Source organism: Sturnira hondurensis, unplaced genomic scaffold (genome assembly GCF_014824575.4).
Source record: "Sturnira hondurensis isolate 20B ecotype Veracruz unplaced genomic scaffold, ASM1482457v3 Scaffold0003201, whole genome shotgun sequence".
Classification (NCBI taxonomy): Eukaryota; Metazoa; Chordata; class Mammalia; order Chiroptera; family Phyllostomidae; genus Sturnira; species Sturnira hondurensis.
The window spans coordinates 1,185,499-1,329,677 of NW_028075832.1; the positions used below are offsets into that span (position 1 = coordinate 1,185,499).

General features: G+C 41.5%; 1 protein-coding gene and 2 pseudogenes across 1 annotated transcript; 1 reads left to right on the forward strand and 2 right to left on the reverse strand.

Annotated features, from left to right (window-relative positions):
- Window positions 1–826: 826 nt before the first annotated feature.
- LOC118984052 (eukaryotic translation initiation factor 2 subunit 3, X-linked-like) lies at window positions 827–9,800 on the forward strand (annotated as a pseudogene).
- A 16,128-nt stretch (window positions 9,801–25,928) lies between these two features.
- On the reverse strand, window positions 25,929–27,554 carry LOC118984053 (40S ribosomal protein SA-like; annotated as a pseudogene).
- A 4,186-nt stretch (window positions 27,555–31,740) lies between these two features.
- Window positions 31,741–85,963, reverse strand: LOC118984064 (S-methyl-5'-thioadenosine phosphorylase). Its single transcript, XM_037041770.1, has 8 exons — window positions 85,794–85,963; window positions 72,230–72,316; window positions 71,002–71,060; window positions 68,917–69,084; window positions 44,303–44,405; window positions 39,442–39,681; window positions 34,912–35,034; window positions 31,741–32,484 (listed from the first exon to the last, which is right to left on the reverse strand). Exons 1-8 carry the CDS (start codon window positions 85,824–85,826, stop codon window positions 32,446–32,448), a joined length of 852 nt encoding a protein of 283 aa, XP_036897665.1. The 5' UTR covers window positions 85,827–85,963; the 3' UTR covers window positions 31,741–32,445.
- Window positions 85,964–144,179: the final 58,216 nt, after the last annotated feature.

The following is a 144,179-nucleotide window of genomic DNA, read 5'->3' on the forward strand; positions in this document are numbered from 1 at the left end:
ACCTCCTCCCACATCTCACAAACTTGACTTAAGCAATAGCGTTCAAGTAATAACCATGAGGGAGAATGTTGCATGGTCTCGCTCCTGGCTTCTGGGGTTTGTGAGACTCCTCCGCATTCCTTGGCTTGCAGAGGCCTCACCGCAGTCTCTGGCTCCATTTCACAGGGCATTCTCCTCAGGGTCTGTCCGTGTTGTCAAATCTCCCTCTCCTTTCTCTTGTAAGTACATTGGTACATCTGGGAAGTACCTTGGAATTAAGGACAACAACTCTAAATCCAGAATAATCTCATGCTGAGATCCTTCATTTAATTACATCGGCAAAGACTCTATTTTAAAGTGAGTTTACATTCATAGATACTGAGGGTTTGGACTTTGGACATACTGTTTTCGGAGATGCTATTCGACTTACTACACTGCCTAATTCAGTGACTTTTCCCCTAGACCCTGGGAGGGGAAAGGGGAAAGCTTTGAGTTGTGCTTTAACTGGGCAAACAACATACATTTACTGAATGGTGGAGCCTGTATTTGATTCTAGTTCTGTCCAGGAGAGCATAGACTATGCCCATTAAGGCTGACATTGCTGTGGACTGGATAGCCTAGGTCCTTTGACCACTCTCAAAAAGACAACTGAGATTAAAGCCACCCTGATTCTCATGCCGGTTTTCCTCAATCAGAGAACTCAGTATAAGTAAGTATTCACGATCAGTTTCCTCGGCCCCCCCCCCCTTCATTCCCATAATGCTTTAATACTTCCTTGTCCTTAACCCAAACCTCCTACCTCCCAAGCTTTGCACTGTGTTTCCTGGTACTTCTACATAATTAACCAATGCCCTATAGCCTCAATTTCTCCTTAGGTAAGTTTTTGGGTCTTTCTTGATATAAATGCAGTCCTATGGGAAAGTCAGGAGGTACATTTGAGACCTTCACTGCTTCCCATTTTCTCTTCCTCAACTGTTATGGATCGAACTGTATGCCCCCCAAATACATATGTTGAAGCCCTAGCCTCAAGTATCTCCAAATGTGACGTTCTTTGGAAACAGGATTATTGCAGATATAATTAAAGGTGCCTAATTCAATAATACTGGTTGTGTCCTTGTAAAAAAAGAAAATTTGCATCCACAAAGAGAATGCTACATGAAGATGAAGGCAGAGATTTACAAGCAAAGAAACATAGATAATTGCCAGCAAAAAACCAGAATCTGGGGGAAGACATGGAACAGATTGTACCTCACCACTCTCAGAAGAAACCAATCTTACTGTCACCTTGGTTTCAGACTTCCAGCATTCAGAATTGTGAGACAGTAAATTCTGTTGTTGAGGCCACCCATTTTGTGATACTTTGTTATGTCAGCCCTAGAAAACTAATATACCAAACCTCTGGTAAAACTCCTGTTTAAATCTCAGGCCGTTCAACCCAACCTACAGTTTAATGCTTATTTTTTTGAGGATACTTCCTTGATCATGTTCTTCGATGTGGTACTTCTTTTTTGGAACACTTATTTAACTCAGTTTGCAACTGCACATATGCTAGTGTTGTTTGATTAATATTTGGCTTTACTTCTAGGTACTAAACCCTATGACCCCAGCGAAGGTTCCTGTTTTGCTCAACATCACAACCCCAGAGTAGGTGCTCAGCAAATATTTGCTGAGTAAACTAAAGCATTTCATTGTTTTAGAAGCTAATTCCTTTTTGAAATACGAGTAACCTTTGGCAAATATAATCTGCCAAACCTTATCAGTCATCCTACATTTAATATGCACAAGACTCTGAGTTTTGTGTTATTACATAATTGCTTCCTAAATGACACTCAACTTTTTTGAGTCCTATTTCTTGCTCTTGTCATTTGACCACCATTTTATTGACTTTTTCTGGCTTACATATTTGAATTTTTTATTGACAGTCCTCTTGTCTCCAGATGCTTCTTCATAGCCTTTCAGCAGCAGTTGCCTTGAGTGGAGTTTTGGGACAGCAATTGCCATACTTTAATTTTTTGTAGCCATTACATGGCATGGCATTTTGACCATCTTCTTACATTTGATCATGTTTGTCTTGTAGTCAATGTGTTAGAACATTAAGAGTCAGATGGTCTAGCATTATTTTTAGCCCCAGGTGGAAGAAACTTGCTCTTTCTTAAATGGCAGTCAAAGAGAGCTAGTGCTATCTTGAAATTAGTCAAGGAGGCACCATTATGGAACTTGGGGCAGATAATGCCTTGGTGATACGTTGTGGATACAAGGGAATGACAACCTAGAAGGGGCTTCTCGGGGGGGTTTATGAGTGTTATCTTCCCAGTAAGAAGAGAGATGGAAGATGTTGTGCAAGGGTTTCAGGCATGATGGCACATTAAGATACTAGACAAAAAGGAACAATTCAGCTGCCTATTTTTTTTAAATTTAGCAATGTGGTACTTACTGTATTTGCAAGGTTCAAATATAAAATATTTCTGTATGTTATTATAATGAGAAATATTTTTGATCTTTGCTCCCTGTCCCCTTCCTTTCAGGCACAGATTCCACTGGAATCTCCTGAGTGATGAGTGTCTTTTGTGTGCTAAAGAAATGAGTCCTGCTGGAGCTCCTAAATAGCTTCAGATTAGGGACCAGTCATAGGAAAATCAAGCCATGATCTCCTCAGGCAAGGAAAGAGCCTCTGGAGGTTGAGTTTAATCACCAAAGGCCAGTGATTTAATCAATTATGTCTGTATAGTTCATACAGGCTCCTAAACAATAAGGTTCAGAGAGCTTCTGAGTTGGTGCCCATACTGAGGAGCTGGGAGGTAGGGTGCTGAAGAGGGCATGCAAGCTTTATGTGATACTCCCACACACATTTGTATAGCCAAATGACAAATTGATACACAACATGTGACATAATTCAGCTTAAAAAGTAACAAAGTACTGGTGTGCTACAGCGTGAACCTTGAAAATATTAAGCTAAGCAGAAGAAGCCAGACACAAAAGGACACATATTATGTGATTCTTTTTATATGAACTGTCCAGAATAGGCAATTCCATAGAGACAGAGAGTGAAATTGGGGTTTCCAGTGCCTGGGGAAGGAAGAAATGAGGAGCAACTGCTAAGCTATGGGGATTCTTTTTGGTGTGGAGAAAATACTCTGGAGTTAGATTGTGATGTCGATAGCACATCTCTGTGAATATGGTGTAAACCAGCAGTCCCCAACCTTTTGGGCACCAGGAACTTGTTTGGTGGAAGACAATTTTTCCACAGACAGGGCAGGGAATGGATGGTTTCATGATGATGTATGCACTTATGTCTACTATTATCGCATTATACTGTATAATGAAATAATTGTACAACTCACCATAACGCAGAATCAGTGAAAGCCCTGAGTTTGTTTTCCTGCAGCTAGTCAGTCAGATCTGAGGGTGATGGGAGACAGCGAAACTCGAAGTGTGTTGCTTATCTCCAGTCTACTCTGTAATCTCCTTTTGGTTGCTATCATTACAGAAAACCCTGCTTCACAAAAATAGGAGGTTAGAAACGGAAGCCGGCTTTTCACTGCTTTCATGACAATTTCAAGATATTCTACCTTGATTTTAACCCAGAACATATGGAGATCCGAAGTCTGAAACATATTTTTAAGGCCACCGTCATTTGTGATCTTAAGAAATTGATCCTCTTCTAGGGCAAACAAAGTCGATTCACCTGGCTTATTCACAAGTGGGTCATGGATCTGTTTCTTCCCAGTCCAGGGGGTCTTTTGTGGTCAGAAAGTAATGCTCAAGCTCTTTTTTAAAAAAAGATTTTATTTATCTATTTTTAGAGAAAGGGGAAGGGAGAGAGAAAGAGAGAAAAAGGAACATCAATGTGTGGTTGCCTTTCACACATCCCCCACTGGGATCCTGGCCCACAGCCCAGGCATGTGCCCTGAGTGGGAATCGAACCAGCAGCCCGAACCAGCAGCCCTTTGATTTGTAGCCCATGCTCAATCCACTAAGCTATACCAGCCAGGGCACTCAGACTCTTTTGAGAGCTGAAATAGGTGATCATGCTGGGAGAAAGAAGTCCCTGGCTCAGTCTCTTTCAAAAGCTCTGCTATTTGAAACATGTCAAAATCTGTGTTCACTCATCCCCCACCCCCATAATTCCAGTTTGGCGTTGAATACAGCCACTTTATCAGCTGACTTGAACATAGTTGTAGTTCTCTCCTAAAGTGACAGATTGAGTTCATTGAGCAGGCTGCATGTGTCACACAAGTAAGCAACTTGGCAGTCCATATTGTGTCACTAAAATGTGCTGCGAGTGGTGACTATTTTCCTCAAAGAAATCTCTGGACCGGCTTTTGTAACTTGAAAACTCAGGCCAGTGATCTACCTTTAGAAAGCTGTCTCACTTCCATGTATAAGAGAGGACATGTGTGCCAGGCGCCCATCCTCACAGAGCTGCACATAGACAGAGCTATATTTTAATGTGGTCGATTATTTTATTTTTAATATTTTATTTATTTATTTTTAGAGAGGGGAAGGGAGGGAGAAAGAGAGGAGAGGAACATCAATGTGTGATTTCCTCATGAGCGCCCCCTACTGTGACCTGGACAGCAACCCAGGCTTGTGCCCTGAATCAAACTGGTGACACTTTGGTTCATACAGTCCAGTGCTCAACCCACTGAACCACACCAGCCAGGGTGATAATATTAATCACATCCTGCAAAACATTAAGTTCAGGTGACATTTTTTGGCTGGCCAGCATTTCTGGGTGGATGACACAAGGTGTAGACTCACATTCAGAACTAATCTCTTTGACCCAAGTGGGGAAACCAGAAAGCCATCCAGTCACGATAGCCTCTCCGTCCATGCATATACTGACACAAAATGACCAATTTGGTTTTCTGAGATGTAGTCATTCAAAAATTTGAATAGTTCTGCAGCTGTGGTGTTAGTGGACAACAAAACTGCACATAACATATTCTCATGCACATCCTCCTGAAAAACATATCCCACAAAAACAAGCCTTGTTGCCTTCTTCTCGACACTGGTAGACTGGTCAACCTGACTGCATACCACAGTGACTCATTTCCCGTCTCTAACAATTGTGCCTTTGCTGTTTCATCAACTCATCCAGTCATGGTGCTAGCTGAAGGAGGAACACATGCCACCTTTTCAACCACTGCCTCTCCTAAAAGTTCACAACAAATGCCCTCTGCAGCAGGCAGGATCAACTCTCCACCAATAGTAAAGAATTCCTTAGCTTTAGCAAAGTGGTTACCCAGTGAGAATGATGCTCTCGGTGCAGACACATTTGATGAAGTGGTGGCCTTCAGTAATTGCTTCTGTTCTTCGTATTCACATTGTTTTCTTCTTTTGAAAAATTCCAAAGGCCTGTCTTTTAATGCATGGTGCTTGGTCTCCATGGGGTGAAGCAGCTTTGAGTGTTTCTTGGCTTCATTAAATAGCCTGTTACCATATGTTGTACAAAGTGGGCTGGGAGAATGTGAATCACCTGTTGCAATGAACACCTAATTTAACTAGAACTCTTGGTATTTTTTCTTTTAAAAAAGATTGTTAAAATTTATTTTTAGAAAAGTGGAAGGGAGGGAGAAAGACAAGGAAGGAAACATTGATGTGTAGTTGCCTCTCACATGCCCCCAACTGGGGTCCTGGCCCACAACCCAGGTATGTGTCCTGCCTGGGAACTGAACCAGCGATGTTTTGTTTGCAGGTCAGCACTCAGTCCACTAGCTACACCAGCCATGGCTTGGTGTTGTCTTTTAAATGCAGCTTTCTTTTTGTTGACAGTCTTTGTCTTCTGCTGCCTCATCATTGGGCCTTTCCCTCCATTCAAGGAAGCTCTCCAGCAATGTTTGTTTTTTACTCATTTTGGCTGGGGGTAGCTTGCAGACTTAGCAAAACCGTGACTGAGACAAGTACATGGTGCAGAGAGGAGGAGTGGATGGAAGTGGTAAATAAAATAATGGGTGGGCCATGCACGGACTGAAAATTAGTGTCAGATTCTGACTTAAAGCCTGCCACCAGATGCAGCTGCACAATTGAAGTGCACCAACTCACTTGCCACTATAAAATCTGCCACCAGATGTACCTTAATTGTCACTTACCACTCACGGGTAGGGTTTTGATATGAGTCTGCAAGCAATTGGCTTGTTATGGTCTCTGCTGTCAAACCTCGCTACTAGTGATCATCTATTTGTAGACACCCCCTAGCACTAGCATCGCTGCTTTAGCTCCACCTCAGATCACCATTAGATTCTCCTACTCTTGGGGTCACACAACTCTTGCATGTGCAGTTCACAATAGAGCTCTTCACACTCCAATGAAAATCTAAGGCTGCAGCTCATCTATCAGGAGGCAGGGCGCAGATGGTAATGGGAGCTGTGGGGAGCAGCTGCAAATACAGATGAAGCTTCACTTGCCACCACACACCTGCTGTGTGGCCTAGTCTAACAGGCCATAAACCAGTATCAGTCTGTTGCCCAGGGGTTAGGGACCCCTGGTCCAAATAGCTAAAATCTAGAATAGTTGGCCTTAGTTGTCACGTGCTATTTCTTCAATAAGCAGTTCCAGCTCCCTATGTGGCCCTTCACCCAACCATATACCACTTTATAGAATCACATAGCCTTAATTAGTGGAAAATACCTGCGATTTTACATTAGTTTCAGTTGCTGGTTTCAGCCTTCAGTTGCCAGGCTATTCATGAATTCACTGAATTACTGCCAAGCATTTATTGACAGGAAGAGAGATGACTCAACTTTTTTCTACTCAAAAGGAATTCATTTTTAAAATCACAGGGGCATAGTCCACTGTCGAGTCTGGTATTCTTTCCCCTGATTTATGACTTCTGTTACTGCTGCTGCTGATGACATCTCTGCTGTTAACTGATGTGTCCTTTGCTAGTGATCTTCTACCATTAGGTGCTGTTAAGAATTTTACTTCTCCTGGAATTCTGCAACTTCACTACCTTTGACTATGGTTTTAATCTCTCAAGCCTGGATTTTACTTCATTTCCAGAATCTAAGCATTTAAGTGTCTCTATAATTTTGGTGAACGTTTCAGCCTTTATATTTTCCTCAGACATTGCCTGTTGATCCTCCATTCTCTCATTCTCTCTGTTCTTTCCGCCTGACACTTCGGTTAGATCTTGTGTCAGCCCTCCTCTACTCCATTTCACTTAATGTCTCTCCTATGTTTGCCCTCTCGCTTTCTCTTCCCACACCCCTCTCTTACTCTAGGTCTTTCTTCAGGTTTATTATCCGGGAGACTAGACTTCTCTTCAGTTTTGTTCCCCTGTTTACACTGTTCAATGATTTTTCACTTTTAATGACTATTTTTTCATTTTTATAATTTCACTTTGTTTTCTAAAATACATTTTAAAACACATTTTTAATATTTTAATCATGTTTTTATCACCTTCTTTGTCATCTTTTTTTTGACAATTTCAGCTGGCATCTCTATTATCTCAACTTCTTAGGACTTTAGTCTGGCTATCTCTTTATCTGCTGACATTTGCTCATGGAAGATTATGCCTGCTGAGCTTTTACTTTGGAAAATGAGTTCCATGGAAATCCTGTGTAGCCTGGGTTTTAGATGGAACCCTGAAGAGCATTTTGCTTCTGTTTGTTTCTTTAAGGCCTCACAAGAATATTACCAACCTATAATTAGTTAATTTCTTGGCTGGAAGGTACCCAGGTCATGCAATTAAAGTGAATGCAAGCCAACCCAAAGGCAGGCTTTTTCACAAGATGTTTCTCCCCACCCAAAGTCACTTATGGCAGCAAGTGGCACAATCTTATTCAGTGTCGTGTATCTCTTTGCAGTATTTTCCAGGACCTCCTAGCTATAAAGTTATAGCTCTTCGATAGACCTGATTCTGAGTTCAATTCTGATTTCTTGCTTTCATAGTCTGAAGGTCTTGTCTCTATCAGTGAATGGCTCTTATGATCCATATATCGATGCCTGATACCTGAATCTCCCCTTCCCATCTTCTTACTGCTTTGTTTTTCTGCTTCTTTGTTTTGGAGCCCTTGGAATTTCCTTCACTTTATTGAAATTCATCTATGCACTTAACAGAATGCTTGCCACACTTTGTCCAGGATTTCTAACTCTCTGTGGTGAAAGATTTTCATGTTTCCTAGTCTTCCATATTATTGAAAAAGCCATTATTGACTGTGTGTATTGTGTAGTTGTTATAATTAGGAGTATTAATGGGAAATTGGTGGGAAAACACCAACAACCTAAATGAATAGCTTTTCTGAAGGTATATTGGCTTTAATTTATTGCCTTCTGCTCATGAAGGAATAATAAGTAGATCAAAATCTCATGATACTAGCTCTAAGCAATTCAACATTTTCCTCCAAGAAAGGACACCCTCTGTACAATGTTGACCCTAATGGTATTCTAAATAGGTTGAGACAATTATATGCTGAAAATATGGTGTATAAACCAATCCTCTCTCAGGACAAAGTGGCCTGGGGGTGAGAGGGTGGAGTGACTCTGGGCCACCTGCACCTTTTTCTCCAGAATCTTGCCACCTTGGGTGTTACCAAATTGATGCCTCTTTCATGTGAAGTTATCAGCAAAGAAGTCACAGTTAATGTAGATACAATCAGTCATATAGCTCATGGCAAATTCACAGTTGTAAAAGCTATTTCTGGAGTTCACAGTGTCAGATTCAAAGATGAACTAGAACGGAATGTTACAATCAAGCCTGGATATGCTAAGGATAGATTCGTAAACTTGATAACTCAAGTTGTCCTCAAACAGAATGCTATAGTGCCTGTGGAAGTGGTACACCTGATGACTTTCCTACAGACATTCCAGGGACCAAAGGGAACTTCAAATTAGTCAGACATGTTTCCCTTGTTGACTGTCCTGGCCACGATATTTTGATGGCTACTGTGCTGAACAGGGTAGCAATGATGGATGCAACTCTTCTGTGGAGAGCTGGTAATGGGTCTTGTCCTCAGCCTCAGACTTCTGAATACCTGTCTGCTATGGAAACCAAGAAACTGAAGCATATTTTGATTCTATTTAATACAAAACAAAATGCATTTGGTAAAAGACAGCCAGAACATTATGAACAGATCCTTACATTTGTACAAGGTACAGTAGCAAGAGCTACTATCCTTTCAGTTTCTACTCAGCTGAAATACAATATTGAAATTGTCTGTAAGTACATAGTGAAGAAAAGTCCAGTATCCCCAACAGACTTGATGTTATTAGGTCTTCTGGTGTTAACAAACATGGCTGTGAAGTTAATGACATTAAGGGGGGATGTAGCTGGTGGTAGTATTCTAAAAGGAGTGAGTGCTGAAGGTGGGCGAGGAGATAGAAGTCAGACCTGGCATTTTTTTCAGAGATGGAAAGGAAAACTCATGTGTCTGTGGAACGTGATGATGTGCAATATGCTGCTCTAGGGAGTCCTGCGGGAGCTGGGACAAAAGTTGACTCCCCGTTGTGCTGGGCTGACAGAATGATGGGGCAGGTACTTGATGCAGTTGGAGGCTCACCTGAGATCTTCACAGAATTGGACATTTCCTTTTTCCCGCTTCAAAGGCTGCTAGGTGTATGCACTGAAAGAGACAAGAAAGCAGCGAAGGTGCAAAAGTTGTCTAGGAGGGAGGTGTTTATGGTGAACATAGGATCTCCGTCCACAGGAGGAAGAGTTAGTGTAGCTGAGGCCAACTGGGCAAAATCATTTTGACAAATCTCATGTGCACAGAAGTAGGAGAAAAAATTGTTTTTAGTGGAAGAACTGAGAAACACTAGTGTTTAATTGGTTGGGGTCAAAGAAGAAGAGGAGTGATGAGCCAACAGTAGGTGATGATTAAAGAATTCCAGTTCTAAAATACATTTAGATAAAGTCAGTTTTTTTTAACAACCCAGGCCTATACTTTCAAAGCAATGCTGGGGAATTAATTTTCAGTTCTCTACCTTAATCGTAACTGTTATTCTCGTTTTTTTGGTGATGAAAATTTAACCTCTATTACTTAAAATAGGGTCTACCATAAATGCAAATATTGGCATAATGTTGGATTGAGCCTACATTTTAGCAGACATCAATCTGTGCCAAATAATGTCTGATTTACATGTCAATGCAGGTTTGAAGTAAAACTATTTGCTGTAACCAGACTTTGCTGTAGCACACACACCACTGAACCTGTCTGAAATGAAGTTCTTCTTCAAGCATTCATGATTCATCCTTGGGTAGCTCCCGGCGTGAAAAGATTTTTATTCCAGTAAAAATTGAAGATACAAATTCTTGAAGACCAGCCGCCTTTTGCCTACTTTATATTGCTTTATCTTTGCAACATTAGGTAAAAATAAATTTATAGGTTCAAATAAAATTTTTCTTTATAGCAAAAACGAAGCAATCCTTATTAATTAGCAGCAACAAGGACCAAAACCATCTCATGTATTGTTAGGTAATTTTCTTTTTCTGCTTCATCCTGGCTTTGATGTCTAATGTACAGGGGTGGGAAAAGTAGGTTCGTAATATATATTTCATATATTATGAATATACAAAACAGTTCATTCTTGTACTATTTATTTTTATTATTTGTCTTTTCCTTTTTATTGTTATTGTCATTATTTTGTATCCTTACTTATTTATCTTTTATGTAATGATGTTAACCTCCTTTTCCCAGTGCTGTGTGTATATATATATGTGTGTGTATATATATATACTTTTATATATAGTATAAAGTATATATAGTATATACTTTATCTAAAAGTATATATATACTTTTTATTTTATTTTATTTTTTATTGTTGTTCAAATACAGTTTTCTGCCCTTTCCCCCTACCCCTCCCTATCCCCCAGCCCTTCCCACCTCCCTCCTCTGTTTCCAACCCACCTTGTTATTGTCCGTGTGTCCTTTATAATTGTTCCTGAAAACCTTTCACCCTTTTCCCCTACAATCCCGTCCCCTTCTCCCCTCTGGTCACTGTCAGCCTGTTCTCTATTTTACTGTCTTTGGTTATATTTTGCTTGCTCATTTGTTTTGTTGATTAGTTTCTTGTTAAAGGTGAGATCATATATACTTCTTTTTAAAGTGAGTTGGGATTGTTTGTTCATGCTGGTTTATAATACGAAGACCTGTCAGCATTACTGGCAACAAGTGACTCATACAGTGTCTGGGTTCACAAAGCAAGAGCCGTGGAGGAGAAGTCTTGATGACAGTGGGGTGAGCAGCCCTAGTGCCCCTGGGATGGGTGGCAGCTCTGCGAGCAGCTGCAGGCGTTTTCTCTTCTGCCAGTGTCTCTGCTCTGTGTTCTCTGTCTCTTCTCTCTCCAGGAGCATTTCTTTCTAACTCTACACGTTATGTTATCAGCAAATGACATTTAAGATACTAGTTAAGAGTTGGCCCTGGAGATTTTTTTGTCTTCGGTTACAGGTTTCAAGCTAGCTTGTCCCGATAAGCCAGGAATCACCATTCCACAGCAAGCCAAAGCATGCCTCAACCTTGCTCGCTGGCAGCCGTTCCGTAAATATTACACTGTCCTTGTATCCACCTTCTGAAATAGCCTGCAATTAAAGTAATCTAACTGAGCAGGCTGCACTCAGTGCCACAGAAAGAAACAGGCAATCCTGGAGTCCTTCTTCCTCATTTGGGCTCAGACAACCCAGGAGACAACAGAGCCTACTTTGAGATGGTTATACGTGTAGTTGAATTAATCTCTTCTCTAATAGCTTTTGATAATTATTGAAATTTTTACTTTCTCATACAAACGTGTCACTTTTGAGATTTATATTTCGGTGGCAATTTTAGTTTCCAGTTATACAGTGGTTAGTGCCATTTCAAAGTAAACGATTATGTATTGATATTTCTGTCCTTGGCATAACCATTCACTTTTTTAAATGATGAACTCAGTTTTATTAAGAGCTCTTAAAGATAATAAAAAGGATTGTCTGTGTTATCCACTCCTCCAGGAACTCTGGAATCTATCCTTCAATTACGTTAAATTGATATAGGAAGGCCATATGCGGATGTATTAAGAACCTCTACTGAAAACAGTGTTATAATACATCATTGAATTGAGCTCAGGTCAAGTTCGGGCCAAGACGGAGGCGTCAGTAGAAACCTTTGCTTCCTCACACAACCAAAAGGAGGATAACAGCCGATCTAAAATCAATAAACAGCCAGAAATGTCAGAAAATCAAACTGCACGGAACTCTGACAACCAAGGAATTAAAGAAAAAAATCAGTCAGAACAACCAGACTGATAAGGTGGCAGCCAGAGTGGGGCAGCAGGCAGAGAAAGATCATGGCAAGTCCGAGGACCTTGAGGGCGGGGCTGGCTGCAGTGTGGCTGGGCTGAGTGGGCTGCGTCGGTGGGGCTGACTTAAGGCTCAGAGTTGAAACAGAGGCTGAGTTGATACAGTGGTTGCTACAGTGGGAGAAATTCCCAGTCTCACACAAGAGTCCGTAGGAAGGTGCATTAGGAACAGGCAGGCGAGCTACATTGTTCCCTCTCTGGTCCCTCCCCCACAGGCAGTGCTACAGCACAGCAAAAAATGTTGCCTTTCTCCTGGTGAATTTCTAAGGCCCCACCCCCTTACAATTTATCAGCTGGACCAAGAAAAAGAATATGGCCCAAATGAAAGAACAGAGCATAACCTTAGAAAAAGAACTGAATGATGAGGACATAGTCAACCTATCTGATGGAGAATTTAAAGCCTTGGTAATGAAAATGCTCACAGATCTGATTAAGCTTGGTTGAAAAACGAAAAAACAAAATGAAAGATACCCAAAGTGAAATAAAGCAAACTATTTAGGGAACCAGCCGTGACGGGAAGGAAAGCAGGATTCAAAGCAATGATTTGGGACAAAAGGAAGAAATAAACATCCAACTGGAACAGAACTAAGAATTAAAAAAAGTGACGAGAGTCTTCCAAACCTCTGGGACAACCTGAAATGTTCCAATATCTGAATTATAGCGGTGCTAGAAGGAAAAGAACAAGAGCAAGAAATTGAAAACTTATTTGAACAAATAATGAAGGAAAACTTCCCCAGTCTGGTGAAGGAAATAGACTTCCAGGAAGTCCAGGAAGCCCAGAGAGTCCCAGAGAAGTTGGACCCAAGGAGGAACACACCAAGACACATTATCATTAAATTCCCCCAAATTAAATATACAGAGAAAATCTTAAAAGAAGCAAGAGGAAAAGAGAAAGTTACCTACAAAGGAGTGCCCATTAGGCTATCAGCTGATTCCTCAAAAGAAACCTTATAGGCAAGAAGGGGCTGGAAAGAAGTATTCAAAGGCATGAAAGGAAAAGACCTACATCCAAAAATAGTATATTCAGCAAAGCTTTCAGTGAGAATGCATGGGCAGATAAAGTATTTCCTAGATAAGGTCAAATTCAAGAAGTTCATCATCACCAAGGCCTTATTATATGAAATGTTAAAGGAACTTATCTAAGAAAAAGAAGATAAAAAAATATGGACAGTAAAATGACAGCAACTCACAGCAATCAACAAATGAACCTAAAAGAAAAGAAAAACAACAGAAACAAAAACTAAGCAAACAGCTAGAACAGGAACAGAATCAGAGAAATGGGCCTCGCAGGGATTTCAGTGGGGAGTGAGAAGGGAGGAATAGCAGGGGGGGAAGGTACAGGGAAGAAGAAGCATAATTAGTAGGCTAAATAGATGGGGAGAGATAAAAAGTGGTATAGGAAACAGACTAAAAGAATTTCTATGTACAACCCATGGACATGAACTGAGAGGGGGGATGCTGGAGGGTTGGTGGGGCAGGGTAGACGGGGGCTAGAGGGGAAAAATTTAAAAACTGTAATAGTGCAATCAATTAAAAAAGAGAATAGTTAGGTCAGTAAGTCAATATGAGCACAAGGAACAATTATTTTTAGAACTCAATATAATTTCTTTTCAAAAGATTATGGTTGATGTGCAATAATATATTAGTTCCAGGTATATATAGTGACTTGATATATGTATTTTTTACAATGCTATCATCACAATGTCGAGTGATATCTGACACCATACAAAGTTATATGACAATATTGACTATCGTCCCTATGCCATACATTTTATCCCTGAGACTGTTTTTAATAAATAAATAACTGGAAGTTTATGCCTCTTATTTCCCTTTTTTACCCATCCTCCAACACCCTCCCTCTGGCGAACATCAGTTTGTTCTCTCATGAGTCTGTTTCTGTTTTGTTCTATTTTTTCATGTGTCTTGTTTTTGTTTTTAGATCCCACATATCAATGAAATACAGTATTTGCCTTATTCTTGTTGAATTATTTCACTTAGCATAGTACCTATAAATCCATCTATGCTCCAAATAGCAATATTTCATTCTTTTTTGTGGCTGAGTAATATTTCTTTTTATATATGTAGTCAATGGTATAATCAACGATCTTTCTTTTTTAAAATGGAATTCTTTTTTTTAAAGATTTTGTTTATTCATTTTCGGAGAGAGGGGTAAGGTGGGGGAAAGAGATGGAGAGAAACATCCATGTGTGGTTGCCTCTCTCAAGCCCCCCCCACCAGGGACTCCACCCACAACCCAGGCACGTGCCCCAACTGGGAATCGAACCAGCAACTCCTTGCATTCCAGTCTGGCACTCAATTCACTGAGCCACACCAGCCAGGGCAGTGATCTTTATATTTATATAAGCATATTTATCTATTCATCTACCAATGGATACCTAAGTTGCTTCCATGTGTTGGCTATTGTAAACAATGTTGCAGTAACCATAGGGGTGCATATACATTTTCTAATTACTGGTTTTCTTTTTCAGGTAAATACTCATAAGTGGAATATCTGAGTTATATGCAAGTTATGAGTAACAGTTTATAATATTAGATTAAGCCCTCCCTAGGTTTGAATTCATTAGTCACACACAAACTCAGAAGTGGATGATGTATGGTTATTATCAGGACATTTGTCATCTACTTTGATTGCCCAGCAGTGGAACCACTTTTTGTGTTTACTGAATTCCTAATATTATAAATATAAATGTTTTATTTGTATAACAAGAGCTAAAAATGCCACATGCTTAATTTCCTTTCTTCTTTTGCAGTTAAGGATAGACATGTGATCCAGGCTCCACCCATCATATAGGATTTGACATTAACTACAGTAGCTCTGCAGAGGAAAGTAGCAGTGTCTGCAGTACTAGTGGGAGTAGTTTTATTTCCAGAACAACTCTAAATATCCTTCAGTACATTTTTCCTAGCAGCTTTGCCCTGAGCCTGGATCTCTGTCCATCATGGTGGATTCCGTGAGCTATCTAATATTCTTTTAGTGAATTATTTTTTTTGCTTAACTCCACTACAGATGGCACGTGTTGCTTGTATGTGAAAATCCAGGTTGACAGCTATTTCACATACATGTTACTTAGGGATTTATTGTGGACTTAATATGTTGCCTCATTTCTAGTAATGAATACTGTAACATATATTACAGTTTCCTGGGGTTTTTTTGGTTTTCTTTTTGTTTTGTTTTTGCTGGCAGCTAGAAATCTCAATCAAATTTGGAACTTGATCATAGTTCTGAGAATGACTCTTACAACTAGCACAATCAGCTCATTTGCCTTTGCTTTTTTGTTTTTTTTTAAGTTAATTTTATTGTTTTTTTAAGTTAATTTTATTTGTATAGTTATGTCATTGGTTGTAAGCAGCCTATTAGAAAACTTCACAGGTCTTTTCAGGCCCCCGTGGGTTCCCAAATTCTCACCCCTCACTTGCAGCTGGCTCCTGGGTCTTGGTCTTCTTCCTTGCTCTTGTGGCTGTGATTACCCTTTTATTTTCCTCCCCACACTTGACAAAGGGAGGTGGCATAGCCTCTCCTGTCCCTCGGTCTCATCTCTGATTCCTAATAAAAGCTCACTTAAGGATTTTATAGTTAATGACAATAGGAAAAGCTCTAGCAAAATATAAGTAGCCACGGTTCTAAAATCTTCCAGTTTTGTGTGCCTGGTGTCAAAGTGCTATTAGGACTCTGTCTTTCTTTGAATTTTCAAGCTTCACTACCTCTTGCTCTATTAAACACAAACTTAAAAGTATCGTGAAATGATGCAAAAATCTTGTTAAAGCTCAACTCTACACATTTTTTAAAAATCAGAATTACATTCGTTAGTTTACTTTGGGAAAAACTGACGATTTTTGTAACATTGAGTCTTTCTATCCATGAAGACTTCTCCGCTTATTTAGTCTTTCTTTCGTGTCTTTCAATAAACGTTTGTATTTTTCCATAAGTCTACTATATATTTTTTTCTAACCTCTTTCCCTAGAGACCTTATTTTGTTGCTATTATAAATAGGATATTTTAAGCCATGGCTGGTGTAGCTCAGTGTGATTTGAGTGCAGGCCTGCGAACCAAAGAGTCGCGGGTTTGATTCCCAGTCAGGGAACACGTCTGGGTTGCAGGCCAGGTTCCCAGTAGGGGACACATGAGAGACAACCACACATTGATGTTTTTCTGCCTTTCTTTCTCCCTTCCTTCCCTTCTCTAGAAATAAATAAGTAACATATTTAAAAAAGTAAATAGGATATTTTTAAAAGTATATATCTAAGTATTTATTGTTTGCATTCAGGAATACAATAGACTTTTTAAAATATTAATCATGTATCCAATAAAGTTGCTGAACTCACATAGTTCTAATGATGTGTTTTTAAATCTAATCTTTGATGATCTATTTATACATTTCTTCTGTTAATAATAGTTTCGATTCTCCTTTTTAAAATTCTTATCCCATTGACTAATTTATTTCAGTTGCAGCTTTTTGTTTTTCTTTTTTTCAAGCATTAGCATTCAATGGCTATAAATTTCTTTTTACAGGTAAGATTTAGCTACATTTCACAGTTTGCCATGTAATTGAGTTTTCCAACTACACTTAATTTTTCACATATAAATTATTTAGAAGTGTAGATTTAAGCTAACAAATGATACTTTTTACTTATTAAATTCTTAAATTTAATAAGTAAAGATTTAAATTTTTTAAAATTATACTTTTGTATTGTGGTCAGGGAACAAAACCTCTGATAAAGTTACTTTAAAATTTGTTGAGACATGATTTATGTATTAAAATGTCATTATTTCTTATAAATGTAATGTCTATTTTTTAAAAATCTGACTTTTCCACTTGTCATTTAGAAGATATGTTTATTTAATAAATTTGATAATCACGGTGCTCAAATCTTCTGTATCTAAATTAAAGAACTTTGTTGTCTATTTGATGCATCAGTTACTGAGAGGAACGTAAAAAATCTCTCACCTTAACTGTGCTTTGATGAACTCCTCTATGTAATTCTGTGTTGAATCTCTAGACCAATTTTGGGATTATTGTCATCTTAATAATAGTAAGTCTTCGAATCTGCAGTGCAGGATATTTTTCCGTTTATTTAGATAATTAATGACTTTCAACAGTGTTTGGTAGTGTTGAGAGTATAAATTCTATTTTTAAAATCATGGTAAAACACATTATATAAAATTTACCATCATAACTATGTTAAAGTTTATAACGGAGCATATTCACATTATTATACCATAGATCACTACAACATTTCATCTAGCAAAGCTTAAAATTCTGTACCCATTAAACAACTCTTCATTTTCTCTCCCGCTAGCACCTAGTAACTACCATTCTATTTTATATCTATAAGTTTATAAGTTTATCTTTAGATACATCATATAAGTAAAATTATACAGTATTTGTCTTCTGTGGCTGGCTTGTTTTGCTTAGCATGATGTCCTCAAGTTTCTTCCATGTTGTAACATGTGACAGGATTTCCTTCCTTTTAAAGGTCGAATAATATTCCTTTGTTTATAAATTATATTTTGTTTATCCATTTACCTCTTGATGGACATTTTGGTTCCCTCCACCTCTTGGCTGTTACGAATACAGCTACTATGAACATGAGTGTGTGATAAATATCACTTCAAGATCCTGTTTTCAGTTCTTTTGCATATATACCCAGAAGTGGGATTGCTGGATTATATGGCAATATTTATTTTGCCCTGGCTGGTGTAGCGCAGTGGATTGAGTGCAGGCCTCTGAAGCAAAGGGTCACTGGTTCGATTCCCAGTCAGGGCACATACCTGAGTTGCAGGCCAGATCCCCAGTAGGTGACACATGAGAGACAACCACACATTGATGTTTCTCTCCACTCTTTCTCCTTCCTGTTCCTTCTCTCTAAAAATAAATAAATAAAATATTTAAAAAAGATTTTATTTATTTTTAGAGAGAGGGGAAGAGGAGGAGAAAGAGAGGGAGAGAAACATCAATGTGTGGTTGTCTCCCATGCACACCCTACTGGGGACCTGGCCTGCAACCCAGGCATGTGCCCTGACTAGGAATCCAACTGGCAGCCCTTTGGTTCTTGGGCCTACACTCAATCCACTGAGCCACACCAGCCAGGGCTATTTTTTTAAAGTAAGAAAATTAAGATTTTAAAAAAGATTTTATTTATTTATCTTTAGAGGGGAAGAGAAGGAGAGAGGGAGAGAAATATCAATGTATGGTTGCCTCTCATGTGTCCCCTGCTGGAAACTGGCCTGTAACCCAGGCATGTGCCCTGACTGGGAATTGAACTGTGATACTCTGGTTCGCAGGCCCACGCTCAATCCACTGAGCAACACCAGCCGGGGCCTTTTCCCGTATTTTAATTAGATTATCTATTTGTTGTTGAGTTATAATGGTTGTTTATATATTCTGGGTTAACCCTTTATTATATGTATAGTTTGAAAATATCTTCTCCTATTTCATAGTTTACCTTTTCATTCTAGTAATTTGTGTCCTTTAATACACATAAGAATAGAAGTTTGGTGTTGTCTCTTTTTACTTTTGTTGCCTGTGCTTTGGTGTTATATACAAGAAATTGTTGCCAAATCCAATATCATGAAGCTTTCTTTTATATTTTATTCTAGTTTTGTAGTTTTAAGTCTATGTTTAAGCATTTGTATGTGGTATCAGGTAAAGATCCAACTTCATTCTATTGCATTTGGATATCCACTTTCCCCAATACCATCTGTTAAAGAGACTATTCTTTTTCCATTATGTAATTTTGGCACCCTTGTTAAAAATCAGTTGGCTGTATATGTGTGGGTTTACTTTTGGTCTCCCTTTGGTGTTGTATATGTTTGTCTTTATGCCAGTACCACAGTGTTTTATTTACTACAGTGTTGCAATGTATTTTAAAATCAGGAACAGTAACATGTCTAGCTTTGTTCTCTCTCAATAGTGGTTTGACTATTCTGTGTCCTTTGTGGTTCCACATGAATTTAGGATTCTTTTCTATTTCTGAAATAAATGAAGTTGGAATTTTGATAGGGATTGCTTTAAATATGTTGATCATTTTTGATAGTATAGAGGTTTTAACAATATTATTCTTCCACTCCATGAGCGTGGGATGTCTTTTCATTAATTTGTGTTTTCTTTAATGTCATTCATCAATGTTTTGAAGTTTTCATCAGTTAAGTTTATTCTTAAGCATTTAATCCTTTTTGAAGGTAATGAAAATAAAATTATTGAAGTTCACTTTTGATATCTTCTTTGACTTGTTAGTTATTTAGTAGTGTGTTTAATTTCCATGTGTTTGTGAGATTTCCAGTTTTCCTTCTGTTATTGATTTCTAGTGTTGGAAAACATATTTTGTATCATTTCTGTCCTTTTAATCTTATAATTATCTCTATCCTGCATACTTTATTTAAAACAATTTTTAAATATTTCTATCTTCTATACTTTAAATTTATTAAGGCTTTTTTTGTGTCCCATCATTGATGCTGAAAAATGTCCCAGATACACTTAAGAAGAATGTGTATTCTCTTTTGTTATGTGGAGTGTTCTATAAATGGTGGGTTTGTAGTTTTGTCCAAGTCTTGTATTTCTTTGTTAATCTTTTTCTAGTCATTCTATCCTACCCATTATGGAAAATGGGTATTAAAATCTTCAACTATTGGGTTGGCCAAAAATTTTATTCTGTTTTTTTCCCCCTAAAACATGGCTCTGGTAATGCTTAGTTGTATTTTTTAAAAAATTTAATCTTGGAGTTATGGTCAAGATGGAGACGTAGGCAGAAACCCTTTGCTTCCTTGCACAACCAAAAGGAGGATAACAACCAATCTAAAATCAATAAACAACCAGAAATGCCAGAAAATCAAACTACATGGAACTTTGACAACCAAGAAGTTAAAGAAACTCCTTGGATGGAGACAGGCAGCCAGGCAGGCAGAGAGGACCTGTGATGGGCGGTGGACCGTGTGGGAGGAGTGGGTCTGGCTGAATGGGGAGCTGAAGACTCAAGCTAGCTGTAAGCTACCACGGTGGTTGCCACAATGGGAGAAACTCCCAGTTTTACAGAGGTCATTGGAAAGTGGGCTAAAGCTGAGCAGGTGAGCTGAATTGTTCCCTCTCTGACCTTTCCCCTACAGAAAGTGCCGCAACACAGCAAAGAGAGTTTCCTCACCTGGGTGAATACCTAACGCCCTGCCCCCTTACAACATAACAGGTCCACCAAGACAAAGAAATATGGCCCAAATGAAAGAACAGATCAAAACTCCAGAGAAAGAAAAAAGTGACGAGGAGACAGCCAACCTATCAGATGAAGAGTTCAAAACAGCAATCAGGATGCCCATAAAACAGGTTGAGCTTGGTCACAAAATGAAGGGACAAATGAAGGCTACTCAGAGTAAAATAAGGCAAAATATTCAGGGAACCAACAGTGACAGGAAGGAAACCAGGACTCGAAGCAACAATTTGGAAAAAAGGGAAGTAATAAACATCCAGTTAGAACAGAACGAAGAAACAAGAATCCAAAAAAAATGAGTAGAGGCTTAGGAACCTATGGGGCACCTTTGAATGTTCCAGTATCTGAATCATAGGGGTGCTAGAAGAAGAAGAACAGGAGCAAGGAGGTGAGAACTTACTTGAACAAATAATGAAGGAAAACTTCCCCAATCTGGAGAAGAAAATAGACTTCCAGGAAATCCAGGAAGCCCAGAGAGTCCTAAAGAAATTGGACCCAAAGAGGAACACACCAAGGCACATTATCATTAAGTTACCCAAAATTAAAGATAAGGAGAGAATCTTATAAGCAGCAAGAAGAAACGAGACAGTTACCTACAAAGAAGTGTCCATAAGACTATCTGCTGATTTCTCAAAAGAAATCTTACAGGCCAGAAGGGGCTGAAAAGAAGTATTTCAAGTCACGAAAGGCAAGGACCTACATCCAAGAATATTCTATACAGCAAAGCTATCATTTAGAATGGAAGGACAGATAAAGTGCTTCCCAGATAAGGTCAAATTCAAGGAGTTCGTCATTACGAAGCCCTTATTATATGAAATGTAAAAGAAACTTATCTAAGATATTGAAGAAGATCAAAACTATGAACAGTAAAATGACAACAAACTCACAACTATCGACAACTGAACCTAAACAAACAAACAAACAAACAAACCTGAAAACAAAAACTAAGCAAACAGCTAGAACAGGAACAGAATCAGAGAAATGGACATCACATGGAGTGTTTTCAGTGGGGAGGAGGAGGAGAAGAATGTGGGGGAAAGGAGCAGGGAATAAAAAGCATAATTGGTAGGCATAAAATAGATGGAGAGAGGTTAAGAATGGTATAGGAAACAGAGACGTCAAAGAACATATGTATAACCCATGGACATGAACTAAGGGGTGAGAATGCTGGAGATAGAAAGGAGAAAAAAACTGAGAAAATGGAAATAGCATAATCAATAAAATATACTTAAAATAAAAATAAAAAATTTAATCTTTATTGTATTTTTTCCCATTACCATTTAGTCTCCTTATACCTTCCTCTCCCCAGCAATCACCACACTGTTGTCCATGTCCATGAGTTTGGTAAACCAGTTGAAGTTCATAGCAATCAAATTCAAGAAATTAATTGAGAACAATCAATGTTTTACCACGTGGGAGATAGATGATATACTGAAAATATTCAAATCAATAGTTCTTGGTTGAGGGGTGGAGAGAAAATACAGACAACTGTAATTGAAAAACAGTAAAATAATTTAAAAAATAAAGTTACTGGTAAAAATGAAAAATGTATCTTTTATTTTTTGCAAAAACCTAAACAGACTTTTTGGCTAACCCAATATTATTGTTGACATGTCTATTTCTTCCTTAATATTTCCTGATGAAGCATTTTCATTTCTTCAATAATTTTTGCACTATGTATTCTCCTAGTTTTGTTTCAGATATTTTCATGCTGTTATTAGGTAAATATATATTTATAATCGTTATATCTTCCTCAAGGGTTGACTCTGTTATCACTGGAAAATGTCCCTCTTTATCTCTAGCAGCCTTGTTTTTAGTGTCTATTTTTTCTGACGTTAGCGTAGCCACTCCAGATTTCTTGAGGTTGTTCTTCTCATAATATGTCTTTTCCCATCCCTTTATTTTGAATCTATTTGTGTTTTTACTGAGGTATAATTGACATACACAATCATATTAGTTTCAGGTGCATAATATAATGAATTTATATTTCGATACATTTGAATATATTTGTATTTTGAATCCAAAATATGTTGCCTGTAGGCATTATATAGTTGGATCTTATTTTTCAATCTAGTCTGACAATCTCTGCTTTTGATTTGACTGGTTAAGCCAATCACATTTATGTTATTATTGATATATAGTTGGATTTATTGCTGCCATTTTACTTTATGTTGCTATGTGTCTCATGTCTTTTTTGTTCCTCTATCTTTTACTGCTTTTTGTATTAAGTTAATATTTCCTGATGTGGCATTTTCATTTCTTCAATAATTTTTGCACTATGTATTCTTTTATTATGTATTGGTTAGGGTATACAGCTTAGTGGTTAGACAATCATATACTTTACATATTGTTCCCCTCAATATTTCCAGTACCCCAACTGGTACTAATGATAGCTATCACAGTATTATTGACTATATTTTCTATGCTTTGCTTACTTCACCATGACTGTTTCCGTAGCTACTGTGTTTCTTTGTCACTTCCCCTTTTACCCTACATTATGTATTTTTATAGTAAGTAACTTTCTCAGCAGTTGCTTTAGGACTTGCTACACATATCTTAATTTATCAGAACCAGCTTCAGATGTACATTAACTTCATTCTAGTAAAATTTAGAAGCATACAGTTACATGCCTCTATTCCCTTTCCTCTGTTTTCTATGGTTGTTACACATATTTGTTTATAAACGTTATAAACACAACAATATAGAGGGCATGGGAAAAGTAGGTTTACAGTGACAGTAAGCAAAACATAGAGTTTATCCTTCTATTACTATTGTACTATTTTCCATAAGAACAACTGTAAGCCTACTTTTGCCCCACTGTGTACATGTTTATAATTATTATTTTATATAATTTTGTGTCTTTTAGACTAGCTAAGAGAAGAAATAGAGCAAATGTATATTTAAATGTTATATTAACCATTTGATTTCTCATTTCTGGTTCTCTTAATTTATTTTTACAGATTCAAGTTGGCACCTGGAGTTATTTCCATAGGTCAAGACAATCATAAACCTCCTTTGTGTTGTTATCAGCAAGTATATTACATTTCTATATTTGTAAGTTCAACACACATACTGTGTGTTATAAAACACACATACTGTTTTATACAATTGCTTTTTAAAGTGGGTAAGAAAGAAGAAAATATGCATTTATGTTCTCTTTTACAATTATATAATTACCTTTTCAATGTCTTTGCTTTTTCATAAGAATTGAATTACCTTTTGGGGTCACTTAATTTCAGTCTAGTCTAGCTTCCTTTAGAGTGTCTTTTAAATTTTTAAAAGATTCTATTTATTTTTAGAGAGAGGGGAAGGGAGGGAGAAAGAGAGGGGAAAAACATGAATGTGTGGTTGCCTCTTGTGTGTCACTGGGGGACCTGGCACAAAACCCGAGCATGTGCCATGACTGGGAATTGAACTAGCAACCCTTCGGTTCACAGACAGGCACTTAATACACTGAGCCACACCAGCCAGGGCTAGAATGTCTTTTAAAAAATATTTTTAAAATTAATTTTAGAGAGAGAAGAAGGGAGAAAGAAAAATACTGGTTTGTTGTTCCACTTAATTATGCATTCATTGGTTACTTTTTGAATGTGTGTATGTGCCCCAACTGGGGATGGAACCCACAACCTTGGTATATCAGGATGGTGCTCTAACCAACTGACCTACCCAGCCAGGGCCTCCTCTAGAATATCTTGTAAGAAGGGTCTGCTAGTAACAAATGGTCTGTTTTCGTTTATCTTGAAATGCCTTTAATTTCACATTATTTATTTATTTACTTCCTTTTTTTCAATTACAGTTTACATTCAATGCTGTTTTGTACAACTTTCAGGCATACAGCTTTGGGGGCAGACAATAATACGCCCTGCACAGTGCTCCCCTGTTATCCTAAGCACCCTCCTGGCACCATACCTGGTCACCACGGTATCATAAACTATGTTTCCCATACTGTACTCTATAGACCCATGACTGTTATGTAACCACCCATTTGTACTTTTTAATCCCTTTGCCATTTCCACCCATCCCTCAACTCTTACCCCTCTGGCTACCCTAAGTCTGTTCTCTGTATATATGAGTTTGTTTCAGTTTGCTTTAATTTGTTTAAAGATAAATTTGCTGAATACAGGATTCTTGGTTACCAACCCTTTCTTCTTTTGAGCGCTTTGAATGTTATCCCACTGGCTTCCGGTCTCTGTTGTTTCTGCTGAAAAGTCAGATTTCTTTTTTTTTAAGATTTTATTTATTTATTTTTAGAGAGAGGGTAAGGGAGGGAGAAAGAGAGAGAGAAACGTCAATGTGTGGTTGCCTCTCATGTGGTCCCCACTGGGGACCTGACCTGCAACCCAGGAATGTGCCCTGACTGGGAATCGAACTGAGGACCCTTTGGTTCTTCTCAGCTGCGCTCAATCCACTGAGCTACACCAGCCAGTACTGAAAAGTCAGATTTCAATATTAATGGGATTCCTTTGTAAGTGATGAGTCATTTTTTTTCTTCCTCCTGTCAAGATTTTTTCCTTGTCTTTGGCTTTCAATATTTTTACTATGATATTTCTTTTTATAAAACTCTTTACATTTATCTTCGCGTTTCTTGTGCTTCCTAGTTCGTAGTTGTTTTCCCACACATGTGAGAAGTTGTCAGCCATGATTTCTTCAAATATTGCTGGACTTAATAGTGTTCCACATTTCTCTGAAGCCCTGTTCATCTTTAAAAATTCTTTTTTCTCTCTGTTCTTCATGCTGCATAATCACTATTGCTCTTTCTTCAAATTTGTTAATTATTTCTCCTGCTAGTTCGAACCTACTATGGAGCCCCTTTAATGAATTTTACTTCAATTATACTTTTCACCTGTAGAATTCTCATGGTTTTTAAAAATAATTTCTATCTCTTTATTGATATATTCTATTTGCTGTGATATTTTCCTCCTTCCTTTTCTATTCTTTAACCATTGGTTTCCTTTTGTTCTTTGAAAGTATTTGTAGTGGCTACTTTGAAGACTTTGTTTAATTTGACATCTGGTTGCTCTCACAAGCAGTTTCTGCTGTCTGCTTTATTTTTTTAGACTAGTGTGTGGGTCATACTTTCCTGTTTCCTTGCATGACTAATAATTTGTGTTGGAAACTGGCATTTTAGATAATATATTGTATCAACTCTGAGTACTGGTGCCTCCCTTCTGGTGTTGTTCTTGTTGTTAGGTTTATTTGTTGTTGCTGCTGTTATTTTGGTTTGTTTAGCAACTGGCGGGATTATTTTCGCAGAGTCTATTTCTTTCCTGAACTGGTAAACTTCTGATGTTGCTCTCCAGAGAGCTTATCCTTGGGTTATACCCAATGTTATCCTGGGGTAGCAGTGTGTGTGTGTGTGTGTGTGTGTGTGTGTGTGTGTTTTCATTTTTTGGAAACTGTATTTTTCATCAACCTTATTTCTATTTTGCTTAAGAGTTAGTGGGAAAACAGCTTAAGACAACTCATGGCCTTGTTCCTACCCATTCAGTGGCCCACCTGTGCAGCCTGCAGACCAGTCTCCAGTAGTGGGCTGAGCACTCTCAGTAGGAAACTGCTGAACAGGCCAGAGGGCACCTGCGCCTTCAGACCAGTCAGTGACCTCAGGCTGAGCAGCAGTGAACTTGGGAGCTGGAGCCGTCTATTCACACAAAGTGCCTTCTTGGTCACAACCTTTTCAGCAGCGAGCAGCCTGATCTTCCTTTTCTATTTCTTCAGTATCTCTGTAGAAGTAGGAATCAAGAATGGCCTCCCATGGGTGCCCACGGGAGATGGTGCCACGCATGCGCAAAACTTCCTGGGCCAGCATCCACATCAGACCCACTATGTGAACCCCCTTGTTTGCCTGGGACGGCAATGAATGCATAGCCCAGATTAGAGCCCGTGCTACACAGAGGATTGGGAGGTCTCTGTGAGAGGCTGGCGGCAAAACCTGGAATCAATAACCACTAGAAGCTTCGGCTCCTGGGAGGCTGCCTGGATCCAACTGGTGAAGGTTCTGGGAGTGAAATAGCCAGCAATAGCAGTGGCTCCAGGGGCAGCAGCAAACTTCAGATCAGCTCTCTGGCCAGTGTTCCTTGGACGATCTCACTTTGACAGCCGTGGGGTTTTCTTTTTTTTAAAAGATTTTATTTATTTATCTTTTATAGAAGTGAAGGGAAGGAGAGAGGGAGAGAAATATCAATGTATGGTTGCCTCTCGTGAGTCCCCTGCTGGGAACTGGCCTGCAACCCAGGCATGTGCCCTGACTGGGAATCGAACCGCGATCGTGTGGTTCGCAGGCCCACGCTCAATCCACTGAGCTATGCCAGCCGGGGGGGGTGGGGTGGCGGGGGGTGCTGTGGGGTTTTCAATGGCGCCAATGGCACGAGCTGCCAGCAGAAGCTTCTCCCACATTCTTTCCGGATTTATGATGTAAGTACCATCACTTTTCTTTCTGTGGACACACCTCTGCATTTGGAAGTCAAGCCACCTAAGTGGGTTCATGCTACAAGGAATTTGAGGACATCCTCCTTCTTCACTTGCAGGACACCCAGGGCTCTGGACACTGTGAAAGTCTCCTTTTAAGCTATGAAAGAACCGAGAACCAGGCTGAACAAGGTCGTAGGGGCCTCTCTCTGGTTGGGAAAGAGGAAGGTGGGACAGTGGTTTTTACATGGTTCTCTCTGGCTGTCTCTTTCCCTGACCATATCCAGCTGTTAAAACTTTACTAATTGCTGGGTGATTGCTTTATTGCTTTCAATAATATCTTGGGGCATGAACTGCTCAACCGTAAAACAATGAAATTCAGTTATTGGGACTCATTTTGTCACCAGTCTTTTCCCAGCTATGTCTCTCTTGCTGGGATGCAAGACCCATGGGAGAACCTGTGACAGGTTCTCTAGCCAGCCCATAGTTGAACTTCTATGTCCAGTAATGCCACTGATATCAAAGTAATTGCCCCTCACCACAACCTCATTTCTGAGAGCACCCTTAGGCTTGAACTTCTCCATATTCTGTTTCAAATGAAGTCAGTTCCTTTAGTGAAAGGATACGAGCTCTCTGGTTACGGCCTGCTCTCCCTCCAGCAGACGCAACATCTCTGCGGTCATGCCATTGGAGGCAGAAGTGGGAACAACCGCAAGCTTCTCTGAGTGACGCTTCTTCCAGTTTAGGAGCTGAGTGCTCGTTGGGGCTGGTGGTGGGGCAAAGTACCTTTAGCTCTTTTCTGCTTGGGACTCTCCCACCATGGACTCACTGCCTAACCAGCCACGAGAAAGATGATTGGGGCTCCAATATTTTTAGCAGCCCGTACTCAGGGGAGAACCTCCTTGAAGGCTAGGTAGAAGCGAAACCCCACCTCTCACCAATGCTTACTCATAACTTAGCTTCAGTGTCAGAAAGGTGGGAGCAGGGTGAGAAAATGCTGATGCCTGCCCTTTCTGGGACAATGCTGATGGTCCTCTACCAGGAGCTGAGGAGATTTGTTCTTGGCTGCAGGCAGTCTGCAGTGAATTTTCCAGCTTGCTGAGTTGGGAGGAGGGATCTCAGTTCAAATGCCACAACTCTCACTATTCTTATCATTGTAAGAATAGTAATACATTGTAATACATTTTCTTGAATATGTGTTTTAGTTGCTGTATATGCTTCACCCGTATTGAGATTTTAACTGGTTGTTTTAAAATAATTTTCATGTTTTGCTGGTGAATAAGCTGAAGTCAGTCATATCCCCCATTTTCTTTATTTCCTCTTTCTGGAACAGGTATTTTCTTTAATAAGATTTATGTTGGAACTGTGCTGTATTTTACATTTCAAGCTATCCTATTTTCCATCTCTTTATTTCTCTATACATCCTGTTTTTTTTCTTGAGTTCATAATCCACCAATTTTCTCTCCAAATCTAATGTTCTGAATAACACTTCTAATTTTATTGACTATATTTAAAATTTCCATCGGTACTATTTAGTTCTTTCAAAAACCTGTCTAGTATTTTTCAGTCTTTCTTTTTTCTATGGCCTTGTTCCTAATCATCTATCGAAGATGTACTTCATAGTATATATCAGGCCCATTCTTAAATTCTAAGGAATTTTGATTGCTTACTAACCTTGTTTGCTATTGTCACATTGTATGAAATGCTGTATACACCATTTTTTATCTTGATTTAAACAGGGAGGCTGCCACCTTCCTTTGTTTAGATGAAGGTAACTTTGAATTAGAACATAACTTTTTGCAACTGATTAAATGAATGGTTAAAGACACTAAAGCTGAGGGCTGCTAATATCCGAGAGGAAATATTATGACCTTCCCAATGGAAGAACGTACCACCCAGTGTTGAAAAATGTATCTGTCTGTCCAGATTCAATGTATCAATTTAGGGGAAATAGAGGAAAAAAGATTGTTAAACTACACTATGGGGATGTGGTTACAAAAATCTGGATTGTATGAAACTCTCAAGGATAAGTTGGGTTTCTTCATCAAATAAACTGTAAAGCGAGAGAGGGAACATAAAGAATAAGATAAGAAGGGAAGGGAGAGTAGATGAGAGGGAGAGTGAACGAAAGATTAAAAATGTGTATCAACCACTTGCACTAGATCCTGATTCAAATTAACTGGGTAAAAAAATGGCCTTTATGAAACACTTGAACTTCCACATATTCACTGTATATTTGATGACATCCTTATTCATTGTTTGTGTGCTAATAGTTTTATGGCTCTTAAAAAGAAACACTGAAATATTCATGGATTAAATTATGTGATACGAGAAATGCTTCAAAACACATGGGAGGAGGGTAGGGGGTGGAAGTTTAGAAGATTGGTTTAGAACAACAATTAAAATTAAAAGATTGGTTGAGATAATTTTTAAAATTTATTTATTTGCCCTGGCTGGTGTAGCTCAGCGGATTGAGCATGGACTGCAAACCAAAGGGCCACTGGTTCGATTCCCAGTCAGGGCACATGCCTGGGCTGAGGGCCAGGTCACCAGTGGGGGCCATGTGAGATACAACCACACACTATTTCTCTCTCTTTTTCCCACTTCCCCTCTCTAAAAATAAATAAAATCTTTTAAAATTTTTATTTATTTTTAGAGAGAAAGGAGGGAAAGAGGGAAACATCAATGTGTGAGATACATCCATCAGCTGCCTTTTGCATGCCCCCAACTGGGGACTTTACTCACAACCCAGGTATGTGCCCTCACCGGGAATATGGACCGGTGACCCTTTGGTTCATAGGCCAGTGGCACCCAATCCATTGAGCCACATCAGCCAGGGCTGAGATAATTCTTGAAGCTGGGTGATGGATAAAGGTTCATTACTATTCTTTGTATACATTTGGAATCGGCTTCCCTATTATTTTAGCCTTGTAATCTTGATTTTTAGGGAGGGGGGATTTGTAAACTAAAGTGAAGTCAAAAAGAGCAGTTCAGGAATGCGTCATCACATTCCAATGTGCAGACTTTGAAAGCTGAAATCATCTACAAAACTGAGGGCATAGTTTGAAAACACTGACAATTTCCTTTTAATCTTCCTAAATGAAATCATCAAAAGCTTTAATTCTGTAAAAATGTACTCTTAACAAAATACCTAAGAAATCAGGCACATATCTGTTTTAGTCGCCTATTATAAACAACTCCAGGATGTACTGAGCTAATTAGCAAAACATTTTTGGTCTCAAATGTAACCCTGTTATTTTGGTTGACACTGCATATGAACTAGTCTGGTTGTCTCATCCTCAAAACCAAGAAAAACAATAAGCAGCCCATAATGCCAATGAAGATTTCTAAGTTAATGAAAATAATCAGTAATTGGGCACTCTTCCAAGGGTCTAAGTCACTAAGCTAGAACTTTCCCATTATCCCCATAATCTTTCCCATAATCTACTAGAGAAACTTCCAAATGCTCAAAATTAATCATAGTGTTCACTAAATTTTGTAGTTAAAAAGTCAAATACATTCCAGGAGGAAGTGGTTGGCAAAGTCCTCAAGAATGAGAGACGATGGAAATTGTATCAGCTGTGTAAAAGGAGTGAATGATGGGCAACAGAAAACAGGAGGGTAGCCCATTTGTGAGGTCTGGAGATGAGGTTGCTTCAAGGCTACAGGATCAAGCAAAGTACCTCTCAAAGTTGGGGAGAACGTACTTTCTGAAGGCAGCTAGAAAAATACCCACATGTTTTTGCCTTTACATTTTCAGATATCTAAGAATGAAAGAAAGTAGGTGAAGTATATCTTACAGGGTAGTGAAAACCACCATGGGTTAGAGCCAGAGAACCCTGAGTTCAGATGCACTGAGTCCTTGGTGGATCTCCAATGTTCAACTGGAGTTGAAACCACTGCATTACGAAATCTGGGAGCCAAAGTCACATGTATCCCAAACAGCTCAATATTAATGCTGGAGGGCCACTGACTCACTCCATTCTTTATAGTTAGTAGTTTATAATCTTGAAGGCAATCTCACAGACACAAAGACTAACTTTACAGATCCTATGAACAGGCAAAAGATGTATCATTAAGGACCCTGTAATAGACCATATGGAAAGAAAATTAATGATTCTAAGAAAAAGTCTCCATGACAGAAAACATAAGTCCCATAAAATTAACAATAAAATGAAACTAAAAAAATATCGGGCACAGTGTAACGTGTATATATAAACGTGTATATATAGTCTCTTAGTAACACATAAGACTATGTGTTACCTGCTCAGTTGTTCTCAAGTTGTTGCAAACACAAGTATTGTTGACTGTTCAAGTCATTAATGATCCTTTTTATTTTTTAAAGATTTTATTTATTTGCTTTTAGAGAGAGGGGATGGGAAAGAGAAAGAGAGGGAGAGAAACATTGTGTGAGACATACATCAGTTGGTTGCCTCTCACAAGCCCTCAGCTGGGGACCTGGCCTGCAACCCAGGCATGTTTACATTTTCAGATATCTAAGAATGAAAGAAAGTAGGTTTGATTCTGACTGAGAATCAAACCAGAGACCTTTCTGTTCATGGGCAGCACTCAATCCACTGAGCCACACCAGCCAGCACCCCCCTCCACATTTAAAAAAACAAACAAAATAAAGATGAACTCAAAAGAAATCTTCTTAGTATTATCATCTTATTTTTTGCTTCATTACCAGAAGTGTGTTTAACAACTGGATCTTTCTAAGTAATTTTTATTTTTAAAACAATTTTACTATTTAATTATATTCCTGTAGAAAAAAATACGCAAATATAAAGAAAATTCAAATTATCCAGTATACTCCCCCAGAATACAATGAAAGATTTTATATCTTCTTAGACGTTTTGCACGTTTATGTAGAATTTTAAAACAAAACTAGTACTGTGAAATGCTTACATACCCTTTTTTCATTGAGCAACCAATTCTTTGGGACATTAAATATTACATAAACACATGATCTTTAGCTGGCTGCTTCACAATCTAACCATAATACATCTCCAATTTTTGGATATTAAGAAGGTTTTGAATATTTGTTACTAAAACTGACACTACATTAAACATCCTTCTTTATATGTAAGTCTTTGTATGCATTTCTAATTTTTTAAAGATAAAAGGAGTAGAGAAACCAGCACAAAGTGTGTAATTATTTTTAAGCCTTTTGATACATTTTTACCAAACTGCTCTCCAGAAGACTGTACCAATTTGCAGTGACACCAATAAACAGTCTAACAACCCGATTGTCTTCGCATTTCAGGAATGGGAAACTGCATGTTACCTCCCACCCTTGTTATGAATTTAATGGGGGAAGGGTGACTGGTTTTCTTCTTGTCTTTGTTCTGAAGTGTAGGAATTTTCCTGTTTCCTGGTCATTTGCCTTCCCTCTTTTTTGAAGCAGTCCATGTCTTTCAGAAGGCACCTTTCACGTTGGCATGGTCTTGTCTTATCACATGTTCTTCCTCAGCGGGTAAGGGCATGAAAGCTTTCCACATTTCAAATCAAGCAGGAATTCCCGAAATGACTAGACTTACAAAGTCTTCTTGCCTTCTGGGCAGCCAGGCTATTTTAATGTCTTGGCAACAAGACAGAGAACTGGGCCATATTCTGAGGGAAAAAGTAGGCACAGATTATAATTAACCAAGCACTTACTGGTTTTTATGCATGACTTTATTGAACTTGGAATGCTGTTAAAAACCATATTTTGATTTGAGAGTGCAGACTCATGGGATATGCATTTTATAAACTCTCCAGAAAATTCTCACCTTCACCAAAGGGACAATCACTAACTAGATGTGGGACTTTCCACATTGTCCTGAACTGATTCCTTACTTATCTTTCCTGGAAAGCGAGGTTTACAATGCTCTTCACAGAACACTGTTCTCATGGTCACCTACCTCCATCCCCTACGTAAGACATATCTTACACACAAACCGCCAGCCAGGCTTATGTTTATGCAACCTCCATCTTTCACCTTACCCCAGTGGAAAAAACTCACCTGAAGTTTAATACACTACTATCTGCAAACAGAATAGGACCTTCTTCATGACAGTACGTCTTATGTATCTTTGTAAACCACAGCCTGACATATGGTGGGTACTCACTGTTTATGAAATGAATTAGTGAGTAAATGAATGATATACATTTCAGTGCTGAGAGAACTGAAAAATCCTACCACAGAATAAGAAATTACTGTAAGGTGCTCGCTCCCTTAATGCCACACAACAAAAGCCGGGAATCTCAATTTTGTCTAGAGGAGTGTTCTTCATTTTCTCTCTTTACGTCACATATTCCTTTGAGAATCTGATGAAAGCTATACATACCCTCTTTAAAAGTGCATACATAGAAACTACACAACTTATACACACTTTCGGAAGCTTCAAGGAGGAGAGAACACTGATTTCTATCACCCAGAATTTTTACTTAAAAATGGAGCTGAAATAATAAGCGTATTGTTTGATGAATTATCTTTCAGTTCAAGAGACTGTGGTCAGATGGAGTCTTGCAGGTGACATCAACCTCAGCAGCAGCAAAAGTCTGAGCCACAGTTCCCAGACACCACGGAATGCTCATCTGAACAGGGCTGTGTTCATCTGCGGTAGGGCTGTGCCGCTCTACCGCACTGCATTCACTACACCCAGGTGAATGTGGCTGTTTCTCGACTGGCATTCCCAAGTTCTTGGTATTTTCTGCCCCCTTTTCTTCACAGTGGTAATAAGGGCTTTCTGTATTTCAATTACGATGCAACACTTCATGGGGAAAAGGGTTATCATTTATTTATTAAAGAACATTTATCTCCTGGGTATACAGGTTGAAATCAGCTGATGTTTCTTGCTCCTTATGGACTTAAAAGTCTACCAGGAAAGATTTTTGACAAATTTCCATATTCACGACTTTGCCAGAACTAAAGGCACTTTAGTTTCCGTGGTGTGTGGGAGCCTGCTCATGCAGGGTGCAAGGACCCACTACGTGTGCCCTGTCCCAGCTTATCAGTGGCTTCATGTTGGCGGGCTGAAATCACCTCTGCTGGAGCACGTACACCACATAAACTGGCAAACACCACAAACCACGACACCTCCATGCCTAGCGGTTATCATTTATTGCCATATTGTATCCTCATCACACTAAAATTGTGGCTCACTCCAGGCTTCCTTGATGGTAACTGGGGTAGAGAGGGCTTATTATCAATCCTTCAAATCCTCTGTCAACTACAGCCATAAGACCTAAGAGTAAGGGTGTGTTCTAGAAGACCTCAGGATATACTTGGCTTCCCTCTTTGGATATTAGGTAAATGTAATATCTGATTAATTTGAGGCCACTCTGTATCTAATATGGTTAATCAAGAGTTATAAGATGTCCAAATAATAATCATGCATCTCTGAGCTTGGCAGTTAGTTTAAATTCCAGAGTGGGGCAAAAGTAGGTTTACAGTTGTGAGTCTGCAAAACACAGCTAATTTTTGTGTTATTATTTATTATTGTATTGTTTTCCAAACAAACAGCTGTAAACCTATTTTTGCCCCACCCTGTGTATTATGGGCATTGATACCAGCACTGACAAGTTACCAATCTACAGCCCATCTGATGGTTCCCATTACCACTGTCTCAGTTTGGCACAGCATTAGAAGGAAACAGATATTCCCCGGCACCACTTTGTTACCGCTTTGTCAGTTTTAGCTTTAAAGGCTGCAACCACTTTGCAAGAATCTGCCCAAGAAAAAACAGCTTCCTCAGCAATGTAGGCCACATGCAGAGCAGGCACTATTCACCTTCAGAGTAAGGCTCAGAGACACACTGAAGAGGGAAGCCATGTCAAGAATCCGGCAGGCCAGATTCAATGCATTACCAGCTGAACATGCCTACACAATTTCACAAGTGGTGCTTACTGTTGTAGTAACTGGGATGAAGGCTCATGGCAGACACACAGGCTAGCAAAAAGCCATTAGGAGATGGACCAAAGGCGAAATGCAAATAAGAGGAAAGGCGGTGGAGGACCTATGGAAGAGTCTGCTTGCAGATGGCTCAGGATACTCACCTTCAGGTTATGCAGGGTTTCTGACCATTCCATGGACCCTATCTGAGGTATGGTAGTAAGGAGTAAACTTGTGGCTTTATTGGCATTTTCTTTCAGAGTCTTTAAAACCCGGTCCACTGAAACCTAGGGAAACAAGAGCACAGGATGTTGTCAGCAAGTACAAGTACAAGCCGTTCCACGGCTTTTTATGGAACATTTTTCTCAGTTCCTACCTGATCTGAATGAAAAGTCAGTTTACCTGTTATAATCTCCTGAGCCCAAGTTCTGCTTTTATCAAGATGATCTTGGTCCACAGGCTGGAGGTCTTAGAGAAACCCAATGATAGCTCTGAAAAGCCCCATTTTCAACATGGGGTCCTAGAGCTACCCCAGCTGTCTTCTGCGGTAGCCTGGTCTAGGGAGCTGTGGCCAGACTCCCCAGACCCAGAGGATGGATCCCAGTCATAAAACTGTTGCTACACTGGATAACCAACCAGTCAGAAAATAAACATGTCTTTTTAGAGAAGTCTTCTAGCTAACAAAGAAAAATGATGGAATCAAAGTATCATTTTTTCTTTTAACAGCTCTCAGCAAATTAATGGGTAGGCTGCTCACGTCACATAACAACAAGAACAAGAAAACCCCCCAATCAAATAAACAATCCACTCTCCTGATGGAAAACTGAACACTATGTAGGACATCTGAATCTGATCAAATCTTTAGATCCAGCCGCCAATTTATACAAAATACAGAGGACAGAGGATCTGGTGAAAGTACCCAGAGGAGGTGATTTCAGCAGTTCAGACGGGAGGAAACTACAGGTCAAGTTGCTTGGTTTCTTTTTAGGAAACTTGAAAGAAAAAACCACCTGAGTTTTTTGAGATAAGTAGACGCTTGAACTTTGCCTGGGAACATGAAGGAATCATGGCTGGAATGTGCTAACGATAATGTGATTCTGTCAGATACCCCCTCACGTGTTTATGGACAAAGTTGTCGGTCAGGGTACAGGTGAAATATGAGTGGCTAGAGCTTGATATGATGATGGTTGAAGCTGGAGGTTGGATCCATGGAAACCCGTGGTATTGTGTACTTTGTATGTAGCTAAAATTGCTTGGTGAGGAAAAGGTAGAAAAGGTTGTGACTGTAAAATGACTGAACAGAGGAGTACTTGTCACACAGTGCTGCACTCAGAAGAAATCCAGGATTCGGGGGCACAATGATTACAGCTTTCATCCCATTTCCTGGAGTATAAAGCCCAGGTCCCTCCCATAAACATCCAGATGTGTTTAGGAAAAATGGTCGGTACTGTGGCAGAGGGAGTCCCACTGCTGTGGGAACACAAAGTGGGACCGGCTGGTGCCTGCCAGGCACAGCTGCAGGCACATTTTAATCGGGGCCTGAGAGTGCAGGGTCCTAAAACACGCAAGAGATTCACCTTATATTTACTCTTTTTCCTGTGACTGATATTTCTATACAGACTCCGACTTCTCTTGGTTCCCGCTGTTGGGCTTGAAATACGTGTTAACCTCCTCACAATCAAATTCAGTCCTCGAACAGCTCGAATCTCAAGTCTCCTTCACACACTTTTTATCCTTCCACCCCCGACTCCATCACTGCTCCGATCTGATGACCACTCTCCTGGGAGCGAGCACTGCACGCGCTGCTCTACTCACACAACTCGGCTTGCGTCTCCCAGTACTCCAGCAAGGTCAAGATCGAAACTGAGCAACCTACACCCCCACCCCAAAGCCCTGGCTCCGGCCTATGGAAGAGTAACTTGTTAAATAACATGCCAGGTATCGCAAGCAGATGGAGCAACAGGAATTTGAAGGTGGGTCGGCGAGTCTAAAACCTTCCTATCACACCAGGCTGTACATCTGGTTTGAAGCACAACGATACTCATGGCTGGCTGAGATGAGGCCTTCTTCATTGTAGCTTTCTTGTAGCCCTTAACATTACTTGCCTTCATGCCTTATCACTTACATGGAACTTGGTTTCGCTGGTTTTTTTAAATTACAACTTGATAAGATATATTGGAAGAAAATATAAGTTGTTTAAGACTTATTTATTTATTTTTAGAGAGAAGGGAATAGAGGGAGAAAGAGTGGGAGAGAAACATCAATGTGTGGTTGCCTCTCGCATGTCCCAAATTAGGGACCTGACCCACAGCCCAGGAGTGGGTCCTGACTGGGAATTGAACTGGCAACCTTTTGGTTCGCAGGCTGGCACTCCATCCACTGAGCTACACCAGCCAGGGCTTTACTTTTTAAACAAAACAAAACACTAAAAAAAAACCCCACAAAAAAACTCAGCCAAGGACATATGTATTAATTTTAGAGAGAAAGGGAGCTGGGACACAGGGAGAGAAGGGGAAAGGGAGAGGGGGAGAGGGGGGGAGAGCGAGAGAGAGCGAGAGAGAGAAAGAGAGAGAAACATCAATAGATTGCCTTCTGATAGATAGATGCCCAACCAGAGATCCAACCTGCAAGCTTTCGGTATATGGGATGATGCTGCAACCGAGTCACCTGACATGGATGGGGCTAGTTTTTCTTTTAACTGAAGTAGTTCCAGTAGACTGCTTTCCAAACCTCGTGCGGCCCACTAAAGGAAAGGACTGTTAGCTCTGCAGAGGAAAGATATTCCTAGGTTAGCAGAAAGCCACAGGCAGGAAACCACGTGTTCTCAACAGGCGGCAGACACTGAGGTCTGCCCCTTAGGGGATCGGAGTTGGCAAGTCAGGGACTGTGTTGTGTGGGGATTTAATAAATCTCTTACGTTAGAAAGCATCCTCATAGTTAACTGCACTGAGTAGTCAGGATAAGGCATCACACACAACAAAGAACCTGTGTTCACCTATGACCCACAATCCATATACAAGGGTGGGCAGACAGCAAGAATATCCTACCCTGTTTTACATGAGACTGGATGTTGAAACAAGCAGCTCTGAGATGGTGGTAAGGGTCCCCTTGCAGAAGATGTCACCTGTCCTCAATGTGCTCAGAGCAGCCATCCCTACATTTTTTTCTTACTGCAGAATTCCTTGACTGTAGTTCTGTCCCTTTCTCTATTTTAAAATAAGACAGATGATCTCCTTCTTCAAGTAAAATGCAGGTGATAAAAAGACAGAGGGGAATATTAGGTTAAAAGGGACATAGTCAAATGAAATATGTGGATTATAAAGGACCCTTATTTGAATAGTCGAAAATGATAAGAGGGAAAATGTGAACAGCCTGGATATTTGCTTGTATTCAGGAATTAATATATTCAGGTAAATATTTTTGGGTACCATAATGGTCCTGTGTTTATTTTTTATTATTTTATTTAAAAAAGAGGCCTTTTAGAAAAATACTTCAAACTAATGAAGGTGGGTGAGAGAGAAGTGGTAGGGACATATACCCGACACAAAGGAGGTGGTGGTGAGAACTGCAAAGCTGAGTGATGGGTCACTGGGGTTCACTGTACAGGACTATCTCCCTTCGCAGATGCTTAAAGTTTTCAACAATGAAAACGCTTGTTTTGGAAGCCCGACCTCGGCAGTCCGGTATCCTCAAACACCACGGGACCTTGCTGTGTTTCCTGCCAAAGACCCCAACTGACTCCCCTTCTGAAATACACGTCTCCTCAGCCCTGCCTCCCTCTGGCTCCCTCCTCGCCACGCCACTCAAGCAGGCCCACATTTCCCATCACACGTAAGGAAGGCGTCCCAGACTTCTAAGATTCAGCTGACTGACCTGGGTTCGTACTCCTATAACTCGGCACACTATTTCCTTATAACCCTGAACTTTCTCACACTGGTTGCTTAATCTCTAACCACTCCCCACAAAACCCAGAGTGTTGGCTCCTTACAAACTTGTTTCATTTGCTGTCATACTCCTCACTGAGCAACGCATCCAGTCAGAGTAGGTTAAACAGGCAAGATATGAATACAGTCCAGAAAGAGGTAATAAGAAACACTAAGTTTTTTTCCTTAAAAACAGAACAGCAGCATAGCACAAGGAAATTATAACCAAAAGACCTTTAGCCTTAATAAAAGGCCCAAGTCTCGATATGATTCCCAACATATTTACATGCCTACAATGTATTATTCACTATTAGTTCTTGGATAAATGCCTTTTTCTTTCCTATGAAGACCTCGGTTCTTACTTTCCAAAGGAAAGTATTGAAAATATCTGGTAATACTCAATTGACAATGCATTAAAAGTTGACCTTAAAACCTGGTAAAAAGGAACCTTCTGGCCCTGGATGGTGTAGCTCAGTGGATTGAGCGCGGGCCTGCGAACCACAGGATCGTGGTTCGATTCCCAGTCATGGCACATGCCTGGGTTGCAGGCCAGTTCCCAGCAGGGGACTCACAAGAAGCAACCATACATTGATATTTCTCTCCTTCTCTCCTTCCCTTCCTCTCTAAAGATAAATAAATAAAATATTTTTTAAAAAAAAAGAAAAAAGGAACCTTCTGGAACTAAAGCAATAGAAACAAATAGTTAAGATTCTCTTACAGGTGCTCATGGCACCCCCAAAACATACATGCTTTGGAGAGAATTCCACCTACCGCTTCCTCGTGTTCCTTCCAGCAATCATAATCGGTTGCCATGGCAATACTTGCGTAGCAAAGTCCAGCCTCCTTAGCAAGAACCACCTCTGGAACTGTGGTCATGTTAATAACATCCGCCCCCCAGGTTCGAAACATGAGGCTTTCCGCCCGGGAACTGAACCGAGGTCCTTCGATTGTAATCATCGTCCCTTTCGAATGGCACCGCAGCCCTAGCTTCTTAGCAGACTCTGTGAGGACCTAGAAGAGAAAGAAGCACAAACGGGCGCTAGGAAAATGGAGACAACTGTATTCGAACAACAATAAAAAGATGGCCTGGAAGTTCCCGGTTTCCCAGACCTTCACCCACTTCCATATCCTGTCTCCCCAGCCCCTGCACATAGAGCTCACAGCTACAAGAGCAAACACTGAAGTTTTTCTAAGCACTAAGAATTTGTTGACATGTTTTAACTTCATTTATATTTTTTAAAGAATTATTTTTAGAGAGAAGGAGAGGAGAGAAACATCAACATGTGGTTGCCTCTCGCATGCCTCTTACTGGGGAACTGGCCCACAACCTAGGCATGTGCCCTAGACTGGGAATTGAACTGGTGACCCTTTGGCTCTCAGGCCAGTGTTGAATCCACTGAGCTATACCAGCCAGGGTCATTTATTTCTTAACGGCTTTAAGAGACTAAGCTGGGCTATGCACAAGGACTTGAGCCTGGGCTCTTAACCTCCACAGCTCAGCTGAGCTGGTGCTCCTCATTCACCTCTCCTCAAAGAGACATTCTGAGAACTGTTTCCAAGCTCCTGAGAAATTCATTCTCATTGCTCTTTTGTGAAAAATCTGAAGGCTTCTGTGAATGCTTTTTTTGACTAGAAAGTAGTTTTTTTCATAATCTCTTCTGCCTGTTGCCTCTCTAAGGACACACGTTAAAAACAGCACACTATTTTTTCAGGGGCCATGCTCATTTTTTTCTGTCCAAGAAAAAATGTATATTAGCATCCCTTTAGTTGGCAAGGCCACACACGTGGATTTTAGCAACATCGTTTATAAGCTTGATCACGTTTTCCAGTGTCTAATAACATCTAAACTCCAGGTTATTAATTAATTCCATTTTTTCTTGGCCTGTGCTTCAACATTTTTTTAATTAAAAAAACTAGTCTTTTAAACTTAACTGCTAATTAAGCACAGCTGAAAATTCCCCTCACCTTTGTATATCTTAGCTCTCTCACCTGTAGCATGAGAATAGTAACACTGTATGACAGTTAAATGTATGATGCCTGTATGCAGCCTGCAGGTCCTCCCCATGTCCGGGTGGGTTCCTCTGAGAACTCATATCCCAAACATGTGATATTGGGTGGTTTCTACCCTGTTCCGGTCTGAGTGGGTGTGCTGAGTGTGCCCTGAGATGGAAGGGCCTCCGGTCTACAGTGGGTTCCCGCCTGATGCCCTGAGCTGCCGGCAGATGAGCTCTGGCCACCCATGACCCTGAACTAGAGTAAGTAGGCTGGAAAATAACGATGTTACCTGTTTTTATTCATCTTTCTTAAATGCACGTATAACTCACATTTTTTAAAAATATTTTATTTATTTTTAGAGAGAGGGGAAGGGAAGGAGAAAGGGAGAGAAACATCAGTGTGTGGTTGCCTCTCATGTGGCCCCCACTGGGGACCTGGCCCGCAACCTAGGCATGTGCCCTGATTGGGAATCGAACCAGTGACCCTTTGGTTCACAGCCCGCACTCAGTCCACTGAGCTACACCAGCCAGGGCATGTATAGCTCACATTTATTTCAATGTTTAATATTAGAAAGGTTTTGGATCTTTATATTTAGAAGTTTGGTAATATGTTTTGTCACCAGAAGTATGTCATAAGAACTCAATTCTCCTTCACTGCAGCCTTCTGTACAATTGATTTCACTGTTCATCATTTTGCATTAAAATCGCAATCTCTAAGAACCCACAGACAAGGTTAAATGGGGATTCATTGTACTGGCAGCTTTTACAGGCTAACCAAATAAACCGGCAAAGGTTCCTGGGAGAGTATATATATTTATTTTTTGTAAGTATATATACATAGTAGATATGAATATGTACAAATAAATATAAAATGGATCAACTCAAAGTCAATAGAAGGTTCCAATGTAGGAAAAGTTTTGCCTGCTCATGTCTGAACCACACAAGCAAATGAATCTATTTCCTTAAAAATAACTTATACTATGCTACGACAATGTGAGAAAGAATTTTAATTAGAGCCACAACATTTCCAAACTTAGAACCATGATGAGCACAGACAACAAACAGTTGCTGCTTCATCATCTTTACTTGTTCTCTGTATACTGAAAATAAGATTACGCTTCATTGAACATTTTCCTGAAAGAGTACAGGTTATAAATGCAAGGGCCTAAATCACATCCCCCTTCATTTTTTCTAAGTTAATATACAATCAGCCTAGTCCTGTCTTCATTAAATGTCTTAAACAATCCCAAACAGCCAAGCTGTACAGCTCACAGAACTTGAAGAGTACTTCTAGAGGTGACCGAAGGAAGACCACAGTCAGCTTGTGCCAGTGGCCTGCGGCCGCATGTCTTCACCCTCACCCTGGGAGGCGGGTGCCACGGTGGGGATGGGAGGAGGAGGACGGAGCAGAGGCTCCTGGATGCGAACTGGGCATGCAGATGGACTCTGTGGCCTCGCCACTTGAACCAGCACTTTGCATCGCCATGAGAATAGACAATAACATCATCATAAAGTATCAGAAATACAACTGGCAGGCTGAGAGATCTCTGGGTCTGAGGATAAGCTGCTTTTGTTTCCATGTCTCAACTAATCATAATGGAACTCCTCAATCTGCTGCCATCCCTACATATGAGCAATATTAGATCACCAGGCTAAATATATTTCATGTGTCAGGACTCCCAAAGAGTGTACTCAAAATTACTTCCTAAAATGACGAGAAGTGACACTATTTTTGGAACAGGTAAAAACCTGCATCACACAAAATGTTATCATTTCCCGACCCACGTCCAAGCGATGCAGTTCACCACCCCAAGGGAAACCACTGTTTTCTGGTCAACTTTCCAGAAACACTCTATTAGCACATAAATATTCTCATACTTATTTCTTTATATTCTCACATTAATTTCTTTACACACACATTTTAACACAAATGGAAGGATATGGCACAACCGTTGTCTAACAAGGGAGGCCAAGTTCATTCCTGGCAACGTCACCCAGCGATCACATTTACATGTGTTCTGTATACATCACTGGTATTTCCTCTGCCCACATCTACCCAGAATATTGAAGTCACTGTTTTCTGCCTAACGCAAGATCTTAAATTTCCTACTAACATACTGTCTCCCTAGTCTATTTCTTCCCAAACTGCCCACATTTTGAAATGGACTAGAATTTTACACACATCTAGTTTCTCCGAGAGAGCAAATTCATTATGTGGACAGGTCTGTGTTTCAGTGGGAAGACCAGCAGCATTTTGATATATGTATTTCACTAAAAACTAGATCTATCAAATACATACATACATACAAACTTAACGCCATTTAAAAAAAGATTTTATTTATTAATTTTTAGAGAGAGGGAAGGGAGGGAGAAAGAGAAGGGGGGGAATATCACAGTGGGGTTGCCTCTCGCTCACACCCTACTGGACACCTGCCCAGCAACCCAGGCATAGGCCCTGATCGGAAGTTGAACTGGCAACCCTTTGGTTCGCAGCCTGTGCTCAATCCACTGAGCTACACCAGCCAGGGCTTACCTTGCCATTTTTATAAACATGTAAAATATGTACTTTCACAGAGGTCAGAGAATGCACATACAGTGGTATACCTCAAATGGCTCTCCACAACACATGACTTTGCATTCCAGGTTTTTGTTTTTGTTTTAAGACCAGAGTGAGGTTAAGTTGCCCTTGCTGTTAACTATAAGCAAACTAGTTTTCATGGCTATGCAGGGGTGAATAATATAAGACAGAAACTGTACTTGAACAAGAATTTTAAAAAATGCTATAATAAATCTCCTGTGATCCATATGCAAATGTTAAAGTTAGCTGAATAACCAACATGTTTAGGTATTTACATTCTGTAAATTAATTTTAAAGTAGATTTCATGAGGCAGTTCACCTCTGACAATGCCTCTAATCTGTTGTGTTGCATGTGGCTTTCAAACCTGGGATTACAGTATGATTCTGACTTTTGTGAGGCTGTCTCCTTTGTTCTGAGATTTTATTCTAATCTCAGAGAGAAGGCTGGAGAGTAATGGCCCACTCGGCCCAAAGACAAATGATGCCAAGCTGACAATTTATAAAATAACAATAATAATAATAACCTAATTCATAAAAGCAGTTAGTCGTCATTGGATGTTTCAATACTAATAGGCATTGTTCAAAGTACCTTGTCAATATTAACTCTTTAATCCCTCACACAGTCCTATGATGTACATGTAATCATTACCTTCATTTTATAAACGAGGAAACTGAAGCTTAGAGGTGTTAAGTAACTTATCCAATGACATGTAGCTATTAAGCTGAAGAGCAGAGATTGGATCCCAAGTAACCTGGTTGCAGACTATATATCCTCTTGACTTATTTGTTAGTCTATACTAAATTACTTAAAGGGTATCCTGACAGCAAATCAAAACATATTAAAAAAAAGGTAGGTTGCCACACTGAGTGATTCAGCTTACAAATGATTGACAGTAGTGGAGGAATTATTAGCAAAGGAAAACAACTCTTCATAAAACCTTGAATAAGAACTCAAGAGGGGATAAGGGACCACGTGCTTATTAGCCAATTAATCTAACTCTAGATGCCACCCTAAGCCCTTGTGATTTATCTTGGTGTACCTTCCAGAAAGGGTACAAACCTCTCTCGTTTTGGGGCAGAATGGCTCAGCCACTGGTATGTGGCACACTCCTCTGGCACAGGAATGACTCCCATCGTAGAAGGTCTGAGGCCTTCTGGTGGTCCTACAAAATAAAATGAAAAGGGTTTTTCATTGCTGCTGTATTGTTTTAAAGACAACCATCTCTACATTCTCTGAGGGCCAGTGCAATCAGCTGTATCTAGGTCTACACCTTGGTCTACAACCCAGAAGCAATGGCTCTGGACAAGCTGAAGGCAACTGGTAAAACAGCAGCTTCAGGATGGTATTTGGCTTCTCTGGCTCCAGTCTCATGGCTGAGATAGGATAACCACACTGGACTGCAGGCACCACCCAGCTGTGGGCTCAGCAGGGCAGGGAAAGCACCTAAAAACTCAGTGTGAAAACTCCCTGTCCTTGTGAACGTAAAGGGCTATAGAGTGAACCCCATTTACACCCATCACCTAGATTCAACAATTTCCAAACCTGGGTGAAATCTGCTTTATCTGTTAGTATCGCCATGGCTGCAAACCCCAGATTTTGTCGTTTTACCCCTACTTCAGATGGACCAAAATATGTGGATTATTTCCACTGCAATGCCAGTATCACATCTAATAAAAATAACATCAGTTCCTCAGGATCTGCTAATACACAGACCATATGAAAGTTTCCCTGATGTCCTCAAAAACATCCTTTTTGCAAAAACAGTTGCTTTAGTTTGGGGTCCAAATAAAGTCCTCATTTTGCATTTGATTGTCATATTTTAAAATTGCGAGTCATCTGGTCCCTTGGCGTGGTGACCGTCTTTCCGGGCTGGTGGTAAGCGAGCTCTGCTTGTGCAACCTGACTCTTCTCTAGGAAGAGCAAGCAGCAGACCAGGAATATGGCTCCAGGGCTCCTGACAACCAGGGATGAGGTAAAGATGCAACAAAGAAAGAAAATTACAGGGCAGTATTACTGATGAACACAGATGCTAAAATCCTCAACAAAATACAGGCAACCTGGATCCAGCAATACATTAAAAAGATCATGGGAAATTCTGGCCAAGATGGAAGTGTAGGCAGAAACCCTTCACTTCCTCCCACAACCAAAAGGAGGATATCAACCAATCCAAAAATCAATAGAACAACCAGAAAATCAAACTGCATGGAACTCTGACTACCAAGGAGTTAAAGAAAATATCAACCAGAACAACTAGACCAGTAAGAACCCGTGGTGAGGCCATGTGGATGGGACCAGCCGAGAAAAACCTCAGCCAGGCAGCGGAGGCAGTGGACTGTGCATGCTGGCTGGCTGGCTGACGGCAACTGAGACTCAGAGTTGACTGTGGACTACGGCGGGTACCACGGTGGGAGAAACTCTCACGAGTTCGAGAGTTCATTGGAAAGCAGGCTAGAGATGAGCAGGTGAGCAGCACTGTTTCCTTTCTGGCCCTTCCCCCACAGGCAGTGCCACAGAGCAGCAAAGAGGGTTGCCCTGCCCTGGTGAATACCTAAGGCCCCATCCCACTACAACTTAACAGCTGCGCCAAGACAAAGAAATATGGCCCAAATGAAAGAATAGAGCATAACTCGAGAAAGAGAGCTAGGCGATGAGGAGATAGCAAACCTATCTGATGAAGAATTTAAAGCCCTGGTAATCAAAATGCTCACAGAACTGATTGAGCTTGGTTGAAAAATGAAAATACAAAGGAAAGGTAGACAAAATGAAATAAAGCAAAATATTCAGAAAACCAATGGTGACGGGAAGGAAACCAGGACTCAAATCAACAATTTGGAACAAAAGGGAAAAATAAACATGCAACCAGAACAGAATGAAGAAACAAGAATTCAAAAAAGTGAGGAGAGGCTTAGGAACCTCTGGGATAAAATTCATTTCAGGACAACCTGAAACGTTTCAATATCCAAATTATAGGGGTGCCAGAAGGAGAAGAATGACAGGAAGAAATTAGGAACTTATTTGAACAAATAATGAAGGAAAATTTCCCCAATCTGGTGAAGGGAAATAGACTTCCAGGAAGTCCAGGAAGACTAGAGAGTCCCAAAGAAGTTGGACCCAAGGAGGAACACACCAAGGCACACCATCATTAACTTACCCAAGATTAAAGATAAGGAAAGAATCTTAAAAGCAGCAAGAGGAGAGGATGGAGTTACCTACAAAGGAGTTCCCATAAGACTATCAGCTGATTTCTGATTTCTTAAAAGAAATTCTGCAGGGAAGAAGGGGCTGGAAAGAAGTATTTGAAGTCATAAAAGGCAAGGACCTACATCCAAGAATACTCTATCCAGCAAAGTTTTCATTTAGAATGGAAGGGCAGATAAAGTGATTCCCAGATAAGGTCAAGTTAAAGGAGTTCATCATCACCAAGCCATTATTATATGAAATGATAAAGGGACTTACCTAAGATAAAAACTATGAACAATAAAATGGCAACAAACTCACAACTATCAACAAACGAACCTAGAAGAAAAGAAAAACAATGAAAACAAAAACTAAGCAAACAACCAGAACAGGAACAGAATCAGAGAAATGGACATCACACAGGGGGGGGATTTCAGTGGGGAAGGGGAAGGGAAGAATAGGGGGGGAAGGTACAGGGAAGAAGCAGCATAATTAGTAGGTATAAAATAGATGGGGAGAGATAAAAAAGGGTACAGGAAACAGAACTGAAAGAATTTATACGTACAATTCATGGACATGAAGTAAGGGAGGGGGGAATGCTGGTGGGTTGGGGGTACAGGGTGGAGGGGAGATAAAGGAGGAAAAACTGGGAAAACTGTAATAGCATAATCAATAAAAAATACTTAAAAATAAAATAGAATTGAGAGTAATCCTCCCTTCTACCCTCAATCTTATTTTCCATGCCTCTGACCTAAGCATTTTGTTCTGCTGCAAGCTCAGGAATTTATCCCTGCTGCCTTGTGCCCCTGCCCGCCGTAATTACTTCTGAAGTCTCTTACTTCCACTTTTTAATAAAATATTTTTGAATTCAAAACTCAGTGCCAAGTCACCCAGCAATTTCTCGCCAGAAATTTTCAGAATAAGCCATTTTCTGAGTTCATCATATTGTTCTAAGCTTGAACTCATGAGTAACACAGGAAAGAGCGTCCTCATTTTTCCTGCAGAGGGAAGCACAGGGCAGGGGCGGGGCAAGGCAAAGCCAAGGGGAAGGCGGAGCACTTAATGCTTACTTCCGGGGCAGGAGGCGGGGGACAGCACGGAGGAAGTTTTGCCAGTCCAGTTCCCACAGCTGGTGTGTCTCCATACCACCTCACCCAAAGATGAGGCCTCAGTGCTGTGTAGGAATGAAAACCCTGACTGTGTCTTAAAGAAAAGGCCAACTTGACCCTGAAGCAATTTCAGACGGGTTTGAAGAACAGGCCGCGGCACCATTTATTCCAGCTCTGGCTTGATTTCAGCCTTCATGAGTCAAGTATCAGTAACGTCTCTATTCACAACAGTGACTAAACATGGAAATGGGGCCACTATACATCCATGTGATGACACCCCCATCTTATCTTTCTCTGCCCCCCTCTCCTGCCTCCATCCCTGCTTTGCCTAAGTACTCCCATTCGTTCTGAACGTTCACCTTAAAGCATAACATGCATTATTCATGCTTCATAATATACTATAAATATGTGATACTTATTATTATTATTCTTAATCTTCACCCAAGGATAATTTTATTATTGATTTTAGAGAGAAAGGAAGGGGGGCAGGGAGGGAGGGAGAAGAGAAAGAGGGAAACTTCCATCAGTTGCCTCCTGTGCACACCCGACAAGGGACCGAACCCACAACCTGAGGTAAGAGAGGCTCCTGACCAGGACACAAAGCCCCTGCCTTTTGGTATATGGGATGGCGTTCTACCCAAGCTACCCAGCCAAGGCAATATGCGACACTTACTGACTATAGTTTTTATTCCCTCAAGTGGAATATTTTACATTTTTCTCTTTAAACAGTTTCCTAATTACTAGCTATCTGGCTTATAGCAAACTGCCATATCTCTTTGATTCTCCATTTTGCAATCACAGAATACGGTGTCTATCCACTCTGTGACCAGGACTCTCGGAGGCTTAAGTCCAGATATCACACAGCAGCTCAGAAACGAGGTCTGGGCTGGAGACAGAACTGGGAGCCAGCACCAAGGACAGGCAGGGGTTGAGGATGGCACTTGTTTGTGGTGTTTTACATGAAGGAAGGGTCAACACGTTCAATGAAGGGTTTACTAATGTAAAATTAAATCACTATAAACAGCAACACTCTGGCACAGTATAACATGACAAGGCATGCTCAAAGATGAAAAAAATTCAGCTACGAGGTTTCCAGCTGAACAAAATTCAGCTATGAGGTAAGTGGAGGGCACCAGCCAAGGGAAATGATAAAATGAAAATGTGTGTAATTTTAAGAGCTCTTATTCTCCCTGAGGGTTTTTTAAAGATTTTATTTATTTTTAGAGAGAGAAGAATGGAGAGATGAAGAGAGAGAGGGGAACATCAGTGTGTGCTTGCCTCTCGCACACCCCCTACTGGGGACCTGCTCTGCAACCCAGGCATGTGCCCTGACTGAGAATCAAAACAGCGACCCTTTGGTTCATAGGCTGGTGCTCAGTCCACTCGGTCACACCAGCCAGGGCTCCCTGAGGGTTTTTAACTGAGAGAGGAGAGTTTTTAAAACTGAGCAAAATGCCAGAAATAAATGTCAGGCAAGTCCCACATCATAGGGACAAGTGACCTGACTGCACTGGTACTAAGAGGAGGCCTGCCTGGTGACTGCCAATTTCCAGCCGAAACAGCTCTCCTAACCTAACAGTATAATTCACTCTCATGCTGAGTTGTATCAGTGACAGGGAGAAAACATAAAATGCAGGTTTGTAGCTGATTTGACCTTGTTACTAAGTTTCTGTGCAGTCTTGAACAAATTACTTAACAAATTACTTAACTTTCCCGAGTTCTTTCTTCTAAAGGTAAGAGCAACACATGCACTAACACTCTTGTTCAAACACGACAACAGGGACGCAAAATCCCTCAGCAGTTACGTCCCAATCGACTTTGATGCAGTAACATCTATTGTATATGGCAAATACGTGCATTTGGGGATCAAGTAATTGTTGCAAAGAACCATGATTACTTCTGTTGCTCTGAGATGGACCCAGTGCCTGGCACACAGTATTCACTCAAGTCACATTAGAGACTGACGCAGGTGTAGCAGAAGCAAAAGTGTGGAGTACATGAATGGCAGTAACATGCAGGTAGTTTCTTGCTGCTGCTGTATTTATTTTTCATTTTTTTGTATATTTTACTGATTATGCTATTACATTTGTCCCATTTTTCCTCCTTTATCCTCTTCTGCCTGGTACCCCCATTCCCTCCAGTATTCACCACCCTCCCTTAGTTTATGTCCATGGGTCATACATATAAGTTCTTTGGCTTCTCAATTTCCTATACTATTCTTAACCTCCCCCATTTCCTACCTACCAATTATGCTATTTATTCCCTGTACCTTTTCTCACATTCCATTGTCCCCATCCCTGCTGATAACCCTCCATTTCTATGATTCTGTTCCCATTATAAATATTTGCTTAGTTTGTTTTTATTTTTCTAGGTTCAGTTGTTGATAGTTGTGAGTTTGTTGTCATTTTACTGTTCCTAGTTTTGATCTTCTTTTTCCTAGATAAGTCCTTTAACATTTCATGTAATAAGGACTTGGTGATGATGAACTCCTTTAATTTGACCTTATCTGGGAAGCATTTTATCTGCTCTTACATTCCAAATGATAGCTTTGCTGGACAGAGTACACTAGGTTGTAGATCCTTTCATGACTTGGAATACTTCTTTCCAGACCCTTCTTGCCTGCAAGGTCTCTTTTGAGAAATCAGCTGACAGTCTTATGGGCACTTCTTTGTAACTCTCTCCTGCCCTCTTGCTGCTTTTAAGATTCTCTCCTTATCTTTAATCTTGGTAACTTAATGATGATGTGCCATGGCCACAGCGTGTGCTTCCTTGGGTCCAAGTTTTCTGGGACTCTTGGCTTCCTGAACTTCCTGGAAGTCTATTTCCTTTGCCAGACTGGGAAAGTTCTCCATTATTTTTTCAAATGAGTTTTCAATTTCTTGCTCTTCCTCTTCTCCTTCTGGCATCCCTATGATTCGGATGTTATAACGTTTAAAGTTGTTCCAGAGGTTCCTAAGCCTATCCTCATTTTTTTGAATTCTTGTTTCTTCATTCTGTTCTAGCTGAATATTTATTTTTCCCTTTTGTTCCAAATCGTTAATTTGAATCCTGTTTTTTTGCACCACTGTTCGTTCCCTGTATATTTTGCTTTGCGTAGCCTTCACTTCTTTCTTTATTTTGCAGCTATACTCAAATAAACAAACAAACAAACTTAAAAATCTTTTTTTTATTTATTTTTAGTCAGAGGGGAAGGGAAGGAGAAAGGGAGAGAAACATCACTGTGTGATTGCCTCTCACGAGACTCTCATTGGGGACCAGGCCTGCAACCCAGGCATGTGCCCTGACTGGGAATCGAACCAGTAACCCTTTGGTTCACAGGCCAGTGCTCAATCCACTAAGCCACACCAGCCAGGGCACAAACAATTTCTGTTAGCATTCTGATTACCAGTATTTTGAACTCTGCATCTGATAGGTTGGCTTTCTCCTCATCACTTTTTTCTTTTTCTGGAGTTTTGAACCATTCTTTCATTTGGGCCATATTTCTGTCTTGTTGAACCCCTCACTTTGTGAAGGATGGAGCCTTAGGTATTTGCCAGGGCAGGGCAACCTACTTCAGTGCGGTTGTGTTGCTGTATGTGGGGGGAGAGGAGAGGAAGGGAACAATGGCACTTGCTTAGCTCTTGCCCAGCTTTGTCACTTCCCCACTTCTTGCAAGTGACTGGCACCCTTCTAACTGCTGCCATGGTGCTGATTCCCTGAGTGGGGTTCTTGCATACATTCTAGGACCCCATGGGCCTTTCTAACAGATTGTCCTGAGAGACTGGCCATTTCTTCTGCCACAGCAACCACCACAGATTTTTAGAGCCAGGGGTTGAGGCTTTATTGTCCTAGTGCTGGAACCCTGGGTTGTGTGGTTTGTCTCACTCCCCAGATGTTCCTCCTGGTTAATCCACATGTAGGACTACCCAGCTGCCGCTTTGCTACACATCTTCTCCCCCTGGCTGCCTATCTCTGCCCATCCTACAGGTCTGGATGAATGTTTCATCTTTAACTCCTTGGTTGTTGGACTTTCATACAGTTTGATTTTCTGGCAGTTCTGGTTTTTTTTTTTTTTTTTTTTTTTGTAAATTGGTTATCCTTCTTTTGGTTGTGAGAGGAGGTGAAGTGTTTCTACCTATCCCTCCACCTTGGCTAGAACCCCCTTCTTCTTTTACTTTTAAATCCTTACCTGAGGATGTTTTTTCACTGCTTGTTTTTTCTTATTTAGAGAGAGGGGAAGGGAGGAAGAGAGAAACAACAATGCGAGAGAGAAGCATTGATTGGTTGCCTCCCATATACTCCCAGACAGGCACTGAACGTGCAACCTAGGCATGTGCCCTGACTGGGAATCAAACATGCAACCCTTTAGTTATGTGACAACACTCCAACTGAGTCATACTGTCCAGGGCTTATGGCTAGTTTCTTGAAGGAAGAAACTAGTTCTGCAACAGTGCCTGGGTGGGCACCTTTCCTGATAAATGGGGCCCTTAATGGAATCTATTCTTCCTCCCATCAAGAGACAGAACTGCAATCTATTCCTGGGTCCATGGTTAAATCTGCTCCAAGCTGGGCCTGCTGGGAAGCTGTGCTGAGAAGAATGTGAAGTATCACACTCCTGTTGGAAGTATCCTAGACCAAGGACAAGAGTGTTTAGGAGTGGTGGCTGTGAAATGGATTGTGAAAGTGATGAGCGGTGGCAGGCAGAGTAAAGCCTCACCCACTCCTATGCAAAGATATCTACATCCTAATGCCCAGGACCTGTGAATATGCTATTTTACATGGCAAAGGAGAGCTAAGACTATAGATGGTATTAAGGTTGCTAACCAGCTGACAATAAAATGAAAAGTTATCCTGGATTAACTGAATGGGTTCAATGTCATGCAAGATCCCTTACATGTGAAAGAGGGAGGCAGGAAGTCAATGTCAGAGTACAAGAAGGGCTCAACCCACCATTGAGCCCTTCAAGCACTTGGCTTTGAAGATGAAAGGGTCCAAAGCCAAGGAATGCAGGCGGCCAAGAACAAAGAAACACCGCCCCCCCCCCCCCANCCCCCCCCCCCCCCCCCCCCGCCACCAACCCAAGCTTCCAGTAAGGAATGCAGCCCTGCTGATACCCTGATCTCAGTCAGTGACATCTACATAAGTTTCCTACAGAATTGTAAGATAGTAAGTTTGCATTGTTTAAGTCACTAAGTTTGTGGTGATTGGTCATAGCAGCAATAGGAAACTAATACAGATGCTTACATGGTTTAAGACATAGTTAACTCAGTTATGGTTTCTGCAGTAGTAAATAAATGATGACGAAGGTCTCACCATAATTCTTGCTTCAACTGTGACCCGCCCCGCTCAGCGAGATGACTGCCAATTTCACCTCCCCAGTAGTTTGGGACATTCACCCAAAAACAGACTTAAGAGACTGATTGATCTGGCTGGCTTGCTAGCTGTGTGCCTCTAGACAGTCACTCTGATCTCTCTATACCTCAGTTTATACTAGTTCTTTCATATTTAACATGGGGAATTAATATAGATTCTACTGCATACACCTTCTATGGTGTATGAAGGTGTATGCAGAGACTAAATGAGAACACATGAAGCAAGTGCTCAGCACGCATCACTGCTGTCTATGGAAAATCTGCCAACCTCAGAGGATGACACATGTATCCTGAAGGGTCAAGTCAAGGGTACCCAGTAAACTGCTCAAGGTTGCCAGACTCGGATGTATGCTAAGAAAAGTTAGTGTACAAACAAAAAACTGCCCAAGGAGGAGAGAAGGAGAAAAAATTATGTGTATTGGCAAATGATGTGAGCCCGAGACCAAGGAAGGAACACTGGATACTTTCAGAAAGGGGGGGGGAAGGAAGCCCACAGAAAGACAGACTGCTGGGTTGTTTCTGGATCAAGACTCTTGAATCAACTTAGAGATACCCTTTTACTAATCCTTTTCCTTCGAGGAAATTCTGAGTTGCAAACAAGTAAAAGGAAAACACGTGCACAGCAGAAGCATGGCACATTCCCACACCAACCTCAGTGTGCATGAGTCAATCAGTTCATCAGTAAAGCAGGGCCGACTGCTGGCTGCCCAGAAGGAGAGTGGTTCAGGGGAACCGATTCTACCACATTTCTTAAAAGATATTAAGCCAGGCTTCCGGTCAACAGGAAGCGTAAGTAGACATACTTCGCCTCATTGAACAACCATAAGAAAGAACACAACTACCTTAAAAATGCAAAACACCCAGAACTGCCTGCAAATCACTGAAGAAAAACACCCAAAACTGTATGCAAGTCTGACAACCAAGGATTTAAAGAAGGTAATTCATCCAGGTGGGTAGGAGAGGTAGAGATGGAGAGAAGGGGCAGAGAGGACAGGGTATGGTGGCAGCAAGGCAGAAGCAACTGGGAGGAAGGGGTGGTCCCACATTCACACATGGTGGGAAAAATTGGGGGACACCTTGGGAGCCAGCAATTGCAGACCCTGGCAAGACCACACAGCCCAGGGTTCCAGCACCAGGAAAATAAAGCTTCATAACTTTTGGCTATAAAAACCAGAGGGGGATGGGGCAGCAGGAGAAATTGCTGGTTCTTAGGAGAGCCTGAAATGTACGCAGACTCACCCACTCTGGGAACCACAAGCAGGATAGCAGCTGGAGAGGTGCCAGTCTCATCAGGGAAGTGGGTGAAGTGCCTGAAAAAGGTGCGAGTGCCAGGCAAGCCCTCAGAACTCAGTCAGCAGTGGCACTGCCCCCTCTTCGACCCCTCCCCCACACAGGGAGCCACAAAGCAGTAAAGCAGGTTGCCCTGCCCTGGCGAATACCTAATACTCCGCCCCATACAACTTAACAGGTGCACTAAGACTGGAAATCAAAGCGGTTCTACCTAGCACATAGACACAGGGAGGCTGCCAAAGCAAGGAAACAAAGAAATACGGCCCAAATGAAGGACTACCTCCCAAAAAACAAAGTGATGCAGAGATAGCCAACCTATCAGACTCATAGTTCAAAATGCTGGTGATCAGAATGCTCAAAGATCTCACTGAGTATAGCAAAAGCATAAGGAGAAAAATGAAGGGTATACTAAGACGAAAAAAAATCAACAGTAAACCCACACTGAAGGAAGCCAGGATTCAAATCAACGATTTGGAACGCACAGAACAAATAAACATTCAAATAGAACAGAATAAAGAAACAAGAATTCAAAAAATGAGGAGAGTTTAAGAAGACTCTGGGACATCTCCAAAAGAGCCAACATCCAAATTATAGCGACGCCAGAAGGAGAAGAGGAAGAGCAAGAAATTGAAAACATATTTGAAAAAAATAATAAAAGAGAAGTTCCCTACATTGGGGAAGGAAATAGGCAGACAAGTCCAGGAAGCACAGAGGGTTCCAAACAAGTTGAACTCAAAGAGGTACACACCAACACACATCATAGTGAAAATGTCAAAGGTTAAAGATAAAGACAGAATCTTAAAAGCAGAAAGAGAAAGGCAGAGTTACCTACAAAGGCGTTCCTGTAAGACTATCACATGATTTCTCAAAAGAAATTTTGCGGACAAGAAGGGCTGGCAAGAAGTATTTGAATGATCCTACTTTTCATACCTTCTACTGTGTTCTTCAGTTCAGAAATTGTATTCTTCATTTCCTCTTGGCCTTTGCTGATGGTTTCTATTTCCTTTTTCATGTTGATATAGTTTGCGGTGAGTTCATTGTAGCTCCCCTGTAGTTTCTGGTAGCTCGTTGTAAGCTCTTTGAATTTCCTGATAACCAGTGCTTTGAATTCAATATCTGATAGTTGACAGTTGACTTGCCTCTATTTCATCTGGCATTCTTTCTGAGACTTCCTCCTTTTCTTTCATTTGGGGATTGTTTCTTTGTCTTCCCATTGTTTGTGTTGCTCTTCTTGTTGGCTTCAGCTTCTTAAATTGATCTGTTCTGGTTCCCTGGGTTTATGGTATGAACTTCTGTGGTAGGATGCCTGTGAGATTCAGTGGTGCAGTCTCCTTTGGTTATCCTGGTGTTCTCCGCTTCCACCTACTCCTCTTGTTGGTTTCCAGCTGGTCAAACCTTTTCTTCTGGTCTCACTAGCTGCAGCAGCCTGAGGGGCTATTAGTGTGGCCTTTCTGGCATCTCGGTGAACTCAACTGGTCTCACCAGTGTCCTCCCAAGATCCAGACTGGCGCCGCTCTCCAGCACCCCACCAAGAGCAAGTTTTTCCCCAGGCTTCCCAGCCCTGGCCTGGCCTGAGGGTGTGCGCTCCCAGCCAGGCTTTCCTAGTCTCACAGGCTTGGGTGCGGACCTTTCCCAGTGCTGTGGCAGAACACACACAGCAACTCACAGTTCTCCCAAGCTGGCAACCACGGCCATCATCAAAATGTCCATACTACCCAAAGCAATGTACAGATTCAATGCAATACCTATTAAAGCACCAATGGCATATTTCACAGACATAGAACAAACACTTCAAAAATTTATATGGAACCACAAAAGACCCCGAATAGCAGCTGCAATTTTGAGAAAGAAGAACAAAGTAGGAGGGATCACAATACCTGATATCAAACTGTATTACAAGGTCACTGTAATCAAAACAGCCTGGTACTGGCATAAAAACAGGCACATAGACCAATGGAATAGAACAGAGAGCCCAGAAATAAACCCAATTCTCTATAGTCAATTAATATTCGATAAAGGGGGCAGTAACATAAAATGGAGTAAAGACAGCCTTTTCAACAAATGGTGTTGGGAGAACTGGACAGCTACATGCAAAAAAATGAAACTCGAGCACCAACTTACACCATACACCAAAATAAATTCAAGGTGGATAAAAGACTTAAATATAAGCTGTAAAACCATTAAAGCCCTAGAGGAGAGCATTGGCAGGAAAATCGCAGATATTCCACGCAGCAATATTTTTACTGATACGTCCCCTAGAGCAAGGGACATAAAGGAAAGAATAAACAAATGGGATCTCATCAAAGTTAAAAGCTTCTGCACGGCTAAGGAAAATAGTATCAAGATGAAAAGAGAAGCAGCAGCTTGGTAAAACATATTTGCCAATGATACTTCAGACAAAGGTTTAATCTCCAAAATATACAAAGAACTCACACAACTCCACTCAAAGAAGACGAGCAACCCGATTAAAAAAATGGGCAAAGGACTTGAACAGACATTTCTCCAAGGAGGACATACAGAGGATCCAGAGACACATGAAAAGATGCTTGATATCGCTAGCTATCAGAGAGATGCAAATTAAAGCCACAATGAGATACCACTTTACACCAGTCAGAATGGCTACCATAAACAAAGAAACAAACAACAAGTGCTGGAGAGGTTGTGGGGAAAAGGGGACCCTAGTTCACTGTTGGTGGGATTGCAGACTGGTACAACCACTATGGAAAATAGTATGGAATTTTCTAAGAAAACTAAAAATGAATGTGCCTTTTAACCCAGCAATTCCACTATTAGGAGTATATTCTAAGAACCCTGATGCACCAATCCAAAAGAATCTATGCACCCCGATGTTCGTAGCAGCACAATTTACAATAGCCGAGAGTTGGAAGCAACTTAGATGCCCATCAGTAAATGACTGGATCAAAAAGCTATGGTATATTTATACAATGGAATTCTATGCTGCAGAAAGGAAGAAGGAACTACTACCCTTTGCAACATCATGGATGGAACTGGAAAGCATTATGCTGAGCGAAATAAGCCAGGCGGTGAAAGACAAATACCATATGAGATCACCATTAACAAGAATCTAAACAACAACACAAACAAGCAAGCAAAATTTGACCAATGACACTCAAATATGGAACAGGCTGACAGGGTCCAGAGGGGAGAGGGGAGAGAATCATACGGGAAAAGGGGATGGACTCACATGAACAAGTATAAAGGACACATGGACAATAACTAAGGTGGAGGGTGGAAATAGGAGGGAGGTGGGGAGCACTGGCGGAGGGGGCAGGGCTGAGAATATAAGACAGAAAGCTGTACTTGAACAAGAACTAAATAAAAATAAAAATTAAAAAAGAAGACAATATAACAAAGTGAAAAAAAGAAGTATTTGAATGAATGAAGTTTTCATTCAAAGTGATGAAATGCAGTGACCTACAACCAAGATTCCTCTATTCAGCAAAGCTATCATTTAGAATGGGAGGGCAGATAAAGTGCTCCCCACAGGAGGTAAAGCTAAAGGAGTGCATCATTACCAAGCCCCTATTATATGAAATGCTAAAGGACTTACCTAAGAAAAAGAAGACCAAAACTATAAGCAGTAAAATGACAACAAATTCACAACTATCAAAAACTGAACCTAAAGAGCAAAAACAAAAATAAACTAAGCAAACAACCAGAACAGGTACAGATTCATAGATATGGAGATCATTTGGACAGTTATCAGCTGGGAGAAGAAAAGGGGAGAATGGGGAAAAGGTGTAGAGATTAAGTATAAATGGTAGGTATGAAATAGATAGGGAGAAGTTAAGAATAATATAGGAAATAAGAGAAACCAAAGAATTTCTATGTGTGACCCATGGACATGAACTAAGGGCAGGGGGCGGGGAGGGAGAAATCACTGCTGGTAATGAGGGTAGTGGGCAAAAGGGGGCGGTAAAGGGGGCAAAAAACTGGAATAATTTTAATGGCATAATCAATATAATATTTAAAAAAAGATATTCAAGCAGGAACGTGCACGGACAGAGACAAGTTCTGTTTTCAGAACCCAACATCCCATCACCCTCTTTTCATTAGAGCCTGAGCTCCGAGGGCAAGAAGGCCTCTCGACAGTGAGTATGTCACAGCCACCTCAATGCCAGTAGTTCTGCTGGTCATTTACCCAACAGGCTACGTTCACACCAAGGTAACAGGCCACACACATGTTAACTAAGTACATACACTTGATATTTACAGGAAGCCAGAATCAGTCAAACTTCCCATTCAGAGGCCAGCTGAAATAAATCAGACACCCAACAACAGAACAGTGCGTAGCTATGAGAAAGACCACGGTGGGTGTCTGACTGTAAGTGTGGAAAGCTGAGATATGATTCAAAGGGAAGGCAGCAAGTTTTCTAGAATTCCTATTTAGTCACACAAAGATAGTTCTGCTTTGTGTTTAAAATATATAAATGGTCTACACTATGGATTATTTTACAGTGTGCTTGATTTAATTAATGACGTATCTTGGAGCCTTCCCAGTACCAGCCGCTATAATCTACTTGATTCATTTAAGTGCTGCAGAGAACGCCAGCCATAGAGAAACAAACTAGAACTTTCGTTACTATACAGTAAATGTGTGATTAAAAATGTCATAACCAACATCTCTGCATGAGGTCCCTTGTGCATGTGTTTCTCAAGAAAATGAACTGTTTGGGTCAATAGCCACGTACATTGTCAAGTTTGATAGTAGATCCCAAATTTGCCTTTCAATGGGCTACAGCAAGGCACATACCTGCCAGAAACATAGGAGAGGTTTGCTGTTCACCATATATCTTCCTACACTATCTACATTTCATTTTATTACAAACATGTATTACTCACAAAACACAGATGTGCATATTGAATATCAGTTTAGTTAGAACACAAAGTATTCTAACTCAATGGGTGGAGATGGCAAGAAATTTAAGGCCAAGTAACCAAATGGTTAGAATAAAAGGATATTAATACCCTAGACAATTTGCATAATTCTAAAACCAAGAGGGTTAAGAAAGAACCATCTAAATTGCTGTGTAGTTGCGTGGGTGTATGCATATGTATTTATGGACAGTGCAGTCAAGAGCTTGTATGTAAGTGAAGGGGTCAAATCCTAGAACATTCAGGTCAGGGAGTCAGGTACAAAGGGCACGAGGGGAAAGAAAAACAATTCAAAACTACAGTGGGGAAAGCAGAAGTTTTGGCACAAATGGCAGCAAATTAAGAAATGGCATGAATCTGTTCTACTAACCAGAAGGAACTGAAAGGATATGAACTTGGACCAACATCACTAAGATCCTCCTGGCCTGATCTAACGAATGCCCCTACCTGCTCAGGATGCCTTAGGAAAGAAGAAAAGCCAATGGGTGTTCCTATCCCAATGAGGGATAAAACTGCTCAATATATAGGTAACAGTTTCCCCTTAGTATTTTCTATTTTTCATCAGGTCTTGATCAGTAGAGCATACAAGAACAACAACAACAACAAAAATCTGCGCTGACGCAGGTGGTGAGTAATGTCTTTGGGCCTTAGTTTTCTTACCTGTAGAAAGGGATAATAAATTATGTCAGGGATGCTGCCTACCACTGTGATAATTAGCACCAGGATCACAGTAAGGACCATCAGCTTTGTTTTCACTGTAAAGTACCAGATACTGCTCCAGGTCACCACATGAGGCTTTTGAAAAAAATAATGGCTTATTTATTTATTCGTTCATTCAAAAGACTTTATTTATTTTTAGAGAGAGGGGAAGGGAGGGAGAAAGAGAGGGAAGGAAACATCAATGTGTGGTTGCCTCTCAAGTGCCCCCCCTACTGGGGATCTGGCCCGACCCTTTGGTTCACAGCCCTCATTCAATCCACTGTCCACTGAGCTACACCAGCCAGGGCACCACATGAAGCTTTAAAAAACCTATTTACAGATTCACAATGTCCCACAGGATGGTTGCTCAACCACTGCTTCATACACACAACCTGATATGTGGCTAGAAAAATGCACTGGCTGGTGCTTTTCTTAGGATTGCAAAATGCAAATATGGGGGCTGCTTGGAAAGCCATGGATTCATATGTACATATATATTTTTTTAATCCTCACCTGAGGACCTGTTCATTGACTTAGACAGAGAGGAAAGAGAGGGGGAGAGAGAGAAACACTGATGTAAGAGAAACACTGGTCAGCTGCTTCTTGCAAGTACCCTGACCAGATATCAAACCCACCTCCCCTTGGTGTATTGGATGATGCTCCAACCAGCTGAGGCACCTGGCCACGGCAGCCATGCTTATATTAAACTTTAATGAGTCAGAATGCCTCTTAAAAAAGTTCTCACCATCACTACCAGCAATAGGTATATGAATGCTAATTATCTAGTGCCTAACACCCAACCTGTGGGAAGAACTCAATATTTTCTTTCGTTTCAGCATTATCCAGAAATAACTTCTTTACGTTCAGAAAACCAGATGTAACCAGATAATAAACCTTAACATTTTGCTGGGCAGAGGAAATTGAGCAGGGATATGAGGTACAAAAGCAATGGAAGAAACCACCACAAAGGTGACGAGATATTTTTAAATACATGTCAAAGATCATCAGCATCAATGACAAAAGGAACTAGGAAAAAATTACACCGAATGACAGGAAGAGCTAAGTGAGGTATTCTATATAAAAACCTAGGACATCCCTCCCCCGACTCCATTTAATTCAGAAGTCTGGCAGAAGCTGGTGCTCATCACCACTCACCTATACCCCAGGGTCAGGTTCAGGGGGAAGGCCCCACAGCACGGAGCAGATGCTGGGTTTCTAGCACCCTTCTCACTGTAGTTTTGTTTCTGTTATGTTTTTTAGGTGGTGGTATGCAAACTAGCTCTGAGGGCAGTCAAGCAGGGAAGAAGTGATGGGAAGAAGTGGTGTTAAGATTCGACTCCACTCCTTAAGGGCAGTGGTGACAGAGAAGGGCCGGGGGGCGGGCCTCTGCACAGCCACCTGCGGGCCTCAGAGATGGCATGGAGGGGTGAAGGCCCTGCAGCAGTGACCCTGGGTGGCAATCAGGGCCAGGGTCACCAGCTTAGTAATGCACCATGTAAAAAGTGGGGAGTTTGGGAGAAGAAGGTGTGTGAAGTCAAAGGACAATCAAGGGGATAAATTAATCTTGTCTAGGAAGTGTGAGGTATCTTTAGGACCTTGTCTTACAGCCAGTGGGGACCTCGAGGGAAAGGGCAGAGATGGACGTCTGTGTGTGCAGGGTGGTTGACGTCACAGCTTGTGGAGACTAACCCGAATTCAAACCCCAAACGCCCCACTTACTAGCAAATAACCAAACAGCAAACAGCTGGAGTTTCTTCAGCCACAAAATGGGGAAAGTACCCTTGTATGTGGTAAACAAAGACTGACTTGTGGCAGCTGCTAGAAACTCAAAAATTGGGCGCTTATCAGCATTTTTATTAACAGCAAGGCTATACAGTGATGTGGTAACGACCAGGCTGCCGAGTGCAACACAAGACAGCTTCCAGGACAGCTATCCGAGGAAGAGGCGAATAGGGATGCAAGTAACGGGCGAAGGGAAGTGACATTCTCAAGCAAGAATGGAAGGGATGGCCAGGAAGCTGCAAGAGAGCTGTAAGGGTTTTGAATAGCAGCTGACAGGAGTGGAGGAGCTAAGCAAGGGCTTCTTGTGTAACTCTTTACCATAAACTCCACTTTCTACTAAGAATACTCGCCCTGCCCAAGAAGTTGAAACAGTGATGATGTCATTGACATCAGGGAACACCTGAGCCTCCTGAGCTGGTGCCTGAAAGGGTGAGAAAGAATAACCCCACGACATGGTAGGGGAAGCCCAAGGGAGGACTGTTTCTCTGGGAGGTGGAAATAACCTGACATAATCTCTTCCCGCTGTGTTTACAGCGGGACTTTCCTGATGAGTAAGTGTGCATCACCAGCAAATGCTCACCAGCCCCCAACGCCACCTATTTCTGGAGACCAAAGAATGGTCTCCAGAGGGCGGACATCGGAACTCTTAGGGATCGATCCAACACCCTCACTTAGCAGATGAGAACACCAAGTGACACAGGAATTTGGGGGCAGACCCAGGAAAAATTTTGGATGTCCTCACTTCCCAACTGAGGCTTCTCCCATTTGCATTCTTCAAGCAGAATCAAACTGGAGACCTCAGAAACAAAAGGCCAATGTGTGGACAGCATTTTGCAGAAAACACTTGGCACCAAGAATTATACTCTCCTTTTATTAATCTTAAATTTTTTGGTTGTATTTTTCTCATTGTAAAAATAAAAATCTTTATTTGCAAAGCATTCCTGATAAAGACCACTACTAAAAAGCAAATTTCACACCCTTATACCCTGATTAATGTTTGCTAGGTTCACCTTGAGATGTTTCTGATAGTGAAGTACTTTCAGAGGTCCTATTAGCCTGTATTTTTAAAAAACTTAATATAATAGAGGTACCTTTCCATTTTACAGATCTTATTGTTTTTAAAAAAATAAATTTTTATTTATTGATTTTGAGAGAGAGAGAGACAGAGACAGAGACAGAGAGAAATATCTTGTATGTGCCCTGAGTGGAGATCGAGCCCACAACCTTGATGTGCCTGGACCAACTGGGCCAGTTACCCTGTTGGGGCCTAGTTGTGCCTTTTAATACACGGCTTATAAATATGGTGAATTGGACTCTTTTAAATGATGACAATTATAAATGATGGTGAAGGGGAAAAAAGTCACGTGGTAATTGCTGGAATTCTCCGCCCGTGTGCACCTTTCCTGGCACAGTTAGTAGTAGTTTAGGGTGAAATAAAAGACCACCAGGTCTTCCACAAGACAAATGAATTTGTAGAAGTACTGAACAGTAACTGGGTGGACAATGGAGGGTGTGCAATAGAAGGAAAACAGGAAGAGACAACAAAACACCTCATGCTTTGACAGAAGCAGCCAGTGGGCAGGCTTGTCTTGCAACAAAGGCCAAAACTTCATTAGAAATTGCTTCTCAAGCACATGCAATGGGTTAAAGATGGTTTATTCTGTAAATGGTATTGGGAAAATTGGACAGATACATGCAGAAAAATGAAACTAGATCACCATCTTACAACACACAGAAAAATAAATTGAAAATGGATTAAAGACTTAAATGTTAGACCTGAAACCATAAAAAATCCTAGAAGAAACATAGGTAGTAAAATCTCTCAGACATTGCTTATAGCAATATTTTATCTGATATAGCACCTCAGGCAAGGGAAACAAAAGGAAAAAAAAAAACAAATGAGAATACATCAAACTAAAAAGTTTTTGCACAGCCAAGGAAACCATCAACAAAATAAAAAGACAATCCACAGAATGGGAGAACATATTCGCAGTTATATCGGATAAGGGGTTAATATCCAAAATGTATAAAGAACTTAAAAAATGCAACACCAAAAAACCAAACAACCCCATTAAAAAACGGGCAAAGGAAACTCACTGTGGCCTAGCTGCCTTCAAATTCTTGGTATGAATACACACTTCTCTGAAGTGGACATATAGATGGCCAATGTATGAAAAGATGCTCAACATACCACTAATCATCAGAGAAATGGAAATTATAATCACCAGAGATATCCCTTCACACCTGTCAGGCTATCATCAATAAACCAACAAACAAGTGTTGGCGAGGATGTGGAGAAAGGGGAACACTTTTGCACTGTTGGTGGGAATGCAGACTGCTGCAGCCACTGTGCAAACAGTATGAAGATACCTCAAAAAATTAAAAATGGATCTGCCTTTTGACTCAGTGATCCCACTTCTCAGAACACATCTGAAGAAACCCAAAACGCTAATTTGAAAGAACATAAGCACCCCTATGTTCATTGCAGCATTATTTACAATGGCCAAGATATGGAAGTAACCCAAGTGCCCATCAGTAAATGAACAGACAAAACAACTAGGAGACACACAATGGAATTACTATTTGGCCATAAAAAAGAAAAATGTTTTACCCTTTGTGACAGCATGGATGGACTTGGAGAACATTATGCTAAGTGAAACGAAGCCAGTCAGAAAAAGACAATAAACATATGATTTCACTCATGTGGCATCTAATGAACAAACTGAACTAACAAGCAAACTAGAGACAGACTCATAGATGGAAAGCAGATGACAACTGGGGGTGGGGCAGGGGGTGGTTAGTGGATCAAGGAAAAATAACTCGTGGACAATAGTGTGGTGATTGTGGGTGGTGGGGGTTGTAAGAGGGTTGAATGGTAATGGGGAAAAAAAGACTGAATAAAAAAATAAATCACTCCTACACTCCACTTTACAGTGCACCGGTCAGGTCAAGCTTTAAAAATAGAGAGCGTAGTACCTTCCAGATGCCAGGGTGAAAGCAAAAACAGAAGCCAAGTAAATCCATAGCTATGGCCCTAAACTTCCAAATCTTGCCTCAGAATTTGATGGGGCCCCTGCCATGCTACAGGCAGCGAGCGGCTTCCTCAGAGAAAGAAGAGTCACCATCAGGAGAAATGGTAGGGGCAGAACCAACTCGCAAGGGGATAAGTGATTCTAGGGAGGGGAATCGACTATGACTCGCTCAGGAGGTTTTCCCCCCTCCCACTCAGAGTCTAGCTTCAGTTCCTCAGAGGTGCCACTGAGAGGCCGATAAACCCTGCACAGGCAAGGGTTTGTATCACAGGAGAAGAACCCCCAAACATGAATCTCAGAGCGACTCCCTTGGAAGATCTGTTTAAAGCATAAATAGCCTCACAGTGTTCTGTTAGGACAGACGAGAGGTCAGGTGTTCTTTCCCCAGTTCAAACGGACTGTTAAGAAGTGGAACAAGCTCCCCTCTTAACCAATGACCTGTGGCTGAGGGTGAAGGCCCCACCAAGGTAGAAGAAACGAATTAATCAAACTCAACAGGGTGAGAGACAGAAGGCCCTGAGGAAGCACACTGTGCCCGAGCCACCTGCAAGTTCTTGATGTGAACTGCTCTTTCGAACTTTGGGTTTGTGAAGAACATGGCACATGGAGCCCAGAACCTGGAGCAAGGCAGAGTCAAGGAACCTGTGGCTGTGCAACAAAGTGGGTAAATGACAAAAACACTTCCTTTTATTATGTAAAATCTACACCACACTATATTTTGTGTTCTGAGGCTGCCCTAAACACAGATGAAAGATTATTTTTACTTTAAACATCAGCTTCGTCATTGCATGTCTGAATAACAGATGCAAGGACCGACGACACACACTCCGAAATACCTGGAACTCCCCCAAGCCCCCAACCTGTCTGTGGCCCCGCCTCTTCCAGTCAGGCATACCCAGGATTCCCCTCTTCTCAGGCCCAGATGTCCAGCTTTTCAAATGCTGTTATGGAGCATGAGAGAAAAAACAAGATTTTCAGAAGAGAATGACCTGTTTTCTTAGAAAAGAGCTTCTAGCCCATCAGACTCATTCAAGGGTGAACTTCGTTTTTAGAGTAGAAATCTAATGTTTTTAAAAACAACCATAAAACCCAGAGCCAGCGGTCACTCTTGGACTTTGTGACCTCTAAGGCCCGCGCAGAATGGCTGACATGCTGGGCTGGTGTGCTGCTCGCCCCTGTGCTGGGCACCAAGGGTGGGGGGGCCACGTGCTCTGGTTCCCCACCCACTAGCTCAGAATAGCCACGCCATTCTATTCTGATTCTTCCTTTATCATACACTTATCTTAGGGAGCCTCTGAAGCCCACTTCAGAATGAGGCTATCTTTGCTAAAATGACATGCTGGCAAAGCATATAGCAGCAGGCAAGCATGGGTGGTTTGAGCTCAGTCCCTGGAGAAGAATTCACAGACAGGGCACGGAGAAGGGGCTACGTGATGGTGGAGTTCAACCCTTGATTCTGAAGGGAGGACCAAGGACCACACAGGTAAAGTGTTTTAGCCAAGGCCCATCAGAGCCAAGACAAAACCTCCTAAGCCAGGGCTGCTGCCACCCAACCTGGGCTATAATCCACTGCGCAGCTTTCTGTCAAACAAGTGGAGGCTGTGGGTTTGCCTACCCAGGAGCCACGGGCTGCAGAGAGCACCGCCTCCAGGCTCACTGTTCTCTCCCGGCTGATGCCACCAAGGGGAGTCATCGGTCGCCTGCCTCAACACAGCAAGATTTGCTTCGTTAAAAAAGTGCCCCATCACTACAATACAGGCTGTTACTCACCAGGCAACAAGCTGTGAGTCTCTTCTACGAGACTTTCCCACCTACAGTGAAGCAGGTATGTGCCCAAGCCCGGGCAAGTAGAAACCGCGTGGCTCAAACGGTGGCGGTGTCCCCTAGACGACGCTCCCTGAGAGCCATTTACAATTTTCTGGTGGTCACATTACAATGTAAAAGAGAAACAGGCAACATCAGCTTTAATATCTTATCTAACCCAAGGCATCCGAAGTGCCGTTCTTGTGATATAGAGTCAATATAAAATTTGAGATTTCATTCTAAATGATATTCCTTTAGTGATTTGTTAACAGACCTTGTCTTTTGTTGTTGCTAAGGAACGCCGACTGTGGACTCCTGCAGCCAACATGCCCAAAGCCACAGCCACGGCACTCAGACACTGGGCAGGTAAAACACGCTGGACGCCACAAAGGGCACCTGCTGGAGGTTTGGAACTCTCAAGGCAAGACTAAGAAGGCAGTTTGTCCACACAGTCCATGAAAGACAACAGAAGGCAGAAGATTTTAAGGTCGCACCGCTAAGTACCAGGGTTCCACGAAACCAGATTGGATGGCAACACCTCATCTTCAGTCTCCCCCTTTGTGCCCCACGGGCTTTCCTGAAAGGGCACTTTCGGAGGAAAACGTGGGAAATGCAACAGTGCGGCGACACACTACGTAACAAACGGGCTCGGTCCCCATGTCAGCCTTTCCTCTCTAGTACCATCTGTAACACTTTACCAATCCAGGTCACTCTGAGTATGGAGTTTTACACTGAGCTTTACCAGGCCACATCACGACCATTCTCCTAAACCACCATCTCCAAACACACGGACTCTGGCAGCCACGGGGATTTTGATGAAGATGTCCCCTAACCACAAACTCCAGCCTCCCTCACACTTGAAGTAATCACATTCATTCAGTCACTCAAAAAACTATGGACCTGCCCTGGCCAGGAAGCTCAACTGGTTGGAGCATCGCCCCGTACGCCAAAAGGTTGCAGGTTCAATTCCCCGTTGGAGACGCACACCGGAGGCAACTGGTTGAGGTTTCTCTCACATCTCTCTCTCTCTCAAATCAAAATAGCATATTCTTAGATGAGGATTTTTAAAAAGCTCAAAAAATATTGACTGAGCAACTACAGACCAAGCAGCACTGTGGGTATCAGGGATAAATTGGCAAACAGAATAGACAGGGGTCTTTGCTCTCATAGTTTAAATTCTAGAGAAGATGGACAATATGCATACAGTGTCAGGTGCTAAAAAATGACAGGAAAAATGCCAGGGGAGGGGCACGTAATGATTTTAGTCTACCCTGTTATGTATTAGGTTGAACCACATGAAACCGAATCTCCATGCATTTCTAGTTTATAGCACGGCTGACTTCATATGGGTGAATCTGACAGTCTCATTTCCCATGGAAACAATCAGGAATGCTTCCAATGACTACAAATTACAACGAATCCCTGGAAGGCAGAAGACACACAGAACTGGGATGGACATACAGAACTGGTGTGGACAAACTTCCTCCCTTAACAGAAGACAGAGGAGAGGCACTGGGAACAATAAGCTCAGAGATAACAGATGGAAGGAGCAGAGTGACGGACTGAGGGGTGTGACTGAACAGGGGACTTTGGCAGGACCCACCAAATGTTTTACACTCCCTGGCACTTCTCTCCGCCTCCAGATCAAGGTGCAGAGCAGTCGCCTGTCTCCATGTGGAGCACCCTGGGAGCACCAGGAACAGGGCGGGGTGGAGGATGCACAGGAATCCCCACCAGACTCCCACTTTCTCTTGTGATTTCTTCAACTACTTCTAGAGGCAGAAGCAGCTCAGGATCTTGGCAGCCTGTTATTGTTTTACGTGGGGGTTAAAGAAAATGTTATATATTACTTGTGCCAGTAACACAAAATCCCTAGCTCCTGAGCCAACTGTGGATCTTCACATCAGGAGCAGACAAGCAGACATTCCATGTCTCCTGCTACGACGCAGAGGGCTCCCGCCAAGCACGTGCACCTGGCTCTGATCAGGCCTCCAGACCCGACCACTGACTCGGGCTGCAACAGGAGACAGTGGAAGACACCAAAGACACACAGGGATGCAATCAGCAAACGCAGCTTGTGGAGAAAGTCCCCAGCACAAGAAAGGGAACAAGGGGAAGGAAACCTCTGGACAAAGAAGCTCATTGACACGCTATGTGTGTAACCAGCGGGCCTCCTCCCGCCCTTTCTTCGACAAAATCAATTATAAAAAGAAAGCATGTGAGACAACAGGGGAAAGAAGAACATTGCCCAGACATCTAATACTGAGGGAACATTGAATAACTTTTTGTTTTTTAAATACTCTGCACTTTTCAAAGTTAGAAACTGCAGTGAATTGATAAATGTTGAACCTGGGAATTAGGAACTTGAGAGTTTAGGATTGTTATTCTATTTCGTATTTGTTGAAAACCTCCCCAAAATAAAAAGCTTAAAATAAGTCTGTGGGTCTGTACCCCCGCTCCAAGCCTCCATACATTGTTCATTTGGGCTGGAAATGACCTTACCAGCACCTAAGGTGTCCCAGAGGACTGCTCACCTGTCGATGAACTGGTCAATGATAACAATATCGCCGGGCTGAATCTCCTCCCTCAAGGAGCCGCAGGCTGTGGTCACCAGGACATGCGTGCAGCCCTCCTCCTTCAGGGCCCACACGTTCGCCTGGTAGTTGACGTTGGAAGGCATGATGGTGTGCTGCCTCCCGTGCCTGCGGGAAGGGTCAACGTGGTGGGTGAGACAACGGCACATTTTAATTGTTCGAAAAGAACACTAGTTCACAGTGGTGCCTTCTAGCCTTTTCCGCCAAGGAAGGTGCTTTCATCGGCAGAGGGAAAAGAGAGGCTGGATGATAACCAGTCAACTCTACAGTGCAGGCCGGCTTTCCATTCTGTATATTTATTTTCCTACCAAGTACAGGTAATAATTTACTTAGAATGCCCTCTCTACGAAGATGTATTGTGTCTATTTTCTGGGGCACCAACACTTCCCAGTTCTGAGGCATCTGTTCTCCCACGAGCCACGGCACAAAAGATAAGAGATGCCAATAAAGGCAGACAAAGTAGCAATAAAAACTCGGGTTTCCAGTTGAACCTCTCCATTCCTTCTGCCCCATTTCCCAAATAAGTTACTGAACTGTTTAGAATATGAGAGTTCCCAGTTGTTTATGATGACATTGGAAGGATTCCTCTGAGAACAGATCACCTCACACATGGCCCATATTATAGGCTGAACTGGGACCCTTCCTTTACCCGTTGAATTCCTAACCCCCAGCACAAGCAGACTGTGACCATATTCGGAGACGGGATCTTTAATAGGGGAATTGGCCTGGCTGGTGTGACTCAGTGGATTGAGCACGGGCCTGTGAACCAAAGGGTCGCCAGTTCTATTCCCAGTCAGAGCACATGCCTGGGTTGCAGATCAGGTCCCCAGTAGGGACTGCACGAGAGGCAGCCACACACTGATGTTTCTCTCTCTTTCTTTCTCCCTCCTTTTCCCTTACTCTAAAAAAAAAAATAAAAGCCTTAAAAAAAAAGAACAGTAATTAAGTTAAAATGAAGTCATTAGGGTGCGCCCTAATTGAACATAAATGGTACTTTTAGAAAAAGAGAAAATCTGGAGACATACAAAGAAGGCACAACATGGCAAAATACAGGAAGATGGTCATCACAAGGCAGAAAGACCCAGAACAGATCCTTCTCTCATGCCCACAGAAGAAACTGATCCTGCTGACACCTTGCCACTAGGTAGATCTGAGACTTATTTCCAACCAATAGGAGGCAGCAAAGCTGACACTGGGAGTCATGCCCAAGGTCAGGCTCCACCCTGACAGCAGAGACTCTCCGGCTGGCCTCGAAGGAGAAGGCTGGTCTCATGAACCACCTGCCCATGGAGAGGGACACGTGGTGGAGAATGTGGACAGCCTCTAGGAGCCGAAGGCCTCAGACCTACAGCCTCGAGGAACTGAATTCTGCCAGCCACCATGTGTGCCTGAGGGCGGATCTGGGGCCCCAGATGAAAACAAACCCTTGAATCTACCTTGTGTGACCCCAAACAGAGGATCTAGCTAAGCTATGCCTTCATCACTGACCTCTGGAAACTGAGATCACGTGTGCGGTTTTAAGCTGCTAACTTTGCAGTAATTTCTTATGCAGCAACAGAAAACTAATACATGTAGCTTCTAGCAATGTGGTAACAAATTATTTTCTCTCTCTATAATCTAGAACCACACTAGACTTGTCAAGGAAACACGGGTGTGGAAACCATGGAGAACCCACTTCAGGGATCCAACCCACTTCTCACAAACTTAGAACTGTAGTAACATTCACAAGGTCATGAATGAAGCAGTTTTTCTTTATCTTGTTAAGTAGAGAGAAAAAAACAACAACAGAAGAAACACTTCCTCTTGCAGCCCGAAGTGAAGGAAACCAGAGCTTCACGTTTAGTCAAACTGATCCCTCGCAGGCTGGTCCTAAGGCAGGTCTAACTTAGCCCCAGAACCGGAAGTGGTCAGTAAAAGTGACGGAAACGCTTTGGCTCCCTCCACACACAAAACTCTTTCCAGATTTTAAGTCAAATTCAAATTCTCCTTGGGCAGTAACACTCAAAAAAGCTTAAAATACCTTACCTTGCAAGGAGGACGCAATCAACATTCTTTATCTTCCCCAAAATTAAGGCATCAGAAGGCTGCACATAATGAATAATGGTTATGACTCAGTGATTTGAAAACATGTATAAACAATTAAAAAGCTGTCACTTAATTGTTCGACCTTGAAAAGATTCATGGATACTTGGAGTTTGAAGATACACTTTGAAGAAGTAAGAGTGTAGATGTGATAGATAATCAGTCAATAAATATTTACTGAGCCCTTTACAAGCAGAGGACTGGCAAGGCTGCCACAGCTGCGAGGGTAGGTGTCATTCAGGGAGACCTATTTGTAGCAAGCACCCCAGGGGGACTCTGACAGCAGAATGGTCAAATACAGCTGTGTTGAGGCACCTGTCAGGTGTGAGAGGGAGACACAGAGGAGAGGGGAGGCTGCCGTCAGGGGATTTAAGGACCCAGCACCAGAGCTGTTTGCTCTGCTAACCAGCTAGGAGACAGTCATGGATGCCCCGAGGTGATGGAGGGGAAGGTTCTGAGATTCTGGGGTGTGAAGAAAAAAGAAGGCAAAGAAGTAAACCAAGCTTAAAGCACAACTTGGGGGACATGAAGTCACTGTAAGAATTTGGCTGAAAAAGAGGGCTGGGCTGGGACTGGCAGGTGCAGGATCTTCACAGTAGGATCAAAGAACAGCGATGTGTGGAAGTTACACTGCGAAGTCAGGAGGCAGGCACCCGACCCGAGCTGGATGACTCGGGGGCTGGGAGAGCAAACTGCCTCTTCTAATAGAGAAGGAGGGTTTTATTTCCAGTTTGGCTATGCAGTTGTGCTATGAATCCCCAAGACGTCCCCCACCCTGGGCCAGGGCTTTACTTCATTCGACACTCCCTCCCACGGTCCATTTTCTAGATGACTGTGATGTGTGACCTATCTGCTCTGAATTAGCAACTGATTTAAATGCTTTAAATGCAGAGAACTGAAGGGTACAGTTGCTATGTCTGAAATGAGTAGCTGGCTTCTAGGAATATAAAGTGAGAAGTAATATAAAGTGTGCATGTTCAGAATAGGACAGTGCAAGACATCCCGAGGGGCTGGCAGAACCCACTGACAGGACTCCCCACCCCCCCTCAGCTTGGGGCAGGCAGTCCTGGGTGAATAAGACAAAAGCAATAAAAAAATTTTTTTAACTGAACAATGAAGTCAGCAAAGAAGCAGGAAAAAGCTAGTGTGTCTCCAGTAACTGGGTATTAACCTTGCCAAATGGCGTATCCACATACTTCTCGGTTCTTCCTTCTAAGATTTCTGGATCATCCAGGCCTGTTCCACCAATTATTCCAATCTAAGGGAGGAAAGAAAGGTATCATATTTTTTTCATTAGAAAACAAAATCATTATTTTAAGCAAACTTGTTTACTCATATGCTGCTCCTCTGCATTCCTGCTAAGCCCTGGTTATTTAAAAAAATCTGAAATTGCTGAAAAACAGTCATTCAACAAAACATTTGAAGGCCACCTGTATTCCAGAAATAACCAAAATGTGGGTCACCTTTTTGGACTTTACCACATTTATTGCTGGTAATTTGAAAAATCAGCAGTGAACGGCAGGTACTTTAATTAGTTTAAACAGAAAACCAAACTTAAAAATAGGCAAATGTGGTTGCAGAAAGTACTCTCTGATTTTCCATTCTCTACCAAATGGGCTATAGAATAAACAGTATTCGAAAAACTGCTGAGATAGAAAATGTTCTGTACAGCCACTTGGTAATGCCTTCTCATTGGCCCATTAGTTAAAGGAACAAGAAAGAGCCCTAGCCGGAGTGGCTCAGTTGCTTGGAGCAAGGTCCCTTACACCAAAAGGTCGCAGGTTCGATTCCTGGTGAGGGCACATACCTAGGCTGTGGTTCAATCCTCACCAGTGTGTGGGAGGCAGCCAGTCGCTATTTCCCTCTCACATCAAAGTCTGCTCCTCTCATTCTCTCTCCCCGCTTCTCTAAAATAAATAAGCCCATCTGAAGAAACAAGACAGATTTTCTCTCTTTCCTGTGCCACTAAAATCAGAGCCGTCGGGGACCACAGGTAGAAGAGTGTGGAATAGCATGAAAAGTTAGCCTCACATATACTTACAAAACCCAAATGTAAATATAAATCATTCAAAGTAGTCCTAACTTAAAAAAAAATCCCAGTGCTGCCTTGCACTTTCCAGAAAACAACTGAATAGTCCTTGTCTTCAGGGACTACTCGGAGTTAGAGAAACCAGGGGCTGTTGTCTAGACTTAATCTAATTTGATGACTAAGAAACACAAACAAGAACGATTACAAAGATAACTAAAATATTAACTAGCCAGCTAATTAAAAATTAAATAAATGAAATCGTTAGGAAGGTTGCTCCCGAGGGGAATGCAGTGGCCCCACTCTTGGACTCGCGGGCACAGCACCCTGCAGAGCTCAGGCCTGCCGTGGGCCTGTGGCTCTGGGGCCAGGGCCACTACACCCCCCCCCCCAGACAGACCGGCACCTCTTCATCCTGGGAGATCCACTACTCCAATCCTCCGGACTCCCCAGCGACCCTGCCCTGTAGAGCTTAGGTTCCCAGCAGAATCTTGGTATTTAAATCGCCAGCAACTGCCCGGGCTGGGTAGCTCAGGGCGTCGTCCCAATATGCCAAGGTTGCAGGTTCGATTCCCAGTTAGGGCACATACAAGAAGCAACCAATGAGTGAGTAAATTCATTGGTGGAACGGCAAATCAATGCCTCTCCTTCTAAAAGTCAATAAATAAAAAATGTTAAAAACTGTCAGCAACAGGCAACAGAAATGACAATTGACTAAGAAACCTAATGGAAATTGACCTGAACATTTTTTTTTCAATTGAAAAGCTTTAAATCTTTTGTCACTTGAGAAAAATTCCCACTAAATGGAAGAAAGTAGCTCCTTGGGAAAAAAAATTCATGAGTTAAGAATTAACTGAACATCTGAGTACTTTCCAGATCAGGTCAGCTGATTTATATTAATGTAAGTGAAAATATAAAATTAATATACAAGGGAAAAAGGTTACCTTTTTGGCCCTCAGTTTCCTCAAGAAAAAAAGTCAACAAAAGAGAAAATCGGGCCATTTGGTAAGTAAGACTCTGCTGAAGACCTGGCTATTAAATGATGTAGAACTCTGTCCCAACTTCCTCAAGTGCCTAACCAGTTTTTAAAAATCTATGTCAACCCCATGTCTTTATCGGGCTATAATTTTTAACATCAAAGGTACAGACTAACCACTTTGCCACATTTAGTGTTTTCAAATCAACTGAAATATTCACTCAAGTGAGTACATTTAAATCATGCCAGTCCAACTGAAATTTTTTTTTTTTTTTAAAATCACAGTTTCATGCGATCCTAACCCATCCTCTGGCTGGCTTCTCCATTTTATCCTTCATTCCAAGTACCTCTGAAGCACCACAGATCACAGGGGACTAGTAACCGTCTGGCACATGCCCCACGCCCCACGCCCCACGGAACTGAACTGCTAACTCTGAAATTATTCTCGGTGTAATCTTCAGGGATTCTGCCACTGTGAAAACTTCCATTTATTTTTAAACTTATGACCATTTTGACTTGGCTGTTTCTGGATGTTCCCTGGGGCATCACATCTCACATTCTGGACTCTCAGACCCATATACACAAAACACACCTGTTTTGAAACAATGCTCAGATAAAAATTCTAATAGGGATCCTACTGAAGTTCAGGGCCATTGAGTCCATCCTCAGCAGCCCCAAGCTTCAGTCCACACCACACTGGCTACACGATGACCTTGCATTAGGGAGCTGGTCATTCAGCCCTCCGCAAGGAACACGTAGTACTGGGCATGAAAGCAAGGGTTGCTCCTGCTAGCCAGAAAGGCCAGGATGTGGTCTCCGGCCCTGGAATTATCTACAGGAGAGTCCATCCAGTCCCCAAACTGGTTCTAGTTGTTTATGCAAACACTTACCTTACAAGGGATACAAAACAAGTGTAGCAAGTGAATACTGCCACCCCAGGGAATTGAATTTCTAACCATTTTCATGCAGCTGTAGAGTGAGGCTGTAGTGCCAAGACGTGGCAATGTCGCCACCTGCTGGCCCCACAGTAAATTACAACTAGGATGAAACTTCCAAGCAGGGATAGCCTAATTTTGCAACTTCTAAATTCAAATCAACTCAATACCAGCATTGGTAATGTTTTGATGAAAAAAAAAAAAGTAACAATGCTTCCCTAAAGGTTGTGGGTTCAATCCCTGGTCAGGGCACGTACCTAGGCTCAAGGTTTGATCCCAGGTCGGGAGCAGGGACAGGGTGAGCGCAGGAGGAAACTGATGGATGTTTCTGTCACACTAATGATTGCCCCCACCTCCTCCTGCCACATCCTCTCCCTCAGTCTCTCTAAAAGTCAATAAACATATCCTCAGATGAAGATATAAAAAATAACTGTATCTGAGCTATTACATGTCACGGGCACTATGCTAAGTGCTTCAGCGGCCTTACCTCATTTGACCTTCACAACTATCTTATAGGACAGACTTTACAGTATTACACCCATTTTACAAAATGAAAAGAGAAAGCATAAAAATTAAAAGCCTTCTCTAAAAGCAAATCACAGGAGTGAAGCTGGAATAGGAACCCTGGTCTTACAAGCTTGACCACTACGATGTGCTACTTTCCAATATCCCCTGGAATTCTTTACAACATCATACCCTATTAGACAATTTGTCTCCATCTTGTGAGAAAACTGATGCTCCGTTTTTTCAGAGAGGTCAAGTTGCAGACCAAGGTCACAGAGCAAATTTAGAAATAGTGATGCTGGGTGTCAGCCCTCCACCTTGGAGGGCTGGGGGACTCTCTGTCAGTGACCTCACACATGTTCAGGAAGCAATGACAATCTTACCAGGCCTCCTGGGCCAGAAGCAACAGCCCTGGGTCTAGGCACATCTTGGCTGGCTGCCTAGGAAATACGATCCAGCACTGAGATGGAACTTCTGGGCCAACTCTGCCCTGCCAGGACTTCTTCATTACACAAGACAAAGTTCTGCATAGGGATTCCTGACCAACTAAGGTCATTGCCAGATTTTAACCATGAGTAATTCATCCCACACTTTCCCACTGACAGCCATCAAGCCAGTGTCCTTAAGAGACAATCTGACTTTTTGAGATACTATGAAAGCATTTTACGTAACTAAATGTTGACTTACTTGGGCAGAATAGTTACTTCCAGCAATGCTGAAAGGGCTCATATTAAACCCTACCCTCTATTTCCCCTGGTAACTGGACCAAGATTCCATATACCCCCATTGGTTTCAGGAACCACACACTACCACTGACATCTGGACACACAACCTAAGGAACTCCAGGGTGGCACTCTCTGAACACCAGAATCCTGAGCAGTCGAGAGTAGCTCCTGCCAAGCGGGTGAGCCACATCTGAGTGTTCAAGCTCAGGAAGCAAAAGAGCCAGAGCTGGAGCTGGCAGCAACCGCCGATCTGAGCTCCTCAGTCCCTCAGCTCTGGCTGCCACTGACAGATTTGGCAAGTGCAGCAGACAGAAGCCCTCCTTATTGAGCCAAACTGGTTTTGAGGCCTCCCAGGGCCTTGATAGATCCCAGAAGTCCAGCTGTATGGGGAGAAAGTGTCTACAGGTCTGCCTGGGTGGGAGGCCTGTTCAAAACCTGCAATAATGTTCATGGAGAGAGCTGGTGGCTCCATCTCTGACAAGATAACCCCTGTATAAGCCACTCCTGTGGGTGAGGATTATGGGCTGAACTGCGCCCCCAGATCTATATGAAGTCCTAACCCACAATACCTCAGAATGTGACTATTTGGGGAAACAGGTTATTTGAAGAGATAGAGTTAAATGAGGTCTTTGCCGGGGGGAGGGGTGGAGAGGGTGGGGGTGCGTTATCCAGCACGATGGGGACCTTATAAGACACTAGGGCACAGACATGCAGAAGGAAAACCACGTAAAGACACAGAAAGGCCCTCTGCTGTCCAAGAAGAGAGGCCTCAGATAAAATCTAATACCTTGATTTTGAACTTCCAGCCTCTAGCATCATGATGAAATAAATTTCTGTTGCTTAAGCCACCCAATCTATGGTACTTCGTTATGGTAGCCCTAATAAACAAGTGAGTAACACTATATTTTGGTCAGAAATAACTGAGAATTTAGAACATCCATAGTTTTTATTTAACCACCTGCAAAGTCAAGATATTATTCTAAGGGGTAGACATCCTCTTGGAGATACGATTCAACTCGTATCTCCTGAAACAGTCAATAATTTTTTGAGGATTTTCCTGAGAGCTTGCTGTATCCTCTAAAGCAGAGGTGGCAAACACAAGGCCTGCAGGCCGAATCAGCCCCCCACCTTGTTTTATCAGGCACGGCACCGAGCTCCTTGCCCCTAGTTAAGGAGCAGTTACATTTGTACAGTCCTAAAATTACATTCGGCCCTTTGAAGGCAACCGCGAGGCTGACATGGCCTCTGCTGAAAGTGCGTTTGACACCCCTGCAGACTTTAGTCTAAAGTGTGCCTTTGCTTGAAGACAGCAGGCTCCTTCTCAGTGTCCCTCCTGGGTCCACTGCTGTATTACTAAACTCACCAGGTAGCTCTCCACACCGAAGCCCAGGCCACGCAGAGATTCCGATGAGTCGGCCGTGGCAGACTTCCTTTATGTAAAACTCCTCAGGTGGATCTAATGTGCAGCCAGGACTGAGCCCCTGCTCCAGGACCTAGCTCCTGCGAAATTCTAATTTTTTTAAAGAAATCCTCACCTGAGGACATTATTTCATTACTTTTTTAAAGACAGAGGAGGGGAGAGAAATACCGATGTGAGAGATAAGCATTGACTGGTTGCTTCCTATACGCACCTGGACCGGGGATTGCATGTGCCCATCCTAGGGAATGCACGCATCCCAACTGGGGACTGAACCTGCAACTTAGGTGTGGCCTTGACCAGGAAAGGAATCTGCAACCCCTCAGTTACAAGATGATGCCCCAACCGAGTTACCCTGGCCAGGGCTAGACGGCATAAATAAATAAACAAACAAACAAACAAACAAACAAACAAAAAAATTTGCGGGGGAGGTGGGGAGAGAAATATCAGTGTGTGGTTGGACAGTAAAATAAATAAATAAACAAACAAACAAACAAACACTTTTATTCATTTTTAGAAAAGATGGGGAGAGAAATACCAGCGCGTGGTTGCCCCTCACGCATTTCCCACTGGGGACCCGGCCCACAACCCAGGCATGAGCCCCAACTGGGAATCCAACTGGCAATCCTTTGGTTTGCAGGCCAGCACTCAATCCACTGAGCCACACCAGCCGGGGCTAGATAGTGAAATTCTAAAATAAGGGCTCTTAGAGTATCTCAGGCTGAACAATAGCCCCGGATAGACATGCTGTGTCCTAATTCCCAGAATCTGTGATTATTACTTCATGTGATTAAAGACTTCGGGATGGGGAAGATTATGCTTGATTATCTTGGCTGGCCTTAAAAGCAATCACAAGGGTCCTTATAAGATGACCAAATATGGACGAAGGTGATGTGATGCCGGGCAAAGAGAGAAAAGGCGATGTGATACAGGTCAAGAGACAAGAAATGCCCATGACCCCTAGACCTTGGAAAAGGCAAGGAAAGAGATTCGTTCTTAGATGCGCCAAGTAACCTGCCCTGCCCTAATGACACCTTGATTCAGCTCCATAGGATTCCTCGAGGACTTCTGACCTCCAGAACTGTAAGAGAATATGTGTGCCTTGTTTTAAGCCATCCAGATTGTGGAAATCCTTACAGCAGTCACAGGAAACTAGCACACTAAGAATCACCTGAAGAGCTGATTAAAGTGCAGATGTTCAGTGTTGGGAACCACCCTGCCTGGCTTCAGGAGCTATAAACCCCCCATGGATAAGGCTGAGTGAGCGACCTTTGGGCTGTGAGCCACTAAGAAGACAAAGCTTATCTCCCTGGCAGGGGGAGCGCTGCTTCTGCTTCATCCATCTCTGGCCCCCAACGCTTGATCAGTTAGTCAGTGATGGGTAAAATTCCTCAAGGGAGGATTGACCTAAGACAGGCATGATCACATGGAGGCCCCAGGGAAGGACTTGGCGGGGGCTACGGAGAAAGGGGATGATGGACCCTTGCCCCTTGGCTTTGACGAAGCCTGAGTCCTGTCTGTCTGTGAGAAGTCGCTGAGAATTCCTTGGCCCTCTGCCTCCTCTGCCTGACTTAAGCCTGAAAACAATGACTGAGGGTGGTGCAGGCCTGTGATGGGAATGGCAGGCTCCCTGAGTGATCAGGCTTGAGAAAGGATATATAAAATCCTGTAAAGCCTGCTTTGATAAGAATGCTCTTAGTTAAATGATAAAGGCCAGAGCAGGAAATGAATTTGTTTTCCCAAAGTTTTGTAGCCTTTTAGCTGATAGACCCTGACTTAGAAGAAGCCCTAATAGTTCTTTCTACTGTTTACTGCCTGATTGTGGTTTATAAGTTGTACCCGAACTCCTGTGCAAAAAACCCAATAAAAGCCTGTCTAGGCAAGGGTCAGGGTGCTCTCCCCTTGAGAGAGTAGCCGTGCTGTCCCTTTTCCTCCACAGGACTCGGTATTCCGTGTGAATTTGTCTCCTGTCTCATCCACGATGCGCGGGCACCATGAGCCGGTGCACACGTCAGTTCAGCCTTTTCTAAGTTCCCTAGGTCAGTGGTTGCCACACCTGAGTGGGCATCTAAACAGACTGAGGTTCCTCTGAGCCCAGATTGCTGGGTTCCTGGGGAATCCCTAGAGCTTCTAATTCAGGACTGAGGTGAGGCCTAAGAATTTGCATTTCTAATATCTACTCAGGTGGGTGCATAACAGCGGAAAATCACCTTACCATTCTTTTGACATTGTTTCTCTTACCGACTAATATGTAGCTTGTAAATAAATAGCATGTTTGCATAAGAATCCTAGGAACTAACTAGGATGTATCAAAAGATACTGTTGTAGACAGCTCTGCCTGGTTTTAGGAATTGTATCTGTACCCCTTGTGGCTAAGGGCAAGGGACAACCTTTGGAATGCCAGCCACAGGAGACAACGCTTGTCTCTGGTAGCAAATGCTGCCTCAGTTCCTCTCCCTGCCCCCAAAGCTTGGTCAGAAGTCAATGACGGGTAAGACCCTTCACATCAGCGGGCAACCTAAGCCAGACCGGATCCCTTGGGAGGCCATCATGGAAGGACTCATGGGGGAGGGGCGCTGCAACAAAGAGCAATGGACTCTCTCTGTGTCCCCCCCCCCCTTTGTCAAAGCCTGAGTCCCCATGTTCTCTGGGAGAAGTGCTTCCTGGCTCTAATCCCCTTAAGCCTGAATACCTGCTGGGGAGAGGTGCAGCTCCTTGCCTTGCTTGAGCTAGAGCGTGTCCTGGGGGAAAATCTGGCATCACAAAGACTTCCTGATAAACCTGTGAAATCTGCTCTGCTAAGAGTACTTTCATTCATATGATAAGGGTCCGAGAGGAAATGAGTATGTCTCCCAAAGTTTCTGCAACTCTCTTCCTGACAGACACTGACTCAGACTCTGAAGCCCTCAGATATCTTTGAAATGTTATCTACTGTTTGATCCTTGCCGCCCTGTATTCCTATGTATTACAACCCAATAAAAGGCTATGGAGGAAGGCGCTCGGGGCCTTTTTCTCCTCGGAGAGACTGGCCACTGCTGGCCTTTGCCTCCCCTGAGAAACAGGCCACCAGCCCACTCCTCCTCCCCAAACAGATCACATCATGTCTCAGCCATTATTCACTCTCCATCTGTGGCACTTGGGGGACCCTCAAGAGAGAAGTCGCCCCCACAAGATACATCCCCCAGCCTTCAGGCATCTCAGCTTTAGGAAATATGCTGACCTTCAACCAGGATGATGTAAAGCCAGAACGACTGGACCATCACTTGCCGTATTGGAATGGACTGTGCTTGTCTGCACGTAAAGGACTTTGCAACCCCCTCCCATGATCTCTTTGTTCTGTTCCTCTCTCCTTCCTTATAAAAACCTCTGCCTCCACTGAGATAGGGAAATGGGCTGAGATGTGAGTCTCCCATCTTCCCAGGAAATGGGCTTTGAGACACGAGTCCCGCATCTTCCAGATGGCTGGCACCTGAATAAACCACTTTCCATGACATCAGCACCTGCCTCTCAACTATTGGCTTTTGTAGCAACAGCCGGCTGGACCTGCATTTTGATTAGTTTTTGGCAACCCTGATGGGACAACACGGACTCCAGGAAGGCCCAGAGGGTCCAGACGAGAGTCCCAGCCACTTGTGGCAGGTTGACCCTGTGTCTGGGATTGCAGAAATTTCCCAGGAACTGCCAAGAGTTCTTTACTTGGGGGACTCTTCCTGCTCTCCCTCTTAAGGTATCAGCCACCTTTAAATGCTTTGCTGGTGAAAGGAAACAGGTTGTTGGTGGGCCAATGAGCCCAGACTGGGTAACTCCCTGGTGTGCACAACCGGGAGCACCTGCCCTACCACTTGGGTTCCTTGTGACCATTTGGGATTTGGTAGGAGTCAACAGGTGCTGCTCAGCAGGAGGAACAATTCAGCAACATGAAGAAAATCGCAGTTCCCAAGGGTGGGATTAGGGTGGAGCACTCTTCTGGTTTGGGTTTGGGTATTATTTGCTTTTCTTGTTGCATACTGCCTTTTAATCGTCTATTAGCTTGGTTTCTCTGTTCCTCTGTAGGAACAAGTCTGTTTCTGTTTGAGAACTCTCAACTTTTCTACTTGTCTGAAACGAAACTTTGGTTACAGTTTTTTGCTTGCTTTCTTATCTTTCAGGAACTTGGTTTGATCTCTGCTGTTTTGTACATACTGGGAATCCTCTGCCTCCGGCATCTGGATCTTGTGAGGGTCATTCGTGGTACTGTAGGTGTGAGACAAGAGTCTAAGGCTAGTCCCAGTCCCCCCTGTTAGAGGATTTGTTTTGAGCATACTCAAGTATTTAAACTTTGTCTTTGCTTTAAATACTGTTCTTGTTTCTATTTTGAAAGGAATGGCTCAGTCTTGATCTCAAATTGTTTTGCCAAAGGTTTGGTATTGGGACAAGATCTCTAATGTACAAACTTTCATGTTGTTACACCATGAGAATTTTACTCAAAAAGGATTACAATTCATGGTTTAAAAAGGGGGGAAAGATCTCATTCTCCTCTCAGACAGAAAAACTAAGAAAAAAATTAGAAAAATGAGTCTTTTAAACATTCTGAATCCTTCTTTTAGATGCCCGAGAGCTATGGTCCCAGGAACAAGCCCAAGGCTGCTGTCTCCCCTGCCTCTCCTCCAGGCTGCTTCAAGTTGCCAAAGGCATTTGATAATAAAACAGCTGACTTTGGAGCACACTTTAGAAATGCAGAAATCGCCAAGAATCCAAATAGATAGTTTATATTAAGTTAATGCCTCTTAAAGTTATTAACGTAAAATATACTTGTTTTTTTGTCTGGGTTTACGAAAAAGTTCATGTTATCTCTGTAAGTGCTGTTGGGGGTGCAAGAGGCAATCACACATTGATGCTTCTTTCCCTCCTTTTATCTCTCCTCTCCCCTCTCTAAAAATAAATAAATCTTAAGAAAAAAGATATCCAGAATTATTAAAATCAAATGCAAGAATGCATTAGTATCGGTCACTATCCCCGCATACCATTCTACCTTCAGCAAAAAACAAGGTCAAAATAAACTTCCTCAAAGCAACACAAATGTCTTTTATCTTGTTTGTCTCTGCTACTCAGGACACAAACCTGGTTGCTCCTACATCTCCTCACCAGGCAGCCTCTGCCTCAGGGACTTAGGCCAGGATCTCTCAACCAAGTGTGAACCAGCCCCCTTGGGGGTGTCTGGAATTCTCGTTGTCACAATGATTTGAAGGAGTGCTACTGGCACATTATGTGTGTGTGTGTGTGTGTGTGTGTGTGTGTGTGTGGTGTAAGTTGGCTGTGGAGCCAAGGATGTACTCAGGATAGTCCTACAAAAGGAGGAATTGTCCTAACCAAAATACCATCATGTCCCTAGGCGAAAAATAAAGGCATGTTGGTCATACCCAACTGGGGCATGCAGGTTGTCCCCCAGTTTCTGAGGGTCACTCAAGGACTTTCAATCTGAAGGCCTTTGCCAACTACACTCAGACAGCCAAGAGATGAACATAAGGGGCCCATTCTCCAAAGTCTAGGCTCCATGACTTACCCATCCCCCTTAGTACCATTTGGTTAACAGCCCATTAACCATCTATAAGGGGACTATACCCTCTCTCTGTCATAGCAACCATGATAAACAAGACTTATTTTTAACTCCCCAGAGTAAAAGCTGGGAAGCTGCCTGGGAAAGCCACACACAGCCCATTGGAGGAGGCCTCCGGAATGCTGTGTCTGAACCCAATGACCTATTCAGCCCTCTGCATGGTCAAGCATACCACCTGCCCATGGCTGATGCTGATGATGGAGGTTCTCCCAGACCTTGGCTGTTGTGCTGTTATTAGAATGGCGGGTGAGCGTCCAGTGAGCACAGGTGGGCAGCTGGCTTTATGCATTCCCTCTACACTCCCTCTAGATCCTTAAGGCTCTGCTCACAATAAAACGGGACACAGAGATCACACGCCACATTAGAAATGCCTCAGAACGCCTACTCGGTGGAATGTCAGGCACTAGGCCCCATTCGGTCACTATCTAGGTCTGACTATATCATGCTGGGCACCCTGGCTGACCTTTTTGAGCCTCAGTTTCAAATCCACAAAGAAGGGTTTGTGTGGCTACCTGGTCTTCAGGAACATTCCAGCTCGACATTCCATGGTCTGGGGACAGGATGTGGTTTTATTAGCCTATTTTTCTCTGGGCATTAGAACCTCCTGTTTTCTATACAGGATGTTGCCTCTGCAGCCTGGGAAGATTGGTGTTAGCACCATGGATTCTCAGCAGCAAAGGCACTATTACCTTTCTAACCTCAAAGAGAGAGAGCAACAGGCTGGCCTAACCTTGTTTATACTTTTTATTAAAAATAATTTTTAAAGATCTTATTCATTTATCTTTAGAGGGGAAGGGAAGGAGAGAAGGAGAGAAATAGCAATGTATGGCTGCCTTTTGTGTGTCCCCTGCTGGGAACTGGCCTGCAACCCAGGCATGTGCAATCGGACCATGGTCCTCTGGTTCATAGGCCCACGCTCAATCCACTGAGCTACACCAGCCAGGGCCTTGTTTATACTTCTTAATTTGAATTTCAGCAGTTTGCGAAGACCAAAAAATACACAGCATTCAATATTTACATCAGGCTCCAATCACAGTTCCCATGCAGTGCCCACTTTCCACTTGAATGCATGGCACTGATTTTTCAGGAAAACTGTGGCAGGGAGAATGCTGAACCAGATTAAAATGAGACTGTTTACAATACCATCCCTCTCTGTTTCTAATATCACTCTAGGTGTAATATTAAAGGTAAGAGTTTCTTGCTTGCCCAATGAAAGCGGTGGCCATGATACCTATCATAATTATTGGAGAAAAGATATTCAAAGTTAATCTCAGCCCCCCCACTTAAAAGCACTACCATGGAATAAATTTCAACCATGCGCTAGCCAGACTATACAATTTTAAACGTCCCAGCAAACCCTGCAGTAAAGTCCCCACTTTATGGATGGGTACCTAAGGAACTCACTTCGCAAACGAATTTCATAAAAATTCTGCTTTGCTCTCCATAATTGGAAAGGGAGAAGCGTTCTACAAACATTTCTGAAAGCAAGATTCTTTTCAAAATTGCAGGAGTGTCATATCTTAGGTGTGACTGCGACACTCCGCACCACACTCCCTTTCATAACCGTCTCATTAAAGGCTGCAAGGGACTAATAACCACTCTGCCTGATTACACGCAGACGGCAGAGATTTGCCTTCTCTCCGGAGCAACCGAGACACACTTGGATAGACGGCGGGCCCCACTCCCTGTCCCCCAAATTTCTCAAGTTAACTGACTCCTTAGCAAATCATAAAGAGCTGAGAAGAGATCTTAAGTGTTATCAATCTTTCCTTATGCACTATAACTCTACACTCTCTCTGGAGACACCAACCAGGAAAGAAATGTTTAAAGGCCCCGGGGAAACTCCGGGCACCCTTCAGAACTCGTGCTCTCCTCTGGCTAAAGATCCTACCTCAACAAGATCTCTAGTACCGAGAGTTCTGAAGTCCGTGAGCACAACGAAACTGATCTCTAACTTTCAAGATTGCAAACAAAGCAGTTCGGAGCCAGAGGCCTACAAACTGGCCGCCGCCTTCTACTCCATTTTGGTGCTGCAAAAGTCTCAGGATGCCTGAAGCACTACTTACTGCAGGGCAAAACTTCAGGGGAAGTCCTACGTTTGCAAGAAAAAGAAAAGCCGGAAGCAAGCAGGCAGTCTCGCCACGTGGGCCGCCGACAGAGAGGAATCACCGCGGAAGCTTGAGCCCAGCAGAGCACGCTGATAGTCTCACCAGCTGCAAGCACACCCCTCCCACAGCCGGACCCATCTCCTGGGAAAGGAGTAGTGCTCGGGAAAGGTCGGAGCGCGGGCGGAACTCTGGTCCACCGCCCTTCTCCAAAGGGCTTGCCCACGTCCTGCGCGGTGAGGATGCAGCTGAGACCAAAGGCGGAGGGGGCGACTTTGCAAGCGGTCCCTCACGCCCCACTCCCCGCCCCTGGCCAAACCCGCCCAGGGTGCGGTGCCTTAGACCTTTCCCACCGAGGCGGGGGCGCAATGCCCGGTGTCTCGGTTCCCTGAGGCAGGAGCAAAGCAACACCAGCAGGGCGGATGGTAGCCGCTGAGATGGCTAATCTCACCTTCACAGCTGTAGGGGCGGCACCTGAGGCCATTTCTGTACCCGCGGGAGGTTGAAGGGTGGGCCCGCGGGGCGTGGGAGCTAAGCGAAGTAGCGGAGCGGGATCGAGCTCGCCCTGCAGGACAGAGCCGTGCAGATTCCGGAGCAGCTTTGGCTCCTCCTCTTCCTCCCCGAAACAGCTGGATTGGCTGCTGGCGTGGGATCTCCCCTCCTCCTCAATTCCAGGTTCCCGCGGTCCGCCCCTTTGCAGACCTTTCTGTTTCTTCCTTGGGGTGTTTGTTTATTTGTTCCACCCCCAACTATAACTAACGGGTTCATGATCATGATAATGGAGACTATTTATTGAGACTTTTATGGTTCCAGATTCTGTGCCCTGCCCTTTAATCACCTCTGTTAACTTTAACAACGCTACAAGGATGAGCCGTACTCTCCGCTCTGCCAGCTCCTAGCTGCCTGATCTGTGAAGTCTGTCTGGTCGGCCTTGCAGTTCTCGCGGGAGAGTGAATCCATCACTAAAAGGGAGCACACTACGGCTTACTCATCTGCAATTTCAAGGGAGTCTTTTAAGCAGATGAGACTGCCTATCTCTCCCGTCCTGACTCAACAGTGCCAGGAGCATCTGTAACCCCTCCCACCCAAAGCAATATCCAATACACCTACCTTCAGAATCAGACTCCTGTCTTCAACATTTCACATTGGTTGGTTACCTCCAAAACACACACACACACACACACACACACACACACACACAGTGTCGTAATGGACTAGTAAATTTAAGAACAGAGATATGGGAGTTGGACAAGCAGGACTTGAGGAGGGGAGTCATGATCAGAGGAAAGGGGGCCAAATGTATTCCTGAGTCAGTGCAGGGACTTTACTGCAGGGTTTGCTGGGACGTTTAAAATTGTATAGTCTGGCTAGCGCATGGTTGAAATTTATTCCATGGTAGTGCTTTTAAGTGGGGGAGCTGAGATTAATTTTGAATATCTTTTCTCCAATAATTATGGTAGGTATCAGGGGAAGAAGGTTTTTGTAGGTTCAAGATCCCAGATATAAACAATAAACTAATCACTTGATTGCTTACATATGGTCATTTACACTTCAAATGGCAAGACTCCACATTAAACGTTTTTATAAAACATTTACAGGGTGATTTAAATAAATATTTGGTTTTCTAGCATGATAGTTGATTCCCCTTCGTGTAGGCACACCCTGGGCTGTCCCATGAAATTGGTTCAGTGCCTCGACCAATTAGTGGTGATCATTCTACTTTTGACCACAAGGATCAGGTAATGAGTTTTCCTAAGAAATAATCTCAGGTAGGAATATCAGTGATCTATATTCTGTTTTGGAGGAACTTCAAGAACGCTAGATGGACCTTTGTAATTGGCTGTTTATGAATTAAAAGATAGATCAATGGTTCTTGAAACCATTCATGGTGCGGAAGTAATAATTTTTCTGACGGGATGGATATATAGAGTTGGGAAGTATACGAGCATAAAAGCAGCTGCTATTATTGAAGTCCTTGCATTCCCTTCTAGCCTGACAATAATAAGCTGTGGAAAAAATTGCAAGTATACAAATAATTCTCTTCAAAAAATATTTGAGTTCTTGAAAATATTTTGCTTATAGGTATAAATTTGTCTTGTCAGGAATTTGAAATACTTAAAAATGAAAGAAACTGTGTTAAAATTTTGAAAAATGCTTAAAATATTTTATTATAATTACAAAGGAGGATTGAGGGAAACTATTCTGTTCAGTATAAAAAGATTAATCTAATCAATGAAAAACTGATGATATTTCTCATCATACCCAATTTAGAAATAGAATAGCAAAATGTCTAAGTTGAACTTAAATACTTAAGGAAGACTTGTTTTTGATTTTGTGACCTTAATAAAGGAATGTTAGTTTTAAAACCAAATAGCTTTTAAACACTTCCTTGCAGAGCCCTCAACTTCAGAATAGCAAACATAGAAACAAAATACTCACATTGCTTACTCTACAAAAAGTGGAAACTGGCCGGACTGAAGAGCATAAGGGACAGCCCGGAGGTGAGGAAGAGAGATGGTGGATTCCTCTTTCAAGAGGTTTGGATGAAAAGGGAGGAGACATTGGAACATGATAAGAAAAGGATAGGAAGTCGGTGTTTTTAATATATTTGTAAGCATAGGGGGAAGGAAAACTGGAAGATACTACTAATAGAATGAGAAGACTAATGAGGAAAGATATCAAAGAATTCCAGAGGGATGGCATCAGAAATGCTGGTCCAGGGCATTGTCCTACATCCGAGGACAGAGACATGGGCCTGGAAGAAAGAAGGTAAGTGGGGACTCTAGATACCTTTAAGGGTAGGTTTTGTGAGCCTACAGGACATCACTCCTGATGGCCTAATTTTCTCAACAAAGTGGGAGCTAGGGGTTTAAAAATTGGCGGCAAATTTTTGGCATGGTTGTGGAACCATGTCAGATTAGGGACTATGAATTTGAAATGGTGCCCATTTGCAAGAGTCTATGTAATTGTGGGGAAGAAAGAAATTTTACTTTACCCTTCTAGATTCTTTTGGCTAGTCTAATAATTAAATACACATGAAACATATTAACAAGCTAAAATAACCAAATTCATTACATGCATATGTATGGGAACCCCACATATATGAGAGATTCAGAGACAGAAAGGTAAAATAAAGTATATATGACATCCTGAGCTAAGGAATGAGGTGAAAGGCTTGAATAATCAGAGAATAGGGGGATAATTAATAGTTTGATAGAAAAAAGTTATCTCTGCTAATAACTCTTATTATGGACCAGGCACCTAGTTTAATTTTCCAGGTATTTAGGTGGAGACAAAGGTTTCTCTTGAGCCCACAGAGTCTGTATTGCCTTCAGGTCAAAATAATCCACACGCCAAAGCAGCACATCTTGGGGCGGCCTGTTCTGAATCCCTTTATAACTTTACCTGATAGACCCCTAGTTATCAATTAGATAGGGGTTCAAGTAATGAAGGGGTTTGGGGAGTGAGTTGGTATTATCAGCTATAGCAGTCTAGCCTTGTGGAAAACAAAGGAGCCAGGAAGGAGCTGAGTGATCAGTGGAAGTCAAGGATTAAGGAACTAGAAGTCTTAAGGAAACTAAGAGCAGCGATGGTAAAAATGAGAGGGTGTGGAAGATGGAAGGAGAAAGGTCCTGGAGGGCGATATGGGAGCTCAAGGTTTAGAAGAATTGTAACCCGAAGTCATGACAAGATCCAGGAAGTGAACAACTTCATCAGATAATCAGATAGGGTGGAAGTTGTGTGTGTGTGTGTGTATGTGTGTGTGTGCTGCATTAATACTGCATCTTCTGGAACAATGGCAGGGTTTGGGGTAAGAGGGGAGGGTCCGCCTGGATCCGAGTGCCAGAAAGGCTGGCAATCAGAGCCATAAGGATGGTCAGAGATGCCACAAAGATGGTAGAGACCTCGCAATAGCCATAGTGTTATAGAGGTCATGGGAGCAACCCATTTGGAAGTGGCAGTGAGGAACCAGGAGAATGCTGTCCTTCGCCACAGTCTCCTGCGACGGGGGAGGTATGTCAACATCCTCACCAGAGGCTTGTGGGGGGAAATGGTGGCACCGTTTCAATAAAGTCAAGGAGATGGAATGGATGATCTGGAAGGAGGTTGAGGTTGTAGAGGAGCTTATTAAACAACCATTTCAGAGAGTGCAGTGGAGAATATATTTATAAAATGCTGAGGGAAAATGGAAGAGGGGAATTCTTAATCAAATTGGTAGCTTGGGAAGATTCAGGAAAAACTTCCAGCGGAGGTCATGTATGATTAGGGTCCTGAAAGACAGATCCTACTCAGCTAGGTAAAGGAGGGAGGGGGCAGGAAAGGAGAAGTAAGTGTCAAGTATTAAACCAAGGGCTAATATCTCATGGAGATACAGCACATTCCAAGTGGCTGGATTGAAGAGCAGGTCTGAAGTACTGGTGATCACTGAGGCAGCTTCTGATCAAACTGTGAAAATATCTCTTGCTCGTCAAAAGGAGCAGAAATAAGAGAAAAGAAGCAGCATGTTACTCAGTTACAGAGGTCTCCCCAGAAATCTTGTGCCAGATGCAAAGTTTTATTCTGGACCATCTGACAGTAGTTGCCAGAATTAAGTTAAAACATCAGTACAAATCTTGCTACAAAAAGAACACACTCTTTCTTAACTTATTTAGCTCTTTACTTAAAAGTTTTGTGCTTATAATGGACTTAAGATAGTGAGTGAGCCACACGTTGTTCTCTCCACGATGTCAAGGCTGCATTATATCACGTTGGGTTCACTGTGCCTGACCACCCTCTCCTCTCCTTCCCACTGCTTGCCTGTCCCCTGTTTCCATCCCCTTTCCCTCTCTTCTTCATACTATTACTCAGCCCAGGCATCACAGATTTGATACGACTGATCTGATGGATTCTGGGTGCACTTAAAACAGATTTTTATGTAATTTTGCCTTGAAATTCTTCACTTTTCTTTGTTACATTGATCAATTTTGTGTCCTAGTCCTTGCATAGAGCATGGTTATAGGTGCATCGTATAGTTTATATTTATATATTGAATGAAAAACATTTATTGTTTTCAGTTTCAGCAGAAGAAATATTAGAAATGCTAACATACCTGAACAGCAGGGGGCAGCAAATATTTGCTGCTTTTTTCTTTAACCTACAAGTCAACATTGTCTAATACTTGAGTCATGTTGGCTTCACCTGAGAAAGGAAAAATAGAAAGAGAAAAGAGAAAGAGAGATGAGCATTACAGTTTAAAGGTCAACTCTGAAAGGCAAGTGTATTCTGCTGTAATTTACTTCAATGGCTTCTAGGAAAATGTGTGTGGTTTCTCTTAGTTCCTCAAGAACCCCAAATTGTTCATGTAGTTATAAATCAATGGTCAGCAGATGGCAGCACTTTTCAAGGATCAGGAATACATACAGAACAAGATTTGGGGAAAAAATAAAGTATATTTGGACATGAAATCTTTATTTAAAAAGCTACCGAACTAAAGTTACTATTAAGTAGGGATCAGGCTTTTTAGTCCTTCAATATCTTGATGAAAAGGAGGTAGAATTTTCACCACAGGCACACTATTCATTTTGAAGCAAGGTGATAACTAAAATGTTTTAAAATATCAAGTTTGAGCCTCACAGAAGGTGAGCTGTAATTGGTGGAAATCATTTGGATTTTACTATGTACTTTAAGAATGTTCCTTTAGCAGATTTTTCAATAATCAACTCACAGATGTTAGCCAAGAGAAGGATATTTGCACACAGACACAGTGCTTTTGGATTACTGATTAATAGCACTAAACTACTTCCTGCGTTGTCCTTGGCTACAGGATTTAAGTGTCAACAGAGTACCTAATAGTCTCTTACATATTATCAGGTCTTCACCTTTTCTAAACATTTAACTACTTTAGTTGGATATTTATAATCAGATCAAAAACAAGAATAATGTCTGAGGTTTGAGTACTTTTTTTGCACTTTTATTTATTTTAAAAATAATTTTATTGTTGTTCCATTACAGTTGTCTGTATTTTCTCCCCACCCCTTCCCCCTACCCCCTCCAAACCCACCTCCCTCCCTTGCTTCCTGTTTGAATACTTTAAATGCAAAGGAAAATGCAGACCCACTGATTTTTGAGAGTGAATGCACTTGCTCTGAAACTTCAAAAGGTCTGTGCAACTTCCATCTGGGTCAGGGGGCGGAGACTGGCCTAGCACTCAATGTCTTTTTAAGGCATCTTCCATCCCTTAGCAGAGGAGATAAGTAATAATTGCTTGAGTGTGAATCAAAAGCGTTCTGTGGCATATCTGCACATAATGAAAAGTCCCCTTTCTTCGGCTCTTTGATTGCCCACATGAAGCCCAACTTGGATTTTGCTACAATAACAAAGTGCTCTAGAAAAAACAGGCCTGTTTGCTTAAATTGCTCTTTGCACCAAAAGAAACTCCTGTAATGGGGTTATCACTGGGTCAGGTTGCACTGTTTTTCTCCAGGGCTGAATCAAGGGCAGATAAACTCAGAAAGTTAGGTGGGTTTAGGTCCTTTGAAGACTACTTTTTAAATAAAGTTTTGCCTTTTTAGCAAAACAGTCTCGGAGTCCTTCTATTTGACCAGCAACTGAAAGATACAGAAGGAAGGGATTAAGAACTGACCCTTAGATTTAATTTTATCTCCAAAGAATAATGTCTTCAAACTTCATGGTTCAAGGACACCAAAATAAGGTCCTTCTACCCAGAGTCACTTGCACCAATAGAAGGGGCCTGTATTCTGTAAAGCACAGCAAAACTTTCTTTCATCAAAGAATGGAGAAGGATGAGCTTACGCTCCAAAGCACAGGTGGCAAACACAAGGCCTGTAGGCCAAATCCAGCCCTCCACCTTGTTTTATTGGGCCTGGCACCTTATTTCTACCTGGCGGCAGTGCGAAGCTCTTGCTTAAGGAGCAGTTACATTTATACAGCCCTAAAATTACATTTGGCCCTTTGAAGACAGCCGCAAAGCTGATGTGGCCCTCGGTGAAACTGAGTTTGACACCCCTTTGTCTAAAGATACCTTTGCCCTGATTTGGGAAATCAAGTCTAAAGGGTTAGTGGGAGGTATGTGGATTCAGGGGTACAGATCTCCAAGAAAATGTGAAGCATTCTCTAAATTGGAGGGGAGCATGCACAGTTTCTAAACATGCTTGGAACATGCCTGGCCATGCATCACATGTCTCATTTTTAAAAAATAAATTAAAAAAATTTTATTTCTTTATCTTTAGAGGGTAAGGGAAGGAGAGAGGGAGAGAAACATCAATGTATGGTTGCCTCTCTTGCATCCCCTGCTGGGAACTGGCCTGCAACCCAGGCATGTGCCCTGGCTGGGAATCAAACAGTGATCCTTTGGTTCACAGGCCTGTGCTCAATCCACTGAGCTACTGCAGGCAGGCATCACATGTCTCATTTTAATGCTAAGTGTCCAGCAGGCATGATGTTTAGCATACCAGCGAGGAAAATTTCCTTAAAGGTCACCTGGGAAGGGGTTTCTGGCACCATCTTGAATCTTTCTGGTGCAGACTCATTTCTTAGCTGTGGTCCTTGGGTTTCTCATCTGATCCTTGCCAGCAGGCTTAGCTTGCTCTGGAATTTCCACCCTTTCCCGATGAGTTCAGCCTGTTTCATCAGGCGATACTTTGGAGCACGGGGAAGACAAGAAAGGTAACAGTTTAAGGAATGACTAGTAATGTGGCGGCACAACACCGTGGCAGTAACATTGCTTCATGGGGGAGGAAATGTGGTCTAGAAGCATGGTTGCTGACTCCTCCACTATTTGCTGGTTAACCTTGTTACACTCTGCTTCAGTTTCCTCATCTGTAAAATGAGGATCCAAGTGTGGGGTTGATTTGAAAGTTCAAGTTCATACTCGTAAAGCCCAAGGAACAGTAAGTACTCTACATACTAATGATGATGATGATGATGTACCAGGCACTGTATTAGGTACTAAGAATACAGAGATTAGTGAGATACTGCCTCTGACTTCGGGGAGCTTAGAATATTTTAGAAGAAGTTGGGTAAATAAAAAAGAATGAAATATTACGGGCACAATAGGGACGTTGCATAGAATTTGGGGAACGGAGTACGTGGGGCAGTGTGCTGAGTATGGCCTGGGTAGAGGGGAGGGATGCCTTGAGGAAGGGCCCTTGAGCTGAATCATGAAATATGACTATGTGTTTGTGTTACTGAACTCAAGGGGTTCACCAATTGGGGTGCTCTATTCAAGGAGACATTATTGTTGCAAGGTAGGTTTATCTGCTTGCAGCAAATACATGAGACCGGATTCACATCCAACATTCTGCCTCTATGAAAGAAGGCTTAGCCATTGCTTATATACACTATTTGGTCAATTACATGTGGATTTTGTCTTTGCAGTTGGGTACTTTTCATCCCTTGAGTTCTTGTCAGCTCATCCTGTTTATAGCTGAATCTACAAAATACTATGGTACATTTTTACATTTGGCAAGAAATAACATTAAGGACTGCCCAGACCTTAGGACCCTTGTCCTATCTAACATTTGCAGTTAAAAAAGGGTGGGGGAGGCAAGAAGGGGCTTGCAAACACGTGACTACAGGCAGGGCTGGGGAACAAGTGGCTAAGGGCATATGAGAGCCAATATCATGCACTTACAGAGCTACCATTGTGAGCCTATGGACGGAGCACAGGTAGGTATTTAAGTGGCAGAGTATGAGGTGGAGCCCTGCAGGTGGATGAACATCAGAGTTGAGCACTGCAAAGGTGGGCCCGAGGGGTGAATTTGGAAATTAGATGGGTTTTGTTTAGCTCATTCAGTATATTTTATGAATAAGGGGTCCACATTTAAAAGTTAGCATGTTTTACATGGAGAAATCTGGATTTCCAGGCTTTCTAGAAAATGTAGATGGTCTTGCATTTCTGTTTTCACTGCAACACAGCACCTATGGAGGGTGTGTCCTGCCGGGTTTGTTCCAGGCCTCTCTCCCTCCAGTGCATTGGCCTTTGTGTCTCTGATCAAAGAACACGCTAAGGAGTTCTGACTTTATTCTCTACGGCATACAGAGCATTTAAGTGTTCTAAGCAGGAGATTCTACTGTTATCTAATTTGCATCTTTTTGTGGAGCATGAATTGAAGGAAAAGATGTGAAATTGTTTACAGCTTATAAGAGAAGTTTTTTCATAAGAAGTGACTAGACACACACCGGGGCAATTAAATATCATTGGATTTTACTGTTATCTTTTCTTTGAAAAGTGTGACCTTGATTTTGTTATGGAAGAGTAGTCAATCTTCCAGGCACCTCTGTGTTGATTTTAAAGGTATGCAAGGGGTCTGAGATTTTGAGAGGAGGACTCACTCTAGTTTGGCAGCTCTTTTAAAGATCAAAGATGGCCTCCTTGGAATTGATAATGAAATAAAATCATATTAACACATCTGGAAAGGGCTAGAGGGAATGCATGCATTCCAACAGAGGAGGGGCTGGTACAAAACAAAAGTTACTGTGAGGCAACAGAATGTTTCTGGTGGAGTGAGTTTTGCTGTCTGAAACCTGCTCGTTTTAGTAGAGACAAACCCTCATTTTCAGATAATCCATGACTTTCTAGGAAAAAGCCACACGACTTAAATTGGGGTAGTAGCTACAAATAAACCCAGGGCTTTTCTGAACTGTGTTTAGGCCCCTGAGAGGTTAGCAGAGGCAGAGCAGAAGGAGCTGTGCTGGGTTCAGAGTGTGGAGGGATGCAGATGTCCACGAAGCATCTCATACCCACTTTCCTTTGGTCCAGGGAGTGGGGGCAGGGAAGCTTATCCTGATAGGGGTGAACTAATCATAGACTCAGACTTTCACTTTCTTCGAAAGCCCTGGTTGGGTCCTAGCAGGAGAGCTGTGCCAGCAGACAGTAGGCCATGGAAGAGCTGATGTCACAATCTTGAGTCTAAAGATATTGATAGAATTCTTTTCTCTTGGGGTTCCTCAGTTTTTCTCTTAAAGCCTTCAACTGATTGGATATGGCTCATGCACACTGTGGAGGGTCATCTGCTTTTTTCCAGCCCACTCATCTGAGTGTTAATCACATGTACACACACACATCTTTAACTGAATATCTAGACTGGTGTTTGACCAAATGGGCTCCCATAGACTAGCCAAATTGATGAATAAAACTCACTATTACAGCTCTGGCTGGTGTAGCTCAGTGGATTGAGCGCGGGCCTGTGAACCAGACAATCGAGGTTCGATTCCCAGTCAGGGCACATGCCTGGGTTGCAGGCCGGTTCCCGGCAGGGGCCAGTTCCCAGCAGGGGATGCACGGGAAGCAACCATACATTGATGTTTCTCTTCCTCTCTCCTTCCCTTCCCCTCTAAAGATAAATAAATAAAAAAATATATTAAACTCACTATTACACCAGGGCACAGGCTCATTCAGGTGTCATGGGCTGGAGAGAGGCAAGAGACTCTGCTACTGAGCTATGTCCATCTCTGACTAACCAAGTTTCAACAATGAGTTACATCTAATATTCACTGAACACACGTAGAGAACTTGCTATGTGCAAAGTTCTTACCAATTCTTTGTTCTTCCATTGCTATTATAAATGTTTGTAGAAAGAGTACACTTGAATGAATAAGACATATATTTTGGCCTTCAACAAGCTTATAGCTGAGTGGAGGAAATAAAACTAATTGTGACACAAGAGTGTGTTTGAGGGGAAGAGTAGGGAGCTCCTAGCCTAGAAGAAGAAGCCATGAATTGTATTTTGTGAATGGGTTCAAACAATCCGTCTTTGGAAAGAAGCAATGAAAGTATACCTTTTCCCCAAAATTTTCTGTGAGAATGCCCTAGGAATAATTCCTGGGCGAAAAAACCTGCTAATAGAATCTTATAGCTAGATGGGACCAAATAGAGGTAAATATATTCTAACCTTTCACTTTACATAGAAATTAAATCCTACCAAAATCCCATAGCTTTAAAAAAATAAATTCCCACTTCAATGCCAGGCAATGGACACTTCTGTTTATTTTACTTCATGATCACTTAATGAAAACTAAAAATATTGACTGAAAAATGCATTTAAACTGTTAAAATTGAGGTCTGTGAAATGTTTCCTATATCTGTGTTCAAATAAAGTGTTACAAATTTTATACTGAATCATACTTTGTTTACAAAACATCCTCCACCTCATCCTCCACCACTTCTTTTTGTACTTCTGAAGTACATTCACTTTCTCAGTGCATTGAGTGCTGGTCTGAGAACCAAAGGGTCACGGGTTAGATTCCCAGTCAGGGCACATGCCTGGGTTGCAGGCCAAGGGCCCAGTAGGGGGCGTTTGAGAGGGAACCACACATTGATGTTTCTCTCCCTCTCTTTCTCCCTTCTTTCCCCTCTCTAAACATAAATAAATAAAATCTTTAAAAATAAATAAATAAATCTAAGGTGCTATGGGCTTTTGTTTTAATTTTTAAGTTTTCAAGTACAGTTTCCTTTTAATATTATGTTGTATTGGTTTCAGGTGTACAGCTTAGTGGTCTGACACTAATGTACCTTACAAAGTGTTCCCTTTGATATTTTCAGTACCCACTGGAACCATACATGGTTATCACAATCTTATTGACTATATATATTTTTAAAGGAAGTCTCACTGGCATCAAATAATACATGTCATGTATTTTATATATGAATTTTCTCCCCCAACATAGCAATGCTTCTTCAAATATATCAAATTTATTATATTATATATTATTTGTATATAAATATCCCCTCTCAGCATAGCAGAGATAGTTAATGTAATTTTGGGTTATGTACTTTGTAGGAAAAAAATTCCATTAGAAAAATCTTAAAATGTTTACAAATGTGCCATGGAGTAGATTTTAATCATTGTCCTTTCCCCATCTGACTACGAAGAGAAGACGAGACTGATAGTTGGAATGATTTATGTGAGGTTGACAAAGATTAGCAAGGTTTAGCCCTGACTCTGGCTGCTGACATCACCCTGTCCCAGGAGGCACATCCTCTAATTAGCAGTCATTGTGCAGAAAGCATTTCTGGAGCCTCACCTCTAAGTGAATCTACTTGGTAGTCAGTAAAGCAGCAAAGATAAATTGGTGACTTCTTCCTATGTATTGAGGAATTTGCTGAACATCTCGTACACTATGCAAGTCACCCAGATAAAAATCTAAGGAAAAAAAAAACCCAGAAAAGTCCAAACAGTCATGTGTATTCTTAGAGAATAAAAGCAATTTCTAACTCAAGGGTAGTTCAACAGAGCTTGTTTTAGCTGAAAATTAATCTTTATGCAGTGGTTGTTTCCTTCTATCTCAGGTTTCTTTCATTATCGCTGAAGACTTGTTGGAAAAGTCCCCGAACTATTTAAGTCTTAATATATTCAAAATAAGAAAATGAATATTGATTCTTGGGAATGACCTAGAGAAGAGAACTAATTTGGGTTGGGACAATGAATCAGTATTTTGGGCCTGCTGAAAATGCTGACCCAATCCTGTAGTCTCACACTATGCAAGAGAAAACAGTGGATTGTTCCCCTAAGAGAAATCTGCACTGAATATGTGTGTGGGAAGACACTCAGATTTGCCTTTGTTGTTGATTGAAAGCAAAAAGAACCCTATGACATCTGGCACAAATGCTCAAGGTAGAATTTCCTGCAGGCTTTTATTTATAAAAAGGAAAAAAGTACCCAATTGTTATAACACATTTTTTTCCTGGCCTGTGCCTCTCTGCATTTATTCACCCAGGAAACAGGATTTTCTACAATTTAATTGTGCAGTAGTTCCCTGTTATCTATCATTTCACTTTTGGTGGTTTCAATTACCCGCAGTCAACCACAATCCAAAAAATATTAACTGGAAAATTACAGTAAACAATGCAGGTTTTAAATCACTCACCTTTCTGAGTAGTGTGATGAAATCTCCTGCCGTCCCCGAAAGAGGTGAATCATCCCTTTGTCCAGCACATCCACACAGTGATGCTCTAGCCCATTAGGCGCTTCATCATCATCTTGGTTATCAGATCTGACTTCAGCAGGATTGAACTACTTGTGTTCAAATCATCCTATTTTACTTAATAATGGCCCTGAAGTGCAAGAGTAGTGATGATGGCAATTCAGATATTATAAAGAGACGCTGTAAACATGCTTCCTTTAAGTGAAAGGTGAGTATAATACGATGAAACATTTTGAGAGAAAGAGGGAGAAAGACACCACATTCACATAACTATTACAGTGTATTATTATAATTGTTCCATTTTTGTTACTAGTTGTTAAATCTTACAGTGCTTAATTTATAAATTAAACTTTATCCTAGGGAGATATATATAGGAGACAACATAGTATATGTATATAGGGCTCAGTACTATCCACAGTGTCAGACATCACTGGGAATCTTGGAAGGTTTCTCCCACTGATAAGGGGTGGAGTGGACACGACTGTAGTTCTTCTCCAGTGTGGAAGCTTTTACCTGAAGTGGAGTGGAGTGTTCACCAGAGTGCCATGTAAATGAGAACACGGGAACCTAATCTTTACCCCACCATGCAAGATAGAGCTGATTGCTCTGCAGAGCCAGCTGTATTAGCTTTTCCTGAATCAAGTTATAGTGGAGGGAAGCTGGTTTATTAGCGATGGTAGTCAGGATGGAGTGCTATTCCTTGTTTATTCTACTTTTTAAAACTAAATAATTCTTGAAGAGTTAGAGAAATCCCCATGGAATTTGGCAAAGAACTAAAGAGACTTATTTTCTGTACCTTTTCTCTGAATGGACAAGTTTTTTTTTCCAATTTTTAATTTAATTATTTTTCAAGTACAGTTTTCTGTCTATTACTCCCATCCTATCCCACCCCCGTGCTCCCCCCTCCCTCCCATTTCCACTCTTCTCAGTTGTTGTCCATGTATCCTTTATATATGTTCCTCTAAATCCCTCCCCTATTTCCCCTGAAATTCCCTCCCCTCTCCCCTCTGGTCACTGTCAGCCTGTTCTCTATTTCAGTGTCTTTGGTTATATTTTGCTTGCTTGTTTGTTTTGTTGTTTAGCTTCCTGTTAAAGGTGAGATCATATGGTATTTGTTCTTGGACAAGTTTTTAGAGAACAACTTCTTTGTTAATCACTTAAGCAATGGCTCAACCAGTCTAGGACAGCTGGAAAACAATAACTCATTGTTCTGCCATCATGAGACTAGGTTGCCAGGAGTTACATTCTGACTGTGCCCCTTTGTAGCGCAGTGACCTTGAAAAGTTCTTAAACTTCTTTGGGCTTCAGTTTCCTCATCTATAAAATGGAGATATGAATAATGCCTACTTAATTGGGCAATTTGAAAATAACATTAAATAAAATATGTAAGGTACTTAGAATAGGGTTTGACACTAGCAAGTGCTTAGTAAATATTAGCTACTACTATTATTGATTTTGAAGTGATTATATTAAACATTTATAGTCCCTTTAAATCTTATTCCAAATTCCAGGGATAAAAATCTCAGTCCACACACATACAATTTTAAACTTATTTTTTTCATTGATCTCCATAACTATTTCTTCACGTGACTGCATAGACTTGGTGAGCACTACTTTCATCAGCTCCATGAAGTTGTTGCACTGCTGTGCACCACAGTCGTCCAAGAATGCCGAGTGCTCGTGTCACTGCAGCTGTCTCTTTGCTGTAAGTTGTACAGATCATCCCTGCTATTATTTTACAATGATAAATGAAGCCACAGTGAAGATCTTGGAACATTTTGTGTTCACATTATTGATATTTTTCCTTAGGAATGAGAATTAATAAATATAAAGGTATGAACTTTAATAGAGTGACATTTCAATATAACTTTCCAGAATGATTGCCCTAAATCAATACACTATCACAAGGATTGTGTGAATATTTTGTACCATATCCTCACTCACATTTGGATTATTATTAATACAGTTTGTCTCATTTGATAAGTGCAAACTAATATTTTTATTTTATTTTATTTGCAGTTTATAGCTCTGTGTGAAGTTGTTCATATTCTTTGATCACTTAACTATTTGGAATATTTTTCTTATACACTTGAATATGGATATTAACCCTTTTACCTTTGGTGAAAATATTTTTTCTCTCAATTATTCTTATGTACTTTACATGTTTGTGATTTGAAAAATTTTTGTATATTTGAATATTTTCCTTTAAATTTTTTTTATTGCACCTGGTTGCATCCAGATAGGACTATCTTATTCTTCTATGTTTTTCTTTTACTTTTCCTTAGATAAGTTCTTAATGTTGGGATTTACTTTGATATACAGCATAAGAAAATTTTTAAATAATAATATTCTAGCCCAAGCTGGTATGGCTCAGTGGATTGAGCACAGGCCTGTGAAAGAAAGAGTTGCCAGTTCAATTCCCAGTCTGGGTCACATGCCTGGGTTTTGGGCCAGGTCTCCAGTAGGGGGCGCATGAGAGGCAACCACATATTAATGTTTCTCTTCTCTTTCTCCCTCCTTTCTCCTCTCTAAAAATAAATAAAATCTTAAAAAATAATATTCTAGCAAACTCCCATGTTAGATTAGACACCTGATATTTAGTTTTTGGAAATACATTATTATAAATAAAAAAGAACTACAGCAAGATAGTACAAGAGGCTGAAGGGGCTAAGAGCAGATAGCAGATTCTTCGAGTAGGGAGTCTCTTTGCTTCTGCTTTCTGTTAGATGGCCCCAATTTCAAACCACAAATTCCAAAGGAAGAAACATACCTGTACCCCAAAGAGAGATCTCATTGACTCCTGGGATTAGCTGATCAAATTTATCTTTTCAGAAAATTAATTTGAAGCTATTCACACTTTTGAATTAAGGGATGCTTAATGTGCTTAGTGCAAGCCAGAGCTATTAATTTCTTAATGTGCTACTTAAACACATATTATGGCACCAATTCCTGGCAGAAACTATTTTAATTTAATTCTTTTGAGCTAAAAATAAAAGTGCTGTTTGCGGTTAGAAATCTAAGTGTACTTAGCAATTGGTCCAGCCCAGTAAGGTTACAATCCAGAATTTCTAACAAAATACTGTGTTTCACTTCATTACTTCACTCTAGACAACACACAACCTTGAATTTGGCTTTTTAACCATTTCATTTAAGCACATCAGACATTTATTAAGCACCTCCTTTATACCAGGTACTGCACTAGGTTCACAAAGATTAGTAATAAAATGATTCTGCTGGGGTAACTTAAAACCAGGTTGTACACAGCCACATAAATAATTGAAATATTATATTCAATAAATTATGAGGTTCATGTCATTTAACTGCTATGACAAAGACTTTAAGAGAGGCCCATATTTTACTCTAGTAGAACTATCCTCTTGTCACATACTGACACTGTCTCTGGTCCAATTTAAAAGAGCTTCAGAGCCTCACTGGCCCCCTTCCCACCATCCACCACCCCCAGTTTTTCCACCTGCTTCATTATCATCTGCTACCTAAGCTCTCTGCCCTAAGAAGTTATACTTAGAATTAATTTCCCACTTTTCTTCAGGAAGCCCTGAGACTAATCATGCCCCACACTTTGACTGGCCTCAGTCACCACTGGAAGTCCAAGTCTCCCAGTTGAACCCAGGGACTCTGATCCATACATTTCTGTGCATTCCTTTATCCTGAGGACCCACTCTCCCGTCCCTTTCGAAGCTGCAGTCCCTTCCAATGTGGTTGTTTGAACTCAGAGCTTGAACAGCATAACGTCTTTTACCTTCAAACTCTTCTCTGGAAATACCTTCACCTTCTTGCTCCAAGACCTGGCTCCCCTCACTGCAAACTGCTTACCTGCTGTTCTTTCAGTGAATGCTTGTTTTTGCTTTCGCACCCCACATTTCCAGGCCATGGAAGTAGGAATTGGATAACAGACATTCTTCTCCTTTCTTCTCACTGCTTCTCTTTCAGAAACCCCAGTTCTTTTGAGGTTTTATTAGACTGCTTTCATTTGCTACCACCCAGTCCTTCTGCTTTATGCTTGAAAGATTTTAGCAACGGAGATACTGAATTTCTTTATTCCACTTCTCTTGATGTCATATTTTGTGACTTCAACATCTACGTATACCATTGGTTTTCAACTGTGGCTACACGTTTGAATCATTTAGGGTTTTATTTTTGCTGTTGTTTTTGTTTGTTTGCTTGCTTGTTTGTTTTTTAACTCCCAGGCAGAATTCAGAACTGCGTACATAGGAGATCCATTCTAGTTCCTTGATCTTTTCACTCCAACACCTCTTTCTCCTCTCTGCCCTCCCCCACATCAGGTTCACCTGCTCCCACAGCCATAGCCTACATCTTGTTATCAGCAACCTCCAATGTACTGTTTTCTATCATCCCACTTTCTAATATGCATAGCACCTCCTCCTTCTGCCTCCTCAGTCAAGAGCACCACCACTCCAATAATTCATGGATCTACCGCATGACATTTTCTCTATCCAATTCTCTCCTCTTGTCCTTACTTCTTTCCTTACTCAGCTTAGATTCCATAGATTCTCACCATAAGTCCCTGGCATGTACCCTTAACTCCTGTGTCCTTTTCTATCTCCAATGTACTTTCCTGGCAAAACTTAAATTCTGGCGATCTCCAACTCTAGCTACTCCACATCTGCATTCAGCAGTTAAGTGGGATGGGAAAAACACACATTTGTTTTACATATATGGCCATAAATTTCAAGCAGGTTCTCAGCACTGTAGGATAATTCTGCTAGAATTCTCTGATCAGTTTCCTGTCCACTTTTTTTAGGTGATCACTGTTGTGTATCTTAGTCTTTCTTTTCAAACCTCCTACACTTCCTCCCAGTCTTCACTCTCAGCTCATAACCTCAATAGTTAAAATTTGACTGAAAAATAGAAGCAAACAGAACAGAACGGCTGCTTGCTTTCCCCTTTGCCAAATCTACCAACCTTGCTTCATACCCCAGGCTCTGATTTTCCCTTCAGTCACAGGGGAACGAAGGATGGGCAGCTCCTGCTCTGCTTTAGCACGATCCGTCTACCCTGGGCCTCCCTTCCTGCGCACACAATTTCCTCTCTCACCAGGGTCATTCTCATCACCATGCACATAGAACTCCCATCTCAATAAAACAAACGAACAAAAAACCCCAAATTCTTCCTAGACTTCCTGTCAGATTCCACTTCCAGCTGCATTTCTGGGCTGCTCTTTTTAGCAACACGTACTGATAATTTTTTGTACTCACTGTCATACTTTCTCACTGCCATTTAATTCATTTCAGTTGGAATTTTGTCCTCACTATTCCCCTGAAATTGCTCTGTGAAAATTATCGTCAATCTCCATATTGCTAAAAGCAGTGGCCAATTTTCACTCTTCGTTTTATGCAAACTCTCAGCAGATTTGGCATAGTCATCATCTGCTCCAAAGCATTTGGTTCGGGGCCCTCTTGCAGACCCCTTTCTCCTGGTTGTCCTCTCATCTCGCAGTCTTGCTTTGTGGTTTCCTCTGCATCTTCCCCCTTCTCTCCAGAACTCTGAATGTTAGAGCGCTCCAGTGGCAGGCTCTTGGTCCTGCGCTCCTCACTGCACTCACTCCCTAGATGATCTCATCTGGGCACTGGGCTTTAAATAGCATCTTCTTGCTGAGGATTATCCTGCTCCATTCTTTCCCCTAGATTTGAATATCTAACTGTCTGCTGGATACTTCCAATTGTGTGTCTAAAGAGTATAACTAAAAATCTTTCTTCAATAACTTGTTAAAATTATTTATAATTACTGATAAAAAACAAACTTTTTTTTTCTTCTCAAATCTGCTTTTTACACAGCGTCTCTGTTTTAGTGTATGGGGTCACCACTGCCTGAATTTCCCATTCAGATATCTAGGCATCATCCTTTACTCTCTCAGACTTAAATCTGTCAACAAGTCTTGTCAGCTGTACCTCCAAAACATATTGTCATGAATCTGAGAATTCTCACCATATTCACCTCCAGTATTGTGGTCTAAGGTATTACTATATCCAGTTGGGATATTAAATTCTTAACTGGTGTTCTTATTTTTGTTCTAGCCTTCTTCCAATCAGTTTTCCACACAGCAGAAGACTATGCTTTAAAAATACAAATTTGTTCAATAAGGCTGCTTAAAAACCTCCGGTGGCTTCTCTTACAATCTGAACAAGGTAAATCCTTACCAAGGCTTACAAGGCCCTCTGCCATCTGACCCCTGACTTACCTTCCTGCTTCATCAGCTCCCCTTGGCTCAGGCTGCTTGAGTCAAGCTGGTAGGTTTTGCCTCCTGTAATTTACCATGCTTTCTCTCCTTCAGGTCCTTGTGCTCATTCTCCTTGTCCTTGTCCTTCTTCTTCAGGTCGGGCCCCTAGTAGGGGGCACATGAGAGGCAACCGTATATTGATGTTTCTCTTCATCGCTTTCTTCTTCCCCTCTCTCTAAAAATAAATAATAAAATATTTTTTAAAAAGAGAAATAAAGCCTATCTTCTTGAAATAGTGTGTTAGTCTATTAATTATGTAATTTATCAGTAAGTTACATTTCTGATACATATTAGTATGATGTTTTTCAACTTACATGCTGCAAGAATTTTTAGAACATGCAATATCTGATTCCTAAGTCAGGGTCACTGACCTCTTTTCCCCTAGATTGTCAAATTAAAAAACTGGCAGTAGCCAACACAACAAATAACCATCTGGTGTGAATAAATCATAATTATTATACTTTTTTGGTCAGATTGGCAAAAAATATATTTTTGGCTGTGCCACGGAATTTTAGTAATTAGTTTATATGTGCCATGAAGTGGAAAAGGTTGAAAATCACTGTATTAGAAAATGCAAGTGGGGCCAAACATTAAGTTTATCTCAAGGGATTCTCGTAAAGGAATATTTAGAGCTTCTAAACCCTATTGACCAAAAGTACCCTGGCAGATGGTGGAATCTGTTTTTCCCTGTTGCCTAGATGAACTCTGATTGTATGACTAGACACTGACGTGCCTGGAATTCTATGCCCACATTTCCCTCAGGACATGCCCCAAGAAAGACAGCAAAGCCAGGGACTCGCCAGCCTGTGAGAAAGTTCTCCGGAGGGTGTGTTCCTGAAACCCCCAGTGTCATGGCCTCAAATTGTTATTTGGGTTTAGCTCATTAATTCTTGTATTTATTTATTTGACAAATGTATAGGGCTTTTGCTGTGTTAAATGACATGACCACTGACAAATGATCAAAATGGATAGATGGTCAGATGTCCACTGACCTTCTAAACAAGTTTCTGTGATGGGTGCTGGATGAAAGGACAGACAGAATAAGAGAAACTAAGGACAAATTATAAGAAATTTGTCCTCAGTTCCCATTTTTTGGATCCCTACTGTGTGCCAGAAATATCACATGAGTTATATCTAATCCTTACAGGAACCCTACAGTACAGATAAGAATGTAATTTAAAGATGAGGAAACTTAGGCCAAGAAACTGAGAAGGACTCACTCAGGGTGACTTAGGAAATACATGGTAGGTATGTGATTAAAATTCAGGTCTTTCAAACTCCACAGCTAGCACTATTTTTAAATACCTCAGATCTACTTGTAGAATGTCTACACAGGGAGAAATGGGAGTGTAACTGTAAAATAAGGTGTCAGTGTATTGTAATTATGCTAAAAATATAAGAATTAAGGATGCTAGCTAATAAAATCATCTAATGTTAAATAAATGTATAACTGCTTAATTTGAATTATTTCTAGAAACTTATTGTTATTCTAACTGCAGTTTGGTTTTTTTCACCCTCCTCTCCTCTGATCGTGCTAGGAGCTGCTTCACCAGGAAGCACAACATATCCTATGGATGTATTGGTCATTGTGGCAGATTGAATTTTTTATTTCAATTCTTCAGTCTCCCATAAAATACTTGTATTATTCCTTCCCTTGCCTTACGCTTATATGAGTGAAGTGTATCTTTCCTACTCTTTGGCATTGAGCTTGGACATATAACTTTCTTTGGGAATGGGATGTTGGTGACACAGAGACCAGAAACATGCCTCAGTGGCGCTGCTTGCCAGAGCTCCACTGTGAGAACAGCCCATTCCTGATAGTTATTTCCCAACAGCCAAGTCCCAGAGCAAAGACCCTGGAAACAGACTGGAACTGAACCCACAGCCTGGAGCCAATGCCAGCCAACCCGCACCCTGAAGGAGAGCTAGATTAGCTCACCCTTATCACATACAGATCCACAAGGGTAAGAATAAATGTTTATTGCTGTAAGCCACTGAGTTTTAGGCAGCAATGCTACTTGTTAAGCAGCAATATTGTGTCTCTAGGTGACTCAGATAGCCATAAGGCGCACATGGAATTATTGAAGATGCAAAAGAAGGAAAATGTTCTTCCTGATCTTTAGTCTTTTCTGAGTCCTGCAAGACAGAAAGTGGGAAATGAAGGGCCGTGAGTACGAGGCTTGAATTCATGGCCTGAACACACATGGGAGAACTGTTCCTGAGCATGGATTTGTGAGACCAGAGGAGAGTTTGAAGGCAAGGGGTAGAAGAGAGCCCCACTGGGATGAAAGCTCTTCCCCAGCCAGACTCTCAAACTCAGCCCTAGGAGTCAACCAAATGCTGCCTGTCAGTGGGTGGAAATAGTGTAAGGAGCAAAGGATTAAGGCAGCCATTGTCTTGGCTCTCTGCTCTGCAGCCTTACAAATGAAATTAATGAATTGCTAAACATTGTTTTATGTTAGTAGCTAGCTTCATAATGGTAATCATATTTCATTTCCCTAGAGGATGGTATTTTAAGCCAAGTAGGGTTTAGGCCTCATTAGATATATTGCTGTGTACTTTGCTCATGAAGTAAGCTGAAGATTAAAGTCACTGGAACAAAGTACTAAAACTGAAGGTGCTTGAGGCAATTTTAGTCTCAGTATAGATCACACCCTGGTGAAGGATTTAGTGCAGAAATATATTATTCAGGGTTATGCAGGTGAGGATTTACTGTAGTATTTAATAAGAACTCATATGGCACTTATCATGAAATATGATCGTGTGATGTGTCTGAAACCCCTCAGAACTTTGGCACAAACACTAAAGCTTAATTACATGATGCTGAGACACTAATAGTAGGTGGTTTACTTCAATAGATACAACTATTTGATTTCCACAGTAGAGAACAGAAAATAGCACTTCAGCTGAGTTAAAAACAGCCAAGTGCTATTCCCACAGTTAAGCCACTCTCTGATAGATTTAAACTATTTGGGGGTAGATTTCTTTGCTTGATGAACTCCCTTTTGTTGACTGTTTTCAGTTCTTGGACTTCTTATGTGAAAAATTGCAGTAGAACATGCCTGGGTTGTGGGCCGGGTCCCCGGTTGGAGGCACAAGAGAGGCAACCACACGCCGATGTTTCCTTTGCTCTCCCTCCTTTCCCCTGTCTCTAAAAATAAGTAAAATGTTTTTTTAATACATGAAAAATTATAGTAAAGTAGGGAGGATGTTTTTGCCACCTGAGTTATGTGAAATATTTATTTCATGACTGTGAGATAAAGAACTTTTTTCAGAAAATTCCTTGGTTAGGCTAATTTATTTTAGTTTTTAAAGTCATAAAGTATGTGATGATATACCCATTCTTGGGGAAGGATGGAAGAAATTATAATGTCATTAAAAAAACAAACAAAAGTCCTGGCTGGTGTAGCTCAGTGGATTGACCATGGGCCTGCAAACCAGAGGATCGTGGTTCAACTCCCAGTCAGGGCACATGCCTGGGTTGCAGGCTGGTTCCCTGAAGGCCAACTCTCAGCAGGGGATGCATGAAAGGCAACCATACACTGATGTTTCTCTCCCTCTCTCCTTCCCCTGTAAAGATAAATAAATAAATAAAATGTTTTTAAAAAGTGAAAAAAAACCAAACAGAAACTTCACCTTATTTTCTTCTTCATAGTCTTAATTATGAGATTGTCATAATAAAGTATCTCTGTATTGAGGTAATTAACTTAGCTTAGCTGGAACTCAAAATTTCTCAACAAAAATTAAAGGAAATAATAGCATCCCTCATCCCAGTGTTAGTTTCCTATTGCTTTTGTAACAAATTGTCACGAATTAAGTGGCTTGAAACAACACACATTTATTTTTTATTTTGTAGGTCAAAAGTATGATGTGGGTCTCATTGGACTAAAAGTAAAGATGTTTGGAGTCTGCATTCTCTTTGGCTTGTGATTCCCTCCCATCGTCAAAGCCAGCAAGAGCCAGTTGAGTCTTTGTCACGTTGTGTGACTTTGACACTGACTCTGCTGCCTTTCTCCTCCACGTTTCAGAATTCTTGTGGTTACTGTGGGCACACTCAGACAACTGAATATAACCTCTCTATTTTAAAGACAGCTGACTAGCAGCCTTAATTTCATCTGCTACCTTACATGTTTTTTTTGTACTGCAGTGTATTATATTCCTAGGTTTGATGGACTAGGATGTGGACAACTTTTGAAGACCATTATTCTGCTTACCACACTTCTTTGATTGTTGCGAGGATCAAATGAGCCAATACATATGTAAATTTGGCCCACAGCAAAAGCTCAATAAATCCTAGTTAGTATTATTATTGTTACTTGTAAAGCATGGTTGTAGGTGTGTTACCTCCAATCGAATGCTCATCAATCACAAATATCAAATATCACCACCCTTTCCATTCAGGTGAAGTTCACGAGGACTGGATTTGAAAATGACACAATTTTTAGCAAGCTTTGTTGCTAGGCACATGGGACTTCAGTGTTTGCCTGGACTACTCAAGATAGATCGGAAATTGGGAAATGCTATGGCGATCAGGATATAACCTTCATTGACAGGATGGCCATCATAGACATACATAACAGCCCATTTTTCAGTGCCCATAAGGACCAGAAATTGAGCAGGTACTCAATCTAGGTGTTTGATAGCCACAGGGGACAGAGTAATTTTCTAAGTCATTATTAGTGTGACTCCAATTAGCCTGGATTGGTTTGGATCAAGGCCCTTGCCAGTGGATAGAGGGTAGGGTCCGCTTACACGGTGAGGCACCTTGATGACTGGACTTCAGCCAGGGGCAGCTCGAGGACTAACTAGGAAAATAGAACACGCAATAGGAAACTAAAGTCCAAGTTTAGTGTTGAACCATAGAGCAAACAAGCCAGTTGCTGAGCAAAGAAAGCAGCCTGGTGAGATCATCTTAGTACACAGACTATTCTTTTTAGGGGAACAAGACTAATTCTAGATTCACGTAGTGGATGAGTCTGAAACTGCACATACTTAATTGTGTTGGCCAGGATTAGCTCAGGGTGTGGGCAGGGTTTTCTTGCTGGTTTCAGGCCACAGCTGACCAAACCTAGAAAATGACAGTGCAGGGCATGTCATAGATTCACGTAGTAGTTTAATGTTACTCATTAATTTAGCAAATAGTTGTTGCACTCTTTGTACATATATATGTATATGTGGAGGAGGTGTAAGGAAAAAGTACAGGTTTCGTTTATAGACAAACTTATATATAAATCCTGCTTCTGAAAGTTACAAGGTTTGTGACCAGCAGCAGTTGCAAACCTCTGTAAGCCTTAGTTTCTCCAGTTAAATTATACACAGGGGTGTGTGGCTTAAGTGACACAACATGTTAAAGCCCCCAGAATGACCTAGCATGTAGTAGAAACTCAATAAACGGTAAAGTATACCAGCTTGACAACTGAAGATAAAGATCTTTTTTTTTCCTTTCTCAGCTGCTTTGTCCTCATGGGGAGAGGAGCACGCTTCATAAAGCTGCTGACAAGCTCTTGGAAGTGAGCCTCCAACCTCAAGTGTCCCCCGTGTCTCTTTAAATCAAACTCAAGGTGCAACACTTAGATTTATTGTGTTTGAAATTGACTGAGCTTCTTATCTCTTTGGAGTACCGTTTTTAATCAAATCTGGAAAATTTTTTGGCTGGTACATCTGTATCACTAGAGATATACCCTTTAAAAGACTCATTGTTCTCTTCTCTGATGGAATTCTAATGACACACAAGTTAGATTGCTCAGTGTTATCCCAGATCACTGAAGATTTGTTCATTTTTGACTTCATCTTTTCTGGGAGGAAAATCCTTAATTTGACTCTGAAAGCCAATACAACTTCAGATTTTGGGGGGGCTCTATATTCAAACACCACAGAGACCAGAGAGGCCATCAGGAAGAACTGTGTAAACCCAGTATGACTCCTTAATTTCAGGGGTCACATCACCTCATTATTCTGCCTGCTTTTGGTCATTCTCCAGTGCCTTTAAATGGTTGCTTTTTAAGTATTTTGTGCAAAGTTTATCATTGTTTTCTGAGGAAAGATTAGTTTGACACAAGATATTCTGTCATTATCAGCCTGGAAAACTCTGAGATCATCACACTGAAATTTCATCAAAACCTTTCTGAGAAGGAGCAAAATCTCTATACTGAAAGAAGCACTGGCTGGGTGACGAAGGAGCTTACACAGGGTGTGAACTGGTTTGATCTGTTTCAGGTACATCTCTCTGGTGGAACAGTGTGGATGGTGGATTTGGAAGAACTCGATTGAGTAAGAACTCAATTCAGGGAATCCAGTTAGGAAAATATTGCAATAATTTGGGTGGGAGATATCAAGGGCTGGAGAGGTGGTTCTAGAGAACGAAAGATGGAATTGAGTGATATTTAGGTGACACAATTGGCTGAAATCAGAGACTGAGTCAATGTCATAGTGAGGTCCAGCATGCTTCTCAGATTTTTATTTTGGTGCCTGGTAGGAGGATATGTCCCCCATCACTAGATAGGGGACATTGGGGGATAAAGAGATTTAGAGGCAGTGGAATTGAGAAGTTTGTCATTTTGTCACATGTACACATCCAGCATGGTTTTCCAAACACTATATTCATTGTTGGTATACTCTAAATATTTTTTAGGAAAAACAAACAAACAAATAAACTAGATAGCTTACTATGTCAAGATGATATCTTGATTAATAGGACTTCAGCTTTATTATATTCTTCTCTAGTAATGTTGAGTTTCTAAAATATATTCCTGGCATACTGATCCTAAGCAGGAGAGAATTGCAAAATTTATTTTCAGTATTCTTACATTCATTACTCCTCTGATAGAAGCTGTTGGCATGTGGCTGTCTCCCAGTATCTTTTATCAATAGTTTTTGTAGATATAGAACATGTGATAGGCATTTTTTAAGAAATACCACATATAAATGTTGAAGAATCTCCATGTTATGAATAGATTAATATTCTGTTTTCTTTTCATAGTCCATTAAGATGAAGTCTAATTATGGACCTTCACTAACAAATTGGTTGTTTCAATTGTTTGTATGAAGAACATATTAATTTCTCAAACATCTTAGAGAATAGAAAATGTCTATGGAAAATATTCTTTATTGCTGTGTAATTCAAACAATTTTGCATTCAAAATTTTCCAAACTATGCCTTCTCAAACTATGCTAGACAAATCAATATTTGCATACAGATATTTTGTAGTGCTGAAAGTGTGAACATTGGTTTTTTTCTGCATGTGGGGTTAGTTAACTGAACTCTGAATGAGTATGGCTGTTTCACAGGGTAATATTGTGTATTTTTTAATATAATTTTTTTATTTAATTCTTGTTCAAGTACAGGTTTCTGTCTTATATTCCCAACCCTGCCCACCCCCCACCCCATGCTCCCCGCCTCCCTCCCCTTTCCGTCCCCCCCCTTAGTTATTGTCCATGTGTCCTTTATACTTGTTCGTGTGAGTCCATTCCCCTTTCCCCTATGATTCTCTCCCCTCTCCCCTCTGGACCCTGTCAGCCTGTTCCATATTTGAGTGTCATTGGTCATATTTTGCTTCCTTGTTTGGTTTGTTTAGATTCCTGTTAACGGTGAGATCATATGGTATTTGTCTTTCACCACCTGGCTTATTTTGCTCAGCATAATGCTTTCCAGTTCCATCCATGATGTTGCAAAGGGTAGTAGTTCCTTCTTCCTTTCTGCAGCATAGAATTCCATTGTGTAAATGTACCATAGTTTTTTGATCCAGTCATTTACCGATGGGCATCTAGGTTGCTTCCAACTCTTGGCTATCGTAAATTGTGCTGCTATGAACATCGGGGTGCATAGGTTCTTTTGGATTGGTGTTTCAGGGTTCTTAGGATATACTCCCAAGAGTGGAATTGCTGGGTCAAAAGGCACGTTCATTTTTAGTTTTCTTAGAAAATTCCATACTGTTTTCCATAGTGGTTGTACCAGTCTGCAATCCCACCAACAGTGAACTAGAGTCCCCTTTTCCCCACAACCTCTCCAGCACTTGTTGTTTGTTTCTTTGTTTATGATAGCCAATCTGACTGGTGTTAAGTGGTATCTCATTGTGGTTTTAATTTGCATCTCTCTGATAGCTAGTGATATCGAGCATCTTTTCATGTGTCTCTGGATTCTCTGTATGTCCTCCTTGGAGAAATGTCTGTTCAAGTCCTCTGCCCATTTTTTGATTGGGTTGCTTGTCTTCTTTGAGTGGAGCCGAATGAGTTCTTTGTATATTTTGGAGATTAAACCCTTATCTGAGGTATCATTGGCAAATATGTTTTCCCAAGCTGTTGCTTCTCTTTGTATCTTGATACTGTTTTCCTTAGCCATGCAGAAGCTTTTAATTTTGATGAGATCCCATTTGTTTATTCTTTCCTTTATGTTCCTTGCTCTAGGGGACGTATCAGTAAAAATATTGCTGCGTGGAATATCTGAGATTTTCTTGCCAAGGCTCTCCTCTAGGGTTTTAATGGTTTCACGGCTTATATTTAAGTCTTTTATCCACCTTGAATTTATTTTGGTGTATGGTGTAAGTTGGTGCTCAAGTTTCATTTTTTTGCATGTAGCTGTCCAGTTCTCCCAACACCATTTGTTGAAAAGGCTGTCTTTACTCCATTTTATGTTATTGCCCCCTTTGTCGAATATTAATTGACTGTAGAGAGTTGGGTTTATTTCTGGGCTCTCTGTTCTATTCCATTGGTCTATGTGCCTGTTTTTGTGCCAGTACCAGGCTGTTTTGATTACAGTGGCCTTGTAATACAGTTTGATATCAGGTATTGTGATCCCTCCTACTTTGTTCTTCTTTCTCAAAATTGCAGCAGCTATTCGGGGTCTTTTCTGGTTCCATATAAATTTTTGAAGTGTTTGTTCTATGTCTGTGAAATACGCCATTGGTACTTTAATAGGTATTGCATTGAATCTGTAAATTGCTTTGGGTAGTATGGACATTTTGATGATGTTAATTCTTCCAATCCATGAACACGGTATATGTTTCCATTTATTTGTGTCTTCCTTGATTTCTTTCTTCAGTGTTGTGTAGTTTTCTGCATACAGGTCTTTTACCTCCTTGGTTAGGTTTATTCCCAGATATTTTATTTTTCTTTTTGCTATATCGAATGGGATTTTTTTCCTGATTTCTGCTTCTGCTGCTTCATTGTTGGTATACAAAAATGCCTTTGATTTCTGGATATTAACTTTGTATCCCGCTGTTATGCCAAATTCATTTATTAGTTCCAGCAGTTTTTTGGTAGAGGCTATAGGGTTTTCCATGTACACTATCATGTCATCTGCAAACAATGCCAGTTTTGTTTCCTCCTTTCCGATTTGGATGCCTTTTATTTCCTTTTCTTGTCTGATCGCTGCAGCTAGAACTTCTAATACTATATTGAATAGAAGTGGTGAAAGTGGGCAACCTTGTCTTGTACCTGATCTTAGTGGAAAAGCTTTTAGTTTTTGCCCATTGAGTATGATGTTGGCTGTAGGTCTTTCATATATGGCCTTTATTATATTGAGGAATGTTCCCTCTATTCCCACCTTGCTGAGTACCTTTATCATAAATGGGTGTTGTACCTTATCAAAAGCTTTTTCCGCATCTATTGATATGACCATGTGGTTTTTGTCTTTGCTTTTGTTTATTTCGTGTATTACATTTATTGATTTGCGTATATTGAACCATCCTTGCATCCCCGGGATGAATCCCACTTGGTCGTGGTGTATGATCTTTTTGATATATTGTTGGATGCGATTTGCCAATATTTTGTTGAGGATTTTAGCATCTATGTTCATCAGTGATATTGGTCTGTAATTTTCTTTCTTTGTTGTGTCTCTATCTGGCTTTGGGATTAGGGTGATGCTGGCTTCATAGAAAGAGTTGGGGAGTTTTCCCTCCTTTTGGATTTTTTGGAATAGTCTGTGAAGAATAGGGGTTAGCTCTTCCTTAAAAGCTTTGTAGAATTCTCCTGTGAAACCATCTGGCCCAGGGCTTTTGTGTGATGGGAGTTTTTTGATTACTTCTTCAATTTCATTTGCTGTTATTGGCCTGTTCAGGTTTTCTGCTTCTTTTTCATTGAGTTTTGGAAGATTATATTTTTCTAGAAATTTGTCCATTTCACCCAGGTTTTCAAATTTCTTGGCATACAGTTCCGCATAGTAATTTCTTACAATCCTTTCTATTTCTGTGGTATCAGTTGTAATCTCTCCTCTTTCATTTCTGATTGTGTTTATTTGTGTCCTCTCTCTTCTTTTCTTAATGAGCCTACTTAAAGGTTTGTCTATTTTGTTTATCTTTTCAAAAAACCAACTCCTGGATTCATTGATCTTTAGAATTGTGCTTTTAGTCTCTATGTCATTTAATTCTGCTTTGATCTTGGTTATTTCCTTCCTTCTACTTGCTCTGGGCTGTCTTTGTTGTTGTTCCTCGAGTTCTTGCAGGCGTTGGGTTAGGTTGTTTGTTTGAAATGTTTCTATCCTCTTTAGGTGAGCCTGTATCGCTATGAACTTCCCTCTCAGGACTGCCTTCACTGTGTCCCATAAATTTTGGGTTGTGGTGAGTTCATTTTCATTTGTTTCAAGGAGTTTTTTGATTTCCTCCCTAATTTCAATCTTGACCCATTCATTGTTCAATAGCCTACCATTCAGTCTCCATGATTTTGGGTGTTTTGGGTTTTTTCCTGTGGGGTTGGTTTCCAATTTCAGTCCCTTGTGATCAGAGAAGATGCTTGGTATGATTTCTATTTTCCTGAAGTTGTTGAGACTGGTTTTGTGTCCTATCATGTGATCTATCTTTGAAAATGTTCCATGTGCGTTTGAAAAGAAAGTGTATTTAGTTTCTTTGGGATGGATGGCTCTATATATATCAATTAGGTCCATTTCTTCTAGAGTGTCGTTTAATGCTGCTATATCTTTGTTGATATTTTGTTTGGAAGATCTGTCCATTTTTGACAGTGGGGTGTTAAAATCCCCTACTATAATTGTGTTGCTGTCAATATCTTTCTTGAGGTCCTCTAGGATTTTCTTTATATATTTGGGTGCTCCTGTGTTGGGTGCATATATATTTATGATGTTAATGTCTTCTTGGTGGATTCTTCCCTTGAGTATTATGAAGTGACCTTCTGGGTCTCTCTTTATAGCCTTTTTTTTGAAGTCTATTTTGTCTGATATGAGGATTGCTACCCCGGCTTTTTTTTCATGTCCATTTGCTTGGAAAATTTGTTTCCATCCTTTCACTTTCAGTCTGTGGTGGTCTTTTGTCCTCAGGTGAGTCTCTTGTAGGCAGCATATGTGTGGGTCATGCTTTCTTATCCATTCAGCTATTCTATGTCTCTTAATTGGTGCATTTAATCCATTTACGTTTAAAGTTATTATCGAAAGGTACTTATTCATTGCCATTTATGTACCTGTGTTCCTCTCTGTCTCTCTCTTTTCCTTCCTTTCCTTAAAGCAGCCCTTTTAGTAATTCTTGTAGAGCAGGTTTTGTGGAGGCGTATTCTTTTAGACTTCTTTTGTCTTGGAAGCTCTTTATTTGGCCTTCTATCTTGATTGAGAGCCTTGCTGGATAAAGCAGTCTCGGTTGTAGGCCTCTGTTTCTCATTACTTGGAATATTTCCTGCCATTCTTTTCTTGCTTGGAATGTTTCCGTTGAGAAGTCATTAGCCAACCTTATTGGGACCCCCTTGTATGTTACTTCCTTTTTCTCCCTTGCTGCCTTTAGGATTCTCTCTTTGTCCTGGAGTTTTGCCATTTTAATGATGATGTGTCTTGCAGTAGGCCTCTTTGGGTTCCACCTGCCTGGGACTCTCTGCGATTCCTGGATTCGTGTGACTTTCTCTCCCCTCATCTTAGGAAAATTTTCTGTTATTACTCTTTCAAGTAGGTTTTCTATCCCTTGTTCTTCTTCTTCCCCTTCTGGTATTCCTATTATTCGGATATTATTACGTTTCATATTGTCTTGTATTTCTCTTAGACTCTCCTCATTTTTTCTGATTCTCTTTTCCATTACCTCGTCTGTCTGGGAGATTCTTTCCACCTTGTCTTCGAGCTCGCTTATGCGGTCCTCCGCCTCATCAATCCTACTCTTCATACCTTCTACTGTGTTCTTCAATTCAGAAATTGTATTTTTCATTTCCTCTTGGCCTTTGCTGATGGCTTCTATTTCCTTTTTCATGCTGGTATAATTTGTGGAGAGTTCATTGTAGCTCCCCTGTAGTTTCTGGTAGTTCGTTGTAAGCTCTTTGAATTTCCTGATAACCAGTGCTTTGAATTCCACATCTGATAGTTGACTGGCCTCTATTTCATCTAACATTCTTTCTGTGGCTTCCTCCTTTTCTTTCATTTGGGGATTGTTTCTTTGTCTCCCCATTGTTTGTGCTGCTCTTCTCGTTGGCCTCAGCTTCTTAGATTGATCTGTTCTGGTACCCTGAGTTTATGGCGTGAACTCCTGTGGTAGGATACCTGTGGAATTCAGTGGTGCAGTCTCCTGTAGGTATCTTGGTGTTCTTTGCTCCCATTACTCCTCTGGTTGGTATCCAGCTGGTCAAACCTTTTCTTCTGGTCTCACTAGCTGCAGCAGCCTGAGAGGCTGTTACTGTGGCTCTCCCACGCCTTGGTACGCTCAACTGGTCTCACCAGTACCCCCCAAGATCCAGACTGGCGCCTCTCTCCCGCGCCCTACTGAGAGCAGATTTTCTCCCAGGCTTCCCAGCCCTGGTCTGACATGAGGGTGCGCGCTTCCAGCCAGGCTTTCTTGTTCTCATAGGTTTGGGTGTGGACCTTTCCCTGTGTTGTGGCTGAATACACAGGGCAACTCACAATTCTCCCAAACCAACAGCAACAGCCTGACTCCCTGTGTTTCCCTGTCTGCGCCGGCTGAGTAAGGGTGAAGCTGGCGACTGGGGCCCAGCCAGAAGCCGGAGACTCCCCCAAGACTGTTCGCCAGCCAGTGCAGGTCCCTTGCCACAGGGGTCGCCTGGGGACTCTCAATTCCCCAAGCCAAGGGTCGGCACAGACCCCGCCCCGCCGGAAAAGCTCAGGCGACTGGCGGTTCCCCAAGTAGACAGCCTGCGCAGGGCCCCTCGGGGTGCCGGGAAGGTGCGTACAACCGGTGGTTGACCAAGCTGGGAGCTGGGAAGGCGCTAGAGGTTGAAGGAGCAGGCGCTGGCGCCAGCTCCGGTGCGGGCCGCTCGGGGCGCCGGGAAGGTGAGTGTGACCTGCAGCCGGTCAAGCTGAAGATCAGTGCTTGACTCCCAGTGTCTCCCAGTCTGCGCCAGCTGAGCAGGGATGGAGCTGGTCTTTGCCGGCTGAGTAGGGATGGAGCTCGCAACTGACCCACTTCTGGAGGCCCTGCCAGCAGCCTGAGACTCCCCGGGACTGCTCGAGGGTCGGCACAGGCCCCTCGAAGCAGGGAATGCTCTGGCAACTCTCAGTTCTCCCAAGCTGGCAACCTGACTCCATGGGTTATCAGAGCTTTCTGGTTTGCTTCCGAATGCTCACTCCTCTCTCTGCCACTACTGGCAGACCGATCTCTTATGGTGTTTTCCAATCTGTGCCCTGCCAGATGGGGGTGGTGCTGGTGACCAGTTTTCTCCCAGAGACGGTGTTGCTCACCCTCGGCTCTCAGAGACCGGGTGGCCGGCCAGGGCCCTGGCGTGGCCTGGCAGGGGGCCCACCACCGCCTCTGTGCTGCTCTCTCGTACCTTGTTGATCTGCGGTCGTCTCCTCTCCTCAACCTCCGGTCATTCAGTGTCCGCTACACTCTCTGGAGTCCTTCCTTCTTATATGCTGGGTCCCAGTTGGGCATCTGCTGTGCTCCTCCACAGATCAGCCAGGTCCTCTCCAGTGTGTGGAGAGAAGCGAGATCCTTTGTCCTACTCTGCCGCCATCTTCCTCCAACCTCAATATTGTGTATTTAACTTAGAGCTGGAGATGACTTGAAAAATTAAATTGCCCGTTACCACCAAATAATTAGGAGATACTTGTGAAACCATTGAAAAAGAAAGACTCTGAATCACTTAAACTATTTTCTAGTTCTAATTCTTTGATGATATGCTTAAGTTCCTGAAATCATATTTTTGAGCTCAGTAATAGCCTCACTTTCAAGCTATTATCTTAATTATTTTCTTTCTTTTTAAAAATTATTTAATATTATTATTCTATTACAGTTGCCTCAATTTTTCCTCCTTTGCCCTCTCCCACCCATCCCACCCCCCCCACAATTAATTTTTACACTGTTGTCCATGTCCACGGGTCAGTCATACATGTTCTTTGTCTAGTTCCTTCCCCTTCTTTCCACCATTATCCCCCTCCCCTCTGGTCACTTTCAGTCTCTTCCATGTTTCTATGCCTGAGGTTCTATTTTGTGTATTGGTATATTTTGTTCATTGGATTCCTCTCATAGGTGAGATCATGGGGTGTTTGTATTTCATTGACTAACTTAGTTCACTTAGCATAATAATCTCTGGTTCCATCCTTGCTGTCACAAAAGATAGGAGCTCCTTCTTTCTTTCTGCAGCACAGTATTCTGTTGTATAAATGTACCACGGTTTTGGTGGGGGGGCTGCATCCTCATGGACTCCGTGGCCAGTGGCCTGCAGATCTGGCAGCCAAGGCTGAAGGTGGGGGCCTGATTCTTTATTATTCATTTCCTATCTTCCTTCCCTTTCCTCTTCCAATCAACTTATTTGACTTTCTAAAATTCTTCCAACTCCATCCATTTTTCTCTCTTCCCTCCACTGCTATCCTAGCCCGTCATTATTTTCTTGCACAGCCTCTTAACTGGTCTCCTGCATCCTAACTCCCCACAATCTGTTGGCCACACTGTTGCTAGTGACATTTTTTTCCTAAAACAAGAAGCTCTTCAATGGCTTCTCATTTTCCTTGGGGAGCAGGGTGGACAGACTTCCTTAACATGGTTTGCAATATTCTTCTCAATGCCATCCTTAGATTTCAATTTCATCTTGTAACCTTGTATCCTCTCTCTCTGAATTCCAGCCATTCTGAATTTCTGTCAGTTCCGTGCTCTCACTGTGCTTTCCTTTGCACAAACGAATGAATGTTTTGGAGAATGTTCCCAACATACTCTTACCCTTATCTTTCTTCCTAACTCCAACTTACCTACTATTCAGGTACATTTATAGGCGACAGTTCTTCCAGAAGAACTTTTCTTGACTGTGCCTTCCCACCAGGGCACCCCGAATCTCCTCCGTTGGAGCACACATCAAACTTTGTCAAAGCTTCCTATTTAGTTAGCTGCCTTGATTCTACACTGCAGCCTCTGAGGGAACTGGGGCAGTGTCTTACTGATTCTAGTTGCCTAGCATTTAGTAGGTTCTCAATAAGTATTTACACAAAAAATTGTCTCTTCTAAACCTTTTTAAAGAAGAAGACAAACTATTTACTGTTCTACCAGTATAAAGCCTTCAAAGTCAGGAATTAGATTCTTAGGTTTAACTTGATTCCCATTTATACTCATTTCAGAATCTTCTGAACCCTCTGGATTCAGTAAAAAAAGAGAAGCTGTATGATATCCCCACATCATTATCTGTTTTAATTATACCCAAGAGGGCTTAAGAACTTGGGGAAAGTTTGTTGAGTAAGTTGGAGTACATAGACTATATTCCTCATGGAGCAGTTAATCAGCATCTTTCAAAAATATCCATTGAGGACACAGAGGACTACGAGTTAAAAAGCCAAGTTATATTTTATTGGCAGACTAATCTGACTTCTGCATCTAGAGTGTGCCTTACAATGTCACATGTCAATTATATCTCAATAAAGTTGCAGGGGAGAGTGTATTAGTAACAGTCAGAAAATAATCCCTCTTGGAATTCAGCAATAAAAGAAACTTTAACAACAGCACTTGAGTGAGAAGGTTAATTCATCCTGAAAGCCACAAGTGGCCTCCCAACGCCTTCACTCATGGAAATGCAGGCAAAAAGTCTAAAGCATTTATCATTACTCATGTAAAAAGGCTGTACTTCTTGCAATAGGAACTTAGAGAAGAGCAATTCAGGACACAAGTAGAAATAGAGCAGCTACAGAGATGTAGTTGATGAAGTTTGCATGCCTAAGATGGAAAGCCCACATTTGCAGCTCTGAGTTTAGAACAGTTGAAAAGTAGGCAAAAAGCTCCACCTTTAGTGTACTGTTCTGTTGCTAGGAAGTGACTAGTCTGGCATGTACCAGTGTGGGGATGTAGGAAAAAACCAACAAGGGCCAGAAACACAAATTTAGGACAAGGGACAGGCAAATTCAGACTAACGCTGACTCAGATCTCTACTCTGCCTGCAGCTACTAAGAGCGTCACCTCTACCCTGGTCAAGAACTGCTGGGTAACCTCAGAGTACGCTGCAGTTACAGCTTTGTGTTCTCTATAATTTGTTGTATATTGATATGCTTGTGAGCATCTTAAAACAAAGGCTCTATCAAAAGATCTCCAATTGCCTGGGAGAACATGCGAAACTCCAGTCATTGAGTTACTGTATCTAGTACATCTAGATATTTCTGAAACCTAAGATTCTTGGGGCTGGGTCAGCTTTTCGTTTCAGTCGCTTGCATTTGCATTGATAGTATCTCAAATATTTTACATAAATGGATAGGTTTAGCACGTTTACTTGGAATAAATTTCCAATAAAATATGAAAACAAGAACAGATTTTTAAAACTGGATGTGGAACTAAAACTTTAAAGCAATACTTATAGTCCTTGCTCTCTCCCTCTTTCTCTGTATCACTACCCCCTTATTCCTGCACCACCTTTCTGATAGGTGGGGGGTAAATGGAATCACAGGTAAAATTTTAGGAAATGTAGGGATATTCATGTTTTATTTGCAGCCCTCCCATCACTCAAGAAAGTTAAATCTGTAAATAATTCAGTTAATGCAATGTGTTGTGGTTTTTCTAACTGACGGACAAAATCCAGTCCCTATGGAAGAAGAAAAGGTCTAGTGTGTTTTGGGAAAACACTCCATAAGCTAGGTAAATGAATTGTTGTCAAATGAACCCCACCTCTAACAGTCTGTGTCTTCTGATAAGTAAGTATAATACCGCCCTATGTAAGAAAATGCTAGTATATATACAGTACTTCAGTTGAAAATTCCCTCAGGTGATGAAAAAGGTAGCCATCTGCTTGGAAAAATGGAGCATTTAGGGAACTGTGACTCCTTTTTTGTTGTTGTCTTAGTGGGCTTTGTCACGGTCCTCCTAATGGCGATGGCTGACAGACGGCTTGATCAGAGGCGATTATCCCTCTGAACCCACCCAGAGGTAACATCTAGTCTCACCTCCCTAGAGGGCAAATACGTTCTTTCAGAGTTGGAGACAAGTGCAGAAGTGAGCCCTGAGACTAGGAATGAATGCACGCTGTCATCTGGTTATATTTAGGGAGCATTTGTTCTACTTTCTTGCTTTCAGCAGATTTCCTTTTGCCTCAGTGTCTATTTATCTTGCCTGGAAGCATGTGAATTAATGGGAGAGAAACTGCTCACCTTGATGTTCAAATGAGCTTTTCTTTTTCTTATTTTATTTACTGATGGCTTCTCTTAACATCTTTATTGATATATTTTTGACAAATGAAAATTGTACATATTTAAGGTGTGCAATAAGTTTTGATATGTGTATACATTATGAAATGACTTATCATAGCAAAACTACTTAATATATCTATCCCCTCATGTGGTTACTTCTGTATACGTGTTTAGAGGGGTGAGAACACTTGATACATTTTCTCTTGGCAAATTTCAAGTATGTACTACATTGTTATTAACTATAGCACCATGCTGTGTGATACATCTGTGGAACTTGTTCCTCTGATAACAAAGTTTGCACCCTTTGATTAGTCTTTTCCCTTCCCACTTCTCCCCTCCCCAGCCTCTGGTCACTACCATTCAAATTCAGTTCTGTTACTATGAGTTCGACTTTTTTTTTTTTTTTTTAGATTTCACATATAAATTAGATCATGCAAGATTTGGCTTTCTGTATTTGGCTTATTTCACTTAGCATAATTCCCCAGAGATTCATCCATGTTTTTGCAAATCATAAAATTTCCTTCTTTTTAAAGGCTGAATAATATTCCATTGTATATATGTACATCACATTTCCCACTGTTGACAGACACATATATTCAATGCTAACTGCCTATCATGTCCTAGAAATCATTCCTTCACTGTTAGTTACTTGTGCATGTACTTGTTCATTGGCCAAACATTTATCAAGCACCTGCTATGTATCATGAATTGTACTGAGGGTAAAGGGCAAGATGACTATAAAAACGAATAATACCATGTAGTATCAGATACAGAGGTGTGAACAAATACTCATTCACAAGATACCGTGAGAAGAGGGCAGCTTTGACCAGTGATTGGCAATGGAAATTGGAGGTGGGTAAAGCAGAATTTCTATTGGGAGTGTGATAGGGGCCGGAAAACTGTGTCTCAAATTACACTAGTACCCTGGGTATGTCAACTCCACAGGAGAGGTATTGCCCCACCTCTTACTGTGACACTCCTTTCCCGTGTAGCATCCCATTGAGCCACAGTTACTAACAGGATCATGCCATTTCCCAGGGCTGCCGGAGTGCAAGTAAGTTGAAGGACACTGAATTAAGAGAATATAAAACCTGCTATGAACACGAAGGGATCCTTCAGGACTTCATTGAGAAGGCGATGTTTTTGCTGCATTTTGCAGAATAAGAACCTCGTCAGTACAAATGTAACAAAGTCTAGCCAGATCGCTGGGGAGTAGAGATGCGAACCTGGAGGTGGTTCAAGAGCCTGCACTCCCAGAAGGAACCCCTGGGAAGGGGTCCAGAAATGCTGATTGAAACTGTAGCTGAAACCATGTGACAATCTTTTCACTCCCTCGGGTAACAGTAAACAAGCTAGGTGGCGCCAGCTTGCGTTGCTCTGGCACCTGAGCAGTGCAGCATGGCACAGCCAGAGCTTGCACAGAGCCTGCACTGGGCTGAAAAGGTCACAACACACACGCAACCAGGAGACATCCCACCCCAGCCAGAGACGTGGTGCCCTGCTTGGCTAGAAAACCCTCCTACTGCTCCCAGATCATGGCAGTGGGAGGAGGGGCAGGGACACGGTGTGGACTGAAATGCATGGAACATTAGTCCGAAATGGTTAACAACTTGGACCGTCCACAGTGTATAGCATTTGGAGGCAGAAGATTTAAAACGGACGGCATGCAGAAGCCCTTCCCTTTTTGCTTTCCCCTCACTCGCAAGGTCCAGAGCCAGCTTGTGGAGACTGAGCCCTGCGATCAGGATGCACACCCAGCCAGCGGCAGACTGCATGATGTGGGGCCCCACTCATGGCTCTTCCATTGCCCTACTCACGTGGTCTGGAGCAGGCTCACAGAGGACGTACACCTTGCCAGTGGTGGGCTCGGGCAGGACACTGCAGCTCCGCAACGCACAGCACAGGTCCTGGACTGCTTGCATTCTCTGGCCCTGGGAGTAGCGCCCCAGACGCTGTGGGCTGAGAATGTATGCCAGTCCCAGAGGGCACAAGCAGCCCTGGACGCAAGGGCCCTGAGGACTGAGCCCCTCACACAACTGACTGCAGTGATGCGGCACTGCTCCCCAACCCCGGAGACAGAGGAACGTATGGTGAGGCAGTGGAGACATTGGCCTCACCAGTACACACTCCAGGAAGAGAGAGAGAGAGAGAGAGCCTGGAACGGGAGAGTCGGGAGACCCATTGGTGTAGCAGCCTTGGATTCCAAAAGGCCAGATGGGGGTGGTTTCTGAAAATGGATTTGGGTTTTAGTCTTTTAGGAAACAAGGGAGTGTCTGTGTTTTGCACAAGAGAATGGGTTGGAGCAGGGGAGATCCCAGTTCCCCCAAATTGGACACTCTGTTCATAAAACCCTTTTTCCTTTCCCACCAATCTCCAATTTTATGGTTCTGCAAGGCAGCAGACTACCAAATGCCATTTTGCCCTGTAACACAAAAAAAGAATATTCTGGGGAAAGGATACAATTTGCAAAAGCAAAGGAAACAGGAGAGTGGCAATTTGTTCTATTTGGAAGCATCAGGGATTTGTGTAACTGCAGCCTAGGGGCCTGTGTGTGTGTTTGTGTGTATGTAAGCGGGCTGGGTGGACATGGTGGGCGACACAGTTTGGGGCCACCTTTCTGTGAGTGGGTATACTCCACTGACAAGTTTTCATGCTGCTTTTTAGAGAATCAGCATAAATTGTCTTGACAATTAATATCTTCTCCGTAGTCAAATTCAAATTTCGGAATAGTCTGTATTAGAATTACATCTTTCTAGCTTCCCTCCTGTCCTTATCTGTTCTTTTTAGACAACTGAAATTGCAGGTTTGATATGAACCAGTGGCTGAAAAATATTCCCTCTGTCAACTGGTTTGTCTTGTTACTGACACAAATAATCAAAGTCAACTGGGTTAAACAAGCTGAAACACACTGTCAAAAGCCATTAGCAGTGTAAGAGCCTCCAGCCATGAAGAATTCCTTCTGTATATCTTAGAGTTTTCCTCATGAAAGGAAAAACTCAAACTAAAGGAAACAACTGGTTCTATTTACAATCTCATTCCTCTAGGGTCTTCTTGTCAGCTTTGAGGTTTGATTTTTTTCTTTCATTTTTTTCCTGGATATTGGGAGCTGTGCTATGTTCTTGATAATCTCAAATGTATAGTGTTTTTTTGGTAGTATTAAAAACCTAGTTATATTAAAGTTTGCTTGTTGTCCAGGTTTTCAAAAGGAACAAAAGTGAGGGTTTTTAAAATTAAAACCAAGGCAGGGGAAACGGATACCCCCTTCTGCCTTTTGAGAGATTCTTTTGCTCGCTTCCTGGAGCCACTGTTGAATTCCCCCGACCCAATGGCACCATGCATCTACTAAATTCATACGCCTGCCAGTTTCCTGTGCATACATGGGTAGAGAGGTTTGGCTACTGTCATTGACAAGATGCTAGGCTCACAGGGCCGTCAGAAACTGACAACACTGAAAAAGCTGCATCAAAATGTAAGTGAGCTGCAAATGGACCCATATGAACAATCCTACTTCTTTTAACTGGTTACTTTCCTTTAAAGAAAACACCCTTGCAGGCAAAAGTGATATTTGATGCCTTCAATTTCATAACTTTATTAAAATGTCAAGAGAATAGAAATTACTTACACCTGCCTGAGGCATTTTTGAGTGTCCATACGTCCCGGCTGCAATGATCGACAAAGCTAGATGTACAAGATGGAAACAGAACCCATGCCACCATTTTCCTGTCTCTTTTGGGCCTAATCATCTCAGTCATGTGATGACCCTGGGTCGAAGTAAATAAAACAAAAGCAGAAAGAAGGAAAAATGAAGGGAGTTTTAACGTCTCCCATAGATTCATTTTCACAAAATGCTGGAGGGAAATATTATAAACAACGTTTACGCAGGCATCCTTGCTCCCCAGTGCCTCAGACAGCTTTTGTCTCTCTTGAAGTGTAGGCAGGAGGAGGTGAGCTCCAATCTGGTCCTCTTTATTAGAGATTTAGTTAAAATCTTTCAAGCTTAATCTTGACCTTTGTTTAGAAAATAAATGGTTGCTCTCCAATGGCAAGCTCTGAGAGTTCAAGGAGCACTGCCAAGTCTCCTTAAACGTTATTGGTGGATTTCTTGTGTGAAAACACTGTGAGACATTACTTGAAGCACAGAGCAAACAGTTGCTGGTACCCTCATTATTCTGGGCTGTGCCCTGGGAGCAGACCCAGACCAGAAGACCTATGAAGAGGACTCTATTTATCTTCTTTGTCTTACCGGGCACTAGAATGATGGCTGCAGTGGTCAGCTGGGATTTTCCTGATCTGGTTTCCCATCTTTAATACCTGGAGAGGTCTTTTATCTCTAGACGGTATGAAAAAAATAAAGGATTAGCTGAAATAATTGAAACTACACTTTGGGATAGAAACTATGTAGAGTTCATAGTACATTCACTTAAGCATAATTACTCATGATAATTATTTAAATTATAACATATAATTACTTACTATAAATGAAATTTGTAGGTTTCTGCCAAAATTTCAAATTCTTTCTTTCTAAGAATAAGCCAAAGTGTGTTGGCTAGCTGTGTCTGGTCTCATTTGGATTTCTTTCCCTTTTGGTATCTAGTCCTGTTTATTGTCATCTGTATGATTCTTGTTGACCTTACTAAAGTGGTCATTGTTTGTATGTTGGTGTTTATCAGTAATAGCAAAAACTTGTGGTTATTGAATTATCTCACTTATGCTTTTTCAAGTGCCTTGATAGAAGGTCACCCTTGCCCACACTGCTGGCCTTTGGGTATCCATCTGGAACAGCTTCCCTATTTGCCTGGATGTCCTGCTTTCTGCCACTCTTGGGCACTGCCTGATTGCTGTCTCTCAGTCAGCCTGCTCCCTCCACATTCTTCGTAAGAGTAGATCGAAGGCAATTGTTAAAATTTGCTTTCTTTGGAAAGAAAAATTTCCACGAAGTTTGGGTTGAAAATGGATCCCCTGTTTGATAGAAAACGGAAGGCTATGACATTCCCTATGTAAACATCATTGAACTTTCTCCTTGGCTACTCTAGACGTTCACAGGTACTACTCTTGAAAAACCATTCTCAGTCTTATTTATGATATTCCACAGTGACACTTTAGGAAGACAGGATCATAACATCAAACAAATGAGAATAATTAATCAGCAAACAAGCATTCGTAAGATACTCATAATGTGCCTCTGTTGGTTTGTCTAATTTTATTAGTGATGATGGATTACAAAGCATATTATTTTTTCTGTCATATTGTTTGTGATGGAAGGCAACTTTTGTGTAATTATAAAACACATTTTAAAAGTGCTTATTGTGTAGATTCTGTCAAATAAGTGTGACATAATAGAGAAAGCACTGTGAACATTGGTAGCATAGCCTATTATTTGAAGGTAAATTGTGTGCAAATGTGTGTGTGTGTATGTATTGACTAAAATGGCTTTCTGTTTCTCTCAGCATGACTAAACTTTAGAGAGGCTCCTTCCTGACCCTAGGCCCTGACCTCCCTTTTCTTAGATCATTTATGTGAGAAAATTCACCATTGTAAATTCTTTCCCTGCCCCTTTGTAAATGTTTTTAAAAATCCCTTGCCAATCATACCCCGAGGACTGTCTTCTCAGTGGCATGAGAGATTACGTTTTGAAATGTGATCATCAAGGAAGCTAACATCCTATTTGCTAGTCTCCGAGGTAGGGCGGGACCTATGGACAAGTAAAAAGCAAATGCAGATAATGTAATCACAGAGAAAAACATTGTTTGGTCTTACAGTTACCCATTATTATTTGCTAAAATCTTCCTGTGGCAGATGAAGACTTGCACTTTTCAGCTGGTCCTCCAAGAAGGAACTTGCTGCTTAGCTATGAGGAATTCCACTGCCTGGAGGCCTCCAGCTATCTCCTTTACATCGAACCAGAAAGGGGCCTGCCTTTCTTGGAGTCCTCTGGAAAGTGACTAAGCCATACAGTGAGCTCTGGTATGTGCTTCCAATAATGGCTCGAGGCAGGGTGGATACAAGGGTCCTTTCCACCAAGTTCATGATGACACTAACAAGCAAACTTTGATCTGGAGTTCTCCTATGGCCTGGCACAGACCTTGCCAGTCAGTCTGTAATGCATCTGAATGCTGTCCCTGCCCGATTCTGCCTTCTTAACTTCTATTTTATTCCCCCCAAACCTTTCACACTTCTTATTACATCTCGGGGTCCACTTCCCAGGGAAACCGACTGCAACACTCCCCCCAAAACAACACATATATCAGCGGTTTTCAACTGGTGTGCTGTTGCACGCTGGTGTGCAAAACCTGACCACTTAGTCAGGGACACTGACCTCTTTTCCCTTAGACTGTCAAATAAAGAAATGACAACAGCCAACACAACAATAGTCATTTGCTGTGAATGATTAAAAATCATACCCATTTTTGTCAGATTGGCAAAAAGTATATTTTCTGGTGTGTTGCAGAATTTTAGTGATTAGTTTGTGTGTGTCATGAGATGAAAAAGGTTGAATATTGCTGAGATATTAAGACTATGAAGGCTAACAACTGAGAAGAGTGGAAATGGGAGGGAGGGGGGAGCATGGGGGTGGGATGGGATGGGAGTAATAGACAGAAAACTGTACTTGAAAAATAATTAAATAAAAAATATTTAAAAAAATGAACATACGAAAAAAGACAACAAAGATACTCTACTATACAATCACAGGAGAAATATCTATTGGTTCAATAATGCTGTGAGATCATAAAGTTAACAGCATGTAAAGTTAACCCTTCTTAAAATGGGAGAAAGTACAGTATATTTAATGTGACCGCCTATGGGGGGATAACGTCTAATAAAACCCATAAACTTGTGAAAATTAAAAAAAAAGACTATGAAGGCTAAACATTAAAATGGAAAGAAGCAAATGCTTCTGGCAAGTGGAAACTCCCTGTGAAATTCCTAATAGAGAGACAGTCATCGAATGATCTTTACTGTGCAAAAGGCCAGCCACGAGCTCCTTAAACATCATGGATGTTTTCAAATTACCCTAAAAATGAATTTTAAAAAGTTAAAAAATATATCACTACTGAGAATACTTAAATTTCTCTTTAGTGTGAAAATATGATGTCAATATTAACAGTGCTGCCTTTAAAATTTTTTTTCTGTTTTTTCCTCTGTGCACTTCTGATTCATTCTTATTTCGAAGATTTTATTTATTTACTTTTAGGGCGAGGAGAAGGGAGGGAGAAAGAGAGGGAGAGAAACATCAATGTGCAAGAGATCATGGATATGTTGCCTCCCACTCACCCCCAGCTGAGGACCTGGCCCACAGCCCAGGAATACACCCTGGCAGGGAATTGAACTGATGAGCTCTCAGTTCACGGCCTGGCTTTCAATCCAGCTAGGGCAGGAGCTGCCTTTTTTTAGAAGAGAGTATAGGGGAGATAAATGGTGATAGAAGGAGATTTGACTTGGGGTGGTGAACCCACAATACAATATACAGACGATGTATTATAGAATTGTACATCTGAAGCCTATATAATTTTATCAACCAATGTCAACCCAATAAATTCACTAAAAAATAAAAATAAATACATAAATAAAAATAAAAGAAGAGCTGTCTTTTTTGAGTACCTAATATGTGCCAGGTATTATTATCACATTACATATACTTTCTTTTGTTTTCCCAATGTATCTTTTTCCAGTTTTATTGAGCACGATTTTCTTATGTAATCTCCATAGTAATGTATGTTACTGCCTTGTTTATAGATGAGGAAACCCAGGTTTAAAAACTGAGTAAATTGCCAAGGATCCCACAGAGGCAGGGTTCAGATCCAAGTAAGAACAGAGGGATGCTCAGGCTCTTCCCCACGACCCTGCAGTGGCAGCTGACACGTGCCGATGCCATATAGGTGCCAGGCTTCACATGAACTATTTTATTTCATCGTCAGGACAGCCCTTAAGACAGGTACAATTGTTATCTACATTTTACAGATAAAATAATTAAGTTCAAGTGACTTTGCGTTTTTCAAAAAGAGTAAGTCTTATAGGTAGAAGAGTTGGGATTTAGACCAAGGCAATCAGTATTTCAGAGCTTAGCACTATAAACTGTGAGGCTTCCATTAGGTCGACCTGTAGTAATCCAATTTACACAGATCCTCAGAAACAGCATAGTCAGCTATATCCAAGTTAAAGTTATCACAGGAAATTAAAGGACTATCCAGTGTCAGTTTTGCTAAAGGACATACTGTACTTTCTAAATTTTTGTCTCTACTTCATGTCGACATGGCGGGATCCTATCACTCAACATTATTTACTATTAAACCTGCCTGCTGCTTTTATAGAAATTAAAGTTGAATATGTGGTAAGCTCCAGAAAGTTATGTGTACTTTGATGTGCTTAGAGAGCTTCCAGGTGTTCAAATGAGAAATGACAGGCTGGTCTTAACTCTCCACTGAAATGTTTAACCAGAGCAGTTTCTGGGTCTGAGCCTTCCCTCTCTGAGATGTGACAGAGAAAAGAGCAGACAGAGTGTCTGCCCACATGTCATTCCTTCAAACACCACTTTCATGCCCCTGGGCCATTCCTCAAGCTCTTACCTCCAACTAGAATTCTCTTAATTTCTTTCACTATCTATCCAAATCCTTTAATCTTTATGATCTGGCTCAAACCCCACTTTCTCCATGAAAGCTCCACAACCTTTTTTCTCTGTACAACCACCCACCATATTCTTTGACAGAATAAGTGATTTCTCTGCTCCCACATTTGTATACATTTAGTCTAGCATACCCCATCATGTATATGGTATATGCATATTCTGTGGTATGTGATATAACACATGTATATGCACATCCTAGGTTGTTAGTTCTTTGAAGGCAAGGACCATATATTTTAATTATTCTTTTTTTAAAAGATTTTATTTATTTTTATTTTTGGAGAGAGAGGAAGGGAGGGAGAAAGAGGAGAGAAACATCAGTGTGTGTGGTTCTTCTTGTATCCCCACTACTGTGGACTTGGCTTGCAACTCAGGCATGTGCCCTGACTGGGAAGCAAACCAGCAACACTTTGGTTTGTGGGCTGGGGCTCAATCCACTGAGCCACTCCAGCCAGTGTTATTTTAATTATTCTTGAACTTTCTGTGCCTAGCAAGTGTCTGGCACATCTAAATGCTCAAGCTGTTAGATTGGTATTTAAGAATCTAAGAATATTTAAAGGCATAGAGAGGTATTACTTATTTAGCCAGATTCAATAGGACTGAAATTTCTGGTAGATGTGTCGGGAACATTCACTTACCCACAGATCCACTAATAAACTGTCCAGGACAGTGGAGCTCAGAGACCATGTTTATCTTATTTCACAATGGCACAGCTGGCATATAGCATGATGTCTGGCACACATGACATCTGCTTATCACATAGCTCCTGAACCAACATTGTAAGGTGATTATTCATATAAAGCTGCCATAAGATACAATGTAACTCCTACCTGTATATTATTCTTATGAAAAACCTCTTATTTGAAAGATTATATTCCCACATCAAAAAGGGGAAGTAACCCTTAGTCAAAATAGGGACTTGGTGACCTGCTCCATCAGCATACTCATAAATTTGTTCTGTCAGGCACTGACAGATGTATGTCTGTCAATGTATGATATCATTTAGCAACAGTCAAGATTCCTGTGACTTTCCCACCATTTATTGGCTCATATGACAACTAATGGTTAAATAGTGTCCTGATAAATCACATCTTTATATGAGCACTAAAGAACAGCCCATGAGCGAATGGGCCAGGTATACTGCAACTAAGTCAATGCCTCTCCCTTTCTGGCAGAGCTTCAGCCTCTGCATTTCAGTCTGACGTGATCTGGCCAGCCCTTCCACACCTGGGGGGCCTTTAATGATTCTGAATACAAATACAGGCCTCCGTACCCACACCCACCCACTCACTCACCTGCATGTCTTTTTCCAGCCAGAATTTCATAATGGACCTCACGCTTCATTTGAAGTGACACCTTCATTGTCCCCTGAGGGTCCTGTATATTCTCCAGTAAACTGGATGCCTCTAGGTGGTGAATCACTCTGTGAGAGTGGATGATGATGGCTTGTTTAAAATAAGGAAGGTGGAGAATCCCCAGTAGCCCAATGGATAAGGCATTGGCCTCTGAAAATAAGAATGGTGAAAGGGCCCGAGAGAAAATTAGAAAGGTGGAAAGTTGTCAGAAATCAACTCAAGGAAATAGTGAGGACTTTTTGGCACCATGTCCATCTAGAACATGTTATAGTACCAACAAAACACAAGGTTTTTCCCTTTATGAAGAAATTTTCTCTATGAATGTTTATAGTTGCCTTGTTCATAATTATTCAGAGGTATAAACAACCCAAACTTCCATCAACTAATTAATGGACAAACAAAATATAGCATATCCATATAATGAAGCATTGTTTGGCCATAAAAAGGAATGTTTTACTATTGCATGCTACAATGATGAGTCTTGAACATGTTAAGTAAAAGGAGCCAGGCTCAAAATGCCACACATTATGTGATTCCATGTATACGAACTCTCCAGAATTTACCAATCTACAGGGACAGAAAATAGACTAATACCTGGGGGAAGAGGTGATAAGGTGTTGATAAATAAAGGACATGGGCTTTTTGAGGTGATGAAAGTATTCTGAAATTTGCTGTGGTAATGGTTGCACTTATTTGTGAATATACTAAAATCCATTGAATTGGACACTTATAAATGAGTGAATTGTATGGTATATTAGTTTGCTAGGGCTAACATAACAAAGTACCACAGACTTTGTGGATTAAACTGCAGAAATTTATTTTCTGTGTTCTGAAGTCTAGAACTTTCACATCAAGGTGTTGGTAGAGTGGGTTTTTTCTGAATGTTGTGAGAAAACAATCTGTTCCAAGGCTCTCTCTTTGACTTGTATCATAGGTAACTATCTTCTTCACTGTCTTCACATGTCCTTCCCTTTGTACCTGTCTGCATCCACATTTCTTCTTTTTATAAGGACACCAGTCATATTAGATTAGGGTCCACTCTAATAGCCTCATTTTAATTAATTACCTGATAAAGACCCTATCTGCAAATATGGTCACATTCTGGATCATATGTTAGGTTAGAAGGTTAGGACTTCATCTATATTTTGAGAGGACACAATTTAGCCTATAACATGTGGTGTCCCCCTAGACATTGGACCTGATTCTTAGACAGGGCTTACCTAGGTAGGAGGAGGTTAAGTAAGAAACACACCTGTTTGTCACAGAGAAGACCACTCTGCTTTTGTGATTGGTCCAGGCTCACTCTACCCCTAAGTCCACAAGTGCGCAACTATGAGAGTGCAGTAGGAATACACCAAGGTTCGTAAATCTAGGGCCCATAATTTGAATCTAATAACTGACATGTTTATTTAGCCTGCACAGTATTTTCACAATTTTTGAATTTGAATCTTTGAGTTCAAGGCACACTAGAATTTGCTATAGTTCTCACCATCCTATTTTTTTTTTACACATGGCATGCTTCACTCATTTGTTGACTACTTAAACATTTGAGCTTGAGACATTAGGAACAAATACATTGACAGGCCATAGGATCTCTTGGAATGTCTAACACAGAATTATTATTTAAAAAATATTTGTTTCGTGATTTACTGTTCAGTGTAGAGGAACATTTATGTGAGAGTTTGGATAAACTCTATGTTTTTCTGGACTGTGTAGAGTAGTTAATGGGCAAGATCTAAATATGCAAGGAATTTTATTTTCAAAGAAGAATTGGGTATGAGGAAGTTTCAGATATAAACAAATAATCTTATTTAAAATTTAAGTCAAAACATTTTTAAAATTAGAAACATATTTGAGGCATATATACAAATATATGTAACTGCACTATATCAAAGTCCTGACCTACTTGCCTACATATATGACTTTTAACCTAAGAAGGACAATTAGTACAGTTACATATATTTGGATATAACATGGGTTTCATCATTTGCCTCCAGTAGAGTATTTTATATGAGTAAGATTCATGTATTGGGATTAGCTTACATCTGTATTTTTTCCCAAGCACTTTGGAGAATGGTACTGTTGGAGTTTATTTTTAATTTTCTTACATCACAAATTATTTTTTTAAGATTTTATTTACTTTTAGAGGAAGAGAAGGAAGAGAGCTAGAGAGGGAGAGAAACATCCATGTGTGAGAGAAACATGGATCAGAGGCCTCTCGCAGGCCCCTAACTGGGGACAGGGCCCCAAACCCTGGCATGTACCCTCACCAGGGGTCAAAGCAGTGACCCTTCAGTTTGCAGGACATCATCGAACCCACCGAGCCACACCAGTCAGGGCCCATCACAAATTCTCAACCCCATTATTTCACATTGGTGAAATCACCAAGAAGGTGCAGTTTGCTCCTTTGATAGGATATTGTGGATCTCAGCCAAAACAGCACACTTCCTGTAGGAAGAATTTAGTTGTACTCAAAAATATTGTTTTGAACCCTGGGCCTTTGATCATGTCTTCATTTCAGAGGGAGAACTTGGAATAGTCTGCATAATGATCTGCAGAGTTTTCTATGCCCTGAAGCAGCACAGACCCTTCCTCTGGAATCACAGGTGTTACTCATAGCGCCTGTCACTTCCTTGCTTTGCTTAATGAACCTTATACCAGTATTTTTGACAGCTAAGTGTGCGTTAGCATTACCCAGAAGGCTTGTTAGAACAAATTCCTGGACTCCATCTCTAGGGCTTCTGAGGAAGTAAGTTTGTAGTGAGGCCTGAGGATTTGCATTTTCAGTAAGTTTCCAGATGATGATGCTGGTCCTTGAGAATCACTAACCTACAGAATGATGTGAGCCCTGCCTCTCCGCTTCACCTGAAACATGGCCTCATCCTAATTTTTAAAATTTTTGAAAACTTCTGGGGAAGAAGTCTCACTGACTAGTTTATAAGTGTGCAACCTTTCAGTCTGCGAGGCCGGGGCATCTGCTTGTAGAGAGACCCCGAGGAGGCGTGCAGAAAAGGCTAAAATGGTTAATGGCCATCATACTCTTTGTGAGTAGGTATAGAAAGAAGAGTTAAAGAAACTTTCTTTTGAGTATTATAGAATCATCTGCTTACTTTATTCATGCTATTTTATTTTGAAATTGTCAGATTCAACGGCTTGACCAAATGGTTAGTGGTCACTGGGGTTTTGCATTTGGAATCATGAACTAGCAACTAAAATAAGACAGACAGATCATATTTGTGAAACCTATTATGATGTGCATGGGTCATAAAAATGGGAGGGAATAGGAAATATAGAATAATAGTCATTCATTTGTTCTTCACAGCCAGGTCTTATTTTATAGTATGGAGTAAAATGTCTCTTTATTAACTTGGGCTCATCTGAAAATTGTGGATTTCTTCAAAATGGTTCACATTGAGGTTTTGTCTCCATATTTATTGAAAATGCTGACATCAATAATTGTTCCTGTTAAATCCATATTTTTTACATACATGTTTTATTCTTCCTTTTATTTAAATTAACTTTATTAGGGCAACATGGATTAACAAGATTAAATAAGTTTCAGGTGAACAATTAGGTTGTTTCCGTATCTTGGCTATTGTGAATAATGATGCAATGAACTTTGGGGTACATACATCTTTATAAATAAGTGTTTTTAAATTTTTAGAGTGGATACTCAGAAAAGGGATTGCTGGGTCATATGGCAGTTCTATTATTAATATTTGAGGTACCTCCATACTGTTTTCCATAGAGGCTGCACTGACTTACATTCCCACCAGGAGTGCACAATTGTTCCCTTTCCTCCACATCCTCTCCAACACTTGTTGTTTCTTGTTGTTTGATAATAGCTATTCTAACAGGTGAGAGGTGGTATCTCATGTACTTTTGATTTGCATTTCCCTTATAGCTGGTGAAGTTTGGCATTACATAGGTGTTTTATACATGTAATTAATTTGAATCTTATAACAACCCTATAAGATTGTCCAATGATACCCATTATTATCCTTTACAGAAATTCAGGCTTCAAATATTTTACTCACTTTCCCATGGTCCCACTTTTAGTCAGATTTGGTATAGGACCTGGGTGCCTGTTTTCTTTCCACTTTTAAAACTTCCTCTACATAATTCCAAAAGTATTGCACCAGATATTCATAGCAAGAAACTGACTAGGGCATCAGAGTAGTAAAGCAAAATGGGGAGCTCTGAGGTTCCCGGAGACTTCTCATTTGAAAGTCAAATGAGACATGGGGATTGTTTTTGGAAAGTCTGATCTAATGGTTGAAAAAGAAAGGCTAACAATTTCAGTATTTTGTTACTTTTGCCCAATTTTTTAAAACCAATTTTTTATTACCTTGCCCACATTTTGAGGGCAAATATGTGCTAAGAGCTATAGGGAAGAAAGAAAAATACACTCTGAAGGAAAAGATGTTATGACTGTAATGTTATAACAGGATAAACTTCGGTGTTAAGTCTTCAATGTTAGAGTATTTTGTTATATTATTTAATTTATGCTCATGCACCCAAGTTTACCTTTTCTGTCTCATAGCTCCTGATTTTTAGATTAAGGTAAAAACATTATTTTCATGCAGCTCAGAGAACTCAGTGGCTTTCTTTCTGTAGGACTCAACCACAGGCTGACGGAGGGTAATGTCAGCTCCCAATTAACAAGGCGGGAGTAATATTTACTGCTATGAAACTTAAGTGTGTGCAGACCATACCCTGTCCTTTAAATGACACACCCCCACAGTTAATTTAGGCTGATTTGTGAATGGCATAAGAGAAAAAGCCAACATTAGCTTTCTTTTGCGTGGGGGCACGAACATTTAAATCCATCTTGTGTCTGACTTTGCCATGTGATTCTACTTGAACATTAGAGTCTGACCTTCTGGTTACTTGGTTTAAAAACAGTGGGCTCCTTGCCCTGAACTCCACTGTCCTGGGCAGGTTATTAATGGATCTGTGGATTAGTCGATGTTTCTGACACATTTACCAGAAATTTCAGTCCTGTGTTCTATGAATATCACATTGCCACTCCTTTTGCTGTAAAATGAATTTCTTGGACAGAGGCTTCACTGAGAACGCCATGGCAGTGAATAGGTACTCAGCAGTCCAGGAATGGTGGTCTAGGTAAAAGCACTCTGAGCATGGAAAAAAATTGAATCTGGGACACACAACCATTCCAGATCAGCCTTGCTGACACGAGTTCCATGTTGTTTGCACATGGTAACATCCCTTCCATTGGAAAAGTCTCCTGATTCTTCAGTCATGCTTTGAGTTGGAAGTTTAAGGCCTAAACTTACTGTTTTCTCCTCACAAGCTCTCTAACGCAATCAGATGCAGTTAACACATCTACGGTCTTTGTCATTGTGCTGCTGCATAGCAGTTGGATGTAACCTCTTTTTGATGATGCAAAACCTTGCTCTTCAGCCACTCACCATCTCACACCATCACCAGTGAGAATGTGAGGCATCATGACACCACTATTGAATCTGGTTAAATAAGTAATACCTCTCTATGGCTTTAAATATTCTTAGATTCTTAAATATCAGTCTAACAACCTGAGCATTTAGATGTGCCAGACACTTGCTAGGCACAGCAAGTTTAAGAATAATTAAAATAGCCCTGGCTGGTGTGGCTCAGTAAGATTGAGTGCTGGCCTGTGAACCAAAGGCTCACCAGTTTGATTCCCAGTCCAAGCACATGCCCAGGTTGCAGGCCAGGTCCCCAGTAGGGGGTGCTCGAGAGACAACCACACATTGATGTTTCTCTCCTCTCTTTCTCCCTCCCTTCCTTCCTCCCTTCCCCTCTCTCTAAAAATAAATAAAAAAAATATTTTTAAAAAACACTGTGGGATCCAGCTTCACATCTCTCATTCTCTCCCACTCCATATCCTATTCATTGGCAAATTTTGTTAGCTTGAGCTACAAAATATACTCAAAATCTAACCATTTCTCACCACTCCCACTGCTTTTACCCCAGCCCGAGCCACTGTCTCTCATTTGGATCATTGCAGTATCCTCCTTGCTGGATTCCCTGCTTTTACCTTTGCCCCCCTGCAGTCAGTCCCAGAAAGCAGCCAGGCTGATTCTGACAGAGGGATCACACACTATGTACTGTTTTTAAAGGATTCATTGGTATGCTCAAACTCCTCCAAAGGTTTCTCATTACTATACAGGGGTCATAGTGGCTTGCAGCGCCCTCCCTGCACTTTGGCTTCCCTTTCCCTCTTTGAGGTCATTTCTCTGCTCCTGCTACACTCGCCTCTCCTGATGTCCATTTGAGCTCGCCCTCACCTTCTTCAGGCCCTTGTTCAAATATAGACTTGCCTTCCACAAAGTCCTCCTTGACTATCTTATTTAAAACAGATCCCTGCCTGCTTCCCTGACACCTATCTTTATACTTTATTTCTCTCTGTTACTCACCATATTATATATTATATGTATTTTACAGATTTATTTTTAATATGTCTTCTTCCACTAGAATGTAGGCTGCATTTGTTTGTTCATGTTTATTGCTGAATCTACAGTGCCTACGATAGTGCTGGGCGTGTAGTAGGTTCTCCACAAATACTTGAAAAGTTGAATGCTTTCCAGAAAAAGTAACTTCTGACTGCAGTTAAGACACCTCGAGTGAATATTTGTTTTGGAGAAAAGCCAGAGATTAACATTACCTACTTCTGCTCTCTCTTTGGCCAGAAAATTTGACAGGCTGTGATATGGGTGGTAAGGTCTTGTGTGGCATGCTGTGTTTCACAGCGGGAGAACGGACACTTAGGGGCACTTTCTGAGTGAATTGTATTAGCCCAACTGCACTCTTTTGCTGGTCTCTGTAACTCACTTGTGAGTTGGAGAGCTTGGATTTATGACTTTAATTAGGATCATGAAATATAGCAAGTTTAAAATTTGAAAGGACTGAATCATATCCCTGCCTTTGGAGAACTGTTTTTTTTCCCTCCCCACAAACAAATCAATTGGTCACTGACATATTATTGCTAATGTATCTAGATGGTGTTAAACACTGGGCATCTAATCCTGATCTAGAGGATCCAAGAAGGAACCACCTCTGACAAGACAATGGCATGTAAGTAAAGCAGAACTGTGAGTTTCTGAGTAGAGGTCTCAGGGGATGTCAGTTTCATGGGCAACAAGACTGTAAAATCTCCACCCCCACCCACCAAGCTCTTGAGCGACCAGCTGCGGCCACTAACTGCTAAGTGTCCATCTTCTTGATCCTATAAGTTGTCAAATTACTCGATAGGCTCTCTTCTAAAAGAGACATAAGCTTTTGTGCTTCATAACCTCTCACAAACATGCCAAGCAGCTTAAGAAATTATGCTGAATCAGAAGCAATAGGGCTGCCAATTTACACACGTCAAAGGTTTCTTAGCACCAAAGTTTGCTTTGACTACTGAAGCCTGTGATGGTAGGTCCAAGTTTCCAGCAAGTCAGGAATGAAGGTTCTGACAGAAAGGTTTACCTTTTTAAAATTTCTTGATAAAATTTCTCCTATATTTTCCTCACTCCTGTGACACTCACTATGTCGTGCCCCATCACATTATGCCACACGGCATCCCACAATGTGGTGGGAAAAACTTTAAGTAGACTAGGGGATTAGATGTCTCTGGAGAGCTTGTCTTCAGATAAGTAGCTCACGAGTACACAGTTTGTATCATCACAGGTGCTAACAACTGAGACTTCTGTGGTGGTCACTCTATAGGGCTATTAAGTTAGCAGTGAAACCAAGCATTGAATCAAATGGTGGTGATTTGGGTGAAACACATAAAAACCAAAAGCTAGAACTCTGGGAAAGAGAACAGAAATCAGAAAGAATCATGCATATATATCTATATGGAAGAGTAGTAGAACCAATGAAAAGTCCTTAAAATACATAAGTTTTCAAAGGGCTAGGTTTCCATGAATTTTATACTTACCTTCTTTAGCTTCTACTAATTATACATAGCACTCCATAAAGCAGCAGCCTTGAAATGGCACAAGTAATCACCCCAGTTTTTGGTAATTGGCCCTTTTTAAGGGTTCTACCTCATCATTCCTTCCTATTGCCCACCGTTATTATCCACCGCCTTTTCACTGCTCTGTGTTTGTGTTCTCTTGCTAGGAGAACATTCTGTCTGATATAATAGTCTGTAGTAAGAGCAGCCCCAGGAAACAGACCTTCTGGAGGAGACTCTGATACTGGGGTTGCCTGCATATTTTGTGGTCACATGAATGGCTGGCTTGCTAGGTAGAAATTGAACCCTGGTAATGAGTGGCAGGTGGTGGTGTCATGGTGTCTCACATTCTCACTGGTGATGGTGTGAGATGGTGGGTGACTGAAGAGCAAGGTTTTGCATCATCAAGAAGAGGTTACATCCAACTGCTATGCAGCAGCACAATGACAAAGACCGTAGATGTGTAAACTGCATCTGATTGTGTTAGAGAGCTTGTGAGGAGAAAACAGTAAGTTTAGGCCTTAAACTTCCAACTCAAAGCACGACTGAAGAATCAGAAGACTTTTCCAATGGCAGGAATGTGGCCATATGCAAACAACATGGAACTCGTGTCAGCAAGGCTGATCTGGAATAGTTATGTGCCTCAGATTCATTTTTTTTTTCCATGCTCAGAGTGCTTTTACCTAGACCACCATTCCTGGACTGCTGAGTACCTATTCACTGCCATGGCATTCTCAGTGAAGCCTCTGTCCAAGAAATTCATTTTACAGCAAAAGGAGTGGCAATGTGATATTCATAGATCTTACTGGTATTAGTACAAATTGCATTATCTAAAACCAAACCAAGATGGAGAAGGAATGGAGGTGGTAAAAGCAATCCACCTGAGGTACAGGGAATAGGGGGATGTATTGCCTACTGAGAACTAAAATTAGTAATAAGACTGACCAAAAGTCAATCTGTTTTTTATATAATCCCCATGTGCTGGCAAATTTGAACATTGGTGATCAAATTCTCCACAAGGGTGACTGTTTCCTTAACCCTTCTTTGGTTCTTTACTGAATACTAATTAAAGTAGCATTTAAATATCCAGATTATTCTTTAAAAAAATGATTAGGCCACTATCTGGGACAGAGGTTTTCAAAAAGATTTTTTTTCTGTAGAGCATGGGTGTCAAACTCATTTTCACCCTAGGCCACATCAACCTCAAGGTTGCTTCAAAGGGCTGAATGTAATTTTTAGGACTGAATAAATGTAACAACTCCTTAACAGTTCAGGGAGAGCTTGGCACTGCTGCCAGGTAGAAACCAGATGCCGGGCCTGATAAAACAAGGTGGAGGGCCAGATTTGGACCGCAGGCCTTGTGTTTGCCACCTGTGCTGTGAAGTCTCCCTCCCTTCATAGAGTAATCTTAGAGTAGTCTTACATTCTTTTAACTTTTAAAAAAACATATTTTATTAACTATGTTATTACAGTTGTCCCAGTTTTTTCTTCTTTGCCCCCTCCACCTGGTACCTCCATTCCCTCCAACATCCCCTCCTTAGTTCATGTCTATGGGTCGTGCATATAAGCTCTTTGGCTTCTCCATTACCTATACTATTCTTAACATCCTCCTGTCTATTCTGTACCTACCAATTTGTGCTTCTTAATTCTTGCAACTTTCCCCCCATTTTCCCCCTTCCCCACCGCAACTGATAATGCTCCAAGTGATCTCCATACCTATGATTCTGTTCCTGTTCTTGTTTGCTTAGTTTGTTATTTGGATATAAGTATTGATAGTTGTGAATTTATTGCCATTTTAATGTTCACCACTCTTATCTTCTTTTTCTACATTCTTTTATGTTCTGAAGTAGAAAACTTTACAATTGTACCTGAGAATTGCACTTTTAAAAGAACAATAAGAGTGCATCACATTATAAAAAGAATCTCGGCAGCTCTTAAATTAGATTCAGATCATTAAGTAAGAGACAGAACAACTCAAGGCTAAAATATTGTAGATCGTTGTTGAGTAAGAATCAATCAGAAAATAAGAAGAGCAAATATGAAATTATCACAATAAAAATAAAGAAGTAATTTTTAAAATATTTCTTTCATTTTACCAGATAGGATGCAAAAACACTCATCTGCTCTGCTTAATTTTGCAGGAAGAGCAAACTCTTCAAGTGCGCCAGACACCACAAACAATTCTCAGAAAGTCTTGCACAAAAGGTGGGAAGAAGCCCACGAGAGGATTAGGTTGGGCAGAGAGGTGTCACTCGGCAAACCTTGATATGCCAGAAACTGTCCAGATTGCAAGGCTTATCTCATCCTTGAGGAGTGTCCAACGTTTGGTGTCTCTAAGCCACACTGGAAGAAGAGTTGTCTTGGGTCACACATTAAATACATGAACACTAACGAAAACAAAAATTTCTCAAAATGTTTTAAGTAAATTAAGAATTTTGTGTTGGGCTGCATGCATAGCCATCCTTGGGCCACATGCCACTGGCAGGCCACGGGTTGGACACCCCTGCTGGGTGCTCCAAGCATGGTGCTTGTGATCTTTTCAAACCTGGTGCACTGGACACTGTCCTGCCCAGATGCCTTGCCCCCAGTCTTTTTCACCAGCACTGTGCTCTTTCCCAGAGTTCCCCAGCCTCTGTATTCTTTTTTTTTAGATTTTATTTATTTATCTTTAGAAGGGAAGGGAAGGAGAGAGGGAGAGAAATATCAATGTATGGTTGCCTTTCATGCGTCCGCTGCCGGGAATTGGGAACCTGGAATTGGGGACCGGGAACTGGCCTGCAACCCAGGCATGTGCCCTGACTATCGTGCCCTGGGAATCGAACCGCGATCGTGTGGTTCACAGGCCCGCTCTCAGTCCACTGAGCTACACCAGCCAGGGCCAGCCTCTGTATTCTTTGCTGCCAAAGTCTCTACTTTGTCAGCGGACTGTCTTTGGGCACATAAACTGCCTCGCCAGTATAAGAACTGTCTCGGACTATTTCTATCCACTGGCTGCCTGCCAATGATGGACAGAGATGAGGGTACAAAAGCCCAGCTCCTTTGTTTCAAAAGGTAGGACAAATCCTGCTGTGCCATTTATGTTCCAGAGTTTTCCAAGGGACAGTGCTGAGACTGGGATTCCATTATGCTCCTGCTTGGCTTCTTCCTCATCTCTCTCATCCCTCTCACTTCTCTCAACTCCTGAAGTCACTTCTGTAATAAACCACCCATTCATGAATCCTTATCTCAGATTCTGCTTTTAGGGAACCTGGCCTAAGACAACTAATAAAAATATTTGAAACCTAAAAATGAATTGACACCAAAACTAGAAAACTACCAAATTGGAATACATATTCATATATCATATATACACAACCACAATTAAATAAATTCCTATAAAACCTGACAGCAAATCAATGTCTATTGCAACTGAACTAATTGATTTAATTACATATACATTTAATCCACAATGTGAATATATTCCAATGTAATATTAACGATGCTGGGAAATGTCATCTTCAAAGGCAACAGGGCTGTGGCCCTGTCTGATTCCAGAAGCTGGTGAGGAAAGATGCTGCCCTCTTACCCACAGCATTTACAGCATGAATTCTGCTCAGGAAGTAGGGTCCCGTTTGGGTGGGGAAGACCACATGTTTTCCTTGAAGAAAAGTCTCTCTCCTCTCAAATAAGATAGGCCCAGTGTACTTGTAGTTGTCTGACAACTGCTAAATAGGTTTTTAAAAAATGCTTTTCATGCTACAACTATAGACCAACTGCAGAGTAGAAATGTAAACACTCTTTGAGTAGTATATAGACTAACAACCACCCTAAAATGTAATTGGCTAATTCATCATCTTAGGTGGATAACTCATGTCAGATCCTTCTCATTTGGATTGGAGGTGAGGCCAAGGCTGGCAGGCATATTGAAAAAAAATGCATCCCTGAAGAAGAGGTGGTAATAAGGAACATAGCAAAAAGGCACTCACAGGGAGGCTGTTGTGAAGTCTCAAGACAATTATGTCAAAGCACAGCTTAGCCTTTCTTCAACTGGGTGGTGTCTAAGAAACAGTACTTTGGAAACCAACTAAAAGGAGATTTAACATTACTGCAAAGGTAGCTTAGTATGATGAGAAATCACTGTGGATTTCTCTTGTTTCCTAATTTAGATCTTAGTTTCTTAGAGTAGTGATGTTAGTTCCCAGAAATTCAGCAGGAGGCTCTGTCAGAAGCT

Coding starts and splice junctions, on each gene's coding strand:
- LOC118984064 (XM_037041770.1), bottom strand. CDS start 85,826: ATGGCCTCAGGTGCCGCCCCTACAGCTGTGAAG. Junction 72,317..85,793: donor CCGCCCCTACAGCTGTGAAG/GTGAGATTAGCC, acceptor TTCCTCCCTTAG/ATTGGAATAATTGGTGGAAC. Junction 32,485..34,911: donor AAACCCTGCATAACCTGAAG/GTGAGTATCCTG, acceptor TTTTTCCCTCAG/AATATGGCCCAGTTCTCTGT.